This window comes from Juglans microcarpa x Juglans regia, chromosome 7S (genome assembly GCF_004785595.1).
Source record: "Juglans microcarpa x Juglans regia isolate MS1-56 chromosome 7S, Jm3101_v1.0, whole genome shotgun sequence".
Classification (NCBI taxonomy): domain Eukaryota; kingdom Viridiplantae; phylum Streptophyta; class Magnoliopsida; order Fagales; family Juglandaceae; genus Juglans; species Juglans microcarpa x Juglans regia.
Genome location: NC_054607.1, coordinates 4606706 through 4744574, shown reverse-complemented (window position 1 = coordinate 4744574; position 137869 = coordinate 4606706). Strand labels below are relative to the sequence as shown.

Sequence of the window (137869 nt, the reverse complement as noted above, 5' to 3'; positions counted from 1 at the left end):
ATTTGCAAATAAATAAATAAATTTTATTTAATTCCATCAAATTTGATTGTCAAAGAATCTAAAATAGACTGTTGTACTAATGAATAGAGATCTCATAGAGTTCTTGACCTAAAATAAGAGAGATCTCATACATATAAAGTTTCATAATATTTATTAGATATTTAATTTTGTCTGAAAAACTAACTTGAATATATATAAACATATGTGGAGTTCATTTCATGTGTCTCACTTTTTCACTCTTGGCCTTTTTCTAATATTGAGTTATGTTACATAATATTCTTTATTTTGTTTTGTTGATATGATATTGCTTTAGACACTGTTTGGATATAAGAAGTATTTTATCTCATCTTATAATTAAATTTTTTTCAAATTTTCACACAAAATATAATAAATAATTTAATTTTTTCAAATTCTAAAATAATAATAATATTAAAAAATAATATTCTAACAATATTTTATTCAACTTTCAACTTTTATCTTAACTAATTTAATCTCAATTATCCAAACAACACCTTAATTTTTAAATTACATGACTTTTCAATGAGATTGAAATCTAATATTGGATGGAATACTAATACTTTTTACGGTTTTAAAATGTATAAATTCCGCATATTTCTAAAAAAAAAAAATAGATAAATATGAATTTATGTAAAAAAAATTAATTTTTTAATATTAAACTCCACCATTTTTAAAATATAATACATGAACTTATCCTAAAACTGCACTATTTCTCGCATAGATAGATACACACGATACGGTCGCGACCCGATTGATGTAATAACTAAAAAGAACTGCCGACGCGCGTGCAGTCGTGCACTCCTCTCTCCGTCTCTTCAGTCTTCGGCTGCGACTCCTCGAGTCCTCTCCCTCGTTGGAAAGAGAGAGATGCTTGAAAACCATACCCCAACACTACCTGCAGCAGATACAGCCATCAGGCGTCATGCTCCTCCCGATCTAAGGTTTCTATTGTTATTTCTTTTCTTTTTCTCTTTCTTGAGTTTTCGCTTTTTTCGTGTTTACAAGTAAAACTCTTCGATTGCAGGAATCGCCCTCTTAACAGGCGCAAGTCAGCAGGTCATTTATCTTCCTCTTTTGTATTCCCAGTCTATCGTTTCTTTTTGTTTCGCATTGTACGATGATAATCTTATGGATGTTCATTCATTGACCGTATGGGAACCGCATATTATGCAAAAAAGAAAAAGAAAAAAAAAGAATACCCATGTTTAAGATTGTAAATAAAAGTTGACTATCACAACTAATTCCTACTCCCTGTTGTAATGCGATTAATATCAAGCTTTGGTTTTCTAACCTGCATGCGGGTTCCAATTTTAGCTGTGTGTTCTGGACAGCGCAGGCAGTAGAACATAATTTATTATTTTGAAGTCTCATAACAAGGATGCCGATAGATTTGAAGAAAACCGAAAATAATCCCTGCTTTTCCTGAAATGACCACGCTCTACTCTGTTGGAATATTAATTTGGATTTGCATCCAGCAAGCCTGGTCAGCAGGATTCATCTGAGTTATTTGCCTCCATTTGCTTGTGTGTCTCATTTTAATTCATATACTTTTAATTTCTATTAAAAAGGAACTTGATGACATAGAATTGCTATCATTCTTTCAATGCTTGCTTTATTGTCACATGAAAATCGAATAGATCCATTTGAATTTATCAAGGATTGAAAGAATGAATATATCATCCTGAATTGAGCCAACGAAAACAAAGGTGGCACCAATTGTTTACAAGCAATATGAGCCTCCATAAAAGTTAACGGCATTGAAAATTACTTACATGATTTTGCAAACTGCACCACTTCAAGTTTTTAATAAGCAATATATCAGATGTGTTCAACTTTTATTACCCTAAATTCTGTCGAAATGAGACTTCATGAATCTTCAAAACATGCCCTTATCAACGAACTTTAAAAGTAAAGTTTTTTTTTTTTTTTAATGAGTAAAAGTAAAGTTTTATTGATATAAAAGGCATAGCCCAAGTACACCAGTAGTATACAACGAACATGCCTAATTACATCTCAGCACTAGTGAGAGATATAAGCAAATCATGAAGATTGTCCATATTACAAATAATGGCCGAAGCCCAAGAGAGTAAAGTATTGTAAAAAAATCGCTTCAGCTCATCCAAAGAATGCTCCATGTCTTCAAAGCACCTCTTGTTTCTCTCCATCCACAAACACCACATAATGCAATGAGGGATCATTCTCCACACAGCAGCGATGTGGGCATCTCCCCTAATTCCTGTCCAGCACCTCCAAATATCCCTAACTCTTCCAGGCATAACCCATGCCACCCCGGTCTGATTAAGGATCTCATTCCATAAACACTGGGCCACCTCACAATGTAACAAAAGATGATCCACTGATTCCCCTCGTCTTTCTTGCACATAAAGCACTAATCTAAAATGATGAGACCACGTTTTCTCAAATTATCTGAGTTGAGAATCCAACCAAGAGATGCAGTCCATATAAAGAAAGCAATCTTAGGAGGGACTTTGCATTTCCAAGTAGCCTTCCAAGGGAAACAATGATCATTAGAAAATCCTGAGATAGCCTTATAGAAGGAGCACACCGAGAATTTTTTGTTTCCACTTGGATTCCAAATCGTCCCTCCATCTTTTTGTCAATCAACATAGCATACAAGAAGTCAAAGAAATCAGCAAACGTATCCAACTCCCAATCTTGAGTTGCTCTCTAAAAACTTACATTCCAATGGACAGCACCATTATCAATCTTTTTTAAAGCTTTTTTCTTGTTTTTATTAGTTAACTTAGCCTATTTAACAATTTTGTTGGTGAAATTTTTGTTGAGGAAACTAAATTTAGATGTAGGAATTTGGTAAAATGACGATTTTGTTGTGGACATGGTTGATCTGAAATTTTATGGTTTGTGTTTGTTTGACCTCTCTTTACTTCACCAAATGATCAGAAAGCTCATACATGAAAGAGTGAAGTTGTTATCTCAATGAACTTTTAGATGTCTCTTTATTTATATCAATTTATAGATATCTTTTACGTCTTGTGTACATGGGCTTCGCCTATTTCATTCCTTTAATAAAATTGGCTTTCTTACTTATAAAAAGATATATATATATATATTTAATATATATATATATATATTTATTGATGCAAGAGGGCAACTTAGGAAATGGATGTTTATTGCTGCATTCTGTTAGGAAGGTGAATTTGCACATCTGTTGGCATAAACTTTATGTTCGATTTGAATTTATTAAACTTTGCAGATCGATTTGATCAAATAAAAAATCTTTATGGAAATGATGTAGAGAAGAATCAAGTTGGTGCTTCAAGAAACTTTCCCATCATCGATCATGGGGATTCAGGGAGCAGCAATCTTCTGAATGAAAATCATTGTTCAGGATTAATAGCTTTAGAGGGATGCTGTCGCAGTGAAGCTTCTCGGCTCTTGGATGATCGTATGTTTCTTGCAGCAGTCTCTTAAACACGATTATTTTATGTTTATTGATTATTTGTTTGTGATCTCTTGTGTCCTTTGTACATCACCTTTATGACAGTACAGTCCTGGTAGAATACCCAAGTTCAACTATCTATGCAGGAAGTGCTGGCCTATTCATCTACTTTAAACAATTGAAAACCCTACTTAAAATATGACAAAATTTCTGTATATATAGCAAGTTTGGCTTATATATGTGCTTGTTCCAAGCTTCATTCATGAACCAGCTCAGGAGCTTGTGTTGCTTGCCTAAATAAGCTGAGTTTTGTCTTGCTCTAGCTTCGCATGTTTATTCGAGCCTTAAAATCAGTTGCTAGGTTTTTCGTTTGAGAAATACAAACATAAAGAGCTTTTATCAAGGCATGTTTCAGGTTGTTCTTGAACAACTTGCTCATTTGTTGTGCTAGTGGAGATACACGTACCAATGTACACGACACAGTGTCTTGGGTGTGGGATGACTTGGTTGGAATCCTTGCTGTGCTTAATGAAATTAATTCCTTATCATGAATCAGTGTGTATTATTTGCTTCTTTAACAGATATGTAGTTACATTCTAGTAAAGTCCCACCTTTGCACTCTTAATAAAATGGACTTAGCAAAAATATTAAGGAAATCTCTTGGCCTTGAGATATAAAAATCAGCATGAAAATTTTCCTGATTAACACTTATCTTAAACTATTTTCTTCAGTGATTTGTGTGTGGCCATTTGGATGCCATCTAAAATTTGTTATCTCCACTTTTCATGTATCTTCAAATGCAGGCTGGGCAGCTGCGTTGGATTGCTACAATAATCCATCAATAGATTTATCTGGTGAGTGGATGAACTTTTACCTTTTTCTTGTGCACTCCATCATGATGGAACCTAGGACAAATTCGAGTTGCTAGAATTAGATCATCATTGTGCAGAGTTTAATGCAAATATACCAAACAATATAGTTAATAGAACTGATTAACAATTTGAAATCATCAATTTTGCACAAACAATTTCTTAGTTCTGATTTCTTTTTCTTATTGGCTAACAAAAACCTACATTTTAAGAGTAAGATACAAAATGTAATTGAGCAATGTGATATTGTAAGATGACACCATCTTAGCTCGATACAATCTTAATTTTTTAATTTTTTTTCCTGAATAGCCTCTGATCAAACAGCTAGACTATGAATATGAGCGATGTTCATCTAGGCCAACCATGATGTTTTTGCCTTTGGCGATCCACCAACTTCAGTTGTATTTGCATACTTGTTAACCCCTCGGGGTTGGCTCAAGTGGTGAAGGCCTTGGGCTTGGGGGTATGCTCCCCCCAGGTCTAAGGTTCAAATCCTCTTGGGTGCAAACAATCTCTAGGGGCCATTGGACTAGGGGATTCTCTTGAATTACCCGAAGTTCACTTGCGGGAAACTCCTTGCCAAGGGCCTGTGCACCTCCGGGATTAGTTGGGACGCTATTCCTGGATTCCCGATGCCAATAAAAAAAAAATTTATTTGCATACTTGTTAAATAGACGTCTACCAAGTTTTTCTTGATTTAGTGTGTGGAATTGTTTATGAATTTTTACTTGTATTTGTATGGTCTACAGCGTGGCATGTACTAATCAAACAGCAAATTTAGTCCACTATTGCATGTGAAAACAGATGAGATGCCATCAACCAATTAGGCATCCAACACTTTGTGGACTATATATATGTTGTTATCTGCTTAACATCAACATGTTAGAAAGGATGAAAGTGCTGTATTCAGTTTTAATATAGAATGATGGACTTTGGTGGAGTCCCGTTGATTCAGCTGAGTTTCAAACTAAATGATGCTTTAATCTCTTATCAATTTCCTAACATTTTTGAATGGGAGCTGCAAAATATAGAGTTTGGTGAGTGATTTATAAATTTCAGGTAGAAAGGACCGATAGATGAGCTGTGAAAAGAATGGAGATTGGGTAGCACCATTAAGGTGTCATGCATTGATATACTTCACATCAGAGAGAACTCTCTGTTTGACTGTCTGCCAGCATCAACATTGTGTCACCGGTGTTGCACTATAGGGTATTATATTTAGGATTTTCTTAGCAAATCTAGCATGCGATGATTTGACTGAATTGCATGCATACCATGATGTGAATATCCAAGTGGGTTTATTTACGTTTTTGGAGTTTTTTTGTTTCAGAGAGACCAGTTATGTACGCAGGAACTGCCCCATCAGCATGGAGTTTTAGACTTCCTCATCAGGTGAATATGAAAATTCTCACTGCTCCTATTTACCCTTCTCTCTCTCACATTTGCATTGCTTATCTTTCAGATGACGGATCCAGTTGGTGCTGGACCTTATGGTTCACCTATGGACTTCTTGGGTGAACTTCGCCGAGCACAGCGCACTGCAAATACCAATTTTGGCACGTAACACAGCATCTACACGCGACTAGTATGTTCCTGGATGTTTACTTTTGGTATTTAATTTCAGTCGGAAAAAACAGTACTACCCTCTTGTATGTGAATCTTCAAACTAAAATGTGTATGAAAATGAAAGTGAAGTTTGAGCGTCAATTTGCCCTATTTCCTTGTCCCATTCGGCTTTCTTCATTATTCTTTTACCCTGTTTTTTTGTTCCTTTTTGTCAAATAGACCTGTTACTTCTGGGGAGGTGCGGGGAAGTTAATGGCATGAATCAGCCGTATCATCGGCCAATCATATATTTCAATTTTCAACTCAAATATCCTACATTAGTCTAGTTGTCAATGATTAATGGCTAGGGTGTTGGTTTGAAAAAAGAAAACTTTGAATTCGAAGGCACTTTTTTGGACGAAATGAATGGTTGCTTGTCTTGCTATAAAAAATATTGTAGTTTGAAACTTTGAATCACAATACCTGTCTGTCTGTCTGTCTGTCTGGGGCTGGGGCTGGGGCTGGACCTACATTTATCAAACCTAAGGGCAGCCTGAACTTTGATCTTGCAGAGAAAAACTTACGCAGCTCTGTCATAGGAGCTCAAAGCCCCAAGTTGGGGTACCCAGCCAATCGCTTGCTTGAAGTGGTTAATTTTGAAACGCATTTTAGAACTGGAAGAGACAACAATTTCCATAATTTTCTCTCTTTTGCAGTTGTAATCCAGATTCCAGAGATGCAGATCATCATGATTTGTTGACCAACTTTCAGACTAAGGGATTATCCAGCGGTGATCCCTAAAGCTATATGCTCATTCACTTTCCTCTTGACCGAAAAAAGAAAAAGCAAACCACTAGTCTCCTCTCTTTTTCTCCCTTTCTATTCAAATCCACATACTCCCCTCCCTTTCTGTAGGGTTTTTGCAACATATAAGTTGGAATTCATTATAACTTCAAAAACACTAAAATACAATTATTTGTTAGTACGTATGGAAACCAAATCAAATTCAACTCATCTCAACTCATCATTACAATTTTTTCAAATTTTAATATAAAATATAATAAACAATTCAATTTTTTTAAATTTTAAAATAATAATAATATTAAAAAATAATATTTTAATAATATTTTATTATTTCAACTTAATTCAATTCAACTCAGTTTAACATCCAAATGCAGCCTAATTAACGTGGAAAACTTTTCTATTAGTAGTGTTTAAAAACAAGGTTTATAAATAGATTTTTTTTTCTTTTATAAAAATGACTTAAAGAAAATAATATTATTTTACATAAATACTCTCAATTTAAAATATGATTATGTAAAGAGTTTTAGAAAATTTTGTGTGTATATCATTACTCTATCAAACATATCGCAACAGTTGATTCCAACATGTGAATTTTAGGCTTCGTTTGGATCCTTAACTTCTCTCAACTCATCTTAACTCATCATTACAACTTTTTCAAATTTGAATACAAAATATAATAAACAAGTTAACTTTTTCAAATCTCAAAATAATAATAATATTAAAAATAATATTCTAACAATATTTTATCTTTTCAACTCAACTCAATTCAATTCACTTCAATATCCAAATGCAACCTTAAGCATCGTCAATCTAGAAAAATACTACTACCACAATTCTTATGCCAGTATAAGGCAACTACTATCAAATATTTTAAAAAAAAATGCTACTTAGTCCTCTTATGGTTACTGTTCAAAATTACCGTCCAAGTATTTTAATTTTTTTTTTTACTTAATGTTCAAAGAATCGATTATCAGTAAAGTTGTATATTTTTTAATTTTTTTTAAAAAAATAAAAATATAAAAAAAGATATTTACACTAAAGTATTACCCTATATTAAAAACATCAAATACGGATTAAAGTATGTTATTTTATCATTAAATAATAGGGTGCGGCTACTATGCCGCCCCATCTTGATCGTAGGATATATCGTTCAGTGTAAATTTTTTTTCATATTTTTTTAATAGATTTAAATATTTTTAAAAAATAAAAAAATATACTGATATACTTAAAATTACTTTTTTAATTATTAAATAAAAAAAAAATTGTTAAGCGGTCCAATGAAATGGTATAAATGAAAGGGTAAAATAGTGTTTCTCTAAAAAATAATAGCTAGTATTAAAAATTGTATCTATATTATTATATTTTTTCCGTGTCGGTCCAAAAAGACTAGCAGGCAGCAGCAGCAGCTCGAATTCCAAATTCACCCGAACTTTCCCAATACGATTGACGCTTTAATAATGGCCTGCAAAGGACTTCCCCCTGTCAAAAAATAATGGCCCGCAATGTGATCCGCGTTTTCTAAAGTCGTGGAAAACACCGTGGCTCCGGCTCGATTCTCTATAAAAATGGCAGCCAATGGGACCCACAACACAGTAGCAGGCACCTCTGGCCATAGCTGTTTCTCTGCAAAGATATGCCAATACTATTGTTACCACTCTACTCGCAACCTAGCCCACCCATCCCTCTCTCTCTATCTTCTCAGTGAAGACAAGCAAGATACGGATACCCATTACCCAGAAAGAAAATAAAAAGAAGAGACTTTGGTATAGGAATCTGGATCCAATGCCAGCTTCATCCTTCTTTGTTGTCCTTCTCTCCTGCTTCCCAATTGCCGCCTTGGCAGGTGACCCTTTTGTGTTCTTCGATTGGACTGTCTCCTACATCACTGCTTCCCCACTTGGAGTTAAACAACGGGTTATTTCTTCACTTCCATTCTCTGCAGTTCTCTTTACTTGTTGATTTTGTTCCTCTACTCTCAAGTTTTTGTCACTCTCGTTCTTAGGAAGTAAATGCACACTGTTTAGGAATAGCTCATGTTAAATTTTGGGTAATGTTCGTGTGATTAGTTTGTTAGAGATTGAAAATTAGAATATAATTTTTTAATATAATTTTTATTTTAAAATTTGAAAAAATTGAATTGTTTATTATATTTTATGAAGTAAAAAAAATTATAATAATAAGATGAGATAACATGAGAATAGATGGTTCTGTGTATCCAAACCGGGCCTAGATGCTTACTAGCGCATTAATTTGAATAAACTGTAGAGTGAAAAGCTAAGGAAATTTAACTCGGAACAAGTTCCTAATGCAAATCTTGTAATGCCTACGGCATTGATGAAGTATACCGAGAAATTTTCACCGACATTCCAGACAATACTTGTTTATCCAAACTTTTCAACCCTACCTCCATGTTCGACCCAAAGTAGCCAGTCTTGTAGGATGGTTTCGGTCAGAATTCAGTTCGTGAAGTAGAAGCTATACCTCTTCCTCCTTCCCAAGATGTTAGTCAAAATCTAAAACTCGCCATTAAAATATGAAAGCAAAGAGAAAAACGAAGAGATAAAAATTAAAGGAAGAGCTAAAGGTGAATGTAGTAATCTAGCACTGACTTAAAGCACAATGCAAAAAAAGGTATGAGTGGTGCCTGAAGGAAGATCTACCATTAATCTGTTGGAGCGATGACAACATAGGAGCTCTCTTGTATCTCACGAAAGTGCCTTTGTTAAATAACGTTAGGATTTTGTCACTGTTTGCTAAACTCATAGTTTGTACTTAGTTAATCTTATTATGGCACCTGAGTTCTTTTGCTGTCTTTCTTTTTATATTTTAATGATTTAACTAAAGCCTGAATTTTGTATGTATTGATAATAGACAATCTTATTTGCCAATTGCTCTATATGCGAGAACTTCTTTCCTTCTTTCTTAAATGGCGGCAGGGCAACTCCCCATCCCTGTTGGCAATTATATATGTTTGGCAGTGACCTCACTTTTCTTATTGGGGGAAAATGTTGATTTGTGCCCAAAGGGCTTTCAGGCTTAATTTTGGGTTGTGGAATGTGATGCATTTCGTTTTGTGCCCATACAAGTTACTCTCAGATTATTAGTTATTCATAATATTGCTGTTGGTTGTTGCTTCATCATTAGCTAACTCTTGGATTTAGAAATCTATGAACCACATGTTTCCAGCAGTTACTGTACAATATAAACTAAATAAATCCATACTGACAACCAAAAGTTTCAAACTATTTCGTCTTAAAACAGTTGTAATCTATCTGAGCAAATTTGTGAGCTCAGATACTAGAATTGAATGATTGAATGTGGTAATCAGTAATCTAATTGTGAAGCATGTAGTGGCCATATGAGTGTGTTTTTCAATTTATCTGAATCCTTTAACATTATTGTATTAGATGTGCAAAGTCCCACAATATGCTGATTCAAAAATCAGGCATTTGTACTTGCATAATATAATAAATAAATTATTTGCTTTGTCACGATGTAATCTTGAGAATTTGCTTCTCGCATCTGGAGATCAATACCACTATAAAGACACCTTTGTTTAATGCATTTTTTGCACTATTCTTCCTGCCAGGTGACGTCCACCACATTTGTATGTTACTCTTAGAACTTTATTCTTGGCCTACCCATCAACACTTGATTCCCTATTAATTTTTACTCTTAATATTTGTGCTTCTTCAAATATGCTGTCAATGTGTCATTTATTTTTTTAACCATCTACATTCCTTTTTCACTTGATGCACGAGTTATGAGTAATTAACCTAAACTTGGGTACGAAGATGAGGTTGAGGTTTACCTGTTGACTGCTTAAGCACGGTCAACCCATCTTTTTACTTTTCCATTATTTCTTTCTCATACTGATCCTAGATTTTGGAGTGGAGGCTTTATTTATCTGTGTTCCTGTAATATTGTGCATTCATTTACTATGGTGTACATCTCTATGTTGTGGTTCATATACCACATTGTGCTTAATGTCTTGGCTACTCCTCCCTTGCCAATTAATTTTGATCGAATTATTCCAGGTGATTGGGATTAATGGGCATTTTCCAGGACCAATTCTCAATGTCACTACGAATTGGAATGTTGTTGTCAATGTCAAGAATAACCTTGATGAGCCGTTGCTACTCACATGGTATATCTACTTCTACCGTAAAGAATTAGCGAAATGCATGTATCAACTTTATTAATCTTAATATTGCTTAATGTAATGCAGGGATGGCATACAACATAGGAAGAACTCTTGGCAAGATGGTGTTTCAGGGACTAATTGTCCAATTCCTGCTGGTTGGAATTGGACATATCAGTTTCAGGTTAAAGATCAAATAGGGAGTTTCTTTTACTTCCCTTCCCTAAGCTTTCAGAGAGCTGCAGGTGGATATGGGGGAGTCATCATCAACAACAGAGAAGTGATTCCACTGCCCTTCGGGATGCCAGATGGAGATATTACAATCTTCATTAGTGACTGGTATACTAAGAGTCATAAGGTCGGTGTATATCTTGTTAGGGTTATTTTTGTTGGTTTCCTTGGTATTGACAGATGCTTATGGTGAAACAGGAACTAAGGAAGGATGTTGAAAAAGGAACTGACCTTGGAGTTCCGGATGGTATCCTCATTAATGGACTTGGTCCCTATCGCTTTGATGAGGCAGTTGTTCCAGATGGCATTGCTTACCAGACAATAAACGTTGAACCAGGTAACTTTCTACAATGTGTGTGCCAATCATGTAGCATTAACCTTCTCGACTAATCTAATTGTGTGTAACTTATAAAAAAAACCTAATCTAATTGTTTGTCATGGATCAGGATTCTTTAGATTTTCTAGCATAATCTATGGGGTGGATTTCTCTAGATCTCAACCTTTTAAATTCAATAGTAGGACTTTTGCCATAGAAGACTGAACTTTTTAGCAAGATCACTTTCCGGCCAGGCCTTACTATCACTTTGAAATTCAAATATCTATCATATCAGTATTTGCCTTATTTTGTACATTGACTTGAATTGAAAGTGAGAAAATTTTAATGCGGTAAAATCTCTACCATGAATTTAACTAATCACAGTAAGCCTATAAACCCCTACCAACTTACAATAGATCATAACTGTCCATTCGTCAAGTTTTGATCAGTTTAAATATCATCATGAACTAATCACATTTCTTACCTTCGTGCAAACATAGAATTGTTAGCTTACTAATCTTGTACTAATTATTTGGTAAGCAGCAATGGCCAATGATCTGAGAGTCACTAAAATAGAGCACCTATGATTAGGACACCCACCAATCACAAACCGCCACATGAGAATTCTACTATTTTTTGAATGGCCATACTACACAGGATTATTTTTCAAATTTTATTTATTTATTTTTTAAAAGACATATATAACCACCCTTAGGGTGGACTAGAGGTGGTGACCGCGACGCGGCCACAACCTCTACTGTGGCCAAAGATCCATCACGGAGCAGGGTGGTCGGAGACCCACCTTGCCTGGGGGGATCTGGCCAAGGGTGGATAGCCATCCCTTTTTTCTAATTTACATTTTTGCAGATTTAATTTAGTGTGGGCGAACCTATTTTATTTTCTTTATCGGTAAATAAGGATTTTATTGATGAGAACCTGTTTTAATTTGTAAGAGGCTGATGTGTCATCTTGCTATTCGAGGGTGTAGAGGATCTGGTTTATGCAAGGTTCTGATTGAAGATAAATTGAAAAAATAGATTGATACTTGTTCTTATTACCCACGAATACTCAGCCCTAACCACTAGGCTCTCATCCATGCTCATAAGTTCACATTCTTAAAATCAATCCATTTTCCTCTACATGACTAAGTTATTAATAGAATAATCATAAAATTTCTTTTGCCATGTACTACTCCCAAATGTACCTCAACGAGCCTAGAATATTATTTATCTTTATACATGAAGGCAAGGTTGAGACCAATAATTGATCTCCAACTTAAAATATTAATTCATCTTGAAAGCATGACCTATAAACCTATTTTCACATGTCATGGCAGATGTAAAATGAAACCTATGAGTGAATTAAAGGTAGAGAGAAGACTGCATAAAGATGGTGAGAAGCATGTTTGATTAACCTTGTGGAATGAAAGGGGTGGGGAAAGTTCTCTCAAAATCCAAAGTCTTGATATTATATAGTATATGGTTAAAATTCTGAAATGCAGTTGAATTAGATAGGAGGATATTAAAGATGAATTAAAAGGAGAATTTGTGTTTGTTCTTAATTATAAACAATTGTATATTTGAAGTATTTTTTAAGCCACCGAAATCCAAGTTTGAGATAAGAGAGAAAATGTTCAATTAACATGAAATATATGTGCAGTTTCTCTTGGTTGCAGTTTTTGTAAAAGCCAAATGTTTGAAATTTCTTTTGCTACAGGAAAAACATACCGCCTCCGGGTGCACAATGTTGGTATTTCAACTAGCTTGAATTTCCGAATACAAGATCATAACTTACTTCTTGTGGAGACTGAAGGATCTTACACAGTTCAGCAGAACTACACAGACATGGATATTCATGTGGGTCAGTCATACTCATTCTTGGTCACGATGGATCAAAATGCTAGCCATGACTACTACGTGATTGCAAGTTCGCGGTTTGTCAATTCATCTGCTTTGGTTAGGGCTACTGGAGTTGCCATTTTGCATTACTTCAACTCTCTAGGACCTGCTTCAGGTCCTCTTCCTGATCTTCCTAATGAATACGACTCTTATTTCTCAATGAATCAAGCAAGATCCATAAGGTTGTAGTTAAGTATATCTCTTTTTGGATTAATGACATAAATATCCCAAAAGGACATATTGTATGCTTCATCAAAGATTCTTAGAGTCTTACATCAATCAGTAACATTTCCTATGCAGGAAAGTGAGTGGTTGAAAGATGGTTTCATCTCTGGTCTCAACATTAATAAGTTATGTGATCTGGGATAAATTATCTTTTCAACTGCTTACAATTGACATTTTGTCGGAGGGCAAAGCAACATTGTTATTGTGTTGGATGAGTAGTCATGGATGCTGGGCAGACTATTGTCACATTCTCATCTCCATGGTGCTTTTCAGGTGGAATGTCTCTGCTGGTGCTGCTCGTCCAAACCCACAGGGATCTTTCAAATATGGTCAAATTACAGTTACGGATGTATATGTGATCCTCAATAGACCTCCAGAGCTTATAGATGGGAAGTGGCGTACTACCCTCAATGGTATTTCATATTTGCCACCTTCAACACCCATAAAGCTTGCGCAGCAGTTCAACTTGCTGGGAGTCTACAAGCTGGATTTCCCGAATAGATTGATGAACAGGCCTCCCAAAATGGATACATCTCTAATTAATGGTACTCACAAAGGATTTATGGAAATCATCTTTCAAAACAATGATACAACTGTCCAGAGCTACCACATGGATGGCTATGCATTCTTTGTTGTGGGGTGAGCCTTTAGCTTTGATGTCCTTAATTGAAAATTTCGAGTTTGTGTACTTAAAAGATTGATTTGGACAATTTCCTGTTGCAACTGTAGTATGGATTTTGGAGTGTGGACAGAGAATAGCAGAGGCACTTACAACAAATGGGATGGTGTTGCTCGCTGCACTACACAGGTATGCCTGTCTCTCAATCTTGACCCAAAATGCTTTTGTAGAGAGATCACCTGGTGAACAATTTTTGCATTGAAAAACTGCAATGGAGGGATGGGAGAGACAATAACTAGGAAGGTGATTGAGCTTAATTTAGGAAAAGAAAAGTACAGATTATCTTAAATGCTAAGGAGTTCTATAATCTGTATGAATGCTAATTTTCTTCGGATTATCTACATGGAAGAATTGCAGAATGGGTCTAGGGGATTGTGTTTGTGATGCTCCCTGCCTCTCACTACATTAGGAACCTACGAGGCATACTGTCAAAATGAAATGCAAATCCTAGGTGTTTAATTTTCTGGAAAGATCCTCGTTGAAATCTTAAAAATGAACCCTTTTGATTTCCACTGTGACCTAAGGCTATCAGCATTTGCCAGGTAGCCCCTTTCAATATTGAATCCCCTTTCAATATTGAATCTTAAGAATATCTCGTACTAATAGATTTAAGATACCTAAGATTGGATACTAGAATCTAGCTACCGGAAGAAATCGATTCAGAAGTGATACATTTTCAGAATCTAGCTTAATATACCTAAAATTTGATTCTTTGTTTATAAATGATTAGCTAGAAACAAAAAAGCCAAAAAAAGAAAACAAAGGGAAAAAACATTGAAATATTATGTTGATAAACTCTTATTTCTTCTTGAGAGCAGGTCTTTCCTGGAGCTTGGACAGCCATTTTAGTTTCTCTTGACAATGCCGGCCTTTGGAACCTTCGTGCAGAGAATCTTAATTCATGGTATCTGGGGCAAGAAGTTTATGTGAATGTAGTAAACCCAGAGAATGATGGCACTGAAGTTCCTTTGCCTGAAAATACTATATATTGCGGCTTACTTTCATCGTTACAAAGGTAAGAAGGCAAACACAACTGCACCTGGGGGTGATACCTGCATATGCGGGGCGGGGTCACCGCTTCCCCGCACCCCGCCCCCACATATGTGGGGGGTGATGTTTTCACCCCCGCACTGCTGCCGGAGGGCGGGGGCGGACATCCCATCCGCCCCGCCCCCCACCCACTCAGTCCCATTCGAAATAATCTTTATGCAATGGAAATCAAAAGCATTTGCAATAATCTGTGTGTGTGTGTGTGTGTGTGTGTACTGAAAAGTTAGTTCCATCATTTCTTTGAGTTAATTTTCCTTAAATCTTCCAAATATACCATCATGAATATACAATTCATACAAACACCTTCCATCACCTTAACCAATAATTTTATTTGTTTCTTTCTTGTTTGCAGTGATCAGGCTCACAGAATCAAGTTCTCTGGTGCACCGTCTTCATCAGATGTAAGTAGAAGAATTTTGGTTATAGTAGTGATAGCATTCTTAGGAACTTGCATAGGGTAATCAAGTTGGATTGAATGATAAGCAAGCATTATGTATCAAGTAATTGAACAATATATTTTTTTACGTAGTTTGAGGAATAGTGGAATACAAAATATATATAGTTTTCATTTGTTTCCACGGGAAGAAAAATCAAGGGAATGGAGTGTAGAATATTGCTGGATGAAAAGCATGTAAAATTGTAATTCTATTGTGTATATGAAATTATCCAAGGACCCCTAATTATATACGTTAATACTGAACAAAAGTTATTAGCACGGATTAGTAATCAATATAAAATATTTAGAGTATTAACGCAATAATTTGGTTACGAAGGGAAATTCTTGAAGAACTCCTCAAATGTAAAATTCTAAGGGCAATCAAACTCAGGAAAACCAATTGTATTGATTGAAAGTATTACAAGTAAAATATTTACAAAACTTTTGTAACTAGACATGTTTACCCAAGACATGCAACCCGCTTGTCTTCTACCGCAGTAGGTAGGCAGAATTTTTGACGTTCTTCAATCTTTGTCTTTCCTACTGGAACCTCCAGTGGTTGAACTTGAACACGGCAACTGCTATTGGAGTATGCTCTCACTCAATCCCACGGATTGAGCTTCTTGGAAAATCTTTATCTCAAGAATTTTCTCTTATATAATCTCTTGAAGTTTTACCCAGATCTTCAAATTCTTGCTTATGAATATGTGCTATTCAAGTGTTGATTAAAACCCTCAACCGACTTTATAAATAGGTAATGTTGTGATTGATTTGGAGGATTCTGTTGATAGGTTTATCTAGAATTTCAGTCAAATACGTTGCTAACTATTTACGAATTTCTAGGACTAGATCAATTCTTCTGGATTTCATTAAGTTCAAATTAGCTTAAGTTTCTTCAATAAAGCTTGCGTCTTTATCTCTTCAACTAAGTCTTATACTCGAAACATACATAGAATTCTTGTAGACTCTTATCTTATAATATAAACAAGATTTGATAAGAGTTACGATTCAAACACTTATCCTTCTCGGATAACTTCTATTCAAATATTCATCCTTATCGGATGTAATCTTAGAGTCTTATTAAAAATTATATTAATCCATAATTCGAATTTAAATACAGACTGATCTAATTTTAGCTAAACATAAATTACATTTTCAGTATCATTGTAATTTTGAAACTGAATGTATTATTGATCAAGTGTTGTGATGTAAAATTACAATGCCAACATCTACAGCTTGTGATTAAAGACTTGCATCATGTGACATGTCAAATAAACTCGAATCCTTTTTGGGATCATTTATGGCCATCGATTTGTTTTAAAATCTGTTGATCACTGGCCAGTGGTGGAACCCTCCCAAAGATTTTTATAATTAAAAATTTTTCCTTTTTTTTTCTCAAAAATTGATGTATATGAAAATTGGCCGCCCAAAAAAATTATATACATAGAAATATCATTATGGTACGACAGCTTTACTTCAAATTGTGGAGGTCATCATCACAATTGTTTTAAAAAAAATTAATATAAAATTATATGCTAAAAAATGTTAATTGTTTTTAATAAAATTATTTGGTCTTTTGAAATTAATTATATCATCTCTTGTAAAAATAGAGATGAATTTTCATTTCAGTTGACCTTTTTTTTTTTTTTTTTTTTCGTAGATAACCTTAATGCGCCAATAATTCCATTAAAGGTGATTGAAATCTAGTTGTTCAATCAATAAATAACAAGAAGCAAGCTTCAGATTGAATGCAAAATATTATTAGACATCTGTTATCTTCTTGGCAACTTCGAGATAAAAATACATGGAGATAAAAATTAATATACATATAATTCGATACAATAGGCAACTTCAACGCAGGTTTATGAAAATATCTCACTTTTATTAATTCTTCCTTGTTAGATTTTCATAATAATAAATATCTATCTTAAAGTAGATATGTTTGTAAATAAAGAGCATGGACTCAATGTTTTTTTTTTTCTTTTATATATGAAGCTAAAGCTTGTCTTTTTAAATAAAAAAATCCATTTATGGCACTTATTACGGCGTGCGTGACAGCTCATAAGGCCCACACCTTTTTGTTTTTGTTTTTTATTTTTTTATTTTTGGCCGTGCTGCATCTGTGCTTCATCCCAACTCATTTCGACGGCTCTGTGTTATTCCGGCGCTTGGTGTTCAGATGACAGCTGCTATTAGTTGCATACCATGCAAAGGCAGGTCCCACTAATCGTTTCACTTTGATCACCCAACGTGGCACCAAAATATCCGCTTGTTAGTTTTTATTGAAAACAATATTCTTTAAAATATTTTTACAATAATAATAATAGATGAATATTATTATATAAAAAATTATCATAAAAAAATCTAATGGAGATGCTAAGTTGTGTTTTTTATTATTTATTATATTTTGTATATAAATTTAAAAAAATTATAATGATTAAATGAGATAAATTGAGATTAACTCTATATTGAAATGAATCGTATTGCAATTTGCATTTTTGAAAAATTGGCCCATTCAGATTCATGTAATATGAATGCAAGTTCAAATGAAAACATGACATAACTCGTATTATCGTTGGGAACTTGGGATCGATAATAATCAAAATGTGAAGAAAAAGCTCCCAATAGATCTATATTAATGTATCGAAATATCTTAGTATTAATATTTCAGTCTTATTTTGACAGTGAGATGAAATGAGATGATCTATTAATAATAGTAAAATTATTTAAATTAAGATATTTTATAAGATTTTAAAAAATGAGTGAAAAAAATTGAATAAAAATAATATAAAAGTAAAATATTATTAGAATATAATTTTTATTTTAAAATTTGAAAAATTAATTTTTTTTTAATTTTATTTAAAATAATTATAATAATTAAATAATAATTAGATAAAAAAATTTTAAAATATTTATATTTATATTTATAATATTTAAATATTAAGATAAAATAAAATAAGATGAGTCAAAGCATCTCTATTAAAACCAATCTTCAGTCCCCTAGCAAGGTCCCGTTGAAACAAAACACCCCCCTCCAAAAAAAATTTGTCGCCGGCCATTAAATTTAAATACGAGATGTCGGATGGCAGAACCTCGAGCCACACAAACACTTTACCTAGAAAACATGATCACCTGCAGATATTTCAAGGGTGGCACGTGGAGGCTCCATTGATGTCTCCTTAGCAGTCACGCACGACGTTTGATCTGTACGTAGGTGAAGTTCTAATTATATTATTTATTAATCTTTTTAGAATATAAATAATGTGATTTAGATTTTCTATTCGAATTTATAAATAGTATAAGGGCTTATCTCAATTAAAAATATGAAACTTGAATCGTGTCATTTATAAGGAATTGACCTAATAAGAACATCGAAAATTTAAAAGAGATAAATTATAATACTCCATATAATAAAAATATTGATATGTAATATATGAAATCTCACATTATTTTAGAATGAAGAGTTTTTACTCTTTATAAACTTCTAATAGAATTTTAATTGTATCATTGACTATTCCTTTTAGAATATAGATAATGTGATTTGAGCTTTCTATTATGGTGTTACATAATTTAATTAATTATATAATGCCACACATTATTCACAAGATATAATTTGATTTATAAAATTTAAATTTTAAAATTTATCTTGTAAATCAAATTATATCACATAGATTATATGTGGTATAAAGACTTTTAAATATAAATATAATTATATAAAATATATAATATAACTAATTATATAATGCTACACACCATCAATATTACTTATCTTTCAAATCAAATTATAGCAGGTTGAATATGTATGGTATATATAAAGACTTTCAAATGGAATTATTATTATAATATATATATATATATGCATATTTTACATATTATTCTAAAAATTTAAATTATAAAAAGCTATAAACTTAACTATTTATATTATATTTTGGACACGAGCCAAACATATTGCAACAATACAGCCCACCTTATACCTAGCAAACTCTCTCCATCTCCAACCCTCCTTGTTGCCTTCTTCATCGTCGTCATGCCCCACTTGTTCTTGTTGATCTGAAACTGAGTCAAAATCTATTATGGGTAGCAAAAGACGCCAGCTCCATGTATTCTTCTTTCCCTTTATGGCCCCTGGCCATATGATTCCAATGTTAGACATGGCCAAGCTATTCACAACCCGAGGTGTCAAAGCAACCATAATCACCACCCCGCTCAACGTCCCTACAGTTGCGAAAATGATTGAAAGAACCAAAACCCGCGGCAATGGTGTCGTCAAGATTGATATCCAAACCATCGAGTTCCCGGCAGTAGAGGCCGGCCTCCCAGAAGAGTGCGAGACTACTGACTCCAAGACTACCCATGAAAAGATGACCACTTTCATCACAGCCCTTGCGATGCTTCGGCAACCACTCGAGCAGCTACTGCAAAATCATGATCATCCTCATTGCATTGTTGTTGACATGCTCTTTCATGGGTAATTGATGCTATCGCTAAATTTGGTATCCCAGTGCTTGTTTTTAATTCAACCAGTGTTTTTTCTACGTCCGCATGGGTGAGCATGCGACAGTATGAGCCTCAAATGGAAGTTTCATCTGATTCTGAACCATTCCTCATCCCTAACTTTCCTGGCGAGATAAAGTTGACAAGGATGAAATTGCCAACCTTCACTGATAACAAATACGTTGAAGCATTCTTTTCCGACTTCATGAAAGAAGTTGGAGAATCTGAGGTGAGGAGCTATGGGGTTGTTTTAAACAGCTTCTTACGAGCTCGAGCCAGCTTATGCAAATCATTACGAAAAGGTTTGCCGAAGAAAGGCATGGTATATAGGCCCACTTTCACTCTGCAATAAGGATGCTGAAGACAAAGACCAGAGGGGAAAAGAATCCTCCATTGATAAACATGAATGCTTGAAGTGGCTTAACACAAAGAATATCAATTCAGTTGCTTATATATGTTTCGGAAGCTTGTCTAACTTCAATAATTCTCAGCTAATGGAGATTGCAATGGGTCTTGAGGCTTCTGGGCAGCAATTCATCTGGGTTGTGAGGAAAGACAAAAATGAAAAAGAAGATGAAGATTGGTTGCCCAAGGGATTTGAGAAGAGAATGGAAGGTAAGGGACTGATTATAAGAGGTTGGGCACCCCAAGTTTTGATTTTGGATCATGAAGCAGTGGGAGGATTTGTGACACATTGTGGGTGGAACTCGACATTAGAGGGAGTGGCTGCTGGGCTGCCTATGGCGACATGGCCAATGTTTGCTGAGCAATTTCTCAACGAGAAGTTAGTGACTGAGGTATTGAAGATTGGGGTTCCTGTCGGTGCTCAGGAATGTGTTGAATTCAGTGGGAATGATAATCCTATAAAGAAGGAAGCAATAGACAAGGCAGTGAGGCACCTCATGGAAGGTGAAGAAGCAAAGGAATTGAGAAGCAGAGCCAAAGAACTCGGGGAGATGGCAAGGAGAGCCATTGAAGAAGGTGGATCATCTTATTCCCATTTGAATGCTTTAATTGAAGAGTTAAAGGCCCTCGACGGTTAGTATGATGGAATGAAGTAAGCTATATGGATAATATCTCAACTATCATTCTGCTTTGGATTAGGTTTTATTAAATTTTATGAGTCTGTTTTTGAGATTTCTTTCTTTCATTTTTGCTTCTATGTTCCTCTGTTATAAGTTAGTGTCCATGTTATAAGTGACTGTTTATTAATAAAATTAGACCATAGTCCCATTCTTAGAAAAAAAAAAAAAAAAAAAAAGTGAGCTATCTTCCTTCAATAATTGATTTAATGGAATTTCTTAGTACTTTAAAGACTATGGTTCCACCGTATGAAATTGAGAGTTTTGGCATTTGCATAATATGACATGATATTGTATTTGACTATTACACTAAAAGTTTATTTTTATATTGAATTATCTATTTATTATTTAAAATAATAATAAAATGTTATAAATTTAATAATATTATTCTTTTTAATTTCTTTTGTTCTATTAATTTAATAATTTTTTTGTACATTGGGCAGGGCTGAGTAACAGCGCCCTAACCACTAGGCTCTCATCCATGCTCATAATTAAGTTCCCATTCTTAAAATCAATCGGCTTTCCTCTACATGACTAAGTTAATAAACTTAATAGAATAATCATAAAATTTCTTTTACCATGTATTACTCCCAAATGTACCTCAACGAGCCTAGGATATTATTTATATTTGAATATTGAATTAAATTGAGTTAAGTTGAGTTGAAATAATAAAATATTATTTTTTAATGTTATTATTATTTTAAAATTTAAAAAAATTAAATTATTTATTATATTTTATATTAAAATTTAAAAAAATTATAATGATAAACCGTGATAAATTTGGTAACCATGAGTGAATTAAATGCGACAGAATGATGGTACTGAAGTTTCATCAGATAAAAAAATTTGAAAATTTAAAATTAAAAAACATACGTATTTATTGGGTTTGGATATTGAGAGAAAATAAAATAAAATGAAGTGAAAGCAACTCTACCTAAGATTCTAAACCAAGTCTTCAGTCCCCTAGCATGGTCCCGTTGAAACGTCAAAACACCCCACTCCAAAACAAATTTGTCGTCGGCCATTAGTTTTGAAAAAGTACGAGATGTCCGGTTACCGGACCCGCCCGGATGGCAGAACCTCTAGCCACACAAACACTTTATCTTGAAACATGATCACGGCCTGCAGATATTTCCGAGGGTTGCACGTGAATGATCCATTGATGTCTCCTTAGCAGTCATGCATGACGTTTGAACTGTACGTACGTTCTATGCCCACTTCTTCTCACAAATCTCACCCATCGATGAAGTTGGAAGGGTACAAATCATCAAGATGAGCTGCCATGCCCTAGGTTTCTGTATTATTACGGGAGAAATGATCTTTGAAGTCATAATTTGTACCTATTTATTTATTTATTTTAATAGTTAAGAAAGTGAATATTATTAATTTATGTATTTAGTTTTTAAAATGGTGTTATAAAAATTACAATTACAGTGATCATGATCACTTTTTTTTAAACATTTTTTAAGCATCCTTAACTATTAAGGAAAAATAAAAATAAGATACAAATTCACTAATTATCATTTCTTTAACTATTAAAAAAACTAATAAAATATATTAATGGACATGTTTAGTAGACACATTTAGGAGTCATACTAGTATTTCCAAAATTAAAATACATCACACCAGCATGTGTAATTAGAAGCTATAAAAGAAAAGAAATGATATTTATAGTCTTAGAGTGTGTAAACCCCCACACACTTATTTTGAACAAAAAAAAGGTAAATTTAAGACCCATTTAAAAAGTAATTTTTAATAGTGATTCTAAACTTTTTCAAAATGAATACGCTCGAGTTGTACACTCTAAAATTTTATCTAGTTAAAAAAAAAAAAAAAAACAAACAAACTTATTTGCAAAATCTCTCGTAGACAAACCAAGAGACACTAATGATGTGAAAGATGTAGATATCTGCCGCGTCAACGATAAGTTTAATTTTTTTTACAAGGTTTACAACAAATAATATGTTTATAAAATTTAAAATTATTTTTTATTCTTAAAAAAAGTTTAAATCATCATCATCATCTTCTTTTCAACAACATTAAATGATTATAATTTCATTTAAGATCAAATCATAAGATTATAGAAATATGATACTAAGTCGATAGAAATATGATGAAGAGAAATATTACTATTTTTAAAGATTAGGAGGGTAATCCAAGCGTGCCATCGATCCCTTTTTTTAGGCATTGTTCTATAGAAAATGATTTTTATACAATATTTTTTACAATATATTTTACAATAATATATTAGATGAAGGGTAATTTTATAAAATACTTTATAAAAATAATATTATTTTATAAAAATATTCTTATTTTATAATATTATTGTGAAATATGTTATGAAAATATATTACGTGTTGTATTACCGTTGTCTTCGACATGCACGACACTTTAGCTGTCTTGTTTTCTTTTCTTCTTCTTTTTTCTCTATTATTTTTGCTTTTTTGTTTGGTGGGAATCCTAAAAAATCATGCATAATTTTGATATAAAGATGTTGCATAAAATGGTAGGACAGAAATGACATAAAATAGACAACAAAGGTTTGGTGGGCAATGTTTTCAAAAGCAGCTCTGTCCCATTCTATCATTATTATTCCACCACGTACCCATACATACCATTGCTAAACTTCTTTCACATCTCTTCAATGGAGCAAGCACTAGCAGCATTTTATTTGTTGAAGGAAACATCCACCTATACTCTGCGTTTCAACATCATTCTGTTGAATTCCCTCCTCTAACTCATACATATCATATAGAGGATTGTGAACTGCAAATTGATCTAAAATTAGTTAATATTAAGAAGATACACTCAAGTTTTTTTATGATATTTTTAATTATACCAAACCCTGCAAATCTTTATTTAAGAGTAGGCGCAACGAGGGGTACTGTGGACACTTAAAGACAATATGGTACCTTCAACTATTTTTTAGAGCAACAGTCGCTTTCCATATGAATGACAGGTCGTCCTGATCTTCTTCTTGTTTTCTGATATCCATTGTCCTCACTAAGCCGTATCTTTTGCACAATTAAGCTTTTCATGTGATTTGATATGATAAGTTTGATTATAAATTTCTTTTTATTATAAGGTAGATCTATCAAATCTTATAAAGTCACGTCAATTTTTAAGTTTACTTTTGTATAAATTCTTTATATCTGTATAAGTTCTCTAATATAATGTATGGGTGATTTTGATTTGGTGTTGAAAAACTAGAAGACACCCACGTAAAATAGTAATCACCATAATATGAAAATCAATTGAAAACAATGTACGTGAGGTCTTCAATCGGATATAAATTAGTTTTAACATTATCATAAGTGACCTGTTCTTTTGATATAAGTAGGGCTGTAAAATGAATAGGTTGCTCGGCAGGCAGCTTGAATTCGACTCGATTAAATTTAAAATCGAGTCGAATCAATATTAAATGGGTCGTTCGTAAACACAGAAATAAACTTTATTATTAAACGATACAAACTCATATAAAGCTCGATCGGCTTGAATAATATTCGTGAACAAACTCGTATGAAGCTCAACTTGTCAACTCGACTCGTATATATTAGTACATATATAATACAATATATATATATTTAAATATATAATAGCCAAAAGTTATAAATGTATTATTAATCATGTATATAGAATTATAGTAACTTATAGTTATAGTCCAATACATATACTATAAATTTAATTTATAATATTAATATATCATATTGATATATTTATCTTATTCTTATCAAATATTGAATTTTCATATAAATATTATGTTTACAGGCTATAGGCTATAGAATATAGCCATAAATTATTAACTTATAACTCATCACTTACGATTCTATCATTCTATGAAGTATTATTGAAGACTTTACAATATTGTTATTAACCTATCATAATATCATTATTAAAGACTTATCACTTATGATTCTATCATTATATATTCTATAAAGTTACATCGTATTTATGATTATGTCATTCTATAAAGTACCATTAATAACTTATCACTAGTTTTTAATCTTATTACTTTATATATGATTAATCACTAGACTCTAGTAATACTGTATTCATAAGATTATATAAACTATGGTAATATACATATTTAGGGTTAATATCTTTTATTATTAGTTAATAAGTTCATACTAGTAGACTACTAGACTAGTGTCTATTGTGTAGTGAGTCTAGTGACTAGTAGTAGTAGTCTAGTATTAGTTGTTACATAATAAATATGCATTATAACTACAAGCATAAATAATAATATTATTTTATGCAAATATAAGAGTGTGAGGAAAGGGCTCATCCCTGAAGGGCCCAGGGCCGAAAAAGCCAAGCCATGGAACTCCAAGCCCAAACACGAAACCCTCCCGTAAGCTAAGAGTCCAGGCGGAGAATCACGTGCTGAGCTCGTGACCGCAAACCTATCAGGGAAGGTCTTTTAGCGCTGAGCTCGGATATACCAATGAGATCATCTTGGGGCTCGGCAACCTATCGAGCCCTATCGTAGGGCACTGGGTAAGACGCCCAGCTGCACGCGGACAGTTGAATGTGCCCGGTCTGTAACGCCCCAAACCCGGGTGGCTTGGAGAATTTCTACTTGTCACTCATAAACATACCTCCCAACACATCCAAAGAATAAACTCCAAAAACTTCATAAATGAAATCAATCTCAAATCTTCTCAATAATCTCATTACAAACTCCACACAATCTTTAATGCAATAATAATAAATCAAATGGGTCCATAACTTCCCGATAATCATAACAAACCAACTAAATATTTCATAAATCTTACTAAACTCAAGACATAAATAACACTCAAAGATATTAAAACTAAGAACACCAGAAGTCCTTCTTCTACCAACATCTCCTCAGCTTAGACACAACCAGCATTCTAATCCAGGTCCTCATTTGGACTCACCACATCATCTGAAAAAAAATATTATAATGATAGGGGGTGAGTCATCAACAACTGAGTAAGCAGAAATCATATGCTAGCGTGCAAACATGAGCATTTATCAAGGAGAGTATGCAGAACAAAATATTTTTCCAGAGTTATCATGCAGAACAGAACATATTTTTAAAATAACAAAGCGATGGTTTTAAAACAAGTAAAACCCATGGTACTTTGGCATAACATAAACTGAGTATCATCATCAAATCAAAACAGAGCATCAAACAGAGCAGAGACCATGTTTCACCCCGTGGTAGGGTTGTGCTAACCCCGGTGGCCAAACCAGGCAGAGACAGAGGTGAAATCTTTCCTTTATTATTTTCGAAGCCCCGAGTGTGCACACAGGAAAGACCACAATAAAACCACTTTGTTTCCAAAGTGGGTGCACTCAGAGACAGAGAAGTTGGTACCAACCCAAATAGAGCAGAGCATAACAGAGCAGAGCATAACAGAGCAGAGCATAGCAAAGCAGAGACAGAGTCAGATACGAAAACCAGTACACCATGCCAAAGGTTTTTAGATGTTATAACAACAAAATACAGAGTACCAAAACAGAATTAGACAGTTACACACGCTGAACACAAAAGCCAGAACATCTTTTTAAATAAATGCACAACTTTTCATATCCTCAATATCGCTATTTTTCCAGATTTCAGAAACCACATAACAGAATTTAGCTCATGTCTACACAATGCATGCCAAAACATATTTTTCCTTTTTCACACAGATTTCATGAATAATGCAGATGAGTGACCAATGTTGATCTTTATTTTCACAAGTTCCCAACATAACACAAAATATGCAAGTTTTTCATAAAATCAGCCTCAGTCTTATTAACTTGTATAAAACCTAGCATAGGAACCCTACTTACGTGACTCATGCAGCGTATTATCTATGACTTGAATACGGTCTCTATCCGTCTCGCCACCTATTCATAAGATAATATAAACTAAATATTAAAGTCCAACAATACACAATTGGTCTTAAACAACTCAAGACTCAAACTCTAGACCATAATTCAACGAGTTTAATCAAACTTAACTAGCCAAATAACAATCCGGACAGCCCACACTTCGACCCAAAATATTCTATACTAAACTCAGTATGTTGGTTATAAGTGGAGACTGATTTGGAACTAAAAATAATGTTTGCTGAAAGTTGGCTTGACAGTTGGCTCGAGCCAAGTTCGCTCGACAGATCGCTCGAGCGAAGGCAAGTCAAAGAGGTTCGCTCGAGTCTCGCTCGACACTCCGCTCGAGCTAATGCAAGACAGAGAGGTTCGCTCGAGTCTCGCTCGACACTCCGCTTGAGCGAATGCAAGTCAGAGAGGTTCGCTCGAGTCTCCGCTCAAGCCAATGCTCATTTGGCTGTTCGCTCGATTCGCGCTCGACAGTCCGCTCGAGCGAAGTACGCAGATTTTGCCAACATAACCAGTTTACACTACACAAAGCACTCTTCTTTCCATTCCCAACTCCATAACATAAAGTATAAACTAATACTTCCAAATATTTTCTCAACCACCAGTCCAACAATTCCACTACAATGAAACTTCAAATAATCCAAACCTAGGACAAAACACCAACCCGAAATACTCACCACACAACAACTAGAAAAACTCACAAAAAGCTACTCAATCTCACAACCAAAACAGATACTGCATCAAAATGAAGATAAACCAAACCCAAAACTAAGAAGCAGAAATCGTACTGTTACAGAAGGAGAAACCGAAACTTGGATGAGAAAGAAACCCTTACCAGTCGAAAATGGAGGGAAAACAGAGTGTAGCAGACGGCAACACTCAGGAAACCAGAAGCAACGCAGCAATAGAAATACACGTGAGGAGGTCTAGGGCATGGGATTTGGAAACTCAAACTAATGCCAACAACAAGAAATGAAGTTGAAACTGAAAGGAAAAAGGAAAGAAACGTGGGACAGAGAGAGTTGCGGAGAAAGAAAAGAAAGAACTAAACAGAGTAACTGCAATGCCGAAAGAGAAGGAAAAGAAATCGGGGGAGGGAAAAAGAAAAGCTTACCCCTCCAAACGACGTCGTTCGCCCACCGAAAATGAAAGGGCTAGGCCCTCAAGCACGGACCGGCTTCACAACCCACTGGGCTTTACACGGTCACAAACTCGTTAGACTCAAGTCACGCCGCACTCAATGCATGTGTCAGGAGACGCGGCACGCAACGGTGCACCCCACATACGAAGGACGGCTCACCCACGACTTGACACCCAAACCCTGACAGAAAGCAGCATGACAGGCCTAGCACAGCTGACATGCCACAATCTCATTCAGCCGCCAAAGCCGCTGGCGGACACACTGTGGCAGCAGGAAATGAGTAGTAACAAGTCTAACACCTGACACGCCACGATCTCCCTCAGGTGTAGGACCCGGATCATGTATAAATAATGGACATTCCTTCTATAGGAGGTCTCTCTCTCAATTTTGATTGTTCTTACTATTCTTCAGAGTTGTTCTTATCACTAGAGGATTGTTCACTGACTTTGGCATCGAAGTGATCCCGAACGTCATCGGAGCCATTTCTTCTTAGTTGCAGGTGGCGAGAGCTTGTTATATCATAAGTGCTCGGGCTACGAAACACGACATGAACAGTGGCGCTATTTGTGGGATAAATTTTCCATAAAAACATGTACTTCGCATGCCAGCAATGACGTAGTCCCAAGCTACACGAAGGGGGGACGACTAGGAAGGGACAATGGAAACAAGACTCGCGAGCATGAAGGAGACAGTAAGGAAATAGATGGAAGAAGTTGGGATGCTACGACAAGAGAATGCGGCCCTCAAAGGCACCAATGAAGAGCTAGTGGAGGGCAAAGAACCGAGCGGTAGCGAACACAAGGATTTGCGGCAGGTCCCTGTGGACACCACAGCAGAGGAGGAGAGATGCAAGATGCACGTTCAAATCAGAGAGCTTGGGGATAAATGCGCAGAGATGGCTAAGAAGATAGACACACCATCCATTGTTGACTAGCTACTCATTAGCACCCACCTCCCACTGGAGCACCTAAAGACGTTCAAAACCCACATGACCCTGCATGGTTTCTCAGGGGAAGTCGCCTGTCAAGCCTTCCCACTAACACTGAGAGGAGCCGCCCGGACTCAGTTTGGGTCATTGACATTTGGTACGGTAGATAGCTTCGAGGAGCTCGCCCAGCTCTTCATGACGTAATTCCTGGTAAGTCGAAAAAGGAGACGCCTAGCAGCTTACCTCCTGACCGTCAAACAGCATGATGGTGAGAACTTGAAGGCATACCTCACGCGGTTCAATCAAGAGCATGTGACCACCAACGACCAAGACGAGATCACATTGGCGGCCCTCCTAGGAGGAATCTAGCCTCTGAATTCGTTCATGGCAGAGATAGCGTGAAAGACCCTACAACACCAAGGGAGTTCATGGACCGAGCAGATGGGTTCATCAACTTTGAAGATACACTCAAGGCCTTGATTGCCCAATGATGGTTCGAGATGGAATGAGTGAGTCGAAAGGCGTCAGGCTCACGAGGAGGTCGCGACCAGGGAAAAAGGGGAGCGTCAGATACAAAGAGCAGAGGAGAAATGCGGGCTCGGCCCCAAGGGGGAAGCCGCCCCGAGATGAGGAAAACCACCCATATTGTGAGTTCCACATGAATAACCGACACAACACTCGAGATTGCTACGCCCTAAAGAGGATGAGGGAGGAAGACCAGCGTAATCGGACGCACTAGTCGGAGGACCTCATAGATTGACGCGGAGGAAGGCGCACGGGTCCCCGGTGGGGTGCAAGTCTAAGAAGGCAGGGAACGAGGGATGAAATGCAGACGAGTCCCCTGGTGGAGAACAGGCCACTTAGGGAGATCAGCACAATCACCGGGGGTTATGCCGGAGGCAGGGCTGCTTCGTCAGCCCAGAAAGCACATGCCCGAAGGGCACGGTACGAGGAAGTGTTCGCTGTTGAAAGAGTTGCAAACAGGCCCCTACAGTGCACCGGAGGCCCCACGATAACCTTCGACAAGAAAGATGAAGAAGGCATCCTCCACCCGCATGATGACGCATTGGTGGTAACAATGCAAGTGGAAAACTTTAAAACCCGGAGGATCCTAATCGACAACGGCAGTTCGATAGACATCCTATTCTGGGAAGCATTTGTGAAAAGGGGAATCAGCCCGGACTAACTGCGTCCTGCTCCAATACTGCTTGAGGGATTCACGGGAGACGTTGCTCAACCAATGGGAGTCACCCTTTCAGTACTGGCAGGGAAGGCTCCCAAAACTATGGCCACCATCTCCGATGATTGGTAGGATATTTTGTTATTATATATGTTCAAAAGTAAGGCAGTTGATGTTGATTGGTCATACAAATATGATTAAATGTTGAATAAATATAGATAGAAGCTACTATTGGGAGCATCCATTTTGCACACATGATGTGGCATCATCTAGACCACACATCTCCCCAAGTGAGTGTTGGAAACAATCAACTAGAAGCAGTCATGCAGTGAGTGCAAAGTGTGCACTGCTACAATGGCTTCTCTCTAGCATTACTCTTGAATGTTACACTTTTATGAAATGGACCTAGTCTATTGGGCTGTGAAGTTTAAGAGTTAATTTTCCAACACTTGCTTATTTTTTGTCATGGGCTAAGGATGGTTTAACTATGCAGGTATTGAAGGCCCAAAAGCCCGAGCCCCAGTCAACCTTTGAGCCCCGAGTCCATCGCATTAAGCCTTTCAGCCATTCAAAACCCTTCACATTTCTTCTGCTAAGCAGCTGAGTTCTTCTAGAGGGTAGAATGGAGGTAAAGAGAAGGCGACGGTTAGAGGAGAGGGAGGGATAAATGGTGAAGGAAAGTGAGGATAAAAGGAGTCGAGAAGGAAGGATGCGAGCATAAATTATTGCCTGTTCTTGTAGAGTTTTCTATTTTACTTTCGCTTTCGATTACAAGTGTTGCTTTGTTAGGGTTTCTGTGAAGTTTCGAAATCATCTTTTACAGGATGATTCTAGGCTAATCTTTGCAACTAGGGTTGCGGGGAATGGGGTTTTCTTCTTCCTTTTGAGTATTGTTGGTTGCTGTGGTATTTAGCAAGACTTTGTCTCTGTATTTTCATTCTTGATTAACTGTGGGTTTCTGAAGGATCCCTTGTTCTTGACCTGTTGTAGACTCATGGTACATCAGAACCTTGAAATAATCAAGGATCCCTCAGCCCTAGGGTCTTAAAATGAAAATGATGATTAATATAGTGAGGGATTTACTTTTTATTGCTGCTATAATATGAGATTGCATGTTTTCTTGAGTTTATGTGTTAATATCATGACTGGTTTAACACAAGCAGATGCACCCGTGACCAACATCTCGATGGTTGAGAAAACCATAACCCTGTGTCCCTAGTGTTTACTCTCCTACCATTACTTTTTTGATTCCCCAAAGGTTCTAAACTATTTTCTCTAAGTTGGTTGTTTCTGTTCATCAACTCATTTTTCCAAGAAATTAAAGAGTGCAAAAACAATTTTCAATTTAACTTGAATTCATGTTTTATTTCATGTAAAGTAATTACAGTCCCTCATTCTTGATGTTTGAATACAAATTCATCCTACATATAGTACAAATTTAAAGTGCATAGCTCATCACACTCTCACAGTGAATAACCTTAAACCGATCCAACTACAATTATCCATATGCTTCCATCTTTATTGTTCCTTTGTCTATCTAAACCCTTTTTTTTGCATGATTGATTGTATTGACAAAATTTTTCCTGTGGAGATGGGAAGTTCCCTGTGCCTTTAAATTTACTTTTATACTTGGAAGCAATATTTGGTGAATACCAAGTTTTTGGTGCCGTTGTCGAGGACAATTGGTGAAGCATAATCTTTTCCTTGGAAAAAAAAAAAGAAAAAAAAAGAGAGACAGAGAGAGACAGAGGAAAATAAATGAATCTGTGAACCTCTTCACAGATGAGGTAACAAATCCTTCCTTTCGACTAATTGTGGGAGTGCATGTTATTGTTTTCATTCAGCCGGTATGTTTGTTCTTTAAGCATGCATGTTTGTTTAGGCTAGAGATCAAACATCAAGATTAGTTAGGACTGAATCAATTGCATCCACTGAAACTACATCTATTTCCTTTTAGTCATCATCTGAAAATTCGAGTAACATGGATGATAATGAGCATCATGAAGCTTTGAATCAAAATAGGACACTAAGAGAGTACTTATAGCCTGTTAGGACTAGTCCTCCCTCTTACATTATTCAACTTTTAAATGCAAATAACTTTAATTTTAAACTTGTGATAATACCCTTGGTTCCCCATTTCCATGGAATGGAGTATGAAAACCCCTATTTGCACATTAAGGAGTTTGAAGAGGTGTGTTCAACATTTATGGATAAGAAATGTATACAGAAGGTAATAAGGTTAAAACTGTTCCTTTTCTCTCTTAAAGATAAAGCTAAAACTTGGCTGAACTTTTTAAAACCTCGATCCATAGGAACTTGGCAGGAAATGCAGACTGAGTTCCTTAAAAACTTTTTTCCCATGCGTAGAACAAATGCCCTAAAAAGGCAGATAATTAATTTTGGGCACAAAGATAATGAAACATTTTATCAATGTTGGGAAAGGTTTAAAGACTTATTGAATGCTTTTCCTCATCGAACATTGGAGGGTTATTAGTTTTTTCTATGAAGGGTTGCAACCCAAAAGGAGGCAATTTGTTAAGACCATGTGTAATGGTGAGTTCTTCAACAAGGAACCAAAATAAGCTTTTGAATAGTTTCACTACTTAGCGGAGAATGCCTAGTCGTGGGATGTCTCTGATTTTGGGGATAGGCCTGAGAATGTGAGGAGCACAATTGGGGGTGGGAAATACAACTTTAAGGAAGTTGACAATTTGCATGCTAGAATAGCTTTAATTTCAAAAAAATTAGAGACTATTGAACTAAAAAAGGTCAATGAAATGCAAGTTCTACCCAATACTTTTGCTAAGTTTGGAATCTATGATGAACATGGGCATACTACCAATGCATGCCCCACCATACCTACTTTTAAGGAGGTATTACTAGATCAACTGGTGCTGTGAACATGATTTCTAAAAATTTTTCTGGGTTGTATTCTGACACTTACAGTGCAGGTTGGAAAAACCATCTCAACTTCAGTTGGATGAAAGACCAACAAACCTCTTCATCCACAAGCCCTTACATGCCTTACACCGCACCACCCCAAGGACCTGCCCAATATCCTAACCAACCCCATTTCATTAAGAAAAAAGAACTTGGAGGAATCTATACAGCAGCTCACTGTTAACCTCCAACAATTCATGCAAGGGCAAGCCACCATTAACAACCAAAATTCTCAAGCCATAAATGACATAAGAGGGACACTCACCAAAATAACCACCTCTTTGAGTGTCTAGGAAAAAGGAAAATTTCCAGCCCAACCTCAACCTAACCCTCAAGGACAGCAGCCCCAAGGCATGGTAGAAGGAGCTAATGTGAAGGTTGCTAAAACCATTACAACCCTGAGGTGTGGTAAGATCTTGGACAAACCTGAGGTTAGCACTAGTGACTCTGGTAAGAAAAATGATTCACAACTGGATGGTGAGGTAAATTCTAAAAACTCTGAAACTTCTTCTTGTACTGTTCCTGCTACATTTCCTCAAAGATTGATTTCCTTGCATAAAGAAAAACAAAACTCTAAGATATCAGTAATTTTCAAACAAGTCAGAATCAACATCACTCTTTTAGATGCCATCAAACAAATCCCAGCTTATGCAAAATTTTTTAAAGATTTGTGCACTGTCAAAAGGAAACTGAATGTTCAGAAAAAGACTTTTCTCACTGAACAAGTTAGTGCCATTGTTCAAAACCATACACCTCTTAAATACAAAGACCCTGGCTCACCAACCATTTCTTGAACCATAGGAAACTCAAAAATTGGCCAGGCTTTGTTAGATCTAGGTTCAGGGGTAAATCGGTTACCCTTCAATGTATATGAGCAGCTGGGGTTAGTGCTCCATCCTCATACAATGCCATACTCCCCACCCTGAATAGTTTGAGGGCAGTAATGTCCACTTACCATCTCAAAATGAAGTTCCCCACCGACTCTGGAGGTGGGAAAAATTCACGGTGAGCAGGTCCTAGCCCTGAAATGCTACGACCGAGAGTTGAGGCACGAGGTCAAATTATTCGCCACAGTTGAAAGGACAGAAAAAACTCCCAAGCAGGGTTCACCCCGCCCCTGACCGAATGGGATGAACAAATCAGTGATTAACAAGCTCTTCGGCAAGCAGAACCCAATGAGCCCCTGGACCCGAGCACCGGCTTTGCGTCGATCCAGCAGCTTGGAGAGTCAAGTAGAAACGATGAAGTTTTAGCCCAAGAAGTATAGGGCGATAGCTGAGGAGTGGATCATCTCCTAACTGCAGGGTTCATCCGATAGGTCCATTACCCGGAATGTCTATCTATTGTAGTTCTAGTGAAGAAGGCCAGTGGGAAGAGACGGATGTGTGTCAACTTCACCGACCTGAATAAAGCTTGCCTAAAAGACAACTTCCACTTACCATACATCGACCTGATCGTAGATTCGACGGTGAGGCATCCCCTCCTTAGCTTTATGGATGCCTATTCTGGGTATAACCAGATCAGAATAACCCAGATGATAAGGAGAAGACAACGTTCATAACAAAATGAGGCCTCTACTGCTACAAACCAATGTCATTCAGCCTCAAGAATGCAAGAGCCACTTACCAACAACTAGTCAACCAAATGTTCAAACAACAGATCGGCTAAAAAATGGAGGTGTACATAGAAGACCTGTTGGTGAAGAGCAAAGAGCCCGAACAACATTAGGCAGAATTACAAGAAGCATTTTTCATCCTTTGGCAATATCGGATGAAGCTGAACCCGTTGAAGTGCGTGTTCAGAGTGGAGATAGGTAAGTTTCTAAGGTTCATGGTCTCCAAGAGAGGGATTAAGGCCAACCCAGAAAAGGTGGAAGCAGTTATAGGAATGCCTTCCCCCCACAACGTTTACGAAGTTCAGAGGCTATTTGGACGAGTAGCATCCTTGAACCGCTTCATCGCTTGATCAACCGACTAGTGTCTACCCTTTTTCAAAGTCCTGGGGAAAGCCAAGGGGTGGGATGAGACCTGCGAAAAAGCTTTCGCCGATTTGAAGCTGTACCTGAGTCGGCCCCCTAACTCAGTCAATCAAGACCCGGGGGGACCTTGACGGTGTACCTAACAGTATCACCACACGTCGTATCAGTCGTACTTGCCGATACGGAAAGAAGGGTAGCGGCCCATCTATTACATGAGTCGGGCCTTTCATAGAGTAGAAGCAAGGTAACCCGAACGAAGATGTTAGTATTTGCTCTAGTCATCGCAGCCAAGAGATTAAGGCCATATTGACAGGCCCACCCGATGAAAGTACACACCGATCTCCCTCTCAAGAAGGTACTGCATAAGCCAGACACCTTGGGTTGGCTTTCAAAATGGGCGATCGAGCTCAGCAAATTTGACATGGAGTATCAGCCTCGAGTTGCAATCAAAGGACAAGTGTTGGCAGATTTCATTGCCGAGTTTGCCAATTTCTTCAAAGAAATTCCAAATGCACCCCAAGGAAAGTCCTGGCAGGTCTACGTCGATAGCTCGTCCTGCCGAGCTGGTAGGGGAGTAGAGGTGCACAACGTTACCAAATAAGGAAAGGAGCACAACTATGCAGTCAAGCTGGCATTCAAAATGACCAATAATGAAGCTGAGTATGAAGCGCTCTTGGCTGGAATGACAATCGCACGGTTACTAGGAGCTGAAGAAATAGAAGTGAGGGTGGATTCCCAAGCGCTAGTTAGCCAGATACTGGGGCAATTCACCACGAAGGGGGAAAGGCTAAAGGTACTTGAGTCACTGCGGCGTAAGGTCCCAAGTCTTCGGGGTGGGTACCGACCCCCCGTCCAACAAAACTGAATCCTTACACACGCAAGAAGATAGGTCCCTTGACTCACTACGGTGTAAGGTCCCAAATCTCCTAACTGGGTACCGACCCCCCGTCTAATAAAGTCGAGTCCTTACGTTCGCAAGAAGACAGGTCCCTTGACTCGTTGCGAGGTAAGGTCCCAACTCTCCGGATTAGGTACTGACCCTATGTCCAACAAAGCCGAGTCCTTACACTGAAAAAAAGACGGGTTCCTTGACTCGCTGCAGGGTAAGGTGCCAAGTCTTCGAACTTGGTACCGGCCCTTCGTCCAACAAAGTTGAGTCCTTACACTTGCAAGAACACAGGTCCCTTGACTCGTTGCCGGGTAAGGTTCCAAGTCTCCGGACTGGGTAACTACCCTCTTCCAATAAAATCTAGTCCTTACACTCATAAGAAGACTGATCCCTTAAAACGCTATGGGGTAAGGTCCAAAGTCTTCGGACTGGGTACCGACCCTTCGTCCAACAAAGTCGAATCCTTATACTAGCAAAAAGAAGGGTCCCTTGACTCGCTGCAGGGTAAGGTCCCAAGTCTCCTGATTGGGTGCCGACCCCCGTCCAACAAACCCAAGTCCTTACACTTGCAAGAAGATGGGTTCATTGACTTACTACGGGGTAAGGTCCAAAGTCTCTAGACTGGGCTCCAACCCCCCGTCCAACAAAGTTGAGTCCTTACACTCATAAGAAGACGGGTCCCTTAGCTAGTTACCGAGTAAGGTCCCAAGTCTCTAGACTAGGTACCGCACCCCGTCCAACAAAGTCGAGTCCTTACACTGGCAAGAAGACGAGTCCCTTGACTCGCTGCGGGGTAAAGTCCAAAGTCTCCAGACTGGGTGCTGACCCCCGTCCAACAAAGCTGAGTCCTTACACTCACAAGAAGACGGGTCTCTTGACTCACTGCGGGGTAAGGTCTCAAGTCTCCGGATTGGGTACCGACCCCCAGTCCAACAAACCCGAGTCCTTACACTCGCAAGAAGATGGGTCTATTGACTCGTTGCGGGGTAAGGTCCCAAGTCTCTAGACTGGGTGCGGACCCCCCGTCTAACAAAGTTGAGTCCTTACACTCGCAAGAAGATGAGTCCCTTGACTTGCTGGGGGGTAAGGTCCCAAGTCTCTGGACTGGGTGCGGACCCCCCGTCTAACAAAGTTGAGTACTTACACTCGCAAGAAGATGGGTCCCTTAACTCGCTGCGGGGTAAGGTTCCAAGTTTTCAGATAGGGTACCGACCCCCCATCCAACAAAGCCGAGTCCTTACACTCGCAAGAAGACGGGTCTCTTGACTCGCAATGGGGTAAGGTCCCAAGTCTCCAGACCGGGTACCGACCTTCATCCCACAAAATCGAGTGCTTACACTCACAAGAAGATGGGTTTCTTGACTCGCTGTGGGATAAGGTCACAAGTCTCTGGATTGGGTACCTACCCCCTGTCCAACAAAGCCAAGTCCTTACACTCGCAAGAAGACAGGTCCCTTGACTCGCTGCAGGGTAAGGTCACAAGTCTCTGGACTGGGTACCAACCCCCAGTCTGGGCCCCTTGACTAGCTGCGGGGTAAGGCCCAAAGTCTCAAAACTGGGTTCCGACCCCCGACCAGTAAAGCCAAAACTCTCGTCAGAAATGCAAAAAGAAAAATGAAAGGGGAAGAGGAAAAGGAAACAAAAGAACACAACAGCTGCAAGAAACGAGTCTTCATTACATTCATCATCAAACATACATAGTTACTACAAAAGTCGGGGAGCACTATGCAAGGTTACAAAGTACTAAAGAGAAATGGGAGAAAGTGAAGGGGGAAGGGTTGAGCCCATCACTGGGGTGGAGAAGGCTAAGGAGCGCTCTGGGGGAATGGGGGATACCCTAGCTTCCCAAAGTTCCTAACGTAAGCTTATGCCTCGGAAATGGGAGGTAGGGAGGATAGAGACAAAGTGCGCAAGTCCAGCTCAGGATTCTGCAACAAGTGCTTGTGGATCTGATTGAGGCCATCTCAATAGCCGTGAGACCAGGCCGCGTCCCAGATGGCGTTTGCATTCACGATCCGAGATGGGACCTCCCCGTAACGTTTGGCGACATCCTCCGAAAGAGACTTCAGGCCTGCGATCTTATTGTTGCGGGATAGAAGGTCAATGTTCTTATGAATCCCCGACTATGAGAGCTCACCGATGCGTGCCTTCGCCTGTCGTAATTGCTCTCTTAAGTGCTAAGCCTCCTAAGAATGCCTAAAATGCCCGAACAACAGTCGTGAATGTTGTCCAATAGCTAAAGCCTAATTTCATCGAGATTCCTCCAACTCCCTTCGGGTGGACTCCGTCTCCTCCCTAGACTCTCGTAGCTCTTTCCTAGCGAACTTGAACTACTCCCGAGCTGCCTCCAACTCCACTTCCCGAGTGACCAAACTCCGTTCAGAAGTTGGGCGAGCCTCTTCTACACGCCTCTTTACCGACGTCAGCCAAAGGATGTCCTAGTTGGCATCGCGCAATAAACCTTTAAGAGCCTTCTTCTTCTCTTTACGCCTTGCTGTGACCGCCTCCGGGTGCTGGTTTTGTTCCTTCACATACACCATCTCGCTGATCAGCTCCTTCCGCTTAGTCTTGAGGTTCTTTATTCTTTGGGCCGCCTACTTCAACTTGTAATATCCAAGCGTGACAAGGTCCCGAGCTCTCGATTGGCCTCATCCAGCTTTCCTAGTTCCCCACCAATCGTCGTGGCCAATTGGACTGCGGCCTGCAAGATATGTATATATATCTATATGAGAAGTATAAGGCTGGAAAAGGCTCGGCGAAATATGTCAAACGAAGGAAGATACCTGGGCGAATAGGGGTCAAAACGTCTGCCAAGGTCGAGGGGGCCTGTGTCCCCTCTGCCCTGGAGGAAGATGAAGGGCCTACGACCACTAGCTGCCAAGAGAAATTCAGAAGGGACCCCTAGGTCTCGTTGCAGGGCCCAGGTGCCACGGGAGATAGAGCCTCAGAGTCGTCATCATCACTCAGATCTCTGAAAATCGGAGGCTCTTGGAAATCTGGGCCGTGATCAGTCCCGCTCGGCCCGACAAACGAAGGAGGGAAGTGGCCCCCAAGGCCGAAGAGGCAGATCTGGCTGTTTCGTCTGAGCTCTGAGTTGCAGCAGGAGGAGCTTCGGGTCTTAGCCCTTCTCCTCTTCCACTAACTCCTTCTTCTTCTTCTTCATCTTCATCTTCCTCGTCTTCTTCCTCGTCTTGATGGACAAATTGTGCTCTCTTCTTGACTTGAGGCACGGGAGGGGTTGGACTTTGCCTTTCTCGACCCCAGACTCCATGGCTCGTATCCTAGGAAGAAGCCTGCCCTACTTGGGGAACCTCGTGGGCCATCTTCTCCATAAGCGTATCCTCGAAAGAAGTGTAAGGCTTAAACGAGTTAGGCGCACGAGGCGGGGAGTGTGCCAGAGAGCAAAAAATTATGCCTGAAGATCGCAGGCATCCAATTCTTCTACGGAAGGAAGCAGCGGGTCCAGAAAAGGTTCAGCGAGAGGTGGCTGAGAGCTCGTCGGAGTGAAGGGCCCAGTAGCAGGGCCTGAGCCATTAGGGAAAGAGAATTTGGGCTCACTAATGACGTCATGCTCCATCCTGTCGAAGGAACCGGAATCTCAACACACACGAACTCTCGGTCACGAGGCATTTGGGGTCAGCTTCCTAGTTCCCCATCACAATCACCGAAAAGAAAATGACCCCCAGCCTCATCACTTTGTGGGGGAGAATCGTGGTGTATCCTTGGTGGCTTTGCCTGGCAGCTAGAAGAGCTCAAAGCCGGCTTCTGGGGAGAGGGCCTGGCCTAAGGGGGATGCTACCCAAAAAATTCCTCTCGGCATACGAACAGTCGGGCATAGATAGGTAGTTGTGGATGTTCTTGTCAAAAAGGACTAGATTGGTCTGCGACTCGTCAAGGTGGGCCCGCACCCAAGCTGTCACCAACTCCAACCGAGCTTCTTCCCTCTGATTCAAGGTAAGTTCCAAGCTCTTCATGGAAATGGGGAATCCCCAGTATGCCTGAATAGGGAACTCCTTGTGGGTGAACTCCCCTTTGGGGTACTCCCAGTCTGGGCCAACAAGAAGAAAAACTTCTGGGGCCACTCCTTTATGCTTGAATGATGCTGCTCGAGCGAGGTGATCTTTTGGCTCGAAGACTAGGCTTGGAAACTGACGATGCTTCACGATCGGTAGTTAAGGCGATATACGTACAATAAGTCCCGAGCCGTTAGGTTTGGGTATTCTTCAGGAGTCTTGCTAAGTATCATCAGGAAGATGATGCAACTGGATATCAGAAGCCGCCACACATTAGGGTGGAGCTGCTATGGGACCAATCCGAAATAATTTAGAACCTCGTGAACCGGATGACAAAACAAGAGGCGGAAACCATTGGTGAACATTAGCTGGTAAAAGGCCACCCTCATCACCGTGCCATCAAGATTCACTGCGTGCTCACCCTGGGGAATCTCTAGAACCACGGTAAGAGGAATCCTGTACTTGGAGCGGAATGCCCTAAGGTCATTGTTGGAGATGGAGGAAACCTAGTGTTTCCTCCCAAAATACGGAGGAACGGGATCAACTTTGGGTGCCATCATAGCAGTGGGAACCGACAGGAAAGCGGTGATGGAGAAAAGAGAAGGGAGGGGAACACGACAGCTAGAGAGAAAAAGAATGAGAAATGGCAGAAAAATGAAAAACGAATGTAAGAGGAAATGGTGAAGAAGAAAGGGAGTGGGCCTTATATACTAAAGGTAGGATGGAGAGTGCGCGGGAAACAAAGCGCTCGAACAACAGCGACATCAGCAAGCACCACACGACGCATGCTCTCTGAAGTGACGGCAAGAATGGAAGGCGTAGTGTCAAGAGAGTGAGGGGCACGGACCAATGAGGCCCTAGGATATGAAGGGAAGGGTGGCCATCATGTCACATCGATTGTCGGGAGACAGGACGGCCTCGAGAGAAGGGAAAAGGTGCCCCTTCAACAATAGTTGGCCTCGAGAACTTGAAATGGTGGAAGCCGAACAGTTGGCAACATAATTAGAAGTATTATGAATTCCTACCACGCACACGTGATAGGAATTCGTGGGGTACTGTGAGGGAGGGGCCCATCCCTAAAGGGCCCAAGCCTGAAGAAGCCAAGTCATGGAACTCCAGGCCCAAAGACAAAACGCTCTAGTAAGAGTCTGGGCCAGAGAATCACGTGCCGAGCCCATGACTGCAAACCTATCCGGGAAGGCCTTTTAGTGCCAAGCTCGGATATACCAATGAGATCGTCTTGGTGCTCGGCAGCCTACCAAGTCCTATTGTAGGGCGCTGGGCAAGACCCTCAGCTACACACGGACAGCTGAACGTGCCCAGTCACGGACTCATCAGAAGCAGTGCACCCCATGTATGAAGGATGGCTCACCCACGACCTGACACCCAACCCTGGCAGAAAGCAGCAGGACATTCCTAGCACGGCTGAAACGCCAAGATCTCCTTCGGTCGCCAGAGCTGCGGGTTGACACACTGTGGCAGCAGAAAATGTGTGGTAGCAAGTCTGACACCTAACACGTCATTATCTCCTTCAATAGTAGGACTTGGATCAGGTATAAATAATGGACATCCCTTCTACGGGAGGTCTCTCTCTCAATTTTGATTTTTCTTACTATTCTTCAGAGTTGTTCTTATCACTAGAGGATCATTTAGTGACTTGGCATCGGAGTAACCCCGGACGTCATCGGAGCCCTTTCTTCTTAGTTGTAGGTGGCGTGAGCTTGGTTATTGCGGAAGTGCTCGGGCTACGAAACACAACATCAACAAAGACCATAGGGTATCAATATTTAAGTATCAATATACTCATTTTGTAGTTAATATATAGTATTAGTATATATAATAGTATTATTATATTATACTAATTAATATAACTATAATATTATATTATGAGTACTAAATTATAATGTTTGATAAAACATAATGTTAGACAATTTTATATAATTAAATACTATAAATAAATATAGTTTTTTTTTTTTTTACAACAGTACTTTCTAGTTTTATAAATTATACTATATAACAATTAACATGTATTAAAATTTATAGACTATAGTATTTTTTAAATAGAATATAGTAGTAATAGTATAGTATTTAATTTTGTAGTTACTTAACTTACTTTGGTGTTGTGGTGATATTCAGGGCCTGAGGCCGTTGGATCAAACAATCTATAGTGTGAGCCGTTGATTCCATACCCTAAAACTAAGTTTACAATCTTACGCTCCTGCTTAGTCCACCGTTTCACTCTCAACTCACTGTTTCACACTTCGACTCACTCATTTAGACCTTCTCTCAGAGCCACCGAGAAACTCTACCCTCCTATGTTTACGTCGGTTACTCCTATTTGATTTTCATGGAATCAAGGGTTGAATCAAGCCTTGATTCCCGAAGGCTTGCAGCTTGGGATTCTCGAGGGATTGAGAGTGATATCGGCTACAACTACAAGAAACCCTAGCAGATGTAGCCAGTGGCCATATTTTCAAGGAGTCGTGGCCGTAATCTCAGCCTCTGATATCGTAGCTGGGCTCGACAAATGGGTCATTAAATGCATACATTTATGACTCCTAACCAACTGAATCCCTGATTCTGTGGTTCATGGTCCTTTAGTTCGTTGATTTGTCCGTCTATGAGTCAATTACCCAAGTTCTTTTCCTATTTGTAAGCATTTGGTTGGGCACTCTTTAGATTTGGTCCATTTAGAGCCACTTATCTAGTTATTAACTTATCAGAGTATTTTCGAAGATTCAATCTGGTTCTCTCCTAACTCTTTATACATTGTAGTATTGTTACATTGTTGATCTATATCTAATCCTCTAAGTACACTGTTGATTGTTCTGCCATACATCACTAGTCATCTATGCATGCTTCTATAAGACTGTGACTACCTATCACTTTGATTGATACGTTTATCATTTATTTATTTTTTATTTTGTAATGGCAAAATATGCCCTATTGGGCCTTAGGCTATTTTTCTATTGTTTACAAATTACAATTACAAATATGTGTTTCAAGCTTTATATTTCATATCTAAAAATTGTGGAAAAAAACATACTGAAGAACTTGCCTTTAGATCTATGCTTGAAGCAAAGTTTACAGCCCACTGTGAGTTTAACTTATTCTCCCTACTATAGATTTTCAATTTTTTATTTGTTTATCTGAGTTGTCTCGAGTTATCTGTATATATTGTTGGCTGGAGTGTGGAGATTTGGTTTTGGCTTTATGCTCTTGCTCCCAGTATTAAAATATGCTTTCTTGAACTTGTTTTGGTTGATTATAAAATATCCTATTTGGTTCTTGCTTCATGTTTTTGCTTCAACTATTTAATTATGTTGTATTTAACATGTCTTGGTTGATTAATCTTATCCAATATGTTATATGTTTATGTTCTTGAAGTATTTAAATATGTTTTTTTGAACTTGTTTTGGTTGATTATAAATTATCATATCTAGTTCTTGCTTCATGTTTTTTCTTTAACATGCTTTGGCTGATAAATCGTATCCAATTTCTTCTATATTTATGTTCTTGTTTCAAGTATGAAATGATGTTGTGTTTAACATGTTTTGGCTCATAAACTTATCCAATCTGTTTTATGTTATGTTTATGCTTCAAGTATGAAATGGTGGTGTGTTTAACAAGTTTTGGTTGACAAATTTTATCCAATATGTTTTATGTTTATGTTGTTGAGGTGCCTTGCTTCCGGAGGCACATAGAGAAGCAAAGAAGAACACGTTTGGGGGGGGGGGGGGGGGGGGGTGTTGGAATTCAAATGAACGTTCTGGACCAAATAAACAATCAGTTCTTCTAGGTACAAGCAGGTAGTTGACGAATTGGCGGACGAAGCTCACGTGAAACTGTTGCTGTCAGAGTTATTTTCTCTTTTCCCCATTTCTCACCTCCTCCACACTTTCGGTTTACTCTGTTCTTCAATGGACACTTTCTTTCTCGAGCCTACACGAAACTAATCTATTTGGTTGCACGAAAAGTTACGGGGATAAAAAAGAAAGTAAAGTTTCCAGTCTTTTTGGTGTTCTTTTAACCATCGGAAAATCCCCCTCAAACGATTGCAATCCATCGTACATTATCCTTAGCACTACAATCAGCATTGTACTCGAGCAATGCATTGACAGTCGAGCAATCTTCAGCTCAAAGTGAGTACCAAACAACAAGATTTAATGGTGTAATTCCATTCTGCATTAATAAGACAGCACAAAATTGAGTTTACCATCAAAAATCCAAATCCCACTTTTAATTTGAACTCTTCAAAAATGGATCACAAGGTAATATGAAAAAGCACATTTGCTTTGGCTTCAATAATGGCACCATGACCAAAGTAACTGTGCAGCATCATTGCATCCATTCTTTGCTGCCATGTGCAAAGGAGTTTCTCCATATTGCAAAGCACATCAATTTGACACTCAGGAATCAATAACAAGATCAATAAGTCGTGAGCATAGGCTTAATAAATCCCAAGCATCGTTGTAATGTACGCACTTTTTCCAAAAGAAAAACCAATTATATTAATACTTACCATGTTCTTAGCTTCCAACTCAACCTTATGACTTGTCCCTTGCCGATCAAGAAGAAATTTGACTATCTCAACCCTGTTATAATCAGCAGAAACGTGAAGTGGCGTCTGTGTCATCTAAAATCAAGCAAACAAAAGGAATGCATTAAATAGAAGAATAAACAACTTCATATAAGATGCAAGTTTCGGAATGGATTAACGAACACGATGAAAAGCAAACCAGATTTCTTCAACTCTTTAAAATAGAAGCAGATATACATAAGCAAAAGAAAAACCCAATAACAAAAATAAACGCTATGCATTTTAATCTTTTTTACTAACAACATTACTGCCTACAATATATTGCTTCCACTCCAACGTTTGCTGAAGTTACTACTCATCTGTTCCATGTTCATCTTAACTATTCTAAACGTGCTCATTTTTATGCCTCGAGACCCTATTCAGCATTGACAGATTCTCTAGTTTATGCAATCATTGCATTACACACATTATGAAACTCTAGTAAATTTACCTAATGAGACCCTCTGTATCCAATGCACGGTTAAAAAATGAAGATTGAATTATAGAACAATAATAAAGGCTCAATGCAACCCTTAATGCACACTAAGATGAAATTCATTCGTCCCAATAGATCCATTCGCATTTCTATTCTTGATATCAATAAAAACATCAATTTTGTTGTGCCTGTTTCCTCTCCAAATTGAACCACAAATCTGCACCGACCTACCAAACTCTCTCGACACTAACAGGTTTAAGAAAGAAAAAAAAAAAAAAAAAAAACATCTGGCCTTAGGCAATGACAATCTGAATTTCCTTGAGAAACTAATACAATATCCCTTACCCACCAAAATACATTCCCCTTGGATCAAAAGTATATGTTAGTCGAGCATAGGGCTCAAATGCGTTCAATTCGTTCGATTTTCATGACACAATCCGCACCCTTTTCGAAAAAAAAAAAGCCATCAAATTGAAAGTACACAAAAGAATTACGATTTTGGGCCAAAGGAAAAAACCCAGATCGTATAAAGAGAGAGAATGGGATCTTAAGACGGGTTGATATAAGACAGGTTGTCTCGGAGTAGCTATTGAAATCTAAGAAGGTCACCGAACTGAGCGTAGCCATGAATAGTGGTTGGCCTCTACATGCCTATGAATCGGGACTCTGTCTCTCTCCAAAAGAACAACAAAATAGAGATAATGGCAATGAGAGAGTAATAAAGAAGAGAATAGAAGAGAGAACTAGAATCGACCGCCTGAAGAGAAGAGAATAGAGAGAAGGCACTCGGAGAAGAGAAGCGTAGAAGAGAGAATGCAAAACTATGCGTTTCAGTAACTTTCATTTCAAATCCCGCCCAAAACTCATTTACTAAAAGTAAAATCAAAACGAGCCGTTTCATTAAATCTTTCCAAGTCAGTTTCGGTCGGTGCACTTTGGTGCGCAAAAATGCTTGAAAGAAGAGTTTTCCATAAACAATATCCCGCACGTTTAAAAAAAAAAAAAAGCCACGTAGGCTAGAGTGCGGAGGTTGCTTGAACAGTGGGTGGTTGTGTAGTGGAACTCGGTCACGATAGATCAAAATGCTAGCCATGACTACTACGTGATTGCAAGTTCGCGGTTTGTCAATTCATCTGCTTTGGTTAGGGCTACTGGAGTTGCCATTTTGAAGTAAAGGAGTTGCCATTTTGCATTACTTCAACTCTCTGGTCCTCTTCCTGATCTTCCTAATGAATACGCTCTTATTTCTCAATGAATCAAGCAAGATTCATAAGGTTGTAGTTAAGTATATCTCTTAGATTCTTAGAGATTCATAATGACATAAATATCCCAAAAGGACATTGTATGCTTCATCAAAGATTCTTGAGTCTTACAATATCAATTAGTAACATTTCCTATGCAGGAAAGTGAGTGGTTCAAAGATGGTTTCATCCCTGGTCTCAACATTAATAAGTTAAGTGATCTGGGATAAATTATCTTTTCAACTGCTTACGAATGACATTTTTGTTGGACGGCAAAGCAACATTGTTATTGTGTTGGATGGGTAGTCATGGATGCTGGGCAGACTATTGTCACATTCTCATCTCCATGGTGCTTTTCAGGTGGAATGTCTCTGCTGGTGCTGCTCGTCCAAACCCACAGGGATCTTTCAAATATGGTCAAATTACAGTTACGGATGTATATGTGATCCTCAATAGACCTCCAGAGCTTATAGATGGGAAGTGGCGTACTACCCTCAATGGTATTTCATATTTGCCACCTTCAACACCCATAAAGCTTGCGCAGCAGTTCAACTTGCTGGGAGTCTACAAGCTGGATTTCCCGAATAGATTGATGAACAGGCCTCCCAAAATGGATACATCTCTAATTAATGGTACTCACAAAGTATTTATGGAAATCATCTTTCAAAACAATGACACAACCGTCCAGAGCTACCACATGGATGGCTATGCATTCTTTGTTGTGGGGTGAGCCTTTAGCCCCTTTCAATATTGAATCTTAAGTATATCTCATACTAATAGATTTAAGATACCTAAGATTGGATACTAGAATTCGATTCAGAAATGATACATATTCAGAATTCTATAAAACAGTCACCCTAGATGAAGTAAATCTTTTCATAGAAACATTTTTTGAGTCGAATAATTGATTTGACACATGAAAAGCACATATATCTGGATGCCAGAAGACATTCGACACCTTCATGTATGGCAAGATATGTGGTGTATCTTTGATTTTGTTTATAAATGATTAGCTAGAAACAAAAAGAAATCCAAAAAGAGAAAACAAAAGGGAAAAAACATTGAAATATTATGTTGATAAACTCTTACTTCTTCTTGAGAGCAGGTCTTTCCTGGAGCTTGGACAGCCATTTTAGTTTCTCTTGACAATGCCGACCTTTGGAACCTTCGTGCAGAGAATCTTAATTCATGGTACCTGGGGCAAGAAGTTTATGTGAATTATGTAGTAAACCCAGAGAATGATGGCACTGAAGTTCCTTTGCCTGAAAATACTTTATATTGCGGCTTACTTTCATCGTTACAAAGGTTAGAAGGCAAACACAACTACACCTTGTCAGTTCGATTATTATACTAAATTTATGCAATGGAAATCAAAAGCATATGCAATAATCTATGTGTGTGTGTGTATGTATGTATATATATATATATATATATATATATATATATATATATATGTACTGGAAAGTTACTTTCCATCATTTCTTTGAGTTAATTTTCCACAAATCTTCCAAATATACCATCATGAATATATTTTTTATTGTAGTTTGAGGAATACTGGAATACAAAATATATATAGTTGTCATTTGTTTCCACGGGAAGAAAATTCAAGGGAATGGAGTACCTGTAGAATATTATTGCTGGATGAAAAGCATGTAAAATTGTAATTTACTGTTTATCATTGTAATTTTGAAACTGATGAATGTATTATTGATCTAGTGTTGTGATGTAAAATTTCAATGCCAACATCTACATGCAGCTTGTGATTGATTAAAGACATGCATCATGTCCAATAAACTCGAATCCTTTTTGGGATCGATCATTTATGGCCATCGATTTGTTTTAAGGGAACTGCTAGGGCCACTGAGAGGTGGTCTCAAGAGTTCCTACTGAGAAGCATAAAATGTACTTTTTTATTTTTTAATTATGCTTTTTTTTTCAAGCATTTTTTACATCACTTTAAAAATTTAAAAAAAAAAATTACAAACTCATTAAAAAATACATCATTAACCATTAAGAAAAAGAAAAAAGAAAAAAATCAAATTGGTAGAAACTCGACAATCCGCGGTGGCTTAAGCATTTTTCTTGTTTTAAAATCTGTTGATCACTGGCTAGTGGCGGACCTCCGGTTCTAAGATTTTTTATAATTTAAAATTTTCTTTTTTTTTCTCAAAATTTTATGTATATGAAAATTGTCCCCCGAAAAAATTATATACATAGAAATATTTTTTTTCAACTCTTTTTACACGGTCCCAAATTTTATTTAATTTCTATATATTATGTATTTACTATGGTGACATGGTCCCTTCAAAACTAACTCTTTACCCCTAACAATTCTTTCATTTGATGAGTAGATTAAAATAATGCATGCGTACATAATATAATAGCGTGAAATTGGTTCATTTGGAGTATCTTCAGTTTGTTCATAAATGAACTGCTCAGTTTCAAAATATAGATGGCGCTCATATTCAATGATTATATTATGTAGAATAATGCATGCATACAAAATATAATAGGTAGTTTGTTGATTTCAAGAAATGTTGTATAAATTCTGTTTTTTATCAAATATTATTAAAACATGTAAAGTGTATTTGTAAAATATAAAAAAATAAAATATTATTAAAATATATTGTTGGTATTTTTTAATAAATAATAATTTTTTGACGTTTCTTTTAAGAGGTCATAACTGTTGGTTTCCATCCGTCGAAGTTTTGCGACATATTTTGAATTCTGGTGATAACTGTTGATAACTGTTGGTTTCCATCCAACGGGGATAAAAGCTGGCAGCTTGAATTCTTTTATTGTTACGGTATTCTAACCAAGCCGTTTGAATTTTTTCTTTCTTTAATTCTCTCTTTTACCGGCTCTTTGTTAATAGTGTAATAAGTTAGTGCGGTCGACGAGCTGCGATCGGATGTTGAGTTAAGTTGATTTGAATTGAATTGAATTGAATTGAATTGAGTTGAGATGATAAAATATTATTAGAATATTATTTTTTAATATTATTATTATTTTAGAATTTAAAAAAGTTAAATTATTTATTATATTTTGTGTTAAAATTTAAAAAAAATTGTAATGATGAATTAAAATGAGTTGAGTTTGATAGCCAACATTTTTTTTTTTTTAATGTTGTGAGTTATTTTTTCATTGATTGCCCAGTTGCCGGATGGAGGAAAACGTTTATTTTTTATTTAAAAGGTTGAGCTTATTGAGAGAAGGGGGGATTCATCTAGTATTATTTTCCATTTGAATGTGGAGTTGTTTTTCTATACAATATAGAGAAAATCTCTAGAGAGACTAGAAAATTGGGTTGTATATAGATAATTTTGAGAGTATTTTTAGATAAAAGAAATGTGTTCTTTTGGTGGGACTTTGAGCTCAACCACTTGTATAGAGTTGGTTTGAATTATACGACGATCAGTTGGACTGTTGTACTTTGGAAGAGTCAAGTCAAGAAGAGTTGTATTGCACTAGTTACTTTGAGATTTTGTACACCGTAGACAACTTGAATCTCCTTAAAGAGAGCGAGATTTCTGTGCCTCAATATAAATTGGTTTCGTGTGAATGTTAATTTCATTGTAATTTTTATTATATCATTATGTATTTCACCAACAATTTTAAGAAGATTCAACATGGAGCCTACAACTGAAAAATCCACGAAAAGCATTGAAGATCTCAACAAGTCCTTTCATTTCAAATGAGCTCATTTCAAGAGATGGAAGTGCAAGATGCTCTTCTATCTAAGCATTCTCAATGTCTCTTATGTTCTCACTGCAAAGAATCCTAGCAAGATCACTACAGAGAGCATGACTGAAACACAAGTGAAAGCCCACGAAGAAAAGATAGAAAAATATACCAAAGATGAGTATAACTATCGATGTTATCTTTTAAATTGTCTTGTGGATCAATTTTATGATTATTACAATACTGCTTACAGTTTTGCAAAAAAAAATCTGGAAAGCTTTATAGAGTAAATATGATACGGAAGAAGCTGGAGCAAAGAAATATGCGACAAGTCGCTTCTTTCGATATCAAATGGTAGATGAAAAATTCATTGCGGAGCAAGTGCAAGATTTTCAAATGGTTGTAGCTGAAGTTAAATCCGAAGATATTAAGATTGGTGACAATCTAATTGTTTGTGAGATCATCGACAAGCTATCACCATTGTGGAGAGAGTTTCAAAAGTCGATGCACCATAAACAAAAGAAGATATCCTTGGAAACCTTAATCACGCTTATTCGCGTAGAGGAGGAAGCTAGATGCCAAGATGATTTGATGTTTCGAAATGGTAATAAGGATTCTATGACAAAGGTAAATTTAATTTCTGGAAATGGTAACTTGTCCAAAGGTCAAAATATAAGAAATAGTTATTTGAAACCGCAAAGAAAAGATTTCAAAAAATTTAATAAACCTCATAAAAAAGTTTTTCAAAGCCAAAATGATCAGAACCAAGAACCCCTTTTACAAAATAAAACTTGTTTTATCTATGGCAAAATTGGGCACTTTGCTCGAATTTGTAAGTTCTAGAAGCGAGAAAATAATTCTTGTTAACTTGAGGATCATTTGTAGCAATGATCACATACATTAACATGGTTCAATTTGTTGAAGGGCAGTGGGCAGATTCTGGTGCCAATAGACATGTCTGCTATGATAAAGATTGGTTCAAAAATTTTACTCCATTTGAAGAAGAGAAGACTATTATGCTTGGTAATTCAAATAAAATCGAGGTTCTTGGGAGTGGTGAGGTTGAGCTGAAATTCACCTCTAAACGTATATTGATGCTCAAATATGTATTCTATACACCGTCTATAATAAAAAAATTTGATGTCGAGTTTTTTACTCAACAAAACGAGCTTCAAACAAACTATGAAATCTAATTAATTTGTAATTACAAAAAATGAAATTTTGTGGGCGATGGTTATGCTTGTGATGAGATGTTTAAATTAAATATTGAGAATAAAGCATGGAATGTTTATTTTTATGTGCATTATTCTTTAAATGTTTTGGCACACATGCTTATGTCTTTCTTAGATATGGAATAAAAATAGCAGTTCATTTTTTCATATTGGAATAAAGTGTTTTTTGAGTAAGACGTATTTATTTTAATGAAAAGAAAATTTCTTTTTAAATCTAAAAATTAGTGGAGGTCAAGTTTTTAGAAGATAATATTTTTTTTTTCAAAAGATTTTGCCCCAACGTTTTCTTGAGGTTATTTATTTATTTATTTATTTATTGTGAGTTTTGGGAGTAAAGTTAGTGAGTAAAGTCACGTCAAGTGGTTGAAATCTTGGTGTTTGCCGTTTGGTGAACGTTTGTGTATGTCTAGTGCATTTAGATGCACGAAAACTGTTCCAACTTCCAAGAGGCATGCAGCTTTGTACGTATTTACATGAAATGCATTTATTTTTTTTATTTGTTGCCGTTTGCTTACTTTAAACGTATGTGGTATTAATTTTGAACTTAGTGCCACAACCGAAAGCTTTGTATTATTGCGTTAAGCCGTTTTAAGATTTTATTGCCCCTTGCTTTAGCATTTGGTTGGCTCCGCATGTTGAGAGATTTATTCCTTTGTGGAAAAAAAATCAGTTTCATTCATATTTATTTATTGTGATAGTACTCCTACAATTGGTAGAGTACCAAACCGTTATTATAACGGTAAATCTAACTCTTTTAGAAAAAAAAATACATTACTGTGAATTTTTTTCTTTATTGATGGTGTTATTAATGTGGATCCACTAAACAAAGTTTTGACTAGATAAATGATCTAGAATACATTGATGGTAATAAGATTAAAACCTATAAATTCATGAGCCATGTATGAAGATACCAGACCAAAGATCTTGAAAATTGGGTTTATTAGAAAAATCGAATCATATGATGATCGTAAGAAATGTACTATTTATTTTATTTCTCATTTCTATGATATGAGTGCATTTATCCTATAATATTTTGGAGCATGAGTTTTTAGAAAAACTCTTAATGAAATTTTGTAGCTCTTATGAGTTGGGTGTAAAAATTACAGGAGCACCCTTAACAAATTTTATCTATGTGGGAATGGGAGTGGGGCCACTATTTATGAGATTTGAGTTTATTTTCAAATACATTCATGAAATCGGGATTTGCATAAGGTCGTAATGTGCTCACTAATAAAACTCATGTCCACACCTAGGCTATTATATGAGTAATAATTTTTTATTTCTTTTAAGCAATTATAGTTCAAATATAAGACCAATACGGACTCTGAAGTAAAGGTTGCTATTTCACTAAGTGAGGGTTCAATGCAAAGCATACCTTCATAATGCATAATAATCATTTTTTGTCTGGAAGTATCTCTTATTTATTTTTATTATTTTATTAAAAAATAGTGGAGAAATGTTGGTATTTTTTAATAAATAATAATTTTTTAAGGTTTCTTTTAAGAAGTCAAAACTGTTGGTTTCCATCCGTTGAAGTTTTGCGGCATTTTTTTTTTTTTTTTACGGCTTAAACGTTCGTGTTCATTAAGGCATTCAATGGAGATAAAATCTGGCCGCTTAAATTCTTTAATTTATTGTAAAGGTATTTTTCTAACCAAGCCGTTTGAATTTTTCTTTCTCTTCAATACTCTCTTTCACCGGCTCTTTGTTAACTGTGTAATAAGTTAGTGCGGTGACTTTATTTAATTGTCCGCTATTAAGTACCATTGATGGCCAACGGTTTTTTTTTATGTTGTGAGTTTCTTTATCATTGATTGCCCAGTTGCCGGACGGAGGAAACGTTTATTTTTTATTTAAATGGTTGAGCTTATTGAGAGCAGGGGGATTCGTCTAGTATTGTTTTTCATTGCAGGGGGATTCGTCTAGTATTATTTTTCATTCGAGTGTGGTGTTATTTTTCTATATAATATAGAGAAAATCTCTAAAGAGATTAGAAAAGAGGGTTGTGCCTAGATAATTTTGAAAGTATTTCCTTATAAAAGAAATGTGTTTCTTTTAGTTGAGTTTTTGAGCTCAACTACTTATGCAGAGTTGATTCGAACTATACGACGATCAGTTGAGCTATTGCATCATGGAAGAGTCAAGTCAATAGAAATTCTGTTGCACTGGTTAATTTAAGATTTTGTACAGCGCAGAAGACTTGAATCTCATTAAATAAAGCGAGATTTCCGTTCTTCGAATCTAAACTGATTTCGTGTGAATGTTAATTTCATTGTAATTTTTATTATATTATTGTATATTTCATAAATATATATAATATTATTATTTTAACTTTAAAATGACTAATCTAATATAAATTCACCTAATCAAAAATTAATATTATAATTAAAAATTAAGATTCTGGTCAAATTTTAGACTTAGCATACTAAACCTCTACCATCCAAGCCTCTGCCATATTATTAAATTTTAGGCTTGCTCTGACCGGACCCGGATGGCAAAACCTCTACCACACAAACACTCCTATATGTCATGCATGTCGTTAGAACTGTACGTACGTTCTAAACCCACTCTTCTCAAAAATCTCGCCGAACGATGAAGTTGGAAGGGTAACATCAAGATGAGTGGGCATGTTCTAGGTTTCTTCTGTATTATCACGGGGGAAATGATCTTCCATAATAAAAATATAAACTTATAAATATTTTGTAACTATCTTACACTTCTATAATAATATAAAAAATAAGGATAATTTTATAATATTAAAATTTATTTTTAACGGAATAGCATGATTGTATTAATTATAAAATAATTGTAAATAAATTATAAGTATTACCTTTGAAATATATCATGCTAAGTGCTAACAAATTAACAACTACAACTTATAAATAATTTTAAATATAATAATATTTTTATTATATTTAAATACATTGCATAAAAAGTAAAAGTCAATATTAAATTTAAAATAATATTATTTTAATTTTTATTACATAGTTGTATACAAATTATTATTTAGTAGTATATTTATTATTTTTCTATAATTTTTGGACCCATGAATTGTACGGAAAATCTGTACTGGTTTTTTTGTTAAAAAAATAAATATTCTTGAATTTATGTATTTTTTAAATAATGTTAAAAATGTTAAAAAAATATTTGAAAAAAAAATGCAATTATAGTGACTAGTCAGAACCATCGATTCCAATAGCGTGGTATATATTTATATAATGAAAAATTATATTCATCCTCTCACACACTAAATACTATATATTTTTTAATTTTGTTCTCATATTAAGTATATGGTATATAGATGATGGGTAGAATAATTTAATTAATATAACAATAATAATATAAAATAAAATAATTCCTTTTTAAAAATATCTAGAGCGTGTGATACAAGATAATAAGTAGAATCCTCTTATATTATAAAGGAAAATACTTTGGTCACAAAATAATTACATAAAAATAAATTTATAAACTAATATGACATGATGTTATATATCAAATTATAAAATTATTTTGATTGTAAAGCAAATTTAACGAATTCCAAAAAATCATGTCAATTTATAAATTTAATTTTTGTATAATCTCTTTCGATTAATGTAACCGTTTTTTATTATATGAGTAATACTATATATAATTATAGAGTGTACAAGTATCGTATAGTCACTTTAAAAAAGAATAAGATTTATTATTAAAAAATTAATTTTTTTTTCATATAAATCTTATATTTATTTATTTTTAAATAATTATACGATAAATGCATACTCATAAATGCAACTTTCAATCTTATTATATATTCGACGCGAACCAAACATATTGCACGTTATGACACAGCCCACCTACCTAGCAAACTCTCCATTTCCAACTCTTCTTTTGCCGCCTTCATCATCGTCACCACTCGTTCTTGATCTGAAACAGAGTCGAAATCTGTTATGGGTACCAAAACCCGCCAGCTCCATGTATTCTTCTTTCCCTTTATCGCCCCTGGCCATATGATACCAATGTTAGACATGGCCAAGCTATTCACAACCCGAGGTGTCAAAGCAACCATAATCACCACCCCGTTCAACGTCCCTATAGTTGTGAAAACGATTGAAAGAACCAAAACTCGCGGTAATGGCGTCGTCAAGATTGATATCCAAACCATTGAGTACCCAGCAGTGGAGACTGGCCTCCCAGAAGTGTGCGAGAATACTAACTCCAGGACTATCCATGAAAAGATGACCAGTTTCATCACGGCCCCTGCGATGCTCCGGCAACCACTCGAGCAACTACTGCAAAATCATGATGATCATCCTCATTGCATTGTTGCTGACATGTTCTTTCCGTGGGTAATTGATGCAGCCGCTAAATTTGGTATCCCAGTGCTTGTTTTTAATTCAACCAGTGTTTTTTCTACGTCCGCAGGGGTGAGCATGCGACAGTACGAGCCTCAAATGAAAGTTTCATCTGATTCTGAACCATTCGTCATCCCTAATTTTCCTGACGAGATAAAGTTGACAAGAATGAAACTGACAACCTTCAGTGATAACAAATACGTTCAAACATTATTTTCCGACTTCATGAAAGAAGTTGGAGAATTCGAGGTGAGGAGCTATGGGGTTGTTTTGAACAGCTTCTACGAGCTCGAGCCAGATTATGCAAATCATTACACAAAGGTTTGCGGAAGAAAGGCATGGTATATAGGCCCAGTTTCACTTTGCAACAAGGAGGCTGAAGACAAAGGTCAGAGGGGAAAAGAATCCTCCATTGATAAACATGAATGCTTGAAGTGGCTTAACACAAAGAATATCAATTCAGTTGTTTATATATGTTTCGGAAGCTTGTCTAACTTCAATGATTCTCAGCTAATGGAGATTGCAATGGGTCTTGAGGCTTCTGGGCAGCAATTCATCTGGGTTGTGAGGAAAGACAAAAAAGAAAAAGAAGATGAAGATTGGTTACCCAAGGGATTTGAGAAGAGAATGGAAGGTAAGGGACTGATTATAAGAGATTGGGCACCCCAAGTTTTGATTTTGGATCATGAAGCAGTGGGAGGATTTGTGACACATTGTGGGTGGAACTCGATATTAGAAGGAGTGACTGCCGGGGTGCCTATGGTGACATGGCCTACGTTTGGTGATCAATTTCTCAACGAGAAATTAGTGACTGAGGTATTGAAGATTGGGGTTCCTGTTGGTGTTCAACAATCATGTTTTGAAATGAGTGGGAATGATATTCCTATCAAGAAGGAAGCAATAGAGAAGGCAGTGAGGCTACTCCTGGAAAGTGAAGATCAAGCAAAGGAAATGAGAAGCAGAGCCTAAGAACTTGGGAAGATGGCAAGGAGAGCCTTTGAAGAAGGTGGATCATCTTATTCCCATTTGAATGCTTTAATTGAAAAGTTAAAGGCCCTTGATAGTTAGTATGTTGGAATGAACTAAGCGATATGGATAATATCTCAACTATCTTTCTGCATTGGATTAGGTTTTATTAATTTTTATGAGTCTGTTTTTTAGATTTCCTTCTTTAATTTTTGCTCCGTTCCATTCATTTAAAAAAAAAAAAAAAAAAAAAAAAAAAAAAACAACAACAACAACAACAACAACGACAAAGTGAGCTATCTTCCTTCAAAATGCAAATATAATTTTGCATAATATGACATGACTTTACATTTGACTATTCTACTCAAAACTTATTTCCGCATGCATTAGATTATCCATCTATTATTTAAAATGATAATAAAATATTATAAATTTAATATTATTATTTGTTTAAGTTTTTTTGTTCTATTAATTTTTTTTTCTAAAATGAGAGCCACGTGAAAATATTAATATTATATAATATGAGATTTCGATGAAGAAGTGGATGGATCTTGAAGTGCAATAAATACATTATAGATATTTAATACAAAACCAATATTAAAGGCTGGAAAGAGAGAAAATATTGATTAAAACATTATATATCAGATATCCAAAGAGGAAAACAACCCCATGCAATTAAAAATAAAACCTACAAGAGCAAATTAAAGCTCTGTAAACTGCAAACTGAATGCTGCGGCATGTCTATCAACGATGCCTAGTCACTGAAACAAGGTGGGAAATTGGCAATATACATGCGTACTTGTAAATCAAGACACCTCTAGAGCTTAGCAGTCTGACTTGCAGGGGCGCTCTAGAATCCTAGATGATTCTTTCAACCACTTGAGTAAATATACACACATAATTGTAAATAGTGGACAAATTTCGGAGTCGTAATAGTATTTTTCTAAATTAAAATACACCACACCAGCATGTGTAAATAAAAGTTATAAAAGAAGATAATGGTATTTGTAATCTTAGGATGTGTGGACTCTCACACACTCATTTTGAAAAAAATAAATAGATAAATTTAAAATCCATTTAAAAAGTGATTTTTAATAACGATTCAAATTTTTTTTTTAAATAAATACGTGAAGATTTGTACTCTTTAAAATTTTATCTGATAAAAAAAAACCAACTTATTTGCAAACTCTCTTGTAGACAAACCAAGAGACACTAATGATGTGAAAGATGTAGATATCTGCGGCGTCAACTACAAGTTTAATTTTTTTTACAATTTCAATAGGTTTACAACAAGAGTGGGTCTACACCCACAGCTGGGGGCTCCCGCTTGGCCAAATTCTCAATTTTTTTTTTAGTTTTTTTATCACATTATTTTTTTAATATTTTTAAATATTTTAAAAAAATAAAAAAAATTCATAATATTATTAAAAAATATTTTCTTAATCATTAAATTAAAAAATTAAAATAAAATAAAATAAAAACAAAAAAGGGAGCGGGAGCTCCCAGCAGGATTCCCCAGCGGGGGATCTAGCTTTTTCCTTACAACAAATAGTATGTTTACAAAATTTAAAATCATTTTTAATTTGTTATTCTAAAAAAAATTTTAATTATTATTATTATTATTATTATCTTTTCAACAACATTAAATGATTATTAAATCATAAAATAATAGAAAGATCATACTAAGATGATAGAAATATGATGAAGAGAAGTATTACTATTTTCAAAGATTAGGAGGGTAATACAGGCGTGCCATCGATCCATTTTTCAAGCATTGTTGTTTGGAAAATGATTTATATATAACAATTTACACAACACATTTCATAATAATATGTTAAATAAGGGGTAAGTTTGTAAAATATTTTATAAAAGCAATAATACTTTGCAAAAACACCCTTATCTTATAATAGAGATTTTCTACGCATCCGCCGGCTACTCTTTTTACACCACACACTCGATGCTTGTTAGTGATGTGGCTTTTAAAAAACAAAAAAATAAAAAAAAAAAACTTGCGTTTTACCTATGCGGGATTGTGAGAATGTGATGTGTGTTGGATATGGGGTTCCCATTTGAAATGGATGAATCTGACTTGGGAAAAGATAGCTAGTGCGAATACCAAGGTTAAAAATCCACAACCCAGATCATGAAATCTGAGTGATGTCTGCAAAAATCCCCACATAAACAGCTCGATAGTACCCTCTATTTCGATGAATATCATCCCTAGGAATGTGGAGTTCACATTTGATAATTTCACCATTAAGAATTGATCGCACTGCTTGTTCTTCGTCTTGTATTTCACAGATTCCATCCTCCAACTGGTTGAAACTTTCTTGAAAGTTGCTAGCAAATTCATCATGGGATTGTTGAAATACTTGGTGTATTTTGTTATGGCTCTCCCGAAAATCCTTCAGATGTTGTTGAAGAGCATCAAACCGTTGAAGATTGCGTTTCATTAGCTCTTTGATATTGAGTAAGGATGAGATGATATTTTTCATTCTCACGGATTAATAAAGCCGATGTCAAGGAAAGACTGACTCTGAATACTACTTGTAACACACTTCTAGTTACTTAAAAGAAAAATATATTGAAATTCCTCACTTAGAGGAGAGCACCTCTATAGAAGAAATGAAGAAGAAGATAAGAAAAAGGAAATAGAATTTTCATTAACTTTCTGAATAACTGAACCCTAGAGCCATTGGCTCTTACATAAAGAAAATGACCACTACATGGGCCTAGGCTAACAAAACTAAAGGCATACAATAGAATAAAACTAAGGCCCAAGGCCCACTAGCTATCTTAAGACTCAAATATGTGCTGAATGTGAAAATGTAAATGACATTAAATAGGCCTAGGGCCATAGCTTAAGTCCTTCATTCGAGAACTGTGACATATGTCTTGTCTGAAATAATCCAACTTGTTTGGTCAGTTGAGAAATAGAAATATTTGGCCACAAATTAATTACACAAAACTAATTTCATCATATTGTAGAGATATTTTTATTTTAAAATAGATCTGACTGATCATACAAAGTCACGTCAATTTGTAGAATTATTTTTATATAATCTTTTTATTTATTGTAGCTCTCATGAGAAGATTAGATCAGAGCTCTCTGTGTTTATGGTTTCAGAGTATTTTTAAGACTATGATAAGGTTCGACCAAAGTGACAGCGTTTTTTGTTTGATTAGCAATCTTTAAGGGGCATGTGGGGAAACTCATGCCAAAGAGATTGATTTTTCTTGACTTACTGAAAGGTAAAGTTTGCGTCTTACTATGTTTTGTTTGATTTTAGTATGCTCGACAGAGTATTAGACAGCTTAAAAATTAACATCAATATTTCTAATGATCTTATCTTGGTTTATTATTAAAAACCATAGCAGCAATAACAATTCCAACATTGTTATTGTTATTATTGTTGAATCGTGCCAATTGCTCCCTTAGACCAAAATAGAATCATGAATTCAATGACTATCTTATTTTCTTGTTACTGGGCAGCCTACGGTAGCAGCTTTTAAATAGCCATGAATGTGGAACAAAGAGTACCACTTTGGGAGAAGTATTAGGCTTAGAAAGAGAATTGCTATAAGAAAACTTATAAACTGACGTGGTTTAACGTAGTAGGCTAGATCTTTTGATAAAACTTGTTCACCATTCTGCTTCAGTTTTGAGGCTTTGGGAACTGCTGAAATGGTTGCCGACTTGGTGCTAGTGCACGTCTTGCTGTTCAAGGCCAATGTTGGTGATAAAACGAGAGCTAGGGCAGCTATTATAACCAGGTTTTGAACTGCAAGCCCGCAGAGCAAGAGTGCATCTCAGTTGGAGTGGGACTTCACTTGATGAGGTATTACTCTGAGTAAAATGTACGCCAAACAAACATTAGCTAAAATGAACAAAACCATTTGTACTGAGGTAAAGTACCTGTCAAATAAATAAATAAAATCATCATTGTGTGAAGCACCTTGGATATGTTAGACATGTCAAATGGATATGCTGTTAGGAATCCCCTTTCCTGTCATGCCGACTTGAGATGCAATATTGGACGTATCTGGGTATAAACCATTGAATGGAACTTTTGCAGGACCGCATCTGTTCTTGAGCTTGGGATCTCCATTCCGGCTCATGATTTTCGTCTCTATCTCTTTAAGTGTGCCATTGAACTTCTCAAATTTATGTCGAACCTCTTCATTATCTGTCCACTCGGATGGCCTTTGGCCCAAGTACACTTCATCTGATGTGTGCCTTGAGAGGACCTCCACTAATGCTACACCAATGGACATTTCAAATGTGTCAGGCAACATCTTAAGATAGTATTTGTCTGGATCCTTGAGGAATTCAGCATATTCAAATGTTCCTTCCTTTGGAATGAACTTTCGACATAGTGTGGGACGATTTAGAGGGTAACCGGCATATGTGTATTGCCCAAAGTTCACCGAAGCATGGATTGCAGATGCTATCCATATGAGAATTGTTAAAGTCTCTATTAGGGTTGAGCATGTTGTCATTTGATACCACCATTCCTCGTGCCACTTATCCCCATGACCTACATATCGTATTTCCCACCACCATGCTTGGAGTTCTGAATCAGTCTGGACAGAATTGTCGTCTTTGTAAAAGACGATGCAAAACTCTGTGACCCATGTCTTGATGGCAGTCCATATCTCAAGTCCATCTGCTCCATAGGGATAGTCCTCAAAGAGTAGCTGAACTCCAGTGGGATTGTCTGGATCTGCATCTTCCAGGGCCATACCTCTGGAGGAATTTTTCCATGAAGATCTAATTATCAGAATATGGAGGTGTAGATGCTCTCTAAATCTGAAAAAAAAAAAAAAAAAACATTCCCTAGGTTGCATCTGTGGCAGCTGTGACGTGAGAAAATTTCCACGCTGTTATCTCATATCCATAGATCCAGCTAGAAGATCTCATAGATTACCAAGAGAGGAAGTCGGGAATTTTAATGGCAAAGCAACAAGGTACTGGCAAAAAAGAATGAGATTTCCACTTGTTCTAGATTATCTAGCCAATTTACCTTGCACGCATGGAAAATCAATGATAATTTCGTGGAGTACCTTTTAAGTAAATCAGCAGGAAGGCCCTGCTCATCAAATCTCCACCCCTTGTAAAGCTCAGAAGACAACTCCATGGAGACTTCACCAGAAAATAATATTTTCTCAAGGATTCCTCCAGAGTTGATGAGGATTCTCCGAGCCAACGCATTTATGTGCATGGTGTCTTTGAAATGAGGATTCAGTAAACGATGGATTGGATGCATCTCACTCAACTGCCTTCTAGTGGCAATGATGAATGGTTCGACTACTGCATGGGTTTGCAGCCTAAAAAATGCATTGGATAGAAACAACTCACAATGTATATTTTCATATATATATATATATATATATATATATATGTGTGTGTGTGTGTGTGTATCTTATTGGAACCTGGTGTCCGGAACAAAGTCCAGACTATTCCCAGATATATTGTCACATGTATGTACAACAATTTGCTAAGAATACCTCTGCACATTATTAGGTAGACAAGCATATAAATAGGAACTGTTAAACTTGGGCGCACAGAATTGCTCAACTCACCAATGGCTGATTAGGTGATGATGGACAGAGTCATTAGTTGCAACATGAGCTTTAGCAAGCTGCCACAGTGCTGCTTCAGTCCCCTGACTTGATGGAACAAAAACCCTATTGATCTCGTTGACATCATTCGAGCCAATCAAGCTAAGTTCTATTGCTATTGGCTTTAGCGTGTCATCACTCCTTAAGAATAGTAGTGTTCGAGATGCATAAACGCAAACACCCTTTGTGTTTATTCTGCTTATATATGGCATTAGGTAGTCATGGTGATCTAAAATGAATAGCCTCCATTGATTCATTGCCTGTGAATTCATTGGAAGTAAAAAAAGAGAAGTCATGCAAACTGACCTCAAATATTTACCTTTTCTGATACAACAATTATACCCTTTGCTATTATTTTTCTCAAAAATTGAATCAGTAGATTTTTTAGATTTCAGGCCTACACTTTGGGCTTAAGTCTGTCCTTTGACAGACTTAAGCCTATCACATTTAAACTACGATTGACGGGTTATATTGCATGCTGTAAGTATAACTACTACATAGATTAGTGTTTTGCTTTACCTCAACAACAGTCAGGTCATCAAGGTTGTGCTCTATGTGTGATCTCTTTATTGAACTTTTCACTCCATTTTTGTCCTGTGGCGGAAATTCCTGCAAGGTCAAGTCATAGTAAACATTGCAAATCAGTTAGACGTACTCATATTACAATTACATTATACCTGACAGTAGTGAAGTTGCCAACCAGTAAGGCTGAACACATCTAGCCTGAGATAATTATTTTAGTAGTTGAAAATTGTGAATCAAGAGAAAGAAAGTCTTGCTTTAAGGCACTGTTGTAGATTTATTTTCAACATATATAAGATGCTGAAACATTTTAAATATATGGACCTCAGCTGACAATTGCTTAAGCCTGGCCCATAAGGGTAGTGGGTACCTCCAAGCACTGGATTCGCGTTGGATTAGTTCCAGCAAGCATCTGGCGCCCAAACTCCTCATCATCCAACCATGCCATTCCATTTTCTGATAATAGAAAATAAAGCCAAAGATGAAAATGAAAACTTTTGTCTATTGCACTGTATAGATTGATGATGTGGTACTCGACCTGCTATAATTTGAGGCAATGGAAATTTCAACGGGTTTTTCTTGTTTGCATGAATGACTTCTCTGTAGAGCTCTTCTGGCACCCCTTTCTTTAGAATCCCTTTAACCCATTCTTCCACTGCATGGCTTCTATTGCTAGAAAACATTCTGTGTGTCTCTTCAAATGTGTGAAAACTACTAAAATCTTGTTGGAACAGTGATTTTTCCTCGGGGCTTAGGAAATGTATGGTAGCCTGGAATGAGTTCAATATAAATGCAGATAGTTTCTTGGGGCTGAAACGCTCATCTGGAGGAACATATATATCCAAGTTGTCTTTTCCCGAATGACTTTCAGTTAAAGGATCTGCACAGTAGTAATGAAGAAGTTGCAATATAATTTCGGCACTAGTGGCATGAAGTTAGTGCGAAACAGAAAGGGAAAAGGAATTAGGTGCGTTAAAATTTGTCACATCGTAGAGATAGAACCATGAATATGTGAAACCTCTCGTCCAGACATAACATACCACCAGGCATATTGTGCAACGCGGTTTCAAGTTAAACCTCTTTCTTTTAGCCTAATCCTTGTGTTAGTTAATCCTCTCCATTGTGCTCCAACTTCAACTAAACAGGTTTAGGGTGCCCGAAATACAGACTTGGTTGTTTTAAGAATTTTGGTAGGTTAAGGTGTTCTGACCTCATAATTGTAGTCACTATGCAGCACAGCAGAGTGAAAATTTGATTGTTTGATTAAGGGGTTAATAGGCATTGCTAATGCAAGGTAATAGGCATTGATAAATGCATGACTAATTATCAAATCCTTCGAGTCGGAGGACACATCCTAAATACCACTAACATAATAGAATTTGATTAGCTAGAGAAGTTTGTAATTAGTTTCTCTTACAAATCAAATTTTATCATGTCATTGGTCTGAAGGATGTGTCCTCTATATCGACTTGCAAACATAATTTTTCTTAATTACCTGGTCCAATAGTTTTGCCAACCATCTGAGATAAGAGAAGCTGCATACCTTCATTGCTGGGAGGCCGACCCGTTCTTAGTCTACGAGGATATGGATGTGACACAGACCCACCTAAGACAGGTCTCGTATGTTTTCGACCTTTGTCAGGGTTGCCGAGATCATTATAGTAGTCATAGTCGTAGATTCGATCCCATTCCTTCCTCTCTCCAGTCCTCTTTCCTCTCAAGCTTTTGAGTTCGTTCTTCCTCAGTTCCATTAGACCACTTGGTGTCTGGTTTGGAAGATAACTCTAAAATAGTAGCATTACTGTTGTTTAATTGCATCAAAGAGTGAAAAAACAGTCAAAGAACCTGAATGTCTTCCATGACTTACAGTGTTTGAGAAAAATACTCGATCAGCTTTAGTCTTTTTGAAAGGGTACATCCAAGAGTTGCAGTCGAAGTGGATAGTCTGATTAAAAGTTTGGAGAGATGCCGACTGAATGAATAATTTATGCTTGTTTTGGCTTTTTATGACCAGAGCTCCTGGAATTCCAAACTCTGGATCTACGTGCAACTTCACTTTATAAGTTGTGGTTTTTATGCCATTTATTGTGTTGCTTTTTCCATGTTTGAGGTATGCACTCTCGCTCAACCTCCCTCTGCCAGATCCTGTTGGACGTCACATGAAGAAAAACATATATATATATATATATATATGCTGCTGTCATGCGTGAGGAGTAATTCTGTGTGGTCTTAAAAGAATAACGCCTCTTGAAAATTTGGTACTTTCTAATGCTATAATGATGCTCGAGTTGCTTTAACATAGGAAGAAGTGAATTGTGGTAGTAAACCAAAAAAAAAACATTGGGACAAGTGAAAATATATACCAGGATTGTCTTCAGTGCAACTACAGACGTGAACCGAGACTGATTTTCCAGGAACTGAGTGACCATGACGGATGATGACAACTTCCCCCTTGATAACAGGTGCCTGGCGCCGGCGTTGGTGTTCCATGCTTCTTCTTTTTTCTCCTTTTTCAGATTAAACTCAATATTTGTAGTTGTTGCCTCTCAGAATGACTTGATATGATCTCGGGGCATGCCTGCATCTGCATGCATGGGCAGATAAAACTACTGAATCATGTAGATTTGGCAATATTTATAAATCTGGAAAAGGTTGAACGGCCTGTTCTTGCCTTGGTTTTTCTGCTATGCATCTTATTCCTTCCTTGCATTTTAGGTTTCTTGTACAGTACTTCGAGCTAAAATGCCAAAATGTGAACTTGAATATACACAGGAAAAACAAAAGAAAAGATAGGATACCTTACTCTCTGCAGTCTGCTCATTCAATAAGAAGAAGCTCAGGTGCAGTGCTCTTCTTACAAAGCGAAGTTGATTGCAGGAATTAGCTAAACAAAAAGAAGAAAGAAAGTTTTCAAACAGTACTGAGCAAACAAAGATTCCATTAGATGGAAGCAATGTAGGATAACAAGTGGGATCAATCCAAACTCTTTCTCGTTTGTTTTCAAAGATAAGATAAGATGTATTTAGATTAAAATTAAAAAAATAGAATATTGTTAAAATATATTTTTTAATATTATTTTTATTTTAGGATTTGAAAAAGTTGAATTGATTATTTTATTTTGTATGAGAATTTAGAAAAGTTGTAATGATGAGATGAAATGTTTTCAAAGTTTTAGATTTATCTTGAAAGCAAACCAGACTCGCAGTTCATCTCTTTCCTACGCAATTGAAAATTTAGATAAGATAGGTAAATATGAATGAGACGCTTTTATAATAAAAGAATTATTCTATTCTCAAGTCAGTGTGTAGAGCATACAATTTGATTTGTAATATTCAAACTTAAAAATTTATCTTCTAAATCAAATTATACATGTACGTACTTTATTACGTGCGCTCTACACACCAGCTTGGGAATATAAATTTTCTAATAAATATATTTTTTCATAAAACTATAAAATAGCATGATTATCCTTTAAGAGGTTTCTATCAAAAGTGTGTTACAATAATAATTTTTCTTAATCTTAATCTAGGATATATGCTATTTGATAAAAAGTTATAGCTGAACTATGTAATATATCAATTTGTATATAATAAAATCCGGTTTATTTTATTTTATTTTACATTATTAGGAGGAATTTCATTTTGCACCCCAAGCTATTGCCCATTTTTCAAATTATATATATCATAAGCTACCAAAACTAAAAATTTTGATATCCAGAAATTACCAATTTCTTCAATTCGCACCTTAAATCCAGTTGATTAATTAAAAATTGTGAAAACCCTTTAATTCTTAAGCATATTTTCCAAACTTCCCTCTCAAAACTTAATAAGAAAATATTGAAAATAAATAAATAAAAGTTCACCCACGAGTAACAGTGGTCCTGGCTAGCCACCCCATGGGTAGTCTGATTTGGGCCGTCCATTTGGTGGCCCAAAACTGCCCTAATGGTGGTCATGCACGAGTTCCACCCGGCCTACGTTGGTGACCCTTTAGCTTAATAAGTTTATTATGTATTTTTATTATTATTTTGGTGTAGATAAAATTTTAGATAATTATATCTAATGATTATGAAATTCAATCATCAGTTTATCTTATGAGCGGACCCTACTCCGTACGCCCCCGTCCATTGCCCACACTGGTTGTCACAATCGGGAAAAAAAAAAAAAAAAAAAAAAAAAAAAAAAAAAAAAAAAAAAAAAAACTAAGCCAGTAAAAGAATTCCTACGGCCACGGGCCCATGAAGACTACGAGAGGGTTTGAGAAGATGAGACATGAGTGTACTAAGAAAAAAACTCTTTTGTTAGTAGACAACTCTTTTGTTAGTGGACAATTTCATGTCATTATAGCCAAAATAGAAATAGAAGATGACTGCAGCAAAATCCTTAAAACTCGAAGATTAAGGTCCCGTTTGAATATAAAAAATATTTTATCTCATTATTATAATTTTTTTAAATTCTTATATAAAATATAATAAATAATTTAATTTTTTCAAATCTCAAAATAATAATAATATTAAAAAATAATATTCTAACAATATTTTATTCAATTTCCTACTTTCATTTCAATTCATCTCATTTCAACTTATTATCCAAACCGTACTTAAAAAAAAAACAAAAAAAAAACAAACAAACCGATGATTGGACGAAATTAATGGATGTGCTCTATTTTCACTCAACAACCCTAAAGAATGTTCACCGCATATTGTCAAGTTGTTTACGTACTCAACAACCTAGGCCAACCGTTTAGCTGAAGATTTTCTATTTTGGCAACTTCTTAAATCCATTTGTTTTTCTTTCGGCTGTCTCAGTTTGTTTCACCCAAACTTAATTAATGATCATTTCCTTCTTCTGATCTTTTGGCTTCAATCGTTTTGTTAATTTCCAGTCTACCATTTCCGGTGATCATCATGGATCCAGCAGAACTTCGACGTATTTTTCAAATGTTCGATCGCAATGGTGATGGTCGGATCACGAGGAAGGAGCTTAGCGACTCGTTACATAATCTCGGCATCTTCATCCCAGATAAAGACATGATCCAAATGATTGAAAAGATCGACGTGAACGGCGATGGATACGTGGATATCGATGAGTTCGGAGCATTGTATGAAACGATAATGAATGAGAGGGACGAGGAGGAGGACATCAAGGAGGCATTCAATGTGTTCGATCAAAACGGAGATGGGTTCATCACCGTGGAGGAGTTGAGGTCGGTGTTGGCTTCTTTGGGGCTCAAGCAAGGGAGGACCCTAGAAGAATGCAAGAGAATGATCAAGAAGGTGGACATGGATGGGGATGGGATGGTAAACTTTAACGAGTTTAAGCAGATGATGAAAGGTGGTGGATTTGCTGCCCTGAGCTCAAGTTCATAGACCATGCATATGTAGATCAGGCTTTTTTTTTTCTTTTTCTTTTTTTTTTCCCTTTTCTTTGTTCTTATTTTTATTATAGAGAGGGAGATAGTTTTTTTTTTTTTTTTGGGGGGGGGGGGGGGGGAAGGAAGATGAATCTTCTAGGATAACTCTTGCATTACTTTTATTGATGAATGCAATAAATATGTATGTTTCATTGTAGGGGTCTTGTATATTACTTTTTTATTTATATTATTCTAGTATTTATTAATTTCTTAGTTTGTCATGATCAATGTTTGCAATTCTGTTATATTCGATTTTGATTCTTTTTGTTTTTTTGTCAGTATTTGTAGCTTGTCAATCACATTAGTCGAGTGTGCAAAGATTATGCAAAAGTAACTGAACTTAGCATTTTCATATAATTTATGTTGTGTTTAAGATAACAGGAATACTTGTATATTTTTCTCAGTTTGTCTTTTTCATCTCACTCACCATTGTGAAAAAAGAATAAACAAAAAAAATCCCGAAATGGAGATGAGACTTGTTTGAATTCCACACAAAAGATGGCCCTCAATGAATCTTCTCTACTTCTCTGGTTCTCTCAAATTTACAAGCCACAAGTTCGTGGCAAAGATTCCTTAACTCATTCCACAATTAGCCTGTTTGCTTGGTCACTTTTGTTCAAAGAACATGCCGCTTATGCAGCTTTCATTTGAATCTAGGGCCAAATAAAGCAAATTCTTAACTTAGGCCCCCAAGGGGTTGGCCCAAGTGGTGAATGCCTTGGTCTTGGGTATTACTTTTTTCAAAGTCTAAAGTTTAACATCTCATAGGTGCAAATAATCTTTTGGGACCACACCCATGATGAAAAGTTAAGGATTGAACCAATTCCGTGTAGGAAAACTTCGGAGAGTGCGGTGCACGGGACCGGAATTTACTTTGCAAGGGAAAATCCAAAGGGTCCTGCCTTGGAGAGGTTCCCGACATAAAAAAATAAATAAATAAAGCAAATACTTTTTCTCATTTGGGGCCAAAAGGTTTGGAAATGGAAGAAGTTGCATAAAGGAGTGGTTTTTCTCTATTCGGCTTGTAGGTATCTGGGTAAGTGAATGTCTGATACGGATCCATCTAAATCGCTTATGCTGCTCAATAAGACGCGCAGCACACAACTGTTCATCTTTCCAATGCATTTTCAACTAGAACTTGGATTTTGGATGACAGCTGTTCTGTTTGCTCTTCAACATTATCACTAAACAAAGTAGTTTTTCTCTATATGTGCAGCACATCCTGACACTCCAAAGTAGTTGCATTGTGAGAAAAAGCAATCTGTTGCTTTTCAAGAACAGCTTCATATATGATTCTACGAGCTATAAAGCACCATCCCAATCACCTATCAAGAAACATTGATGGCATACTTCAAAGTGTGCGGGCAATTGAACAGAGAAATAAATTTTAGTTGTAGATTTTTGGTCTGGTGATGTGGGTTGAGCTGGATTGTCCTACATTTGCAATCAATGAAATGATTAAAAATAGTGAGGTGTTTGGACCAAAGCAACCCAGTCCGGTATGCGGTCTAGTAAGGTGTGGGAGATTGAATCGGTAGTTGCATTCATGATTCCTGTCGCATGGAGCCTATAGATTAAGCTTCAGCAGACATCGAGATGAAATTCAGAATTCGAATTCTAATTTCAAACCAACTCTCTTGGAAGAATTACACTTTTTATCTTCTTGGAGATTGAAGGTCTATGGTCTACAAACCTACAAACATGTTATGCCTGAAGGCTAATTTCAGGTATAAGAGCATCCCATCCGGATGCCTAAAGTACTGTTATCTCTAAAATTTAGAGATGAAATTTAGGGAAACTTGAAAAGGCGCTTCCCATCCCATTCCCTAAATTAGGGATTTGTTTTAGGGAATCCACAGTCGTTCCCCATATTTGGGGAACCACTGTACATCCACAATCGCTTGAACTCCAAATTTGTTGCCGTTGGTCTCGCGTGTTCCTCTCTTCCTCTCGATTGCCCTCCTTCGTGGAGGAGGCCCTCTCTTGCCCCGTTTGCCACCATTGACAGTGTCTTCTCTTCATCAACTCCACAAGAATATAAGTTATCTCTTCTCTGTGAACCCGCGCCCTCTTCTTCTCTCCATGGATGGACCCTATCCTCTCTCGCACAAATTAAACAAACTGAGCCTCTTTCCCATGGTGAATCTGATATATTTTCGAGTTTTATTGACAAAAATTATTGTATTTGTCAATTTTGCCACTTGAAATTCGAGAACCCTAGATTTCAATTACTACTCTAGGGTATGAATATTCATGGATCTGTGACCCATATTCACTGGATTTAGAATGCATGTATCCGCCATGGTTTTCATAGTTCTTGGATTTATCGACTTCTTAGTTGTATTTCATCAATCGACTTGCTTCTATATACAAACCCTGCATTTTATTGGATGCTCTACGGTTTGAATGGACAATTTTTGCTATGTATCATTCACGGCACAGTCAATGCATTTGTCTGCCATAGATGAATCTCAGACATTACTCTTAAATTAGTGTTTTGTCCATTTGTGTGGAGTGTTGTGCATCATTTGGCCATTAATTCCTGAAACTGAGTGCGTATGAAAACACTAAATTTATGTTATGACCCGACTCCTTTTCCCTCTGAATCATTTACCATAATCCAGTTGGTTGTCATCAAAGCTAGTCATGCTGTCCAATGAGACCTGATCAAATGGTCTTTTTTTTTTTTATTACTATTACTGTCATTCTGTCATTACCAGCTTTCAGCTCCCTTGTTGGTTCATGTATTTTATTTGAAATACAAACGGGTGATGGACAACAGGACATAATGCTATAATGTGAAAAACTTTGTTCGATGTTAGGGTACATATGGCTATATATGTTTGGTTTGTGCTGTTTTTGCCCCCGATAATCCATATAATGGAGACAAACATGTTGTGTATGATTAAACTTTAATGGCTTAACAACACATACGAAGGTTTTATGTCCATACAAAGCCACATTGTGCTCTCTGTCGTCCTCTGATCACCACACATACAAAGCCATTTTTTTCATGAACAAAGCCACCTTGTTCATGGGAATCCCGTATCATTTTTTTCAAACAATGATGTTTGGCTAATTATTTGTGAGCTGCATTGATTTGAAATATGCCAAATTCACCTACCTATTTCTCATGAAAAGTTGGAGGAGAATATTATAATGACATTAACAAACAGTATATGTGCTTTGTGCATCCTATATATGCTAGGCCATATATGTGATCTCTCAAGAATGTGATCAGATGCTTTATTTTGTAGAATCTGATCTTTCAACTAGCTTTAGAAACTTTTCCTTTTCTGTTAGCTTATACTTTCTTCAATATTTAATCCTACCTCATACCAGTTATTTAATCTTTGTTTGTGGCATGTGTTTGCTGGTTTGAGCTATTGTTATCTCTTTAATTATTGTTCCCATGGACTAAGCTCTGTTGGTTTGACAAAGTTAAAATCTGTTTTTATGTTCTTATGCACTTTGCATGCTGTTTAGTATTAGATTTTCTTTCTCTAACCCCTCGACTGTGAATTTGTCTGTGCTATTGGGACCTTTGCAGTGTTTAATACTGATGAATAATTATTACTTGTGGGGGAGATAGGGAGCTGCATGTCTACTTTAGGCTATGATTATGGTGTTTAGTGGGATAATTCATAAGTGTTAGTGGACCCCATTGAGATGGCGGGATAATCCTCACCCGAATGATCATATTGCAGTTTGTAATAGTTTTCACAAAAGGCACGTGGGGTTTGGGTAAGGTTTTGCAGCCATTTGATGTAGGGCTCGTCTCTCACACATGATGTAAATTCTGTAACCCATTCTGAGCCACATTTAAAACACAAGTGTTTAGGGAAGTGGATGAGAATGCTCTTATTTTCATGTTTTCAAACTAATTTTTTATTTGATCTGAGTTGTCTTAACCCCTCGACTGTGATGATGAGACAATCTGAACATGGTGATGGAACACTTTGGCACACACCTCCATGGCATGGTAACCCAGATGGCCAATAAATAGTGGCAACCAGTTGTTGCAGCCATGCAAGGGAGGGTGCCAAGTGTGTCGTCATACGTTGCCATAGGATTCCTGAGCCGGCTACAAAAATCACTTGCAAATGTAGTTCTTAATTTTCTACCATGTGTATCACATGTTTTATGTTTACAAATTTTTAGAGATGGACTCGGGAGCACTGTTATTAATATCGTACCGTACCGGCCGGTACGGTCGGTACAGGTACTATATATATTTCGTACCAGCCCATACCAACCGTACCGGCCAATATTTCGGCCTATACCAGCCTGTGTACCGGCCTATACTAGCCTGTGTACCGGCATATACAGGCCGATATTTCGATCTTAATTATTTTTTTCATTTTTTTACACTACAAGCTCATTTTTTTACTCCCAATTTAGACTAGACTATTTATAATTTATATATATGTATTTATATATAATTTATTCATATATAGGCTATTATTTTGAAATATAATTTATATACATATATTTATATATATAATTTATTCATATATCGACTATCCCGAAACGGTACACGAAACGGTACCGGTATCGAAATATTTCGTTCCAGTGCCTTGACTGGTACGGCATCCGGTACGGTATTCAAAACATTGCTCAGGAGAGCATGGAAATATGTTCTTCACCAGCCTCCTGACTCAGGAGCCTGAACTTGACTACATTTATGTTGGTCAAGGTAAACAACATCCCGTGACTTTGGATGACTTTCCACCCCCGTCCCAAGTAGAGCCTCCTCCCTCTCAAAGAAAATCAGCCAGGGGTGCAAATTTCACCCCCGAAGAAGACAAGTTACTTGTCTCTGCATGGCTGAACAGTAGCATTGATACCATTCAATGAACGGACTAAAAACACGCCCAACTCTGGAAAAAAGTTAGTCAATAATTCAATGATTATAAAGAAAGTACAAATGAGCGGAGTGTTGGGTCCTTAATACATCGACGGTCTGCCATTCAAAAGGCGACGAACAAATTTTGTGCTAAACTAGCCCAAGTTGAAGGGCTGAATCAAAGTGGCATGACTGAGCAAGACAATGTATAAGCATCCATTTTATTATTATTTATATGCGTTATGTTTCCTTTATCTTTAATGGGTTGGTTAATTATTTGATTTTCATTTTGAATTGCAAGTTTGACAAAGCGAAGGTCATGTACCAATCGCTTGAGAAAACGACATTTCAGTTCGAGCATTGTTGACAGCTATTAAAAGACCAGCCAAAATGGAATCAGCGTCAGGACGGGACAAAGCAAAGGTCGACGATGTCCCTTACATATTCGCGTACATCAGCAGTGGCAACTAATTCACTCATTTATTCAGTGGGTGGAGGGCGAGAATCTGGAAACTAATGATGTCATCGAATTGGATAGGGCCAATAAGGAGAAAAGCTGAGAAAGGAAAACGTAAGACCCAAGGCAGGGCCTCAGAAGAGCTTGTGGAGCTCAGCAAGAAAAGGTATACTCTCCTAGAGGAGTTACGTGCTCAGGAGAAAGAATTTTTTCGACTCAAGGCCGAGAAGATGGCATATGAACGAGAAATTGAGGAAAATAAAAGTAGATAAGAGGACGAGAGACTGAGGTTGGAGGCGGAGAAATTGGAAATCGCCCTATTGGAGAGAGAGGAGCGCATAATGTTGCTCGATGTGAGTACGTTAAATGAAGTTTAGCAGGTATATTTCCAGCAACTTCAAAGAAAGATATTGGCGCGACGCAATGCATCCTCAGATTGAGACATTTATTTTTTTTGTAACTAAACATTTATTCAGTATTAAAAGTGATGTATATTATGAACCACTCGTTTGTGGCACTTTTCTGCATTTATTGTATTATATAATTAGTACGTTTACAAAGTTTTATTAAGAAGATAGATCCCGTGATCGTCGAATTTAAGTCATCCATGGATAGATGTTGCTTGATTACAACTCGACATTACAAATTCTTAAACTATTACAGATAATGAAAATATTACAATAACTTAAACTGCATTTTCTTGAACCAAACATGTTTTTTGGAATGGAAATTCTAGAAACTTGAAATACATCGTCGTTACTAATGATAAAATAGAGACTCCAACACAACCTTCTCTTCTATTGTTGGGAATGGAATTGTCAGTGATGTTCAATTAAATTTGCTTGTAATTGATGATGTGCCGAGCTGTCTCTAATTTCATAATGGCGCTGAATGAAGTTTATAAACTCATTTGTTGGATTGTGCGATAATTCTGGAATATCATCATCAAGTTGATCATACTCCATGTTCAGACCCTGACTATCATTACGCTCGTTCTCAATGATCATGTAATGTAAAATAACACATGTTTTTATTATATTTGTTAGGTCATTGACTTTGAATAATCGGGAAAGTCCACGAACGATTGCAAATCGTTGTTGAAGTATCCCGAAGGCACGCTCGACATCTTTTCTTGCAGATTCTTGTGCTGTAGTAAAGTTTTTCTTCTTATTCTCTTGGGGTGATGGAATCGTCTTCACAAACGTTGGCCACTTGGGATAAATACCATCGGCAAGTTAGTACCCCATAGTGTAGTCGTTGCCATTAATTGTGTAATTGACTAGTGGAGCACGCCCTTGGGCAAGTTCCATAAAAATAAAAGATCTCTCTAGCACATTAATATCGTTATGTAAACCGGGCATACCAAAAAATGCATGCCATATCCAGAGATCATATGAAGCAACTTCTTCTAAAATAATAGTTGGTTCACGGATGTGGCTAGAGTACATACATTTTCAGGCGGCGGGACAGTTTTTCCACTTCCAATGCATGCAATCAATGCTTCCTAGCATTCCTGGGAATCTCTGTTGTTCACCAACCACAAGCAATCGAGCAATATTATTGGTATTTAGAGACCGCAAATATTCATCTGAAAAAACAGTTACGATTATCTTGCAAAATGTTTTGAGGCTCTCCATTGCTGTGATTTCTCCAATACGTTTGTATTCATCCATAAAATCTTCAGTAACCCCATAGGCCAGCATTCTAAGTGATGCGGTTATCTTTTGCATAGAAGATAAACCGAGTCTTCCGGCATTATCTCTTCTATGGACGAAGTAGGGCTCGTAAGCCTCTATCTCATTTAGAATACAGAGAAATAGGGCATGACTCATCCGAAATCTCCTTCGAAATAGATTGGAAGGATATACTGGATTTTCTGCAAAATAGTCACGGAAAATGCGCTCGTGCCCTTGAATATGATCACGCCGAATAAACTTACGACGTTGGCGATTGCCACAATGTCTCGATGACTCTCCATCAGCCTCAGCATTAATAACAGCATCCAACTCATCATCAGATGACAAGTATGTAAGCAATTTGCGGAAAAAAGAATGAGTCATTTGATGAAAGGAGTTGGAGATGAGACTTCGGTTTGGTTGAGAATGTGAATGAAAGCAGAATGCGTATTTGTAGAGGAAAAAATTACCGTTACATATAAGACACAAAATGTTACCGTTGGAGAAAAGATAAAAAAAATTTACTGTTAGGGAAAATACAAAAAAAGTTACCGTTAGAGAAGAGACAAAAAGTTACCATTAGGGAAAAGACAAAAAAAGTTACCGTTGGAGAAGAGACAAAAAAAGTTACCGTTATATAAATGACAAAACTTGTATACTAATCATGACAAATTCAAAATGTTACCGTTATACTATTTTGTAAAATATTTTATCATCAATACGAGGAAAATGAACATATTTTAAAAAATTATTATTTTTAATACCGATGTTGAATTGAAAAATAATATTGTATCTGGAAAAAAAAAATTGTATAAATATTTATAAAATGTGATCTTTAAAAATAAGAGAATAAGACAAAAGAGTTAGTGGTTAAAAATGGAAATGGAAGTGAGAGAAAAAAAGTAATAAAAAAATAATAGAAGAATATTATTTTAATAGAATAGAGAAAGGATAGGGAATGAGATGTAGAAGATTTTATAAAGATAAGTAAAATTTAGGATAAAATTATAGGGAATGTCTTTTTTAGCTAAAATTTAGGAAAAATTTTAGGCATCCGAATGGGGATGCTCAGACTTGTTTAACCTTCGGGCATGACTTCTTGATCCAGACCTTTGGGTTGGGAAAAAGGAAACGGACAGGTTGAGATATAGAATCAAATGGCCTTTCTGAATATTCTTAGACAATTTGGAGACATGAGAAGTTTTAGAAGCATGAGCCTTCGGTTTTTCCAACGATTTAAGAGTATAAGTTCAACGCCATATATAGGGTTTGCAGCAGAGTAATGCTGCATGCCACACTCATATTAGCTTGAAAGTCTTATTCCAGCACAATGTCTATAGAGCTATTCCATAAACACTATAGATGCAGAAATTTCAATTTGTCGAGTATTAACTTAAAAATTTAAAAGGGGCATAGTTCAAACTTCACAAGAATTTTTGGGTAAGAGGCAAAAATTCCAAACCACAGCAACACAATACCCAATTAATAGCCCAGATCAGGCAAACATTATTGAATGTTAGACGCAATGCCATTGGGCTCCTTACATCAACCCATGAGAACTTGATCTTAAACATCGGGCAAAGGCAGCAATACGCAGATTGGAAAAGAGAAAAAGTTCTTTACCGAACGGCAAAATCACTGCATAAAAGCATATATGGCAGTAGAAATATAAACGAAGAGAGCAGAGGAGACCAGGATAAGCAACGCGGCGGCGGCATGGACGGCGGATTTACTACCGCACGACAACAATCCCAGCCGGATCTGGATGACGTTGATCATGGAAAGCATAAGAAATATGCAGCCCATGACGGAGCCCACGGCCGATCCCATCATCCCGAGCCTGAGGACCTTGAGGTTGATGTGGGCGCGGAAAGCCTCGTCGACGTCTTTGCTGTTGAGCAGGTTGATGGCGAGCTTGAGGCCCTGGGCTACGAGAGAGGAGAAGAGGAAGAAGCTGAAGGAGACGACCTCGAAGACGAGGAGCTTCCTGGCGACATCGATGCCGGCGTCGCAGGCCGAGTTGTTCTCAAGGCTGTGCTGGCCGGGGGTGGTGAGGGAGAGCCCCACAAAGACGGCGATGGTGAAGAGGGAGTTGACGTTGACGAGGCCATCCAGGGCGGTCACGTGCACGCTCGTCGTCGTATCCGCTGCAGAGGTTGATGTCGCTCTCTGAAAGCTACTCTCTCTCGGGTATGTTTCAGATCTGCAAGACGAATTCAACCAGAAAAACAAAAAAGAAAAAAAGGGAAAGATTGAGGTGTGTTTTAACTAATCATAGAGAAAGTGGGAGGGAAGTGAAAAATATATATGAATGAAATTGCATAGAGAGAGAGAGAGAGAGAGAGAGAGAGTAGAGAAATACCCATCCATGATCTTCCAAGTTCTGTTTTTATATAATTGTGAGAGTTTATGTTATTCTGAGAGAGAGAGAGAGAGAGAGAGAGAGAGAGAGAGATGAGGGAAATTTGAATCTGGTTAATTTATCATTGCTTGCAGGGTTTTAGGTGGTTTCTTGGAAGAAAGGTTCCGAGGGAAGGAGAGAAAGGCAAGGGGCCAAGGGGGAGATACCTTTTTGTCTTTTTGGTGGTTGTGATTTTCTTTTTCTTTTGATTAAAAGTATAGAAATACTTTAGGATTAGATAAAAATAAGAAAAAAACTATTTTGTCCTTGGATGGATCAGATATGGTTTATAGATAATAGAATAAAAATTTAATTATTTATTATATTTTATATAAAAAATTATAAAAAAATATTTTGATATTTAAAAAAATTAAATTATTTATTATATTTTATGTACCGTTCAATTTTACCGCTTGTCAAAAATTTTTTTTAACTTAGTGATTAAGAATGTAATTTTAATTGTATTGGAATTTTTTTATTTTTTTAAAATATTTAAATATATTGAAAAAATGGGAAAAGAAAAAAGAAAAAAAAAAAAAAAAGTGAAAAGCGGCTAACTTGAGCGAACTGTTCTGAACGGCATATTTATTTTGATTTAATGCAATGTATTATATTATAAAATTATTTTTATTATAAAATAAATCTAATAAATTTTATTAATTTATAATTATTTTTATATAACCAGGTGCAAGCGTTCAATTGATTGCGACATGGTCATTAAGATCAATAAAAAAGGATTATGTGCTACAATATTGGTAATCAAATACAAATTATGATTAAAAAATAATAATTAAAAAAATTAAAGGTAATTTTGACTGTAGAATTCGTTGTAAATAAAATTAATTGAACCTGAGTATAATGCTTGATCCGAATTAAAAGGTAAAAAGCATGTAATTTGCTTGTAGATAACTATCCTTGAAAATCTTCTGCGTTGGAATTCATCAATCGTTTGAAGGAACTACAAGCAACGTAACATCATAATCATGCAAGTTAAGATTAATTGTGTCTTCAAATAACGTCCAAACCGTCATGAATGTCAAATAGAATAATTTTCTCATCGATCACTATCAATTACTCCACATTTCACACCTTATGAAGAACACCTTACATTCTATAAAAAAAAAAAAAAAAAAAAAAAAAAAACTATCAGGTATAGGGTGTGAGAGTAAATAGTGACTAATGTATAGTACAACTCATGCCAAATATGCCAGAAAGAGACATAGATTGAACATGCCTAAATCTAATGCCCTGGTTAGCTTTGAAGATGATTTCATCTCATCTCAACATTCAAACACTACAAATACAAACACGAACACTTTTTAATTTTAAATTTTTAAATTTTTCATCTAATCATTACAACTTTTTCAAATTTCTAAACAAAACATAAAAAATAATTCAACTTTTTCAAATCTAAAAATAAAAATTATATTATAACAATATTTTAACTTTACAATATTTTTATTCAACATTTTCTATTTTTTTTCCCAAAACTTCATAAAATATTTTTAACTCAAACTATTTCACTGCTATTTACAAATTTATCATATCAACATCCAGCAACTGATATAAATCGAACATGTCTAAAACTCTATTGTTTCCTTTTTCATCTTTTTGTCTTCTGCCGTGAGCTTATATTCTTTTCATACTCATGATGTCTGCTATTTATGAATTCTTAAAATGGTGGAATGCTCGCTAAATCTATAAACAAAATGCATAGATACTCATTAAATATTTTGAAAAAATTTTAATGAAAGCTTTAAACCACACGTCTTTACGTAACCAACATGTGATTTATCATTTTTATTTTTATATCTTAATACTTAAATATAGTGTATATTTAAATAAAAATACAAAAATGACAAATCACATATTAGTTAAATGGATGTATGTAGTGTAAGACTTCCTTGTAGAATAACTCGTATAGAATTATTGGAATGTAATATTCTCATAAAATACGAGTTACCAATAATCTCCACAAGAACAAGCTTCACTTTCGAGATAATGGAACCTATAGCAATCCATAACCACAATCTTTCTCCGGATAATCTTAGACACAAACTTGATGCATGGAGTGGCCGTCATTACATACCCTTAGATTTTTCCCAATCCTCAAAGTTGGATACGTTGTGGTTGAGATTAGTCCATAGCATATCGCCAACCTCTCACTGTGTATTGCCAAAGCCCATTCATTTTGCCCATCCTCGACACCCTGCATAACCATTTGTGTTGTTGATAGGTATCCTTCCAATTTTAATGCATGATTAAGCTCCTCTAACTTCTTGAAAATTTGTTCCCTCTCAACATGTATGATATCTCCGAGAAGGAACTCATGGATCTCATTGTTCACTTCAATTGAACTACAGCCTAATTCCTTTAGCATTCCACCCTCTACCATCTTTGCTCTCACTTCTGCAAGCTCATTCCATCTCCCAGAAAATGCATAGACACTTGATGAGGGAATGTACGTTCCAGAATCTGCATACCCACAATCCACTAAGATTTTTGCAACTGCTTCTCCTATTTCAATGTTCCCATAAATTTTACAAGCACATAGCGCACCCAAAATTATATGATCCGGAGCTATTTTCATTTCTCAGATGAAGTTACAAGCATCTTCAAGCCGGCCAACGCGCTCGAGGAGATCAACCATGCATCCATAGTGCTCTATTTGTGGTTGGATCTAATAAATCTCTAGTCATGGAGTGATAAATGTCATATTCCAACTCTAGTAGACCTTTATGACTATATGCATTCAGCACACCAATGAATGTAATGTTGTTTAGTCTAATACCTTGCTTCTTCATTTGTTGAAATATTTTTATGGCATCGATACTCTTTCCATGCATAGCAAGCCCTGAAATCATTGAATTATAAGTAATGACATCTCTCTCTTTCATCCGATCAAAAACTCGTTGTGCCTTATCAATATCACCACACCTTGAATACATATTGATCAATGCACAACTTACAATATGATTAAACTTGATCTCATACTTTTCCATATATAAGTGAGCCCACCTTCCCGACTCTAGTGCTCCCAATTGCGAACATGCCAATAAAATACAAATAATGGTAACTTCATTAGGCTTCACATCTTCCCTCAACATTTTCCTAAATAACTCCAAAGCTCTATTGAATTCTTTATTCATAACCAATCCATCAATCATAGAGGTCCAACAGACTGTTCTCATGATTCATATAAGATGTTATCATGACAGTGGATGCAACAGCATCCCCCATCTTCAAACATTTCTCAAAAATTTATTGTGGATCCTTAAATTCACCACACTTACTGTACAACTCCATGAGCTTCATCCTTACCAATCAATTCAAACTCAACCCAAGTTTCAGAACCTGCCCATGAACTTGCTTACCCTCTTCCAAAGTGAGCCAAAACCCACAAGTCTTTAAGACGGAAGTGAGAGCATAAGCATCAGGTAAGATAGATTCATACACCATTTGACAATATAGTCCAATTGCATTGCTATAGGATCAAGACAACACAAAGGGATCAATAAGAGCATTGTATAGATACACATTTGGGTTTTGAGCATGCTAAAAAATCCTGGAAACATAGTTAATAGAATTAAAGTTGGAGCAAACCCAAATAAGCTCAAAGACGAAAAAGGGGTCACGGTGTCGGCCTCCCGTATGATTCTGGCGTGTAAATATTGGGTTTGGTTCGCATGCTTGCATTCTTTTAAGAGATATACGAATGCTTTCCTATCTAGCAAGTTTTAAGATTCTATATTTGGCAGAAAAAACGAGTTCCCTGAAATGACTAGTGTGGAACAACTCGTTGCTATCACGTATCTGGCCTAAATGATTTGTTGATGCTGCTTTATAGGAAATGCTTGCAATCTCCATGCTAAATACATGGACTAGTGTATTAAGCAATTTTCTGAGTTAATGTTTTTGTTTGCTTAAGGTTTCCAAATATTGTGAACCTCACTAGGACATTTAGGTATGGTTTGGATAATGAGTTGAGATGAAAGTTGAAACTTGAATAAAATATTATTAGAATATTATTATTTAACATCATTATTATGTTGAGATTTGAAAAAGTTGAATTGTTTATTATATTTTATGTGAGAATTTGATAAAGTTATAATAATGAGATGAGATAAAACACTTCTTGTATCCAAATGGGAATGTTATGTTTTTCTCTTACCGAACCATAAAATTATCTCCATCCCTCCAACAATTAGGCTCTTGGTCTATATTCAAGCCAATTTGAACATGCACATATGGATGCAAGAGACACACATAGGAACACAAACGTGGATGTGTGAGAGTATAATCTAGACACCTTTAATTCATTCAAACATTTGTATCTGCTATATTTTTCTCAATTTTATTTCGTTGGGTTTATGTACAGCAACAACAAAGTTATAGAAGATAGAAAGAGTTTATCTTAACTTTACAACTAATAAGCACCAGCATGCATGGTTCTAGTCATTGCCACACAACCTAATTCTATTCTAATGCTCAATAGAGACATTCTCGGCAAGGTTATTAAATAATCATGCATCATTATCCCCTGTAAGCTTTGAGGTTGTTTGAACTAACTCTCAGAGTTGCTTTCACCGTTGCCTCAATTAAGCATTGACAGTAGATTCATTTTTAGGTATTAGTAAGGATGGTAGGTATCCAATTCAAGAGTCACTATCACAGAAAGAGGCAAGACAAAGACCCATAATAGCCATGGAAACTACTAAACACGCTGGTGAAACAGCCTAACTGCTCTCAAGGAACTAGGTCGCAAGAAGCTCTGCTAGGGTGGAGCTTTGTATTCCAGTGCATAATGAAATTGTCCAGCTAACTTCTTCTTCTTGCCTATAAAATTAATTAGTGTGACAAAAATCATTATGATCTGCTTGTTCTTGAAAATGTTTTATCCTCGAGGCATCTTACAATTGAGATTTGTTGTCAATTCTAGGGAACAAGATACACCTGATGCAAATTGAAGAGGATGGAAGAGTGAACTGGAACATTCACAAGCACAGCACAAGACATAGACCAAAGGGGAGCAACGCTTAACCACAATCATAATCAAGAGAAATAAACAAACGACTTAGTTTAGACTCCAACTTCTCATGTATTATATATGCATTACACCAATGACTCCTATTATTGATGTTACTTCTCCCTTTAGCACTATCCAACACTAGTACAACTCCCAAAATAGTAAAGCAAGTTCCAGCACTAGCACAACTTACCAAATACAAATTGCAATATTTAATAACAATTAACTTATGATCAAGAAACACAGCTACTTATCTATTTCTCCTAAGAAATCCCTATGGTTCCAAATCCATCATAAAGCTAATGGCTCAAATGGCAAGCCATCAACTGCTGAAAGTATTGGTGTCTAGATAACATTATTCACAACTTTTCACTTTTGAAATTGAATTGAAAGTTCACTTCAAGACGTTCACCAACCCTTAAGATGGTAACCCATTTGACAATGAATAGCTCATCCCCCAACATGGCGAGATGGGACTGCATCAGCATCAAAGTAAGAAGAATTTTTTGAGGGGGAATGATAAATTTACTGCAAAATTGTTATTTTGGAGACCAAGTATCCCATGGTAAAGGCCATAACATGAAATGTCAATACCGGTAAAACCAATTGGAAACCCTCTATGGACAGCATTTGGCTTCGATTTGTAGAAAAAGGGTTGCCAATGCACATGGAAGTGCAAATCATCGCAACAAACGACATCACTAGTTCAAGGACATTCACAATTGGTTTTGCATAGGTATTGAGTACGAGGGCAAGATTAAAGGGGACAAGAACAACCTGAAAAAGAAAATTCCAAAGAAGATATAATATTAAAGATTCAATTGGGTAAAATTATTCATAAATTCACTTTTATTCGCCTAATTCACTATTCATATTACCTGCAATATGGACTTTGACATGGAAACAACATCAACTGGAACTACAGATCCAACTAGAAGGCCAATTAGTAGCGGTGTAACAAGCACTGATGCAACAGTAGTAGAGCTGGTCAGGAGAATGCTCAAAGCCACATCCCCTTTACTCAAAAAACTTGCTAAGGTAGACAGTTGAACCCCTGTAACACACGATGTGAGGACAAAGCTTGCATAGATATCCGAGACATATCAAATGTTCTAGCAATTAACACTACAAGGGTTGGCTTTAGCACATACTGTGCAATGAACCCAATAGATAATGACAAAGGTCTGTAGCAAAATAAAATTGAAGAACATTGTAAGCGAATTCAAAGGCTCACAAAAGGATTGGAATGCCTTAATCTCATATGAAAAACTTAAGAACACTTAGTCCAGATTATGTACCTTTTAAATGTAAGAGCAAAATCATGGATGAAAAATCAGATTCCAATATTAGATAACATAATTCCACCAAGAGCAGGGGCATAGGGTTCCTTAGATACCCTACAAAAGTTTAAAATCCACAGTTCCTTTAGTTATTAAACAAATCCTAAATACATTTTCCATGAACTCTAGTCCAAAACACGACTTGTTTAGCTATATCATGTGCCAACTAGAAGCTAGAAGACTTGCGAAGTGAAACAAGGGGAACCCAAACTCCTTATGAACCTTGAATCAAGCATGTGCAATCCTATTTTCTAATATCTAAATTCCAGTCATATTTCTATAAGATTACAACTTACAGGTATTTTCAGCTACAAGAAACAATCACCACCTCTATCTTTTTTACAAAAAAAAGAAAGCAGAAGAGGAAGTCAAATCGCTAATAATAAAGAAATCAGGAGAAAAGAAACGAATTATGAAGTAAATAAGAAGTTAATTCTGACAGCAAAGTTCCAAAACTCACAAAAAAGTTAGAAAATGAACAATTAAGATAAAAATCTTAATTATTCTTAAGAAGAACAACTTTCAACTATTTTAAATACTCCATAATTGTATAGTTATTAAAATCATTCAAAACGGTGACTAAAAAGTCTATTGAAAAAAACAGACAGGAACCTAGGATAGAAAAAATTATAGAATATAAGATTCATCTACAGCCAAATATCCAATATTAAACTCAAACTTTGAACCCATGGTTTAATAAAAACTATCAAAACTGCATGCAATAGTTGGAAACCAACTCCATAAAGGAAAATCACACCTAAAGAACGATAACTCAAGAAGATGAACATAATCACACAGGCACATGCAAAATTTGAAAACTTGGTAAACCCAAAAGACCCACTAAGTATATGTGGAAGGTTGAACAAGAGCGGCAATCATAGTGGCAACAACTACAAAGGGGAGCACTATAAACAGAGCCTGGGACGAATCTGTGTTCTTCTCAACTTTAGCTATCGGATTCGGGATTACCCCAAATGATAGCAATGGCACATTCCCTTCTTGCCTCGGCAGCCCACTCTTCTTATAAACAACAACGTCAAGCACGCGGGTATGAAAAATCCAGTTGTCCCTTTGTTGAATCCATTGGAGTACGAGTAAGAAAATGAAAAAGAAGATGAAGATGAAGATGAAGATGTTGTTGGTCTTAATGAAAGAGGGAGTCAGAGTTCTAGCTCGATGGGGGGCGAGAGGGAGAGAAAGAGACTAGAGGGCACTGAAGAAGTGGACATGGCTGGTGGTGGGGGCAGTGGTTAAGGGGGTTGCTCCACTGAGTGAGTGATGTTTGCTGAAGGAGGGGAAAATGAGAGGTGGTAGAGAAGCAAGGAAGAAGTCTAGAAGATGAGATAAATATTACGAGTTCATACGTATGTATCAATGTATGCATACCGAGTGGTCTCTCTAATACTTTAGATTTAGTGCAATTTTTTCTACTAATGTTAGTTGGAAGCAAGAAACCAGTATTCCTTCAAAATTTTTATTAGAACTTAACCATCAACAATAGATTGTAGGTTTTTCAAAAAACAAACATAGGATATAGTGTACTCTACATATTTTATTATCGTTTATATAAATATTGAGGAATACGAGGTACAAATTCTAAATACATAAGTTTCGCATAGATCTTTTGAAAAAGTTCAATCCAAACAAAAAAGATTTTTTTATACTTTTTTAAAGTGAGACCGACTTTTTTACAAAGGGATTGCACACTTGTCTACTTAGAATTTGTACAAATCATTTTTTATAAATATTATTGAGATTTTTTAAAATATATTAAGATATATAAATCTTATTATCATTTACAAAGGTAAGCACCGCGTAATTCTTTTGAAAAAGTGAATAAATATAAGTCTTTTATAAAATAAAATAAAAATTAACTATTTAATAGTAGACCTCACTTTTTTTTCAAAAACATTGCATGGCGCTTGTGCACTCTATAACTGTATCTAGTATTACTATTTTCTTATCTAACAGTTTAAACTATATCAATCATGGACTCCTGAATTCAAATCCTACACTTTTTCTTATTTTTTTCTCTTTTTTATTTAAATATTAATATTAGAAAAGCCGCATATGATTAATAAAATGTGAGATTAGTTGTTTTAAACACGATATGCAAGTATGCAACTATGATCGGATTAATCAAGAAATTTTAGAATTTTTTTTGCATTCGATATCTTAATTATTTGTTCAATTAAATTCTTGAGATTTTATTTTTATGGCGATAATTGGCTACAAATCCAACAAAAATTATAATAATACAAACAAAAAATAAGATCCTTGATAATTTATATATATCTATATATATATATTACCCAAATTTTGTTTAAACACTCTTTAAAACTTTTTAAAACTAAAAACTTAAAATATTTTCTTTCTCTTTCATTCCTTTCATTGACTCCCTATTTTCATGCATGGAGTACTCTCAAGTCTACACGAAGACTTTCTCCCTTTAGCTTTGTGAAAAAGAATGAATTTTTGGCAATTTATGTTTGAATTTAAATTACTTTGTTTGCTCGTTTATTTACTAGAATTTAAATAATTTTAAATTAATAATAACATTTTAGAGAAAGAACAAAAATTGAAAAGTGGTAATGTAAATTGTAAATGCTCGTACCAATTTATGAAATTAAAATTAATTAATTAATTTATAAACCAAAATAAATACAAAAAGAATTTTATTATCAAATCAGGTGTAGAGTATATTATCCACATCAATAATAAGATTTGTTTTGTAGTATTCAAATTTTAAAATTTATCATTTTATTAAATTTATTATCCACAACAACTTATAAATACAAAAAGAATATTGGGTTCAACCAACCTTATACCCTATCCAACAACTAAAAGTTAGTCATTAAGTCGAATACTATATCTTTGATTTTTCTAGATAAATACTGTTTTTCCCATCTTGTACCAATTGTTAGCATCATTCTTCATTGATTGTGAGTATTGTTCTTTTTCCATCATCTTTATCCTTCAGCAAAATGAACTACTTTGATTTCACTGAAGAGCAAGCTCAACATTTGACTTGTACTTGCGAAAATGGCATGATATCTATTGGACATGCTCATTTTCACAATTGCATCAAAGTCAGCATTTAGTACGGAAGGTTGAGTACTTGATCATTTTTGGAGTTTGTTGGCTTCGAGAATCGTTGGAACACTTATTTATCCTCAGAATTGGTTGTGACATCCATCAACGCTAATTGATATTCGAGAATTCAGGGATAATGTAGAAAATTTTGTTATAAAATCTGGTAATATTTTCCTTATTCAATAATCATTTACTTTTATAAATTAATTTAAGTATTTTTCAGCATCTAAATTCACTAATATTTAATATTTTATTCTTATTAATATTTTTATATAGAGTTGGGAGCACAATCAGGCATCACAATTATTGAAGATTGAAGACAATTTGGATGTTTCTTAGGAAGATTGAAGATAATTTGAAGACAATTTGAAGATATGGCTCCGTTTGGATACAGAAACACTCTCAACCTATCTCATATCATCTCATCATTATAACTTTTCTAAATTTTCATACAAGTTATAATAAACAATTCAATTTTTTCAAATCTCAAAATAATAATAATATTAAAAAATAATATTCTAATAATATTTTATTCAACTTATCTAAAACCATCTTATCTTATCTCACTATTCAAACGAGTCATAGCACAATCTTATTCAAAAACAATTGTTGCTTAGGACAATTGATTTTTAGTTGTAATGTGTATTAAGCATTTAGTGCAATTTTTATTTTTTTTTAAGTTATCTAGTAATTAGTATAATAGTATATACTCAGTAGTTACTAGTTAGTACCTATACCATCACATTATTACTATTTTAATATTTTTAATTAACTTTTTTAACCTGAGGCTAATATTACAAATGACATTAAAATTAAAATGAAATTAACCATTTAAAATGGGTTTTAAAAATTTGACAAATTTAAATTTGAAATCAACTAAAAAAATTCAAAAAGATCTTGATTGAAATGAGTTTTCATCTTCAAGATCGAAGTAACAGTTATATATATGTTGCTATCCATGGTTGAAGAAGCCCACAAATACAATAACGATGTTGGTAAAAAATGCATTAATTCTCAAGTTGTTAAGAACCTTAGATCAATATCATCGATCACCTATAAGCTTTGAGGTTGTTTAAACTAGCTCTCATAGTTGTTTTGACAGTTCCCTCATTTAAGGCTTGATAGTGGAACCATTTTAGATATTAGTATGGATGAAAGGTTTCTAATTCGAGAGTCACTGCCCCAGGAAGAGGCAAGACAAAGTCTCATGATAGCCATGGAAACCAATGAATACGCTGGTAGAATAACTTGACTACTCCCAAGAAACTAGGTCGCAATAAGCCCTGCCAGGGTGGAGCTTTGCATTCGAGTACATAATAAACTTGTCCTGCTAACTTCTCCTTCTTCTTTGTGACAAAAACAAAATTAATTGGTGTCACAAAAAATATTATAATTTGTTTGTTCTTGAAAATATTTTATCCATTAGGCATAATAGAAAATTGAGATTTTTTGTCAATCATAAGGAACAAGACACACCTAATGCAGGTCGAAGAAGATGGACAAGTGAATTGGAACATTCATAGGCACAACACACGAGGACACTGACAAAATGAGAGTTACGCTTAACCACAATCATAATTAAGAGAAATAAAAGAATGACTTAGTTTAGACTCCAACTTCTCCTGTATTATATGTATTACACTAATGAATTATTGATGTTATGTCTCCCTTTGGCACTATCTAACACCAGTACAACACCCAAAATAGTAAAACACACTAGTTTCAACACTATCACAACCTATCAAATGCAAATTTTAGTACTTAATTACTATTAACTTATAATCGAGAAACATAATTACTTATCTATTTCTCTAGGGGTTTCCAAAATCACCATAAGGATAAAAGTTCAAATGGAAAGTTATCAGCTACTAGCAATATTGGTGTCTGGATAACATTAATACAACTTTGCACTTTTAAAATTAGAATTGAAAGTGCACTTTAAGACGTTCACCCCTACAAGAGTAATCCATTTGACATTGAAAGACTCTCCAAAAAAGAACACACAAGGCTTGATGAGACTTCATCAGCATCAAAGCAAGAATAATTTTTTGAGAGGGAATAATGAACTTATTGCAAAATTGGGATTTTAGAGACTAAGTATACCATGGTAAAGGCCACAACATGAATTTCAATACTGGTAAAATCAATTGGAGACCCTCTATGGATTGAATTTGATTTCAACTTATGGTAAGAGGGTTGCCGATGCACATGGAAATGCAAGCAAATCATAGCAACAAATTGTATCATTGGTTCAAGGACATTCACAACTAGTTTTGCATAGTTATTGAGCATGAGCCGAAGAATGACATGGATAAAAAAAAAAACCTAAAATAAAAATTCTAATTAAAATATATTATTAAAAATCCAATAGGGTAGAATTATTCATAAATGCACTTTTACTCCCCAAGTTTACTATTCATCTTACCTGCAATATTGACTTTGAAACAGTAATAGCATGAACTGGAACAACAAATCCAATCAAAGGGCCAGTTAGTAGCGGTGTAACAAGCACTGATGCAACAATAGTAGTAGGGGTGAAAATCGAACATGTCGGTTCGATTTTTGCCTCAAAACGAAATTGATCGACCGATTGTTTTCCACTCCTAAAACCGGCCAAAACCGACCGATGAAGAGGGGTGAAAGTGGCCAGACCGGTTTCGGCCAATTCTCACTCAGTTTGGGCCACTTATTTTAGTCGGCTTTTTGGGCCTTTGTTTTTGTCCAATTCAACATCTTTTTGGGCTTTTATTTTTTTGAAGATCTTTTTTTACTTTTTTTTAGTTGATTTCAAATTCAAATTTGATGAGTTTTTAAAACCAATTTTAAATATTCTATTTCATTTTAATTTTATTGTCATTTGTAATGTTAGCTTCAAGTTAAAACACATTAATTAACAATAGTAAAATAGTAACAACATGATGGTTTAAGTACTAACTACTAAATATATACTACTATATAGATAACTTAAAAAAATAAAAATTGTACTTAAAGTTTAATTCACATTAAAAATAAAAACAAATTATCCTAAACAATTGTTTTTGAATAAGACTTTTCTACATCTTCAAATTGTCTTCAATCTTCCTAAGCAACATCTAAATTGTCTTCAATCTCCAATAGTTTTAATGCTTGATTGTGCTCACAACTATATAAAGAAATATTATTAAGATTAAAACATCAAATATTAGTGAATTTGAATGATGAAAAATACTTAAATTAATTTATAAATGAATATTGAATATTGAATGAAGAAAACATTACCAGATTCTACCACAAAACTCTCTACATTATCCATGGACTCTCGAATATCAATTGGTATTAAAGGATGTCGCAACCATTTATGAGCACAAATAAGTGCCTAATGATTCTCGGAGCCAACAAACTTTGAAAATGATCAAATACACGACCTTCCGTACTAAATTCTGATTCTGATGCAATTGTGGAAACAAGCATGGCCAATAGGTATCGTGCAATCCTCGAAGTTCAAGCAACCAACACATATTCTCAAATACTTACCCTTCAAAAATTCTAAATGGCAATTCATCGATAATTATCATCTTTATAATTTTTTTTTCTTAAAAAATCAAAGAGGTAGTATTCAACTCAATGATTATGTTTAGTTGCTGAACAGAATACGAGGTTGGTTGAATCTAATATTTTTTGTGTATTTATAAGTTGGTGTGGATAATATTTAGTAAAATAATAAATTTTAAAATTTGAATATTATAAAACAAATCTTACTAAATATTATCATTTAGTAAATTTTACAACATCATCCGTATTAATGAAAACATTTGTTTTGTAATATTCAAATTTTAAAATTTATCATTTTACTAAATATTATTCACACCAACTTATAAATACACAAACAATATAGGATTCAACCAACCTCATATCCTATCCAGCAACTAAAACATAATCATTGAGTCAAATACTACCTCTTTGATTTTCCAAGATAAATAATGTTTTCCCCATCTTGTACCGTTTATTAGCATCATTCTTTGCTGATTATTAGCATTGTTTATTGTCCATCTTTATCCTTCATTAATATGGACTACTTTGATTTCTACAACCATTCATGGCCGCTAGAATTTGCAATGTTGTGAGAAGAAGAAATGTCGTCCATCTCAGTTTTCATCTTCAAGGTCAAAGCAACATTTATATATGTGCCATTGTCCATGGTTGAAGAAGACCATGAAGACAATAACGACGTTCGTAAACAAGACATTCATGCCAAAGTTGTCAAAGAACCTTGCATCAATAACAATGTTCTCGACTAGTCGAGGTAGAACCGAACGTAGTATTATACTTCTCATACAAGTCTACTAATAACTATTTCACACTTGACACCAACTTTTCGGCACGAATCTCATCGAGAATTTTCTTCAGATGGAAAGTAAGAAGCCCTAACTTACTACATGGATCAAGCACAACTGCAATCAACATTAACAAACCCACACAATCTAATGAACTCCAATATTTATCATATTTCATTCTCATGCTTATAGTCATGTTTATCAAACAACTATTATCACTTTCACTAAGCCTAACCAACTCTTTTTGGAGCATGCAAATCTCCAAAAAATTGGAGTTGGCCATGACATATAAAGACCTAGAAAATCTCGTAGATGTATCATAAAACATTTTCAAAAACTTCACAAAAACTCACACCACCCACTCCTCAGCTTCAGGAGGTCTCATGTGTCCATTATTAAAGTAAGAGATAAAATTATAGTCCTCACTCTCCATCTACCTAAAAGTCTTCTCAGATTTTTTAGCCACCTCCAACATCATATAACCACATTATGTAAGTTGAATTCTATCGATTTTGCAAATCAAGAGACAATTTTTTCTTACAATCAATTTTCTTCTTCTCTACACATTCCTTAAACTTATCTAATCCTACAAAGGAGAAGCGCACATATTTAACCTCAATCCTAATCATTGCGATGACGTCATTACACTCCTCTAAACCCTAATTCATAATAAGGTTCAAAATATAAGCACAATATCTCAAGTGCTAGCATTATACTTTCCCCTCAACACATTTCCCGTCAAAATCTGTTTCAGATATGAAATTGCAGTATCATTTAAACTAGTATTATTAATAGTAACATTAAATATCTTATCAATACCCCAATCAATGAGGCTTGATTCAATATATCTCTCAATAGTATCCTCTTGATGACTAGGGATTAAAAAATATTATTATTATTATTATTTTTTTGTAATTTTCAATCCCTATCGATAAAATGTGCAGTTAGACACATATAATTAAAATTTTATATCGATGTCCATGTATCGGTAGTCAATGAAATCCTCATACCCACATCTTTAAACAACTTTTTAAACTTTTCTTTTTCTGATGCAAACAATTTCATATAATCGCTTGCAATTGTGAAATAACATGACACTTTAAATTGAGGTTCAAGCTAACAACACATATTCCTAAATCCTTGCCCTTCAATAATTTTAAATGACAATTCATCGATAATTATCATTTCTGCAATAAAAAACTTCACAGTCTCTTCACTATACTTGTGGGTTACAAGATTCTTTACAGTACTACCATCACTCTCTCCAACCCCCTCCTTAGGTGTTGCCTCACCCACCAATGTTTTTTTGTATGTATCCAAAGGCCCACATTTATGAGGGTTTTTGGGACATAAAGGCATATGGTTTTACATAGTTGAATTTTCATTCCTCTTTGAGTAGCAAACATATATCTTGCCATAATAATTATACTTAACCTTAAGATCATCTATGGGACAACCCTTGACCTTTGTAAAATGGTCTGAAACAATCGACATATCATTTCCCTTTCGTTTCTTAGGATGTGAACAGCTACTATTGTTAAGGGCTCTAAGAAGTCTTGGTGTTTGCACTGTTTGGGTCTCTCCCAAATTGTTGGTTTGTTCATTCAAGTCAATATCAATTGAAGTTGACAAAAAATCTATCTAGCATTAGAAAATTTAAATACATAATTAATTACAAAATTGTGAAAACACAACAAATTAAAACAAACATCAATACAATTTCATAGCATCTAGTTTGCAACACGACAAACATCACAAGTCTAAAACTCTAATATAGATTTTAGCTCACTCATCAATCTCACAATTTATTCCAATGTAAGTTTACAACACAATTGTCAACACAATAATAAATCAACACTCAATATTAATAATTTAATCTAACAGTAACACTCACAATGGAAATTACGCCTCAGATTATTATTCCCAATCCAAGAATTTGATTCAAAATTTGTAAATTACTGTACATACATAATAAAAAATTTAGACAACAAATAATACAAAAAATAATTATCAATCCTAGACTCCTGGATTCAAATCCTACATTTTTTCTTATTTTCTTTCTCTTTTTTTATTTAAATATTAATATTAGAAAAGTCATGTATGATTAATAAAATGTGAGATTAGTTGTTTTAGACACAATATGCAAGTATGCAACTATGACCGGATTAATCAACAAGTTTTAGAATTCTTATTGCATTCGATATCTTAATTATTTGTTAAACTAAATTGTTGGGATTTTATTTTTATCGCAATAATTGGCTACAACTCCAACAAAAATTATAATAATACAAATAAAAAATAAGATCCTTGATAATTTATATATATATATGTATATATTACCCAAATTTATTTTAAACACTCTTTCAAAATAAAAAAAAAAAATTAAATATTTCCTTTCTCTTTCATTCATTTCATTCACTCCCTAATTTTTATGCATGAAGTACTCTTAAGTCTTCATGTAGACTTTCTCCCTTCATCTCTATGAAAAAGCATGAATTTTTGACAATTTATATTTGAATTTAAATCACTTTGTTTGTTCGTTTATTTACTGGAATTTAAATAATTTTAAATTAATAATAACATTTTAGAGAAAGAACAAAAATTGAAAAGTGGGGATGTAAATTGTAAATAATCATTACCAATTTATGAAACTAAAAATTAAAATTAATTTAATTATTTATAAATCAAGATAAATACAATAAGGATTATTAGCACATTTTCCACATCAATGATAATATTTGTTTTGTAGCATTCAAATGTTAAAATTTATCATTTTATTATATTTATTATCCATAACAACTTATAAATATAAAAAGAATATTGGATTCAACCAACCTCATATCCTATCCAACAACTAAAAGGTAGTCATTGAGTTGAATACTATCTCTTTGATTTTTCAAAATAAATATTACTTTCTCCATCTTGTACCAATTTGTTAGCATCATTCTTTGTTGATTGTTAGCATTATTCTTTGCCCATCTTTTTTATCCTTCAGCAATATGAACTACTTTGATTTCTACTGTCACTCATGGCCGCTAGACTTTGCAATGTCGCAGTAGAAGAAATGTCGTTCGTCTTGATTTTCATCTTTAAGGTTAAGCAACATTTACATATATGCCACAGTCCATGGTTGAAGAAGACAACGACATTGATAACATAGAGATCAAGACATTCGAGGAAAATTTTCATGTTTTGCGCGACCTTGTTCTACAAGAAAGCACGTTGAGATCTACCATAGCCGACATTCTCTATCAGTGTGTGTTTCTTTGGAGATTCAGGAGTTCATGGTACATAGAATCACTGCCTGTGCGAGGGATGTGGTGAGACGGACATAGTATGTGGGCTGCAGGCTCTGGGGATATGGGTGACTATTGGAGTATCGCAATGCGTCAATGAAGAGTCATTGCGTCCTAATTATCAGTGTTTTTAATCTCGTACCGTACCAACCGATATGACCAGTATTTGCCATACCAACCACTGGGCCGATACAAGTATCATATATATTTTGTATCGATCCAAATACTGGTCGGTACTGGCCGTATCGGCTTATATTTCGGCTTGTACCAGCCTGTATTTCAGCCTGCACTGGCCAATATTTCAGTCTTTAGTTTTTTTTTTATTTTTTTAAATTATAAACTTATTTTTTGACTCACAATTTAGACTAGACTATTTATAATTTATAATTTATATATATATGTATTTATATATAATTTATTTATTATAGACTATTATTTTGGAATATAATTTATATATATTTATATATATAATTTATTCATATATCGACTATCTCGAAACGATACCGGTATCAAAATATTTCATTTCAATGTATTGACTAGCACGGCATCCCATAATGTATCCAAAATATTGCTAATTATACCCAAATATCAAGGCAAGCCATGGAATATTATGTTTTAGGGTTATCGGCCAGAACAGTGCCCAAGTCATCGATTGAAGCGTTGGAGAAGGTGGAGATTGAAGGAATCTCAGATCGGCAGTGCGCTATCTGTTTGGAAGAGATGAGTGGTTCGGAAGCCACTCGCATGATGCCGTGCCGTGCTTGCACCTATTTCATCCGGAAGTAGTTGGAAAGAAGCTTGTTTTGCCCTCTCTGTCGATTCAAGTTGCCTTAAGAATCGATGAGCTTTGTTGCGTGCAGAAGAAGGACGTGTTGTGAGGTAGAAATTTCTTTAGTTTTTCTGGGTCAAATGTTTTGACTAATTCATGTTCACGTATTATTCTACTATAAAATAATTAGGAATTATCTTCATAATAAGAAGATAATACTATTGTGTCTAAATATTTTTAGAGTAAGATGCACTAATTAGTTATTTAATTATGCTTGATTTTGGAGTTTAGATTATAAGATTGCTAAGCCATTTAATCTAAAGAGAAGTGTATGGCAACGATAAAGAGATTCTATAAAAATAAACTCATAAATTGACATTATTTTTCATATAATACATTAGATCTAATTTAAAAACAGTGGTTCCATAATAATAAAAAAGAAATTATATGTGCAGCTATGTCCATTTTTTTCATAAGACCTACACGGGACGGACTTGCACACTCTAAAGATTGTATCTAGTAGCCTTACTCAATGCATATTATATTCGTCAAAAAATTCAAAACAAAATCAGTTTTTATGCTAATTGCTGCGGCAAACTTTCATACAATTAAAAACAATAAATATAAAAAAGGGATCTCTCTCTTGGGAGCCAGGCGCGCCGGCAACCAGATCAATTACGTGGATACTGCTCAAAACAACATCCTGGTAATACCTACAAGGCTCTACATGCAGCATGTTTGTGGGTGGATCAAACAATCCATGCCAGCTCTCATTTTAGATGGACCTAAACTCACGCTTACCTTCACTGTTGACAGGGGACACGACATGAACAAATAATCCCATTAGCCTCAATCTTTAATTCTCTATAAATGCCACAGAACCACCAAGTGCTAAAGTAGGCCAGATGAAGGAGATACGCAAGTTCCAATTATGCAAAAGCAAACCCTAAAATAAGATAAACTTCTGAGGTATTTGGACTTGCTTTATTATAGTTAAATAAAATGTCTGAAGAGCCAGACAATCTATCTCTCTGTGACTGGCATCTGGGCAAAGATGGGTGTCAGCCTACATGGGCGAACCATTGTTTCAGCCCTGCAAGTTCATGCAAAAGTTCATTGAAGTGTATGGTTGTCTGCATCAGGATTCAATTCCACATTTCCACCCGCATGCTGCTTGTTCTAAGGGCTCAGTCCTTGGTAGTTAGTGTTTAGGTCACCCTGAAACAAGGGTTGGAGGATATAGACTAGGTACAAATACCATAAGTGGGTCTATTATACCATGAAACCTCACCTCAACTTCTAAATCTTAATCATTCTCCACACTAGAAAGAGGAAACAAGAACTTTCAGGTCAACGGTATACAAGTAATCATCTCTACCACAGTTGTTCAAAATCTATAAACATGAATTCAGAAACTTCAAAATTCATGAAAGACCACAGTTGTTCCATCATAAATCTAATCATCATGATTATAATACCATAGACGGGTAACATGTTTAGTACTCTTGCCTAGCTACACCACCAGCGGAAAAACAAACCATGAAAGAAAAGTTGAAATTATGATAAGGGACCTCAAAATAAAGAACCGATTGCAGAAATCTACTCTAATAATCATCACTATTCAAACCTTCTGCTCAAACTCTCTGACAACGAAACAGAGTCCTTCAAGGTTCAGACATGAGCATACAATTCAAATACAAGTCCCTAGAGAGAAAGAGTAGTACGGATACCCAGACTCATTTGTGCCTTCTATCCCTCTAACATCAAAAGCATTACTCAGAAAATATCATAGTCCGATTCTTAGATTTAAGCGAAAATGAGAATAGCAACAAATGTCAACTAGAAGCAAAGCAATTGACAAGATTGACAGTATATAAGAAGTGGAAGAAGCAAAGATAAAGCCAACAAAGCTTTTCATTCTTTATTATTTTATCTCATGAACTAGTTTCACATAATTAAAAATTATATTACAGAAAAGAAATAAAATAACAGACTCGATACAACACCCATGTTATACTCATGGTACAATTAACTTGAACATAAACTAATTGCAGATTCATCACCTGAATTTTTCTCCACTAGATGGCCATGCCTCATTTTATCTTCTACAGAAGAAAACGCCAATGTGATTACTGATTATGCCATCCAGCCTTGTTTATTTCCCTCTCAATTCATCAACGATCCTCTCACAGATAGGAGCTGGCCTGACTAGTTTGTCGACTCTGCACTATATGGAATAAAAAAATGCAAGCAAGCACATTGGATGGAAGCATAGAACCCACATCCATATTCTCCGACGAGATTTACAGGGGGAATGGAAGAACCCATGAGCCGATTGATTGAACTACCGCATAACTTAGACACCCTCTCCGTCACAATCTACTCAAAATCCCTCCCAGAACCGTCCCGATCAAGCTGATATCGTAGCTTCCCAGATTGACTCTGCGTTTGAAACTGCTCATCATTTTATAAATACATCCAACAGAATACCTCAAATGTAGATAATCCAACAAAAGCTTAATTAATTCAGCATCAGTAGAAAAATAAAATAAAAATGGAAAGCAAACCTTGGGCATTGCGTCAGCTACAATAAAACCGCTACCATCGGGAAGCTGAGCGTGGTCCACCGTCCACTTCGCCATACAATCCGGCGGCGTTTCGAAGAGCGACAAAGAGAATTGCTTGTAAACCACGCCGACGTCGAAGTAAATCAATCCGGAGCTGGGTATATCCACTCGGATTCCCTTCACCGGGAACCAAAGAAACAACTCCTGTGCAGAAATACCGGACAAGGCACCGATCTGACCGTAGCTTAGAGTGCCCGAAACGTTCCGGTCGTAATGCAACTGGCTCTCGAACTTGGCGTTGCAGGCCTGATCGAAGTGGGCATGAAACCGCCCGGTGTCGTCGATGTCGAACTCTCTCACTCCCTTGGGAAGCAGGCCCATGGGGAGCCCATGTTCCCGCAAGACTTCATATATCGACGACGACAACGACGAGTCTTCCGCACTAGAGATCGGGATTGAAGTATAGGAGATTAACGAGAGAAAGGAAAGCCAAAGAAACGGTAGCATAATGTGAAAGTTGTGGGTTTTCTTTACTCTGCTACAAATGTTGCTCCGTTAGGGTTTAAGCTTTAAGGGCTCTGAGCAGAGAGAGAGAGAGAGAGAACGAGAGAGAGGTGGGGAGGAAGAAGTAGACAGGAGGCGGGCGGTTCCAGCTTCAGTCCAGACTGGTGAATTATTGGTGGGTGACTGACTGCTGTACGAAGGTGAGACCCTTTGTGAGGTTTTGTCTACGGCTAACCAACGGTAGTCTGACAGGTGTATATATCCACCGTGATAACTGGGCTCTTCAGTACACACTAATCCACCTCATATAATTTAACAAGATGTACTCTCTCTCGATTTAGGATGAGGTGGATTTTAAATACATTTCAATTCATCTCAATTTATTATTAATTTTTTAAAATTTTAATATAAAATATAATAAAAATTTTAATTTTTTTAAATTTTAAAATAATAATAATATTAAAAAATAATATTTTAACAGTATTTTATTATTTCAATTCAGTTTAATATTTAAACACAATCTTAATGTTTATATATTTTTATTTTTTAATTTTTTTATTTAATAATAAAGAAAATGATTATTAATATATTAATATTTTTTTATTTTTTAAAAATACTTCAAAGAAAAATTGAAAGAAAAATATAATTTGCAACCAGGCTAGACGTGGATAAACTTAGATGATATACTAGTAGTATCCCATAATTTAATTTAAAAAATAAATTTTATAATTTAAAATATACTATATCTGGTATGGAAGCCTATAAATAATATTGCTCCTTATTTATGTTTATTAATAAGTACTATTTTCTCTTAAATTTTTCATTTTCAATAATATTAATTGTATAACTCATCTTAAGAGATTTAAAGTGTTAATTACTTAAATAAAAGACACTGAAAATTTAGCAAACAACAAATCGTTGATTACTAAATATAATGAAATTAAAATTAAGAATAATATTTTTCAACATAAACTTGATAATGTTATTATAATTAGAAAAGGGATAGGTTTAAGAGAAAGTTATGAACTTACAACCCGTTATGTGATATTTTAGATGTATTTTATAATAAAAATAATTTTATAATTTAACGAATTATATAAGTCACAAATTTGTATATTTCATTATAATATAGACTAAGAATTTACTTTATAAATAATTTAAAATAAATATAAAGTGGAAAAAGAGGGGAGGGGATGAAGATAGAGATGAGTAGTTGGGGGCACAAGCAAGCCGTGAATTTAGCTCCAAAGCTGATCAGAATGGCCCGCTTGTCTTTCTTATCCACGTCAGCTTAGCTGTATCCTTAATTTGTTTGGACACGTAGTTTACAGGTGTTATTCTATTTTCAAACAAATATATAAGATACAATATATATTATCAATATTATTTAAATATTAAAGATTTAATTTGTAAGATTTAAATTTTAAAATTTATCTTTAAAATTAAATTATATTATATAATTTGTATTCTTATATAATAGCAGATTTTACATATCCTTATGATAATGCTAGATCATAAACCAGGTGGCTGTAGTACTGTACACGCCTACAAGGAAACATTGACCAAGTATTTTCAAGGTTGTCCAGATCTGGTGCTGGCAGTATATCTTTACAGTTGGAGACAATTGATGTCTTAGTTGTCTTAAACACCCCCCGCGAGGTAAACGCGGGTGATAACACGTTTAGTTAGGATCGAAAAAATAGAAATTGAGACCGAAAGAGACTTTTAGTGAAGAGATCAGTAATATGAAGAGCAGAGGGAACATATTGAATTTGTAGAGCACCAGCAAGAAAATGTTTACGCACGTAATACTAATCAAGTGCAATATGTTTAGAGCAATTGTATGAGACACGATTAGAGGACATAAAAATAGCATTGCGATTATCGCACAAGAGACTAGCCAGAGTAATGAAGAGATGAAGATCCCGTGAGAGATGAAAAAGTCAGGTGAGTTCGGTAGTAGTGAGAGCAAGGACTCGAGATTCAGATTCAGTATTAGATTGAGAGATGGTAGGTTATTTCTTGACACTCTAAAAAATAAGATTAAAATCAAGAAGAATTACAAAATCAGAAATTGATCGTCGAGTGTCGGGGCAATCAACCTAATTGGCGTCTAAATAAGCAAGTAATTTCTAGTCACTGTTAGAATTGATGTTAAGACAAAAATGGAAAGTACCTTTGAGATAATGTAGAATTCGTTTCACAGCTTGATAATGATCATCTGTAGATCGCGATAAATCACATCTTGTTACTAAAGGATACATCCAATAACTGATCTCAACTTTGATGAAACATTCAATCTTGTAGTCAAATCTGTAACTGTTCGACTTATATTGTCACTTTTAGACGGTCTTTCCGTTAACTTGATGTTAATAACCTCTTTTTACATGGCACTCTTAATAAAGAAGTTTATATAGATCAACCTCCCGAATACCTTAATTATAGATATCCTAACCATGAGTGTCGTCTCACTAAGTTCTATATGGTATCAAACAAGCTCATCGGACTTGGTTTCATCATTTCAACACACTTCTCATAAAATTTTATATCCAACTCGAAACATAACAAATCAATGTGAGACCCCATAAATAAAGCTCTACAACTTGAGAATATAAAATTTTGCTGTCAAAATCTCTCCATCCAAAGTTCTCCATCCCGCGTTTTATGCTAACTACAATAATTACATACGGAATTCTCCAAGTCACGGACAATATACTCCTTTAAAACCTATAAAATTTGAGTTGGAGTCTTATTGGATTTCATTTATTTATTTGTATTTTTGTTAATTTAAACCTTATACTTTGTTATGTTCCGAGTTGAACGGATAAAAATTTGGGATGTGAAGAAATAATAAATAAATCATTTTAAACTAAAAGCATTCATCATTTCTTAAAGCATTTTGGTAATTTGAGAACTCAAAATAAAAAAATAAAAAAGAAAGAAGAAAAATGAAAGGAGAAGAGAATTTCGTGTATTTGATAATTTAAAAAATATCCTCTCAAATGATCCATCACATCTCATCTCATCTCAATATTCAAACATTACAAACACAAGTACTTTTTAATTTCAAATATTTAACTTTTTCATCTAATTATTACTTAATAATTACAACTTTTCCAAACTTTCAAACAAAATATAAAAAACAATTCAAATTTTTTAAATCTCAAAATAAAAATAATATTAAAAAGTTATTTTCAAATAATATTTTAATTTTATAATATTTTTATTCAACTTTTTCTCTTTTTTATCTAAAATTTTATAAAACATATTAATTTAAATTATTTCACCATTATTCATAAATCATCTCATATTATCTCAATATTTAAACGAGACCTAACGTGAGGAGACTATATAAATAGTAGTGAGTTGGAGAGCAGGGCTGAACTCTTGCAAATCAACATTAAATACACTCGACAAAGTGACAAATATTTTTTTTGATACATTTGGGAGGGGGTTTTGAACTCAAAACCTCCATTTAGAGAGGTTGGAGTTTATGTTAATCAGACCACATGCTTTTGACATACAAAGTGACAAACATTAAATGTTAAATAAACTATACAAAATAGAAGGGACACAAACAAAAGTTAAAGTGCGTAAAATATGTTGTGATAATGATTCTCTTCCGCAGTATAATTCACAAGGGTTAATGGTATATCTGCCAATTGATCAGATAACATAAAACTACTTTATTAACAACGCAATAAAAGATAATCTAAAAAATAAATAAAAAATAAAACAATACCTACCCAACTCACAGAAAATGGGGGTGGTAGAGTAGAAAGTGGGGTCCATTGAAAATTTAAGAGAGAAGCCTTGATCACAAATAGATTTTATAAAAATAAGTTTATAAATTAATATAATTTGACACGTCACTTTTAATTATAAAATTATTTTTATTATAAAATAAATATTTAATATATAAAATAAATAATAAAATCTATCTTTTCTTATTAGTTTAAATTTTTAAGATAAGTAATAATTTTACATGGTATTAGAGCAGACATTCTGAGTTCGGATCTTGACTCTACATTTTATCTTATTTAATTAAATATTTTTTGTATTGGGTCATCCAATGAGAGAGAATGTTAATATATAAAATAAATAATAAAATCTACATCTTCTAATTAACTTAAACTTTTTTGATAAGTGATGATTTATAATATCATATAAAATTATGTTAATTTATAAATTTACTTTTATATGATCTTTTTATAACTGTAGTGCTCATTAAAACTTAAAAAGAATAACGATAAAGATCAAAACTTAAAAGAGTAATGAAGATCCAATCTTTTTATACAATTATTTTATAACTATATTATAAATTCAAGATATTTTTGTAAAATAAAATTGTAGGTATATCATTATTTTACAAAAGTACTACGAACTTAAAAAAAAAGTAATGAAAAATGGTAAAGAATTTTGTCCCTACCGCTGGTCAATTTTAACGAGCGATTTTATAAATTTTTTAAATTGTGCTAAAATTCACATTCGATAAAAAGCATTTGCAAAAGGATAAAAATATACTGATTTTGCGGTATAATTTCAACCCGCTTTCTCAGTTTCCTCTAGGTTTGAAAATTGAGAAAGAGAGACGAGATGAACATAAAGACTCGACTGCTATGGTTCGGTGTAGGGATTTTGGTGGGAGGAGCTGCGATTTCCCACTTCATCTGGAGAGGCTTGAGGAGCGATCGATACGCTCTCGTTTATGATGTAAGTGGCCTCTCTTATCAAACCGAAACAATAAAATTAATTTTGAAGTTTGTTCCAACTCTTAATGGCTTCGTTTTTCCTCCTGCAGATGAAGCTGCAATTGGCTGCTTTGGAAGCCAGAGTGTTGAAGCTCGAGGCAGTCTCTTTTCCGAAGTCGAGTCCCGCTCAGGTAACTTCTCCTGATGTTTTTCAACGCCGTCTTTAGTTTCTTCCCGAACCAAATTACAATTCCTGATGCTCGTAAACAAACTAAGTACCTTTCGTAGTGTACGTAACTTCGCGAGAAGCTTCAGGACAAGCAAGCACATCTAGACTGTTAGAAACCTGTTTGGGTCGCTGCTTATATCAAGGGAAAAGTGATGGAAATGGGGATGGAAGGCTACTGCGTTGGAAATGCAGTAATGCATGCGATGTGTTTGACAAAATGTAAAGAGATGAACACAGGGAAGAAGATGATGAAAATATGGAAATAGTTTTAGATAGTCACGCTGGAATTCTTCGAGGGAATTCCTTCCTCCAGACAGACAAAACAAAACTTATATTCTTTTAGATTTCAGATGGTCCTCCATCTCCTTCCTTTTCTGACTTATACCCCCAGATTACCACAGCCACGACCCTCTAACCGAAAGGAAAAATAACTAAAGTGACGGACACAAAACGCCTCACTTAAGGTGAAACGCACAACTTAACTAAAATAACAAAACACATCGATTTATTCTTCCATCTTCAAACGACACCGCATCTGTCCCAACCGTTACACTCAGGTTCATAACATAGACACCATTTTTCGAGTTTTCTTTAATCTCAAGAATCAAATGTTGTTTTTTAATTTCTAGGTTTTGGGCTAAGGACTATAGCTATGGGTTGGTGTCTATTTTGATTGATGCCTTTTTATTTGATTTTTATTTTCTTTTGTTGCTTTCGTTTTGGGTTTAGTTTTCCAGGTGAACTACAGAATGGATATGGAATGTAAATGTTATGAATTGAAGAGAGAACAGATTTATTGAATTTCTAGTGGCCATGGAGCTCTTGAGTTTTAGAACAAGTTGTATTGGTTTTGCTGTCGATCATATCTTCCTATGTAAGGAGAGTTTTAAGTTTAGCGGTGGTGATTTCTTTACTCTGTAGTGGAAAATGAGGAAGGCAGCGTGCAATTGCTGCGTGGTAAAATTCATGTGAGCCATACACGGTTCGCTTAGAAGTTTTCTCTTCTTTGGTTGAGGGGCAAATATGATGGCTCCTTTATGGGCAGAAAATGGTAAAAGGGAGCAACCGAAGGTGGCTTACTTACCTGAATGTGACCATAGTAGCACTTACCCACTAGAAACTGTATAGGTAGAGCCTAGACAGCGGAAAGCCGCAGACACTCTCAAGTCAGGGTTTGAGCCATAGAGGGGCAAATATATCTGTCTCAATCATAGTAGCCATGTGTGTAATGTCCTGGCCAGCAAGTCTGTATGAAGTCCTCCGAGTCAAGTGGGCAGTGCCATCGATAGAGATCAAAGGGATGGACTTGAGCCTGGCCTAGATTTACAGCTCAGACAGGATGCACAATTCGGAATTAAATGGGTGGGATTTCATTGAGATTCACATCACCTTGGTAATGCGCTCCCATCTAGTGATCAAGGCATTATTTGGCCTATCCTTTGGGGCTCGGAACCAAAGGAACCCCTATGCTTCTCATTTGGTAATTAAACAAGGTTTTACGTTTTAGGAGACGAGAAATTGATAAATGCCAGTAGGAAGTGTTGTGAATTATTACAATTTTACCACGATGGGATCGAAAAAATGGAGACCCAAGGCATGTGGTTGTGTTTGGTTGTTGAACCAAGACTCAAGTCATTTCAAACCAATCATCGATGGAACCACTATTTTTTCAATTTCTCATAAAAAAATTAAATTCATCTCAACTTACTTCATACATTTTAACTTAAAAAGTTAAACTCATCTTAACCTAAAAAAGTTAAACCTATCTTAATGTGATCTACAAAATACTAATTCACAACTCAACTCAACTCATCTCAATATCCAAACGTAGCCTAAATAAACCCAAACCACTAAGGTTGTAGGTGTATATAGTCACGCTCGAAACCCAAAATCCCACATCCTTTAAAGTTTCAATAACTCCTAAACAATCACAAAAAAAGTAATGCTACATACCATACTCTCATTCCACCATATAAAATGTGACACTTTTATCACCCTTGGATCAGAAAGTAAAACTCAAAGGTTGATGGGCAATAACACGTCAACATAGATGAATGAAAGTGAGATGAGAGTACTTTATTCCACAGTGTTATCTCTTTTATCACCTCAGACGAATTATGAACGGTCAATGGACAAGATTAGATCTCTCTTTTTTTTAGTACTTTATTCCATTGGTCGATTATAATAAATTTCAATGGCTTCAATAGCCATGCTTTTCTTGTATGGCTTGTCACTCATGCTCAAGTGTCACTCTTGTAATTGGGTTATGCCTATTTATATCATCAATAAAATCCTTGTTTTACTGATAAAAAAAAAAAAAAAATCTGTAGAGATACCATATTCCCTAATATATTCGAGGCCTTTACCCCCAAAACCGTACGGACCTCTGCTGCCAAATATATCTTAGCCAGTCTTCAGTTCTTTCTTTTTTGCTGTCCTACTTCGATTAACAGGTGTTTTTGGCATAGCTGTTTCCAAAAACAGGTAGTTCATGGTAGAATCAGCATCTTGAATATTCATTCCCCTGCTAGCATCTTGTCTGGGAAGGGTTGGTAATGGCAATAACTGCAATGAAGGTTTTGTGGAATTTGATACAACGAATATGGTCATCGATGGGCATCTTAATAATTATATGGGCCACCAAAGAAACAGTTACGCTCAGGGAGGGAAATGGATTGTGCTTCTGCTACCTTTCTTTTCCGAGCTTCAGTAAATTACTTTTGCGTTCGTTATTTATTTATTTTTTTTTTGGGGGGTGGGGGCTTGAGAGAGAGAGAGAGAGAGGATTCAGTTGAATCACTGTTTTGGTCTAAATTCATCGTTCATTAATGTATAGAAGTGTTTTAATGATTGCAATTTACCCACTTTTGGCAGGCTGAAGGCTAGCATTATTTCAAACACACATCTACATCTCAGACGGAAAAGAGGACTATATAAGATTTATTGTCTTCAAACATTTGTTGGATTTAAATATTTTTACTGAGATCGCGACGTACCATGGATGATCTACAAATCTTGACTTGCTAATGTCTTGCTGCCTTGGAACGAGGAAAAAGTAGTCTAAAAAAGTCAATTTCTTTTTTGGTTTGCCATTATAGCACCCTGCTTCCTGTAGTATTCATGTACCGATGAACAACCATGATTCTAGCTTAGAGGATTTGACTTTAGAAGGCATAGTTTGAAGTTTGACAAGCCCCTAGATTTGCTCAGGGAAAAAAAAAAAAAAAAAATTGGAACTCTTAGAATTGAATGCCGCATACTTGGCCAGGAGATGGGCAAAATGAACATCGGATGCATTCCCAGAAAACTATGCACTATCTGCAAACATTTAGGGATCTATCTATTGTAAATTCTAGCCCGTGGACGATGGTTGTTAAGATTTTAAAAGCTTTGGCAAATAGATTCTTTTTCTTTTTGAATTCAGAATTTACATAACCAAACGAGAAACTATAGGACCATAGGTAATTTGCTTGAACATGTTTAGAAAAATTGGGGAGGTGGAGGGGATACAGAATAGGAACATAGACAGATATGGATTATTATTAGTGATGGGAAATATGATGAAACTTTGTGACATATAACGTATACGAGAGCATCAGAATTATTTTTATCTTCAAAAAGTGTTAATAATAAATTTCTTTCCCCGATAAACCATTTATCCTCAAAAGTTTAGGATGAAGGAAAAAGAAAGAACATATGGCCGGTGAACAATGAACAATAACTTTGTTGTTTTGTCCTGGCTGTTGTATATCCTTTTATCTTTTATACTCTTATATTATTATTACAGTTTTGTCCTGGCTCTTGTATTTTATTTATGCTTGTGCCCTTTTGTGAGTGATTTTTATTACGATTTTGCCCCTGGTTCTTGTGCTGTTGGATTTTTTCGTTCGGCTGATGCTCCTATTTGACTAAATATTATTATTTTTTTACCCCTGATTGATGAATAGTATTTTTACGACCACTATTTTTTTCCAATACATATATACACTTATATGAAGAAATAATCATATCTATGCCTAAAACCATTTTCTAAATCTTGTTTTTATTACAAAATTTTCGATAAGTTTTATTTACACAATATCTTGTTTAATTATTATTTTTTATAATTGGAAAAGCTAGAGATAATTTTTTTTACAACTCTATTTGAAATAGAGAACAATTATACGAAATTTCTAGTTCAAATGGAGATGCAAAAGCCAGACAAGCTAATATGGAGATGCACTTCCACTGGCACATTCTCAGTCAAGAGTGCCTTCCATCTAAAAGTTGAGTTAGATAAACGAGAGGCAGGACAAGCCTCTGAGCTCGAGAGGGTGTTTGAACCCTAGACTAAAGTATGGCATCTTCAACATGCTGCCAAGTCTCCTACACCTGATCTGGGGAGGTCATCCCAATGGGAAGCTCCTCCACGTGGCCAGCTAAAGTTGAATTGGGATGCGGCCCTTGACAAAAACAATTGCAAGGTGGGAATTTGTGCAGTTATCCGAGATTGGAAAGGCACAGTTAAGGCCACTATGAGAATGAAGCATGATCTTTACCCTGACCCCCTATTGGCAGAAGGCTATGCTCTCCTGCAAGCAGCCATTTTTTGCAAATCACTAGGCTGGAAGGAATTCATCTTGGAAGGGGACTCTTTACAAGTTGTCAACTATCTCAAGACTGGTGGAGTTAATGATTCTTATGTGGGTATAATGATTAGGGATACTAAGTCTATTTTGAACTCTTTCACATCTTGGAGTGTGAGACATAACTAACTAATTTAAGTGAATACATGAGATTTTTTTCCTCAAAAAAAAAATTAAAAGAAAAACTTATTTTGCAAAAGTGGCATTACAACAATTAGTTAGTTATAAAATGAGATTTCAAATAATTTTATGAAAATATCATTTTTCATACTTTTTATATATACCGAGTAACCGAAATCGGAAATTATTCGATAATTGATTAATTTTTATTTAATGGATTGGTAAAATTGTCATTGGGGCATTGAGAATTAGCGAGAGATCTAGACTGGGGCATCTTCTTTGTTTCTTCTCTCTCTCTCTCTCTCTCTCTCTCGGCTTCGCTTCTTCGCCCGATCTCACTCTCATCCTTTCTACTCCCTGACCGGAAAATCCGCCCTCTCCTCGCCGCTACCACCGCCACAGAGCGTCAATATTCTCTATCACCTTTCTTTGCTCTTCCTCCGGCAAGTAAAGGTAGAAACGTCCCCACTCATCCACACTACGGTCCGTTTTGAGGGCAACTCGATCTTTCGATTCTTTCTCTCACTCGCTTGGCCGGACCTCACATACAGGTAGCAAAAACTTCGTTCCGGCCGCCTTACTGGAAAATCGAAGGCTTGGCATCCGTTGGGAATTAGGGTAAAGCTCTTTAGTTTTCCTTGGTTTCTTGGTTTAAATGCTTCGGCCTATGAATTTACTTCATTTTTTTAAATGGCTTGAAGACGGGCTCAAAGTTTTGGATTATTTGTTGGAATTGATAGGGCCGAAGGTCCTCATTTTGAAATTAGGGTTTCTGATTGGAAGGGATTTTGGACCTATGTTATATATGTTGAATTGGGATGTATTTGGAGTTAAATTAGTGGAGATTTAAGGAAGATAAGACCTTTTTAAGAGCTGTTTTAACGTAATCAATAGAGAGCTCCTAGATAGACGATTTTTTTCTTTAAAGAAATGGTCAAGCTATTTTTTGGAGTTTCTTTGAACTGTTTGGGGACGGTTTTGAGGATAAATTTCCTAATCGATACATTGGTTATGAGATTGGTGTTTATGGGCTACGGATTTGAGATACTGTAAACCTTGGTTAGGGGGATGGTGGAGTGTTTTACCTAGCGAAAGATGTGGAAAGGGAAAAGAAACGATGATGCCAAATCTCAATTTTATGCCCTTTAACCCTTGAATTGACAAGGAGGCTCTCTTTAACCTTACGTGTTTATAGTATCAAAACCCTTGGGTTTTAAAACAAATAAGGTTACTAATAAACCTTTAAAAATAATGACCGATAATGTAACAAAATCCTAGCCATTATACAATTTGGATTTGGGGATAACTTGTTCTACACCAGCTTGAATAAATAACTCTAACCATGTAGCTATTAATTTAATGAAGTGCTCATTCTAGCACGTCGCATGAACTATGGCACTGAATTTGGTGCAGGTGGCAAGTGTCAAGAGCCTGATTGAAATTGCCCCATCTCTTCTAGGCACCTAGGCAAGTGCAAGCCTTGCTTTCTATTTTACTAGAAAGTGCTCTGAATGACAATTTTTTTTTTTGTTTTTTTTTATAATAGATATTTTTAAGCAATTTTTTGACAATTTTATGATGGGATGATGTGAAACAATAGATATTTTTAAGCAATGGTTGAAAATGTTTATTAAAGAAGTTGTAATTTGCAAACAGTGATGTCAACAATTGCCTACATATATGATAGGTGAATCTCTAATGTACTTGGAAGTCATAAGTAACTTTTGGACACGTACACAGAAAATTTCACATCTAACTCACCATGAAGGGTAACCGTTCCCTTATTATGCAGTTTAGATCAAATTTTTATTTTGTTATAGTTCATTATTACTAATTGTGCAAAGAAGCTCAACCAAGTATACAGGGTGTGTATGCAAGAGTAGTTTGGACCGATTTATGAGAGAGCTCAATTTCTGTTTCATTATTGCAGACACCTATTCCTTTCATCAATTATTTTAATTGAGATTGTATTTTTTTTTTTTTTTGGTTTCTAGAAATTGCAGTTGATAATGGTCCACTGCTTTGCAAAACAATGATACATGGATCCTGAAGGCAAGAAGTTTGGAAGAGGTGAGAAGTTTCTTTAGCTATGTGTCTCTTTGTGTGCATTGTTCCTCCTGTGACTTGTTTGGCTGAATCTGGATCTGCTAATTTGCAAATGTTGTGTTGTATAGATAAACCCATATGCTCGGCCTTTGCCTATTTCATGCTCAATAAAATTATGTTTATCGATAAAAAGAAAAGTATAGAGAAAAATATAGGCATTGCACTGTGGACATGCAGTGATTATTCCTGCAAGTAGTTGGGATGGCTCGCAACAGCCGGATTTATTTTCTTTTTTAAAGAGGGATGAAAAAGTTTTGAATGGAAAGTGCTGGAAAGTTTTGATATTGGATGGCTTAAACCCTCGGCCTATGCTTTTAAGGTGTATATACGCCTTTGGACAGACTTCTTGATGTTTGTGCATCCTTATTTTCCTTATCTTAGGTAACATTTGGTTGGTGCTATACTATCTGATTCTGTTTTCAGTTACTTTTTCCGTTTCCATTTCCATTGAGTTTCTTGGCATTTGCTGCTATTGGGTTTTGGCGTTGGTCCTTTTTGTTTTTGTGTTGTTTTTTGGGTCAATGACATGCTGTCCTTTTTGAACTTTAGGACCAAGGGAACTGACTGGTGCTGTGGATCTCATAAGTCACTACAAATTGTTGCCACATCATGATTTTTTCTGCAAGAGATCACTTCCTTCGTCAATTTCAGACACACATTATCTCCATGATGTTGTTGGAGACACAGATATCAGAAAAGGAGAAGGGATGCAATTGGATCAACTTATTCAGAACACATCCTATTCCAGAGATACTAATGCACGAATACGGCCATTTGACCTGGATATTCTAAGAGAAGCCTTTCAGTTAAGGGAAGCTGCTCCTGTTGATTTGCCTCTTGTAAGAAATCCACTGCTTTGAAATGTTTATGTTGATTAAGTTTTGTTTCTTATATTTGGATGGGAATTTCTGTCATATGAATTGGTTCCCAAAGGTAACATGGTCCTTCGCTTCTTTCTCTGTCTCTCCCTGTTAAATGCTATCTTATTTGTTTTACTTTAGGCGGAGAAGGGGATCCCCACTATTGTAGGGAAATCTAAAAGTGAGTCCAAGGACAAGGAGAGGAAGCATAAAAAGTACAAAGATAGAGGTAAGGATAATGATAAAGAGCATAAGAAGCGCAAGCACCGGCATAAAGACCGAAATAAAGATAAAGACAGGGAGAAGAAGAAGGATAGAAGTGGGCATCATGACTCCAATGCCGATCACTCAAAGAAACACCATGAAAAGGTTGGAACACTCTTATTACTACTTTGTCTTCTGAGGCACTTGGAAAGTTTTGACAATAATGGGATTTGGTTTGGTGAAAATATTTGATGAACATTCTGCCTATTTTACTTTGTACATATAGTCAATAAGTCTTTTTTAACTTTCAAATAGTATTTTCTCCATGGTAAGGTATATAGCAACAATTCACTCTAACTATGAGGTCATTTCAATACTTGGGCTATGCCTATTTCAATATTAATAAAATATTTTATTACTTCTCAAAAGAAAAACTATGAGGTCATTTCAACGTCTCTAAATTATTTTGCAATCAACATCTTTATTCAAGATTAATTCAAAATATCTATTCCATGCCCAAGGAATGTTAAAATTACCAGATTAATAGGTTGGGGTGGAATTGAAATTGCGAATTTATCTGTGCACTTATCTGGTAATTTTGACATGGTAATGAACTCCAGCTACTACTAATCTAGTAGTTTTGCACCAACTTCAAATATTAAAAAAACTAAAAAAATTGCACTAATTTAGGCAGTGACATAGACATTTTAAATTAATGTGGAATTTGGGTGTTTAATGCAAAATGTTGTAATTAAGTGGAATGGTGCAATTAATTCCATAGTTTTTTATGGATAGCTTGCTTATAAAAAATGGTTTTGGATAGATAGCTGCAATTAACTCATGTAATTCAATTTTCTAATGCATTCTGATACATGAGACTTTTTACTTCATTTATTTTCAGAAAAGGAAGCATGATGGAGATGAAGATATTAATGACATTCACCGACCCAAAAAAAGTAAGGTAATACATACACAAGAAGCATTACCAACTTTGATGATTTTTGTTTTGTGTTCAATCCTAACTCTTGATTTTTATATGAATTGTGCAAGTATTCCCAATTCATCCATGCTTATGCTTTTTGTATCGCCAATAACATGTTGCAGCATAAGAGCTCAAAAATTGATGAAGTGGGTGCAATCAAGGTGGCTGGCTGAAGAGGTGGCATGTAATAATTGGATTATTATTCGCAAATGGATGTTGTCAGAGAGTTTGGAGGTGTCTTTCACTTAACGTTGTCAAATTTTTTGAGGTAAATAACATTCATTCTACTCAATTTGTGGTTGGCAGCATACTTAAAATTGTATACCACATGGTATACGATTGATCCCAACAGTATAGGCTGCATCATTATTATGTTCCAGTCATCATAATTAGACATGTTATCAGCGGTAGAGCCTGGAAACTTTTCTTTTGGGGGCTGAGCAAAAAACAATTTATAAATAAATTCTACCTTACTGAAAGATATTGATGTTTGGGGATTTTTTTAATTTAAGCCAATGCATGAGTCCGCCCTTAAAAATTCTTATATAAAAATACCTTAGATATTAATGTTTAGGGATTTTTTTTTATTAAAGCCAATGCGTGGGTCCACCCCTGCATGTAATCAATAAAGTGGTTCACTATCCTCAAGTCCTATTATAACTCCCCAGTGGAGGCCCAAACCACATCGAGATCTATAATCTAAAAGAACTGATTAATAGTACAATTGGAGCCCCATTATAAAGAGCAAGGACTTTCTCTCTTCTAATAAATGTGGGATCCCTTACACCACCTACACACATCAGTCCGTATTGGGTATCACAATCTCTACCCTTTAATTTTTTTATGTCCTCATTGGGCCATTTCATCATTGGTGGCGTGGCTGAAGTCTCACATTTCTAGTTGGATTAGGCTCTAATACCAATTGTAGCGCCCCAAGGGAGGCCCAAGCCACATTTGGGCTTATACTTCAACAGTCAATGGTATAACTAGTGCCCTATTGGAACCATTATGAAGAGCAAGAACTTCTCTTCCAAGCAATGTGGGATCTCATACACCACCTACACACATAAGTCAGTATGGGATATCACACCTATACACATCCACACAATCCCAAGTTCCCATTACTCGGAGATTATTTTGGATTGATCTTACTAGTTTCTCTGTTGCACCTAGCTCTAGTCCACCCATAACCTTCCAGTTTAGAAACATGACCATTGTCGTTCTACTACCTTATGTTTAGTACCTAGTTAAATATGTTGCAAAAGTTTTTCAGTTTTTTTTTTTTTCTTTTGCACGCAACTAAATGTGAAAGTATTGCTAGTAGTAGTCATTATGACTTGTCACGGTACTTGAATTATGATATTTCATTTTTATGCAGAGGAGCTTCTGCGTCATGATTGTGAGGTAGATTCACCTGGTGGACTGAATGCAAGGTAAAAATTGCTGAAAAGGAACTCTCTTGTATCATAACAATGGTCTAATATAATTGGTAGTGATGTGCAAGACTCTGATACTTTGTTTCTCAGTTTCTATGGCGCATTGGGTATATCAGCATGTTCACATTATTATAATCTTTCAGCTGCTTGAGTTTTTTTTTTTTAAATTCATGATTAGCTTGAGTTAGATTTTCCAGGAAAGAATAGATTGAGAAAGGGGATTGTGTACATCGGTTTTATTTTCCTTCTGTTGTAGCAATGACTAACATAACATGTGTAGTTTTCCAAAGTGATTGTAAGGACTAGGACTATGTTCTCACATGAATCCCCGATTCATTTATTAGGGTATTCTGTGTACATACGGTAGGCATAATGATTGGGTTTGAGGGAGTTATTGTTGCTATTGGTTGATATCTTGAGTCCTAGGGTGATTGTTTGTTATTTTTCCTTTTTGCTTTATTGTTTGTCTCCTCCAACCAAAATGAGGGCTTTTATTGCGCAAATGGAAAAAGATTCACGCTCAATAAATTAAGAAACTGCCTTGAACGCAGGCCATGATGTATGGTCAAATAATTAACTGGTCACAGGCAATAAGAGATGATGTCGTTGAACCACCAGAACCTGAATCCAACTCCCAAGAATAGGTTTTTAATACACTTGTACAGATTGAAGTTCTAGGCCTAACAACAATTGCCCAAAGATTAGCTACTAGGTCTCTATCAATTCCGAGATTGATCTCTCTGGTGCCATCTTCCGGTCCTCTAATTGAAGCAAAGTTACCTAAATCTTATGGAATTGTCATCCGAATTTATTTACGAAGATGATGAATGATTACTTTGGACAATTTTGGATCAGAAAGGTTAAATTAAAATAGTACATTGGGCATTTGTGATTCGTCAATTTGGTTAACCTTTATTGGGTTCTAATTTAGTTCATGAGTTTTGGCGCAAGATGCAGCCCCTTTTTTTTAGGGAATAATTCCAAAGAGTTTTTCCAGTAATTAGCCACTGTTCATCAACAAACACCCCACACATACATGGCTGTCTTTTTTTTTTTTTTTCCCTTCCTGCTCGACACCATTTGAACATAGCACGTATTGAAACCATCCCATTTCGCCCCCCTCCCTCTCGTCGCGCATTGCTGTCTCTGTCATCGCCCAGCATCTGCGACTTGTCGGCCTGCCTCTGCCCATTGCCACCCATCTTGCCCCCTCCCTGCTCCTGGTATGAAAGTTAGGTTTTTCTGTCGTGGGTCTTATTTGTCCCATCGTTTCTTAGCATCCAAACAACACCGAAGTGGGAGTTTTTGAAATTTCTTCTGACAATTTCTCCACCAATTTCTTCAATACATGCACCTGTCCTGCAGCCGCAGCTACGTAAAGTGGCGTTTGGTATTTCCAGTTTATTTTTTTAGTCAATAGATCGGGTTCACGATCCAGAAATTCCGGTACTGCGTTCCAATTCCCACGCCGTACAGCCAGGTACAAGTCCCTATAGTTCCAATAGCTCTCATTCTCGTTCTCCCCCGCCACGCCTTCTAAGTTATTCTGATTCTCTGTGATGCCAAGATTTTACAACTACAACATTGACAAAATATATCTAATATTATACTGCAAGTTTTTCTTCATTTGCTCTGAAAGTTTTGCATGGAAGAGGTAGTGGTGTAGGAGAAGAACACTAAAATAAAAGAGCAGAAGAAGAAGAAAAGAAGAATAAGCGAAAAAAGAAAGAAGCTGCCGGTTCATAGGATTAGTGAACCCGGTCTCTGTGGGGTGTGCGTTGGGGACCGGATGATGTCAAGAATTCCAAAATGGTATCCATTATCACTGACACGAGATGAGGAGATGTAGCTCATAAATCCAGCTTTCTAAAGCCTGAAAAATAATTATATTTTTAGATTTATTTTGCACATAACTCGGGATCCACGTAATGACGAATAAAACATGGGGATCATGTAAGAGATCTCATGGAGACATCCCAAGGAGCCATGGTTGTTGAGTTGTTTCTTCATGTGCAGTGTTTTGGCCACTAAAAAAAAAGGGACGGCAAAATCTCATAATACTTTTATTCTTTAGCATCATCATTATTTGATTATGGTAAATATATGTGTCAAACAAATCATCATAACGGGACAATCGAAAACTAGCCATGCATTTGTACCCATTAAAAAAAAGTTATAGTAAATAGTTATTTTTATGTATTTCTTGTGTATTATATTAATATGATTGATTAAAAAAATTATTTTATATTAAAAAAATAATGTATTTAATTATATTAATGAAATGTATAAAAAATACGTAAAAATGATTACACATTTTTATATATAAAAAAAAATGATATAAATGTCCAGCTTCATCTGCTTTAGATTGATATCTAAGCTGCAACAATCATGCTCTGCAAGACCTTTTAAAACGTTATTGATTATACTTGCAACAACCACGTATCAACAAAAAAAAAGGAGGAAAAAAAAGAAGGGAAATCTGCAAACTGGATGTTGCTCAACGATGCCTAGTCACTGAGACAACGTGGGAATATACATACGTACTTGTAAATCCAGACATCTCTAGAGCTCAGCACAGTCTGACTTGTCGTGGCGCTCTAGATGATTAGAATCTTATATTTTAAGTGGTACAAGTGTAAATAGTTTTTCTTTTTCTTTTAAATATTTTTTAAATATCTTTAATCATTAAAAATAAATAAAAATAAGATATAAATTTATTAATAGTCACTCTTTTATATTCATTAAAAAAAATAAAAAAAATAAAAATATATGAATATGCACATTTGGTGGATACATTTAGGAGTCATATTAATATTTTCCAAAATTACAATTCATCGCACCAGAATGTGTAATTAAAAGTTATAAAAGAAGAGAAATATATTTGTAGTTTTAAGATATGTAAACTTCTGCACACTCACTTTAAAAAAAAATAATTTTTTAATAGTAAACTCTACTTTTTTTTTAAATCAATATGCAAGACTTGCATATTCTAAAATTTTATCTAATAAATAAAAAAAAAACTTATTTATGTTTACAAAATTTAAACATTTTTTATTTGTTATTCTAAAAAAAAATTAATTATTATTATTATTACTATTTATTATTATTATCCTTTCAACAACATTAAATTATTAACTCACAAGTGAGTTATAATAATTTAAGATCGCATGATAAAATAAGATAATAGAAAGATAATGCTAAGATGATAGAAATGATAGAAAGATAATGCTAAGATGATAGAAACACGATGAAGAGAAGTATTACTATTTTCAAAGATTAGGAGGGTAATGCAGGCATGCCATCGATCCCTTTTTCAGGCATTGTTGTATTACCGTTGTCTTCTGCATGCAATGACACTTTAGCGTCTTGTCTTCTTTTCTTCTTTCTTTCTTTCTTTCTTTCTTTTTTGTTTTGGCTCTTTTTTCGTGGGTATCCTAAAAAGTGCATAATTTTCATATAAAGATGTGCAATAAAATGGTACCCAGAAATGACATAAAATAGAAAACAAAGGTTCGGTGGGCAATGTTTTCAAAAGCAGCTTTGTCCCATTCTATCATTATTACTCCACCACGTACTCATATCCCACATACTATTACTAACTTCTTGCACAATCTATTAATGGAGCAAGCAGTGGCAGCATTTTATTTGTTGAAAGAAACATCCTTCTCTACTTTGCGTTTCAACATCATTCTGTTGATCAATTTCCTCCTCTAAGTCATACTATGGGAAATGATATTTTTAATTTTAGGGTATACAAATCTTATATATTTTTTTTAAAAAAAATTAATAAATATAAAATTCACGTAAAAAAATTATTTTTTAATAATAGATCTCACTTGTATATAACTACATTATTCATATATATATATATAGAGAGAGGATTGTGAACTGTAAATTGATCTAAAATTAGTTAATATTAAGAAGATATACTCAAGTTTTTTTATGATATTTTTAATTTAGTAATGTTATATATAGTCATGGAGTAGTACGTAAGTATCAAGCAGTCGCTTTAAAAAAGTGAGGTATATTATTAAAAAAATTTATTTATTTACATGTGAATGTTGTATTTTTTTTTTAAATGATTATCCGGTACTTAACTGTAAATATTATTATTTTTTTAATCATACCGGACCCTGCAAATCTTTATTTAAGAGTAGGTGCAACGAGGAGTACTGTAGACACACTCCAAGACAATACAGTACCTTCAACTATTTTTTAGAGCAACAGTAGCTTTGCATATGAATCAAAGGTTGCTCCTAAACAATTATGCCTCGTTTCTTTGGACGGATGAGAGTGATGAATTGAGATAAAAATTAAAAATTAAATAAAATATTATTATAATATAATTTTTTAAAATTATTATTATTTTAAAATTTAAAAAAATTGAATTATTTATTTTATTTTGTATTAAAATTTAAAAAAGTTACAATGATAACATGAGATGATATGATATGTGTTGTGAACAAACTAGGCTTAAAATAAAGCTGACCCTTGGTCATCTTCTTCTTCTTGTTTTCTGATATCTGTCTTCCATTGTCCTCACTTAACCATATCTTTTGCACAATTAAGCTTTCCATATTTTTACTATCTATTATTTTGATGTGATTTGATATGATACGTCAGATTATAAAATTATTTTTATTATAAAATAGATCTAATAAATTTTATAAAATCACGTCAATTTATAAATTTATTTTTATATAAGCTCTTTGTGTCTTCAAGAGTTCTCTAATATAATGTACGGGCGATTTTGATTTGGTACTGAAAAAGTAGAAGACACCCACCCACATAAAATAGTAATCACCATAATATGAAAATCATTTTAACACAATGTACGTACGTGAGGTCTCTAGTCGGATATAAATCAGTTTTAACATTATAACTGATCTGTTCTTTTGATACAAGATAGACTAACTTTGGAAAAATCATTTCATTAATTATTTATAAAATGATTTGTGATATTAGAGAATGCAAGTCCAATATAAGTTCTTACAAAAATATTTGAAAATATGGATCTCACTTTTTTTAAAAGAGCTTGCATAGAACTTGCATATCCAAAACGCATATGCAGCATTGTTATTCTAATTATTATAGTTTTGGAACTTGAAATTATAGTTGGAAAGATTGAAAATTTTCACTTTCTTTAAGGTTCAAGGTTCAACACCTTATGGGTACAAACAATTCTTTGGAGCCACACTACTTAATGAAAAGCTGGCGATTTAACCAATTTTGTATAGGAAAACTTCTGAGGGTGAGGTGCACGGAGCCGGGATTTTACTCTACATGGATAGGCCCGAAGTATCCTGCCTTAGAGAGGTTCTCGACATAAAAAAAAAATGTGATAAATTATGTAAATGTTTTTTTCCCGGATGATGCTCTTTTTTGTGTCTTCTTTTCCCGTCACTTTGAGAAGAAAATCCATTTTCAGGTACTGGAATCAATCACAAAGTTTTCAAGGCCAAAAAGCTCTTTTTCTTTCCGATATTTATGAAAAATTTTATTTGATAGTTTTTCACGCCATAATTTGTGGTATAAATGCCTTCAAAATATCAATATTCCTTTATATATCTTAAAGATTGGTTACTTTAAGGAGGTAATCGCACAAGAACAAATGATGTTATTACTGTAACATGGCACGCCTTATCTTTTTAATTCATTTCCAAGTGTTTTACCCTCTAAACCTAATCTATTATTGAGAAAAGAAACTTCTCGAATGGTTACAAAAACAACAGCAGCTTAAAGGCAAACTACCAGTCAATAGATTCATCATTGAAAGGCAAAGTAGAAAAGTGGAAAAGCTCAGCGATTCCAAAAATAATAAAGGGCATAAAGTAAGGGGGCATTGAGATTTCATTTCTTGCTGGTATTATTCCTTAGTTTCCTTGTGCTGAATTTAAGAATGCCATGGGAAGGGAATGTTTTGGGTTAATTGCTGACAGCATCAATGTTTACATATTGTGGAGTCCAAAGCTGTCCATTTGTCCCGTTGTAAATGGATTATATTAGTTGAAAGAAGAGAAATACTTTAGTCACTTAATGAATTATATAAAAATAAACTTACAGATTGATATAATTTGACGTGTATGTCAAATTATAAAGTTAATTTTATTGTAAAATAGATCTAATGCATCACATAAAATCATGTCAATTTATTGATTTATTTTTATATAATCTTTTTGTATATGTAACACTTATCGAGAAAATAAATACTACATGTTCATTTTCTTCACTTTATATAAAATGTAACATTTTTATTACTTTTAAATTATCTTTTATTTAGATAAAAATAAAATAAAAATTAATAGACAATAGTCACAATACCACTCATTAGAAAAAGTGCAGTAAGTAAAATTTTGGTCAGTCATAACGAGCCTTTGTCAATAAAAGCATTGGTTGGTGATCTTTAACTCTTTAGGCTTGCCATGAAACATCCTTGCACCCGAGTTGTTGCCATCTTAACAAATAAGTCAGCAAAGGATTTCATCCATCTTAATACAACATTTTTGTATCAGTCAAAGAGAACTGATATATTGGACTCAGTTCTCTTTGTATCATATATATATATATATATATATATATATATATATATAATATTTACAGTTTTAGAATATATAACTTTTGTATATTTTTTTAAAATGTAGATAAGTTTAGGTTACGTTTGAATGTGGAACTGAGTTGAGTTGAGATGATAAAATATTATTAGAATATTATTTTTTAATATTAATATTATTTTAAAATTTGAAAAAGTTAAATTATCTATTATATTTTGTATTGAAATTTAAAAAAATTGTAATGATAAGTTGAAATGAGTTGAATTTTATTTAATTTCCAAACGTACCATACTATAGAAAAAAATTAATTTTTAATAATAGATTTATCTTTTTTTATTTTTAAAAAAAAGTACGCGCATCTTAAAAATGTACGAGCAGTGCTACAGTCAGGCACAAATATGTGCCTGCCCGCGAACTCCACTAACACATCAGCTATTATATTTTTTTTTTATAGAAGACAGCTATTATATTAAAAAAAATAAAAAATGAAGAAAATGAAGAAAAGAAATGAGAAAAGTGGGAAGAAGCAGCTTTTTGTTCTCCCATTTAGTTTTGGGCACAGGTCCCTGGGGTATTTTCACCCTCTTCAACTTGCAAAAGCGGAAGAAGTTTTTTCATTACAACGGAAGAAACAAAGTTCCAGAAAATGAAACGCAACAAATTTCATAAATCAGATGAGTCGACAGATCTTTCATAAATTTTGTTTCAATAAATTTCATTCTCTTTCTCGGCGTCACTATACGAGTCTCTTGTAGGCATAACTCAAATGAAACTTGCATAAATCAGATGAATCTCTTAGGGTTTTAGAGTGTTGGATTTTGGGGTTTCAGAACTTGATTTGAGAAAGAAATCAAAATTTCTTCTTAGGCACCAGAGGACTCTTCGAAACAGGGATGAATTTTTTCTTCTATTTATTTTTTCTCTGACTTTGGTACTGGTAAGAGGCTCAGAGATGAACTCGCACAAAGAGAGCACTTGGGAGAGACACCGAGCAGGGGGAGAGAAACAAAATCATAAAATGTAAAACACATCGTTTGAAGAAGCCAAATCCCTCATTTCACAAGTTTCTAACCACACCGTTTTATTTTCTTCAAAACGGTGTGTTTCTCTCCACGTCGGATGTCATCCGCAAACAGGTTCCAATTTGTGCCTGTGTTTAGACTTTTTCAAAATGTATCTAGCATTACTTATTAAAAAAAAATATCCCTGATGATAGTTATAATTGGAGCTTTTTAAAATTATTATAAAGGATAAAAAAATTTCCCTCCTTAGTAATGACTTTGACGGTGTTACGATGAATTTGTTTTGAAGTAAATATCCATATATGACTTATGTAAATATCCATATGTGACTTGCATAAGTCACATGTGGATATTTACTTCAAAAGAAGTAGTCAAACTTATAATTAGAGCTCTTCATGGTAATTATGGCAAAAAAAAAAAAAAAAAAAATTCTTCATTTTAAATAAGAGTTATGCTAGGCTGCCATCCAATACTAACTGTTGGGCGTACCGTTTCGGTAAAATTCATCTTTTTTATTATTTTATTATTTTCACATTTTTTAATATTTTTAAAACATAAAAAAATATTAATACATTAATAGTCATTTCTTTAATTAGAAAGTAAAAAAAATTAAAAAAAAATTAAATATATGAGAAATCAAAATGATGGATCAAAATGAGAGAATATACTAACAATATTCTTTAAATAATATGTAATGGTATTCACCAATTTCTCGTACTCAATTGGAAACATTATGAATTAATTAATTCAATCTGGTGGGAGTAAAAAATGGTCAATTTCTTGGGCTTAGCTCATTTTCAAGTAGACAGTGCAATGAGTCAAGATTGAATGCATAAACTAAGGTTAGAAGCAACACGTTCTGAAATTTTTAAATGATGTCGTTTCAAAATGCCAACCATTGCCATCATCCCGGTAAAACTACCTTCCTACTCATTGACAAATTGAATTGTCTTACACAGGAATCATTGTCCTCCCTCCCTCCCCCCCTTCACCTGAGAATAATTTCCTTTTCTTTGTATTGAAAAAAGGGTCATAGATCTATATAATTTAAATAATAGAAAAAACCAGGACCATCAATCTCTTATGCAGATCCATACATATGAATAATAAATTTATACAGAAACAATCATTTTTTAGGTTACTGACCAATGTTTTTCCATGCCATTATCACAACCCAAGTGCATGTGCTGGTGCACCCGTCAAATCAATATGATGTTTTGGCACTTGCTCGTCAATTACTATTTATTGTATATATTTTATATTTTATAAAAAAAATAAAAAAGAATTATTAAATATTAAATGTGGAGATAAATAGTAAATAATGTATAACATTAACATAATTATATAAAAATAAATTTATTAACTAACATGGTTTAATGTAATACATTATATTATAAAATTATTTTTATTATAAAATAGATCTACTCATATAAAATTATGTCAATTTATAATTTTATTTTTATTGAATCTCTTGGTAGAGGAGGATTTGTCATTCTTTATTATGCTAAATATTCTAATGTCATGTCATCGAATGCATTCAGTCTCTTGGTAGATCTCATTTGCTTCTTTTAGTTACAAAGCAATCACAATTAGAGATTATCATTTCTCATTTTCTCAATTGAGAAAAGATATTTATAATTATGAATTTGTAACCGCCACGTAATCGATTTGAAAAAAATAAATAAAATATAAAATCTACATAAAAATTATTAATTTTTTAATAATAGACTCTATTTTTTTTTCAAATCGATTACTCGACGTTTATACACTTCACGATTATATATAAAATTACTCTTTTAAATTTGCATCTTACTTCTTTCTTTTACAAGATAAATGAGACTCTATTTTATAATTCTTTGCAACAATAAGTGAGTCGGCAACTATATTGTTTAATCATTAATTAGACTATTGGAGCACTATCCTTAGACCAGTAAAATACTTTTTTTTTCCTAAAAGAAGATATGTTTAGAGCATTGATAATGGACTAACCAAATATCAATGCAAGTCTAAACTTTAGTTAGATATGAAAAAAAGCCTCTACATTGGACTAGCTAATGGTCCAAAGCTTAAGACTTGATAAATAGTAAATCTTAAATCCTCTCTAAACATAGCTAGCTACTATTCATAATGGAAAGTAATATTTAATTATTTTATCACTTCCCTCTCTCTTTAAATGGTAAAACATGCATGTCATGCACATTATTTTTACTAATTGATAGAGTAGACACATTATTTCTACAAAACATAAAGATCTAAGAAATATATAAATTATATTTACAAAAATTAAAAAAAAATAAAAAATAAAATATTATATTATTATTTTAACTTTATAATAGCTAGTCTAATGTGAACTCACTTAGTCAAAAATTGATATTATAGCTAAAAATTAAAATTCTAACCAAACTTTAGACTTGGCAATAGCGTAGCCAATGCTATGAAATCCATACAAACCACCCCACTTCCAACTTCTTAACATAAAGAAATACTTTATTCAATCTCCCATTAAAATGCACAAAAAAATTAGAACTTTTTGAAAAATCTATAAATAGGAAAGAAAAGAAAAGAAAAATAGGATAAATTAAATTAAATTATAAATACTGTATAACCCATAGTAACAAAATTCTAAAAAATAAATATAAATTTAAAATGTATTAGACTCGCACGATTTTTTTTATAAAATAATGAATTTTAATGTAAAAAAAATGTGAAAAAGTCTCATTTGAATTTAAAGATGAATTGAGATAATTTTAAATAAATTAAAAAAAATATTATTTGAATAAACCATACAATGAATATAAAATATACATTACTACGATGATTTTTCTCTATCATTGCTCTTTGAAAAAAAAACTTGCACAAAATTGATGCATGCAAGCGCATTTAGGACTTTTTCACTTCCATTACTCTTCTAACAGATACATCCAAAGTCCCATGAACAGCAGGAGGGATGCAGAATGCAGTAGAGGGCCGTTATCATTGACCCACACGAAGACAGTGACAGTGAGAGAATCTCTGGCGCCATCAACTGAGTTTCCACTGTTACTATTACTAACATTCCTCAACTTCTTCAAGCTGATGTCACCATCCCAAAAATATAAAAATTAAAAATAAAATCAATTAAGATTAGAAAAAAAAAAAAAAAAGGGAATGGTGTTTTTTTTGGGGGAAAAAAAGTCTTAGATCTGCTAAAAGTTGAGGGCTGCCTCAAAAGTCTATTTTCATGAATCCCTTTTGTTTAACCAAAATTTTTGACAGGGAACCAAATTGCTTGGTATATGGGATTGACACATAAAAACAGAAACACAAAAAAAAAAAAAAAACATGGGTTAAACAGCATTTGTTTTATAGAAGATAATTGATGTAGATATAAAAAAATTATATAAAATAAATTTATAAATTGATATGATTTCATAAAATTCGTTAGATTTATTGTATAATAAAAATAATTTTACAATCTGACGTACCATATCGAACCATATAAATTTATAGATTTATTTTTATATAATCTATTTATGATTAAAATATTTTCTTTTAAAAAATACTCTATATATAAATAAATAACATAAAAAAAACTTAATGATATATTAGATTATAACATTATATCGATTATAAAATATATTTAATTAAGTAAATTTATAAATTTATTCTGTAAAATCTTTTTTTAAATCTATCACTTCTAATTTGTTTTTCATGCACATGAATAATGCAAAAACCATGGATATTACCAGCAAAACCTGAGCTGGATCCACACTACCCATGATTTTACTCGACCTTTTCCCCTCTTTAGTCTTTAGATGAGAACTACCTTTTCACAGTCCCTTTCCTCATCTGCTTCCCACTCACACACACAATCACAGAGCACTGATGTGTCTTCTCTCTTACTCTCTGTTTCTGCACTCTCTGTGTCAGTCTCTCCCTCTTTTCCTCCTCGGCTGAGCTGAGAGAGAGTGAGAGAGAGATTGGGTGTAAAAAGCTTTTCCCACAATGCCCACCTTCTTCTTCTTCTTCTTCTTTTTCCTGCTCTTATTCTGGGCACCTCTGCAGTTATCCTGCACCAACTCCATTGTTGGCCGCAGAATTCTCCACGAGCCCTATTTGCCACTCGACTCTCTCCCTCCTTCTCAGCCTCCTTCTCCATCTCCCCCATCTTCTCCCACTACCCCCAAGTACCCTTTTTCCACTTCCACCCCCAACCAGTCTCCGTTTTTCCCGTCCTATCCCCCACCCCCTCCTCCTCCCTCCCCTGCCTCCTTCGCTTCCTTCCCTGCCAACATCTCCTCCCTCATTCTCCCTCAATCCCCCTCTTCCAAGCACACTTCTTCCAAGCTCGTTGCAGTATCTGCCGCTGCCGCCGTATCAGCTGTGGTATTCTTCGGGGCTGCGGTTTTCTTCCATTTGCGGCGCCGTGGTTTCGCCGAAGACAAGACTTCGAGGTCCGATAACAGTGGCAGGTTGTTCCCGGAGAATGCCGAAAGAGGTAATGGGACTATCACCGTCGACGCCAGCAGTTCCGAGTTTCTGTACCTAGGCACGCTGGTCAACTCTCGGGGAATTGATAATAGCTGCGTTAACGCTAACGTCGGAAATGGTGATGGCGGCGGCGGCGATTTGGATACTCGGAAGCTGAGTTCTCCGGAGCTCCACCCGCTTCCGCCGCTGGCTCGGCAGAGTTCCAGGGTTGTTGGCGGCGACGAGGAGGAGACAGAGGAGGAAGAAGATGAGTTTTACTCGCCTAGAGTGTCGTTGAGTGTCACCGGATCAGGCTCCCGGAGATTGTTTCTGGCCGAGGAGAAAAAATGCAGTGGTTCCAGTTCCTGTTCGTATCCATCTTCGACTTCCGGTTCGCCGGCTCGGTCTCATTCGATTAGTCTCTCTCCGCCTGTCAGTTTGAGCCCCAGAAGATTGCAACCCAACTCTGCACAGCTACAAGCACCAGATGCATCTCCAAGACCATCGAACGACGCTAATTCTAGTAAAAATGTGGGATATTCGTCTTCGGCATTCTCGACTCCAGAGAGAGCTGTTGACAAGAACCCAGATGCGTCTTTGGGAGCATGGAATCAAAAGGTTGAGTTAACTACTTTTCCGTCGGACAATCACCAGGATGCGTCTCCAAGAATATCAAATGTTTCGGATCAAATGTCTCCGACTTCGAGGATACTTGATTTAGCTTTATCACCCAATGCTTCAGATCGAAATCTCCGGCAGTCTCCCACACCTTCACCTTCATTTCCTTCTTCATCACAGTCTCCGCCATCTTCGCCGAAGCGTAAGTTGGAGGGAAATTCACCGACAAGATCCTGTCTTGAGAAGTCCCCTGAGAGAACTCTCAGTGCTACATCACAGCTGCATTGTATTCCGTCTTCTCCACCTTTGACGATCCTTGATTTACCTTCATCACCCAATGATTCAGATCGAAGTAATATGCAGTCTCCCACAACTTCACTACCTTCTTTATCGCCATCTCCGCCATCTTCGCCGGAGCGTAACTTGGAGGGAGATACACCAGCAAGATCCTGGCTTGGGAAGTCTCCAGAGAGAACTCCCAGTGCTTCATTGCAGCTGAATTGTATTCCGTCTCCTCCGCCTTCGAGGATCCTTGATTCAGCTTTATCAGCCAATGTTTTGGATCGAGATCACTGGCAGTCTCCCACACTTTCACTACCTTCTCCATCACCATCTCCGCCGTCTTCGCCGGATCCTAATTTGGAGGAAAATACACCAACAAGATCCTGGCTTGAGAAGTCTCCAGAGAGAACTCTCAGTGACTCATTGCAGCCGCATCTTATTCCGTCTCCTCCGCCTTCCAGTATCCTTGATTTAACCTTATCACCCAATGCTTCGGGTCGAGATCTCCGGCTGTCTCCCACAACTTCACTACCTTCTTCATCACCATCTCTGCCATCTTCGCCGGAGCGTAACTTGGAGGAAAATACACCGGCAAGATCCTGGCTTGAGGAGTCTCCACAGCGAACTCTCAGTGATTCATTGCAGCAGAACCGTATTCCGTCTCCTCCGCCATCGAGGATCCTTGATTTAGCTTCATCACCCAATGCCTTGGATCGAGATCACCGGCAGTCTCCCACACCTTCACTACTTTCTTCATCACCATCTCCGCCGTCTTCGCCGGAGCGTAACTTGGAGGAAGATACGCCAACAAGATCCTGCCTTGAGAAGTCTCCAGAGCGAACTCTCAGTGACTCATTGCAGCAGAATCGTATTCCGTCTCCTCCGCCTTCGAGGATCCTTGATTTAGCTTCATCACCCATTGCTTTAGATCGAGATCACCGGCAGTCTCCCACACCTTCACTACTTTCTTCATCACCATCTCCGCCATCTTCGCCGGAGCGTAACTTGGAGGAAGATACGCCAACAAGATCCTGGCTTGAGAAGTCTCCAGAGCGAGCTCTCAGTAACTCATTGCAGCATAATCGTATTCCGTCTCCTCCTCCATCGAGGATCCTTGATTTAGCTTCATCACCCATTGCTTTAGATCGAGATCACTGGCGGTCTCCCACACCTTCAATACCTACTTCGTCACCATCTCCGCCATCTTCGCCGCAGCGTAATTTGGAGGAAGATACGCCAACAAGATCCTGGCTTGAGAAGTCTCCAGAGCGAGCTCTCAGTAACTCATTGCAGCATAATCGTATTCCGTCTCCTCCTCCATCGAGGATCCTTGATTTAGCTTCATCACCCAATGCTTCGGATCGAGATCACCGGCGGTCTCCCACACCTTCACTACCAACTTCGTCACCATCTCCGCCATCTTCGCCGGAGCGTGACTTGGAGGATACGCTAAGAAGATCATGTCTTGAGAAGTCTCCAGAGCGAACTCTCAGTGCTTCATCGCCCAGCGAGTCGGATCAAAATCACCGGCAGTCTCCCGCACCTTCACTACCTCCTTCATCACCATCTCCGCCATCTTCGCCGGAACGTAATTTGGAGGAAAATACACCGACAAGTTCTTGTCTTGAGAAGTCTCCAGAGAGAACTCCCAGTGCTTCATCACAGCCGCATTGTATTCCACCGCCACCGCCACCGCCACCTCCGCTACCTATGCACGGACACTGGGAAACTCCAGATCCTTCAACACCCATTGCTGAGTCCAAGCCCATCTCTCAGCCGCCCGCACTAATACCGCCTTCGAGGCCTTTTGTATTGCAAAACCCAACACAGGTTTCTCCAATTGAGTTGCCACCCAGTTCTACATCCACAGAGAAGAGTGAGGAAACTCCCAAGCCCAAGCTGAAGCCGTTACATTGGGATAAAGTGAGAGCCAGCTCTGATCGTGAAATGGTGTGGGATCACCTCAGATCTAGCTCTTTTAAGTAAGATACTCATTTCTCATTCATTCACTCACTCTTTCTTATCTCGTAGTAGCTCTTTTTTATCAATTACTTTCCTTTTACTCCTTTTTCTTGTTATAATTGGCCTATAATCGTCCAGTTCTCTACTTGTTCAAATTGTATGCCTGGATTTAAGTATGTAGCATTGGGCGGTTGCAGATTGAATGAGGAAATGATCGAGACATTGTTTGTCGTGAACACACCAAATCCAAAGCCTAAAGAAACAACTCCACGCTCGGTTATTCCTTCACCAAATCACGAGACTAGAGTGCTTGATCCCAAAAAGTCGCAGAATATTGCAATTTCGTTAAGGGCCCTTAATGTTACCACAGAGGAAGTCTGCGATGCCCTTTTAGAAGGTATACATTTTCTCCTTTAATTTTGATGTCGATTTCTTGTTTTCTCGGTTCTGAGAATGTTGTTGGTTTTGTTGGCATGACTTCTCTTGTGCAAACTTTATGATGTGGACATGTTAACTGTTTCATGCTTTACAGTGTAAACTTGTTACTTTGTTGTCAAGAAGCCATCATTAAGTAGGGTGGATCTGTAACTTTTTAGACATTGACTTGCTTCTGCTGGGGAAGTAACTTTGATCGCATTATTCTCTTGTGGAATTTCCAATTATGGGTACAATTTGCAATGTTTCAGTTGTTATTGTGTGGTGGTAGTTGATACTGGTAGGTGCTGGAAGTGATGTTGAAGTGGAATTTTTTTTATACCCTGAAGGAAGGTTGATACATTTCAGAAGCTTAATTTCTATTTTTTCCGAGTATAAAGAAACCCCATTGATCTTCCAAATTCAGACAATTGTCTTGTTCCTCGAGTAGATAACTGAATACTGGTAGGGTGCTGCATCAATAATCTTCCTATGTCCAATTTGTCTTTCAATGAAGCAAATGGAGCGGTAGAGAGGTTCTTGTGTGTAAAGTTATGGATGAGAGGAGTTTTTTGCTATTACTGAGACGCTGAACAAGCTGCTAAAATGATATATGTTTCTTTTCTTTTTCAAATGCAGGAAATGCAGAAAGTCTTGGTTCTGAAATACTGGAAAGTTTGCTGAAGATGGCTCCTACCAAAGAAGAAGAATGGAAACTGAAGGAGTACAAAGATGATGATTCAGTAATTAAGCTTGGCCCAGCTGAGAAATTTTTGAAGGCTCTGCTTGATGTACCTTTTGCATTTAAAAGGGCGGATGCAATGCTTTACATAGCTAATTTTGAGTCCGAGATTGAGTACCTCAAAAAATCTTTTGGAACTCTAGAGGTAAGTCATCTCTCTCTCTCTCTGTAAACACCACTCACACACACAAGCCATGTGATCACTTTTTTTTGTTCTTGATTTTTTTGAGTACAACCTTAATGGGCTTAAGAAGAAAAGAGACATCACTTTGTATCCTTTGGCCGATCATGCTAATTGGCAGCCACAGTTCATAGTGTTATGAATTCCCTCCCCCTCTCCCTCTCTTCCCCCTCCCAAATGAGTTACTCACCAATTGGATCACCTGGTGACCTAACTATACATAAAGAGATTCAGTCATCAAGAACTCTCTTGGTAATGTAGGAGGAAAATGCATTTTTCAATCCATCTAATTGGTATGCCATTTACATTTACAGGCTGCTTGCGAAGAACTGAGAAACTGCAGGATGTTTTTGAAGCTTCTAGATGCTGTGTTAAAGACTGGGAACCGCATGAACATTGGGACAAACCGTGGGGATGCTCATGCCTTCAAGCTCGACACACTTCTCAAGCTTGTTGATGTCAAGGGCTCAGATGGAAAAACCACTCTTTTGCATTTTGTTGTACAAGAGGTTATCAGAACGGAAGGTGCTCGACTCTCAGATACCAACCAAACTCCAAACACTACTTTGAGTGAAGATGCCAAGTGTAGGAAGCTTGGCCTACAAGTTGTTTCCAGTCTGAGTTCAGAGCTTACCAATGTGAAGAAAGCTGCTGCAATGGACTCTGATGTGCTTAGCAGTGAAGTCTCCAAGCTTTCTAGGGGATTGGGAACATCGGCGAGGTTGTGCGATTAAACGAGACAACAGGATTGAATGAAAGCAGCCAGAAATTCTCAGAGTCGATGCACAAATTCATGCAAATGGCTGAGGAGGAGATTATAAGAATTCAAGCCCAAGAAAGTGTTGCTCTGTCTCTAGTGAAGGAGATTACAGAATACTTCCATGGGGACTCAGCCAGGGAAGAAGCTCATCCCTTCAGAATCTTCCTGGTCGTTAGAGACTTTCTTACCATTCTTGATCGGGTCTGCAAGGAAGTTGGTATGATTAACGAGCGAACAATAGTTAGTTCTGCCCATAAATTTCCAGTTCCAGTGAACCCAATGCTGCCGCAAGTTATTCCTCCAAGGCGGCAGTACAACTCCTCGGATGATGAGGGTGCATGTCCTTAGTTTTATGGCTCATATCAGGGCGATCTTAAACTGCATCTAGCCACTCCTTGAAACAACAGGTTGTGCATAGGAAAGGTTGGAGCTCGTATGGTTCTAACTTCTTGTAATTTAATTTATATATTTTTCTTTGAATCTGTATAAATCCATGTAAAAGAGCTTGATTTCGTCCTATAGATAATATACAAAGAACAGGTTTTTTTGCCCTACGTAGAACAAGCAAGTACGATAAATTTTTGGGATATGTATAGTAAGCGTTTGAACAATTATCAGTGGCAATACAAAATGCAGTTCAATATAAAGTCATTGACTTTCAGCTTTAATTTTTGGAAGATATATCTGAGTTCAGAATTAATTCTTCTTAATTATAAGGATTGAGATGCTTGTGTTTTCCCTATCAACTGATATATATACATGATGTCTGGATTAAGATTCTTTTCATGGTAGAAAACTTGGATATATAGGATCTTCGTATATAATACCCATTTACTTACTTCACAAGTCGAGTTGAGAATTGAATCAGATAGCAGTCACGAGCTGATAGCAGCTGCTGGTGCTGCTTTTAACGAGTCGATTTGATGTGGTATGTTAAATTGTAAAATTATTTTTATTCTAAAATAAATGTAACATATCATATAAGATCATACTAATTTGTAAGTTTATTTTTATAAAATCTCTTTATAATTATAACACTTCTCTTAGTCATCATTAAAAAGTTAGAAAACCTTAAATATTGTCACGTCAATAAAGTGGGACATGACAAGATATTAATGTGGTTTTAAAAATTACTCAATTTAAAAACCTTCCATTAACTTTTGTTCAGATTAATATTGGTGTATGTTCAGAAGAAACATGGTTGGGCTTGTGGATTTAGAATTTCGACATCGGCTATAATCAACACGATGATGATCCAATAATGTTCGTGGCAGAGTGGTGCATGGTCCTGGTGGAGGTTGGGTTTGTGCAAAAATAAAAAAATCTATTTTAGTTTTAATCAAATATTATACTCTTCTAATAAATAGGTCCTTAATGACTAGGAATTTTGATGAAATATTTGAATTTGAAAGCATGCAAAATCAATTTTTTAATCATGGTAAAGCATATGCTTTAAAGTAATAACATTTTCATTCTCTCTTGTTCATGTAAAAGACAAATATTTCTAGAGAGGATATTCTAACCGGTTAATCCCACATGGCCTTGGGCCATTATTCAAGCCCGTAGCCTACCTCACTACTTGAAGCCCAGATCGGTATTAAGAGGATTCAATCCATTACCAATATCGACTGGATAACTATATGATGGTGGCATGAGATCAAAACAGTTATTATTTAAATTTATTACGAGATGAACCCCTCATCTCTAGGTTTGAATTTGAAATAACAAATATGTCTGTTATCACTTAATAACAAAACGATTCAAATGTTCCATATAAAGGAAGAATCTAGATATGTAAAAGGCATTTGATTAATTGATATTAAAGAGTTTATTTGATCACTGACTTAGGTATCAAGGCGTTCCCTCGAACCCCCCTAGTCGTTTTATTCTGTGGTTGCAAGTAACTGTGAGGCGGTGGCGGTAAAATACATTCATAACAATTTCCATCGCATAGAACATATAATATGGGAGGATATTGATATATTAATTTATTTTTCCCCAAGAGTTATGGCAAAATGAGACTAAGTTAAGTAGACACATTCCAAACTGCCATGGCTTATAACAAGGTTGCTGCCATAGGATCTGTTCAAGTAACTCTTAGGAAATATCTTATTGAAGGAGTTAGGCAATATTAATTCGCATTATTTCAAGCGAAGTGAAATTTTCATAAACTGAGTTTTAGTTGTCTATCGGCCAACATTCAATTGTTGAGATTGCACATCTACGTCACTTAGAAGAGTTTAGAGTCTCTCAATCTCCAAAATAATTTCACACTTTAGGAGCACGAGCCTAATATAGTTATTTTAATAATTTTTTAGAGATAGAGGCTTAGGAGATTCCTTTTTTTTTTTCTTTTTTACCTTCAATTAAAAACTAACGTATGTATGTTTCTATAAAAATAAAATTGAAAAAAAAAACTAACGTATGTAAGATCGATTCCTAATTAAAAAGTCTTATGATCAATGGTTTATCAATTCTTCTAGAAGTTAGTTAATTGTATGTTTGTTAAGAGTTAATTAATTGCCTGATTGAGAATTAAATAACTCGTGTGAAGTTATTTAATTGACAAGTACTTATCAAAATCACTTTATACCCACGTTCTTAACCCATGTGGACACTACATGGTTTATTAGTTTTAACCCATCTGCCAATTGATAGTGTTGAAGATGTAAATAGGATCATATACATATATATATATATATATATATATATATTTTAAAAAAGAGGACAGAACCTCCATAAACTTTATCAAGTCTTACTTATGGTGGAGAAAAATCCTATAACAATTAAAACCTCCTTTTACAAACCAAATTTAAACCCAACACCGAATTATGACCAATACCTTACATATGCCATGCTCACTTCGTCTAACCTGTACAAACCTCTTACCTCACGTAACAACTCCGCAACATTTAAAAATAAAGAATCCTCTCCTAACGCACCAGTTTTAGCCAATTCATTGGCCACTTTATTCACTTCTCTAAAAAAATGCTTGATAGAGAAGTCAATACCCTCCAACAAGCTCATCAATTGGTCCCAAAAATCCCAAAAAGACCACGCTGTACAAACTCTATCACCAACCAAGAAACTACAATCAAAGAATCATATTCTATCTCAATAAAAGAATAACCTAATTAACGGCAAAATTTTATTCCCTCTACAATTGCTCGAAACTCAGCTTCATTATTAGTGCAAGAACCAAAGAATTTTGAGAAAGCAAACCCAAACCTTCCTTCATGATTTTGAAGAATTCCCACTTCTCTAGCAAGTCTTGGGTTCTCGAAAGAGCTGCCATCTAAGTTCAGTTTCAACTTCCCAAAAGAAGGCCTCAACCAGCGGACTACAAATGCCTTGGAAGGCCTCGAATCCACAATTGGGATGTCCAAACGATGCAAGAATTGTAAATCACGTTCAGGCAATCTTTTTACCTTGGAGATTTCGGCTTCAAGCACCTTTATCCAGTATTTAATCGAGCTCCAAACTTGTTGAACAGTTTCTTGTTTTCCCTCCATGCGTGCAATGCACCTCCTTTGCCACACTCTCCATATAACCACAATAGGGATCAAATCCATCAAGATGCCCATCTGCGATTGTCTAGTAGCTCTAGCAAACCATAACTGTACTCTATCAATCCAAGCTTGGTGTGCCAAGAAAGGAACTCCCACCTCACCCGAGACTTTTTTCCAGATTTTCAATGCAAATTCTCACCTTTGCCAAGAACATGTTGTAAATCCTCCTCATGACCCTCGACACAACAATTACACCGAGAGGCTCTAGGAATTCCCAATCGACGCACCTGCTCATCCACACTTAAGCAACCAAACATAACTTTCCACATACAAATAGACATTTTTTTCGGCAAAAGTTTGTACCATATCCATCTTGCCCAAACAAACCTTGCATCTTAATCCTTAGGACTTCTCATGCCACCTTTATCGCAAACACCCCATTTTTTCAGGTAGCCATATCAACATGTCTTTCTCATTTTTTAGAGAGCCCACTTGCAACATAACATCACTTGCTCTTTGTGCCCCCAACAACATCTCAAGATGATCCACATCCCACTGATCATTCACAAACAATTCCTTAACTTTAATACTCGGTTCAACCAACTCAACAGCCTCTTCACACAACAACCCTTACTCCAAAAAATTATCAGACCATAGAGATATTGATCCCTCACGCACCTTCCATCTAGAATTTTGCAAGAGTAGTGGCAACCCCTTCACTACTCGTATCCAGAACACTGACCCCTTAGCATCATCAAGGAACAAGGAAACATGCCCTGATTTAACATATTTAGCTTTAAAAAATTTCGACCAAAGTGATTCTTGAGTTAACAAGTTCAATCCAAATTTCAAAAACAGAGATCTTTGTACCTCATCCAGATTTTTCACCCCATTTCTGCCTTCCTCCACTAGAAAGCACAGCTTCTTCCAAGCTCTCCAATGCCACTTACATCTACCACCTTGCTCCCCCTAGAAAAAATGAGCAAAGAGCCCATTCAGCTTTCGAATTACAGTTTTAGGAACATGCAATACCAAAATTAAGTGAATGGGTAAGCTAGAAAGAACATGGTACAACAAAACTAATCCTTCCCCTTGCGACAATAATCTACTCTTCCATCCCGATAATTTCTTTTCAACTCTCTCCAACAAAGGCATAAAATGACTAATTTGTAGACGACCATCCACTATAGAAACCCCCAAATATGTGAAAGGGAAATGACCTTTAGAAAACAAATTGTAGCCAACACTTCCCGAGTTCTCCTACAAGCCAGCTGCTTAGAGAAAAAACAAAAATATATATATATATATATATATCTTATATATTAAAAGCGGTTATCGGTATATGAACAAGAATTAATAGTATTTTTATTTGACACTTTTATTCCATTTATGCCCATGTATGGCTGGTTATTATTATGGTTTTGTCCCTAACTGAGTATTATGAACAGTAACTTTTTGTCCACTGTTTGTTTTCCACATACGTCCCTTATTTTGTCAGCAAATGCCAATTTTGTCCTTGTTTCTGCGTTTTCTTCTCTCCCTCTTACTGACTACCAGCCTCATCATAGCCTCGCCTTGTCTCAATCTAAGGTCCACCACCAAACTCATCTCACTCAACCAACATCACATAGAGAGAAGAGCTTAATAGCGTGAGGTGACGAGACTTGCAGTTTAGGGTCGAACGAACAGGGAAACGATGGAGGCAACACGGTCTTTCTGGGTTCAACCACAGTCTCTTGCCCCAAGAGCTTCTTCTACGTACAGTCCAGCAGTCATAGCCCAAGGTCACGCCCAAGCCCCACCTCCCTCAACCAGTTTTATCGTCGATGAGCAAATCGAGCACCATCCAGACCAAACGCCCGTATTGGGGTTGTTAGAGTTATAGTTGAAGTTGTCAAAAGTTCATTCAGTTAATAAATCCTATTATGTAGGACATGTAGGTAGAGTCTGACCATTTCCTTAGCCATTTACCACGTTATTAGGATCAGTAAAATGTGAGTTGTTTGTTTCCAATTTTATTTCTTTGTAAGGCTTATATAAGCCAACAGCTTGTTTTGAATTTTATATATTCTTCAGATATTTTTTCTGAATTGCTTTGTGCTTAGAGTTTACAACAATCTGGTATCAGAGCCCCATCACGAGGCCTGATTGTGAGAGAAAAGAAACCGCAGTTTCTTAAGAAGAGAAAGAGTGAAAAGAGAGAGAATTGAAGTATGGCAGCTGAAAATAATTTCGGTCAACCTGCAATTCCTAAGTTTGATGGCCATTACGATCATTGGTCCATGCTTATGGAAAATTTTCTTCGTTCAAAGGAGTATTGGAGTTTGGTGGAGACTAGAATCCCTGCTGTAGTAGAAGGAGTGGTGCTTACTGAAGCACAACAAAAATCAATTGCAGACCAAAAGTTGAAAGACTTGAAGGCCAAGAATTATCTGTTCCAAGCCATTGATCGAATCATTATGGAGATGATCCTCAACAGAGACACTGTCAAGCACATCTGGGACTCTATGAAGCAGAGTACTAGGGTTCCACAATAGTCAAAAGAGCACACAGCTCCAAGCTCTTCGAAAGGAGTTTGAGATCCTACAGATGAAAGAGGGTGAAAGTGTTGATGCATACTTCGCTCGAACACTCATCATAGCAAACAAGATGAAGATTCATGGTGAAAACATGCAGCAAGTGGTGATCATTGAAAAGATCTTGAGATCAATGAGCTCAAGGTTCGACTATGTTGTGTGTTCGGTTGAAGAGTCTAATAACTTAGACACCTTAACCACTGATGAGTTGCAGAGCAGCTTACTGGTACATGAGCAGATGATGAACGGGCATGGAGGAGATGAGCAGGCATTAAAGGTGACCTACGATGATAGAATTGGTGGAAGAGGAGGCGGTCGAGCTCATGGAGCTTTTCGAGGAATAGGCAGAAGAAGAGGCAGACAAGCATTCAACAAAGCTACAGTTGAGTGTTATAAGTGTCATCAATTAGGGCACTTTCAATATGAGTGTCCTAAATGGGAGAAGGAAGCGAATTATGCTGAGCTTGAGGAGAAAGAAGAAATGTTGCTGATGTCATATGTGGAGCTTAATCAATCAAGGAAAGAAGATGTCTGGTTCCTTGACTCAGGGTGTAGCAATCATATGTGTGCAAATAAGGAGTGGTTCTCGGATCTTGATGAGGAATTCCAGCAATCTGGGAAGCTCAGAAATAATTCCAAAATGGCTGTGTTGGGAAAGGGTAACATTAGGTTGCAAATTGCTGGAGTTACTTAGGTAATCACTGATGTTTTCTATATACCTGAGTTGAAAAATAACTTATTAAGTGTTGGACAATTGCAAGAAAGAGGTGTAGCTATTTTGATACAACATGGAGTTTGTAGAGTCTATCATCCCAAGAACGGGCTTATTATGCAAACAACAATGTCTGCAAACAGGATGTTCATATTGTTTGCAAGAATTCTGCTGAAAGCTCCCACTTGCATCCAAATAATTCTTGAAGACAACACTCACCTTTGGCACTGCAAATACGGGCATCTAAGTTTCAAAGGCCTAAGAACATTTCGATATAAGCAAATGGTGAGAGGGTTACCACAATTGAAGGCACCATCCAAAATATGCATTGATTGCATGGTGGGAAAGCAACATAGGGATGCAATTCCAAAGAGGAGTTTATGGAGAGCATCACAAA

The 137869-nt window shown here is 35.6% G+C and overlaps 13 protein-coding genes, 3 long non-coding RNA genes and 3 pseudogenes across 22 annotated transcripts; 9 read left to right on the top strand and 10 right to left on the bottom strand.

Annotated features, from left to right (window-relative positions):
* Nucleotides 1-720: 720 nt before the first annotated feature.
* On the top strand, nucleotides 721-6015 carry LOC121240458. Its single transcript, XM_041137922.1, has 6 exons — nucleotides 721-959; nucleotides 1043-1074; nucleotides 3254-3445; nucleotides 4243-4293; nucleotides 5639-5700; nucleotides 5771-6015. Exons 1-6 carry the CDS (start codon nucleotides 886-888, stop codon nucleotides 5870-5872), a joined length of 513 nt encoding a protein of 170 aa, XP_040993856.1. The 5' UTR covers nucleotides 721-885; the 3' UTR covers nucleotides 5873-6015.
* A 2008-nt stretch (nucleotides 6016-8023) lies between these two features.
* LOC121240401 (monocopper oxidase-like protein SKU5) lies at nucleotides 8024-15765 on the top strand. 2 transcript variants are annotated; one of them, XR_005935533.1, is made up of 9 exons: nucleotides 8024-8571; nucleotides 10695-10804; nucleotides 10886-11156; nucleotides 11228-11366; nucleotides 13062-13425; nucleotides 13742-14107; nucleotides 14198-14276; nucleotides 15036-15162; nucleotides 15550-15765. XR_005935533.1 is itself a non-coding variant. In XM_041137849.1 (9 exons), exons 1-9 carry the CDS (start codon nucleotides 8440-8442, stop codon nucleotides 15656-15658), a joined length of 1767 nt encoding a protein of 588 aa, XP_040993783.1. In that variant the 5' UTR covers nucleotides 8025-8439; the 3' UTR covers nucleotides 15659-15765. The 2 variants fall into 2 exon arrangements, 1 of the variants encoding a protein (XP_040993783.1); XM_041137849.1 differs by having other exon boundaries at nucleotides 8025-8571; nucleotides 14966-15162.
* A 3798-nt stretch (nucleotides 15766-19563) lies between these two features.
* LOC121240412 lies at nucleotides 19564-21344 on the top strand (annotated as a pseudogene).
* A 22650-nt stretch (nucleotides 21345-43994) lies between these two features.
* On the bottom strand, nucleotides 43995-45715 carry LOC121240478. Its single transcript, XR_005935547.1, has 2 exons — nucleotides 45664-45715; nucleotides 43995-44767 (listed from the first exon to the last, which is right to left on the bottom strand). It is a non-coding gene; the product is annotated as an uncharacterized LOC121240478 (long non-coding RNA).
* Nucleotides 45716-46625: 910 nt separating this feature from the next.
* Nucleotides 46626-47117, top strand: LOC121241497 (monocopper oxidase-like protein SKU5). The gene has a single exon (XM_041139275.1). The coding sequence runs from the start codon at nucleotides 46641-46643 to the stop codon at nucleotides 47115-47117; it is 477 nt and encodes a 158-aa protein (XP_040995209.1). The 5' UTR covers nucleotides 46626-46640.
* Nucleotides 47118-55118: 8001 nt separating this feature from the next.
* On the top strand, nucleotides 55119-56793 carry LOC121240418 (scopoletin glucosyltransferase-like). Its single transcript, XM_041137864.1, has one exon. The coding sequence runs from the start codon at nucleotides 55227-55229 to the stop codon at nucleotides 56598-56600; it is 1374 nt and encodes a 457-aa protein (XP_040993798.1). The 5' UTR covers nucleotides 55119-55226; the 3' UTR covers nucleotides 56601-56793.
* Nucleotides 56794-60291: 3498 nt separating this feature from the next.
* On the bottom strand, nucleotides 60292-65424 carry LOC121240394 (linoleate 9S-lipoxygenase 5-like). The gene is made up of 10 exons (XM_041137835.1): nucleotides 65105-65424; nucleotides 64609-64886; nucleotides 64285-64525; nucleotides 63280-63621; nucleotides 63112-63197; nucleotides 62739-62828; nucleotides 62181-62479; nucleotides 61662-61925; nucleotides 60514-61344; nucleotides 60292-60387 (listed from the first exon to the last, which is right to left on the bottom strand). Exons 1-9 carry the CDS (start codon nucleotides 65229-65231, stop codon nucleotides 60573-60575), a joined length of 2499 nt encoding a protein of 832 aa, XP_040993769.1. The 5' UTR covers nucleotides 65232-65424; the 3' UTR covers nucleotides 60292-60387; nucleotides 60514-60572.
* Nucleotides 65425-67519: 2095 nt separating this feature from the next.
* LOC121240462 (calmodulin-like protein 3) lies at nucleotides 67520-68378 on the top strand. The gene has a single exon (XM_041137928.1). It carries the CDS (start codon nucleotides 67648-67650, stop codon nucleotides 68107-68109), a length of 462 nt encoding a protein of 153 aa, XP_040993862.1. The 5' UTR covers nucleotides 67520-67647; the 3' UTR covers nucleotides 68110-68378.
* A 765-nt stretch (nucleotides 68379-69143) lies between these two features.
* LOC121240477 lies at nucleotides 69144-69881 on the bottom strand. The gene is made up of 2 exons (XR_005935546.1): nucleotides 69592-69881; nucleotides 69144-69478 (listed from the first exon to the last, which is right to left on the bottom strand). It is a non-coding gene; the product is annotated as an uncharacterized LOC121240477 (long non-coding RNA).
* Nucleotides 69882-74910: 5029 nt separating this feature from the next.
* LOC121241496 lies at nucleotides 74911-75516 on the bottom strand. Its single transcript, XM_041139273.1, has one exon. The coding sequence runs from the start codon at nucleotides 75514-75516 to the stop codon at nucleotides 74911-74913; it is 606 nt and encodes a 201-aa protein (XP_040995207.1).
* Nucleotides 75517-76607: 1091 nt separating this feature from the next.
* Nucleotides 76608-77712, bottom strand: LOC121240453. The gene is made up of 2 exons (XM_041137918.1): nucleotides 77495-77712; nucleotides 76608-77335 (listed from the first exon to the last, which is right to left on the bottom strand). The coding sequence occupies exons 1-2, from the start codon at nucleotides 77500-77502 to the stop codon at nucleotides 76768-76770; spliced, it is 576 nt and encodes a 191-aa protein (XP_040993852.1). The 5' UTR covers nucleotides 77503-77712; the 3' UTR covers nucleotides 76608-76767.
* Nucleotides 77713-79483: 1771 nt separating this feature from the next.
* Nucleotides 79484-80530, bottom strand: LOC121240455 (pentatricopeptide repeat-containing protein At1g08070, chloroplastic-like). The gene has a single exon (XM_041137920.1). It carries the CDS (start codon nucleotides 80121-80123, stop codon nucleotides 79581-79583), a length of 543 nt encoding a protein of 180 aa, XP_040993854.1. The 5' UTR covers nucleotides 80124-80530; the 3' UTR covers nucleotides 79484-79580.
* A 1658-nt stretch (nucleotides 80531-82188) lies between these two features.
* LOC121241494 lies at nucleotides 82189-85128 on the bottom strand (annotated as a pseudogene).
* A 2971-nt stretch (nucleotides 85129-88099) lies between these two features.
* LOC121241492 lies at nucleotides 88100-91169 on the bottom strand (annotated as a pseudogene).
* A 6097-nt stretch (nucleotides 91170-97266) lies between these two features.
* LOC121240452 lies at nucleotides 97267-98630 on the bottom strand. 2 transcript variants are annotated; one of them, XM_041137917.1, is made up of 2 exons: nucleotides 97938-98630; nucleotides 97267-97812 (listed from the first exon to the last, which is right to left on the bottom strand). In XM_041137917.1, exons 1-2 carry the CDS (start codon nucleotides 98442-98444, stop codon nucleotides 97750-97752), a joined length of 570 nt encoding a protein of 189 aa, XP_040993851.1. In that variant the 5' UTR covers nucleotides 98445-98630; the 3' UTR covers nucleotides 97267-97749. The 2 variants fall into 2 exon arrangements, with proteins under 2 accessions (XP_040993851.1, XP_040993850.1); XM_041137916.1 differs by having other exon boundaries at nucleotides 97267-97824; nucleotides 97938-98583.
* A 4298-nt stretch (nucleotides 98631-102928) lies between these two features.
* Nucleotides 102929-106973, top strand: LOC121240469. Its single transcript, XR_005935538.1, has 4 exons — nucleotides 102929-103154; nucleotides 103243-103323; nucleotides 106236-106839; nucleotides 106891-106973. It is a non-coding gene; the product is annotated as an uncharacterized LOC121240469 (long non-coding RNA).
* Nucleotides 106974-108334: 1361 nt separating this feature from the next.
* LOC121240448 (mediator of RNA polymerase II transcription subunit 19a-like) lies at nucleotides 108335-113823 on the top strand. 5 transcript variants are annotated; one of them, XM_041137910.1, is made up of 8 exons: nucleotides 108336-108724; nucleotides 109794-109875; nucleotides 110101-110176; nucleotides 110762-111051; nucleotides 111214-111441; nucleotides 112178-112237; nucleotides 112381-112526; nucleotides 113637-113823. In XM_041137910.1, exons 3-7 carry the CDS (start codon nucleotides 110146-110148, stop codon nucleotides 112429-112431), a joined length of 660 nt encoding a protein of 219 aa, XP_040993844.1. In that variant the 5' UTR covers nucleotides 108336-108724; nucleotides 109794-109875; nucleotides 110101-110145; the 3' UTR covers nucleotides 112432-112526; nucleotides 113637-113823. The 5 variants fall into 5 exon arrangements, with proteins under 5 accessions (XP_040993845.1, XP_040993844.1, XP_040993842.1 ...); XM_041137908.1 differs by lacking the exon at nucleotides 109794-109875 and adding an exon at nucleotides 109520-109573; XM_041137909.1 differs by lacking the exon at nucleotides 109794-109875 and adding an exon at nucleotides 109515-109573.
* Nucleotides 113824-125016: 11193 nt separating this feature from the next.
* LOC121240389 (formin-like protein 1) lies at nucleotides 125017-131322 on the top strand. The gene is given in 5 exon segments (XM_041137818.1): nucleotides 125017-128598; nucleotides 128776-128975; nucleotides 129632-129879; nucleotides 130230-130611; nucleotides 130614-131322. Coding segments are annotated over 5 exon segments (4587 nt in total). The 5' UTR covers nucleotides 125017-125251; the 3' UTR covers nucleotides 131024-131322.
* A 2487-nt stretch (nucleotides 131323-133809) lies between these two features.
* LOC121241491 lies at nucleotides 133810-134259 on the bottom strand. Its single transcript, XM_041139271.1, has one exon. It carries the CDS (start codon nucleotides 134257-134259, stop codon nucleotides 133810-133812), a length of 450 nt encoding a protein of 149 aa, XP_040995205.1.
* Between the last annotated feature and the right edge of the window lie 3610 nt (nucleotides 134260-137869).

Coding starts and splice junctions, on each gene's coding strand:
- LOC121240458 (XM_041137922.1), top strand. CDS start 886: ATGCTTGAAAACCATACCCCAACACTACCTGCAGCAGATACAGCCATC. Junction 1,075..3,253: donor TAACAGGCGCAAGTCAGCAG/GTCATTTATCTT, acceptor TAAACTTTGCAG/ATCGATTTGATCAAATAAAA. Junction 4,294..5,638: donor TCCATCAATAGATTTATCTG/GTGAGTGGATGA, acceptor TTTTTGTTTCAG/AGAGACCAGTTATGTACGCA.
- LOC121240401 (XM_041137849.1), top strand. CDS start 8,440: ATGCCAGCTTCATCCTTCTTTGTTGTCCTTCTCTCCTGCTTCCCAATT. Junction 8,572..10,694: donor CACTTGGAGTTAAACAACGG/GTTATTTCTTCA, acceptor GAATTATTCCAG/GTGATTGGGATTAATGGGCA. Junction 14,108..14,197: donor TATGCATTCTTTGTTGTGGG/GTGAGCCTTTAG, acceptor TTGCAACTGTAG/TATGGATTTTGGAGTGTGGA.
- LOC121241497 (XM_041139275.1), top strand. CDS start 46,641: ATGACATTTTTGTTGGACGGCAAAGCAACATTGTTATTGTGTTGGATG.
- LOC121240418 (XM_041137864.1), top strand. CDS start 55,227: ATGGGTACCAAAACCCGCCAGCTCCATGTATTCTTCTTTCCCTTTATC.
- LOC121240394 (XM_041137835.1), bottom strand. CDS start 65,231: ATGGAACACCAACGCCGGCGCCAGGCACCTGTTATCAAGGGGGAAGTT. Junction 62,829..63,111: donor CGCGAATCCAGTGCTTGGAG/GTACCCACTACC, acceptor TTGACCTTGCAG/GAATTTCCGCCACAGGACAA. Junction 61,926..62,180: donor CATCACCTAATCAGCCATTG/GTGAGTTGAGCA, acceptor TGCATTTTTTAG/GCTGCAAACCCATGCAGTAG.
- LOC121240462 (XM_041137928.1), top strand. CDS start 67,648: ATGGATCCAGCAGAACTTCGACGTATTTTTCAAATGTTCGATCGCAAT.
- LOC121241496 (XM_041139273.1), bottom strand. CDS start 75,516: ATGACTCATTCTTTTTTCCGCAAATTGCTTACATACTTGTCATCTGAT.
- LOC121240455 (XM_041137920.1), bottom strand. CDS start 80,123: ATGAAAATAGCTCCGGATCATATAATTTTGGGTGCGCTATGTGCTTGT.
- LOC121240452 (XM_041137916.1), bottom strand. CDS start 98,444: ATGCTACCGTTTCTTTGGCTTTCCTTTCTCTCGTTAATCTCCTATACT. Junction 97,825..97,937: donor TAGCTGACGCAATGCCCAAG/GTTTGCTTTCCA, acceptor AATGATGAGCAG/TTTCAAACGCAGAGTCAATC.
- LOC121240448 (XM_041137907.1), top strand. CDS start 110,146: ATGGATCCTGAAGGCAAGAAGTTTGGAAGAG. Junction 110,177..110,761: donor AGGCAAGAAGTTTGGAAGAG/GTGAGAAGTTTC, acceptor TTTGAACTTTAG/GACCAAGGGAACTGACTGGT. Junction 112,238..112,380: donor ACCGACCCAAAAAAAGTAAG/GTAATACATACA, acceptor AACATGTTGCAG/CATAAGAGCTCAAAAATTGA.
- LOC121241491 (XM_041139271.1), bottom strand. CDS start 134,259: ATGGGCATCTTGATGGATTTGATCCCTATTGTGGTTATATGGAGAGTG.